This window comes from Castanea sativa, chromosome 11 (assembly GCF_040712315.1).
Source record: "Castanea sativa cultivar Marrone di Chiusa Pesio chromosome 11, ASM4071231v1".
In the NCBI taxonomy this organism is placed as follows: domain Eukaryota; kingdom Viridiplantae; phylum Streptophyta; class Magnoliopsida; order Fagales; family Fagaceae; genus Castanea; species Castanea sativa.
In genome coordinates this window covers 67,516,843-67,643,232 of record NC_134023.1, presented here as the reverse complement: position 1 = coordinate 67,643,232, position 126,390 = coordinate 67,516,843, and the positions used below count along the sequence as shown (strand labels likewise).

The 126,390-nt window shown below is 33.1% G+C and overlaps 3 protein-coding genes, 2 long non-coding RNA genes and 4 pseudogenes across 12 annotated transcripts; 6 read left to right on the top strand and 3 right to left on the bottom strand.

The window, feature by feature from the left end:
- Positions 1-3,272: 3,272 nt before the first annotated feature.
- On the bottom strand, positions 3,273-9,829 carry LOC142617798 (E3 ubiquitin-protein ligase makorin-like). 3 transcript variants are annotated; one of them, XR_012841044.1, is made up of 7 exons: positions 9,195-9,818; positions 8,890-9,057; positions 8,470-8,539; positions 5,118-5,206; positions 4,957-5,017; positions 4,409-4,495; positions 3,273-3,733 (listed from the first exon to the last, which is right to left on the bottom strand). XR_012841044.1 is itself a non-coding variant. In XM_075790764.1 (7 exons), the coding sequence occupies exons 1-5, from the start codon at positions 9,180-9,182 to the stop codon at positions 4,981-4,983; spliced, it is 390 nt and encodes a 129-aa protein (XP_075646879.1). In that variant the 5' UTR covers positions 9,183-9,828; the 3' UTR covers positions 3,273-3,733; positions 4,409-4,495; positions 4,957-4,980. The 3 variants fall into 3 exon arrangements, 2 of the variants coding, with proteins under 2 accessions (XP_075646879.1, XP_075646880.1); XM_075790764.1 differs by having other exon boundaries at positions 9,157-9,828; XM_075790765.1 differs by lacking the exons at positions 3,273-3,733; positions 4,409-4,495; positions 4,957-5,017; positions 5,118-5,206 and adding an exon at positions 5,880-6,301 and having other exon boundaries at positions 9,157-9,829.
- Positions 9,830-12,396: 2,567 nt separating this feature from the next.
- On the top strand, positions 12,397-18,342 carry LOC142617797 (stromal 70 kDa heat shock-related protein, chloroplastic-like; annotated as a pseudogene).
- A 7,171-nt stretch (positions 18,343-25,513) lies between these two features.
- On the top strand, positions 25,514-101,385 carry LOC142617791 (putative disease resistance protein RGA1). The gene is made up of 20 exons (XM_075790760.1): positions 25,514-29,170; positions 93,515-93,622; positions 93,871-93,957; positions 94,141-94,424; positions 94,843-94,926; positions 95,021-95,083; positions 95,179-95,323; positions 95,761-95,821; positions 95,985-96,407; positions 96,545-96,573; positions 96,732-96,857; positions 96,945-97,042; positions 97,151-97,328; positions 97,451-97,556; positions 98,306-98,639; positions 98,798-98,869; positions 99,215-99,332; positions 99,599-99,687; positions 99,839-100,155; positions 100,845-101,385. Exon 1 carries the CDS (start codon positions 25,594-25,596, stop codon positions 29,107-29,109), a length of 3,516 nt encoding a protein of 1,171 aa, XP_075646875.1. The 5' UTR covers positions 25,514-25,593; the 3' UTR covers positions 29,110-29,170; positions 93,515-93,622; positions 93,871-93,957; positions 94,141-94,424; positions 94,843-94,926; positions 95,021-95,083; positions 95,179-95,323; positions 95,761-95,821; positions 95,985-96,407; positions 96,545-96,573; positions 96,732-96,857; positions 96,945-97,042; positions 97,151-97,328; positions 97,451-97,556; positions 98,306-98,639; positions 98,798-98,869; positions 99,215-99,332; positions 99,599-99,687; positions 99,839-100,155; positions 100,845-101,385.
- LOC142617799 (uncharacterized) lies at positions 40,479-45,248 on the bottom strand. Of its 3 annotated transcripts, none has more exons than XR_012841047.1 (5): positions 45,028-45,248; positions 42,281-43,465; positions 42,122-42,182; positions 41,575-41,661; positions 40,479-40,898 (listed from the first exon to the last, which is right to left on the bottom strand). It is a non-coding gene; the product is annotated as an uncharacterized LOC142617799 (long non-coding RNA). The 3 variants fall into 3 exon arrangements; XR_012841046.1 differs by lacking the exon at positions 45,028-45,248 and having other exon boundaries at positions 42,281-42,369; positions 42,505-45,021; XR_012841045.1 differs by lacking the exon at positions 45,028-45,248 and having other exon boundaries at positions 42,281-45,021.
- Positions 45,449-54,969, top strand: LOC142617005 (stromal 70 kDa heat shock-related protein, chloroplastic-like; annotated as a pseudogene).
- Positions 68,572-75,927, top strand: LOC142617794 (putative disease resistance protein RGA1; annotated as a pseudogene).
- On the top strand, positions 89,521-91,055 carry LOC142617796 (putative disease resistance protein RGA4). Its single transcript, XM_075790763.1, has one exon. It carries the CDS (start codon positions 89,626-89,628, stop codon positions 90,970-90,972), a length of 1,347 nt encoding a protein of 448 aa, XP_075646878.1. The 5' UTR covers positions 89,521-89,625; the 3' UTR covers positions 90,973-91,055.
- Positions 101,386-107,710: 6,325 nt separating the features above from the next.
- On the bottom strand, positions 107,711-111,291 carry LOC142617800 (uncharacterized). Of its 4 annotated transcripts, none has more exons than XR_012841049.1 (6): positions 110,642-111,291; positions 110,471-110,530; positions 109,534-109,622; positions 109,375-109,435; positions 108,827-108,913; positions 107,711-108,168 (listed from the first exon to the last, which is right to left on the bottom strand). It is a non-coding gene; the product is annotated as an uncharacterized LOC142617800 (long non-coding RNA). The 4 variants fall into 4 exon arrangements; XR_012841048.1 differs by having other exon boundaries at positions 110,471-110,542; positions 110,642-111,290; XR_012841051.1 differs by having other exon boundaries at positions 110,499-110,542; positions 110,642-111,290.
- Positions 111,292-114,306: 3,015 nt separating this feature from the next.
- On the top strand, positions 114,307-119,200 carry LOC142617004 (stromal 70 kDa heat shock-related protein, chloroplastic-like; annotated as a pseudogene).
- Positions 119,201-126,390: the final 7,190 nt, after the last annotated feature.

The following is a 126,390-nucleotide window of genomic DNA, read 5'->3' as shown; positions in this document are numbered from 1 at the left end:
TATCAGGATGGTAGACTTTGGCATTACATGTTAGATTCGGCTTAGAAGCATGATCTTTCACAACCTATCCAATGCTCGCTACTACCATTTGAGAAGAAAGATTCATTAAAGCGAAATCTAAAACCATGAGAGAAAAGAAAACTATTTTTCTAAGATCTAATCTATTTTTTCATTAAGAAATAAAATTAAAAAAAGAAAAAAAAAACCATTGGTTAAAACTACACAATAACATATATGCCCTTTTGTAGAAAAAATTTGTAAACTAACGATATGGTGTTGGTCACTCTTGGAGTAAGGTGAAATCTAGAGTCCAATCCCAATCCAAATGAACCCAAACTTATTAAATATAAAGTGTAATTTATTTTTTTAATTTCTACTATCAAGTTTATTTTTATGAATTTGTACAATGCTTTTTTATCTTTTTTTTTTAATTTCAATTTGTACTACCATATACCTTAAAATGATCCTTGAATTTTGAGCCATTATCTTTGTCTCCGGTATTTTGAAAATCAATGCTCTGTTTATGAATGAGCTTAGACACTAAAACCGATGCTAGCACCATCACACCATGCCAAGTGATGAGGTATGTATTTGCAAAAACTTTTGTTTTGAAGAGAATTTGGTTTTTGTTCAATCCAGATATAGCAAGTTTTAGTTCTTAACAGATGACATGAATTAGAATCAGGTGGTTGAAGACGTTATGGCTAGAGATATTATTAGAATGAGTTTTAATAAGCCTGAAACCCAAACTATCTTAGCTAACTATAATTATTTAATCTATTTGAGAAATAACTAATATATATATATATATATATATATATATATATATATATATATGTCAAGAAAAATTTAGACCATTAGTGGAATTTGCTGCTTTCCCCCTTTGTTTTTGTTCTAATTTGTATATAAACTAAAAAATGCTTTTATATCTTCATTTTTGTAACTTCAATGATGCTATCATGTTCTACAAAGAACCTACATCTTTCTTTTCTTTCTGAAATCTCAGCATTTCAAGTATCTATGTTTTTTATCTTTATTTTTTAAAATGGAAACATTCACATTTTTTATTAGTACTAGTAAACCTAACCTAATTATGTTACTAAACCCCATGTTTGTATGTACAAAATAAAAATGTTGCAAGTGGATAGTATTGTTAAAGAAGCTTAAAATTTTGCAAAAGGAAGACAAGGAAAAGAAGGATGCCATAGACAAACAGAACAAGCGGACTCAGTTTTGTACCAAACTAGAAGCAATTAAAAGAGCTAGGAGACAATGTTCCTAGCTAGACAAGGAGAATGTAGAGGCTAAAGTGAATAATGATGTCAAGGATGCCATTCTGGTGGATCTACCCAAGCCATTAATGATGCAATGGCTGTCTTGAATCAAGTAATTATGTAACTGGGATAGTCAATGTTGATGTGAATCATGTGACTTTGAATTGGGTTGTCTGTTAGCTTTTTTCGGATTGACCTCTTTGCATGGACGACAACTATTGTTTAGCCTTGAATCATATTAAGAGTTGAGAGAGAACTCTGTGATATAGAGTTATTTGGGTGTAATGGGGTTTGGGTTTGTGAGAGTGGTTCTACACCACCTTTGTACTCTCCATATTTGTTAGTGAAACTTTTTCCTTGTCGTCGCCCGTGGATGCAAGCCAAAGGCCGAACCACGTAAATCTTTAATGTTCTCTCTTATTTGTGGTTGGCTATTTTTCTTTAGGGATTTTTTTTTTCCTTCATAATATTTGTGTGTGAGATCTTTCTAAAGGCATAATATTTTTATAAATAAATCTTATGCGGGAGTGCTATTCGGATAACCTTTCCCGCAATAGTCAATCTATAGCCAGTCCAGCCAACTCAGTGTTGGGTTGCTTCTGGCACTACACTTGGGTCATTTAGATTAAACGGAAAAACAACCAAATGGTGATAATCTAATCAATGCAGATTTTACTGATAGCGAGTAACTCATAGAATTTCTATTCTGACCATGCACACTTGTGTAATTTCTATGTTAGTTTGTACAGCCTATGTTGCTTGTGATTTTGCAAAGTATGGTTATGGTGTGTATATTTTCAATTTGATTTAGAGAATGGTTAATTGTTAATAGCATAAAAGTTGGCAGAAGGTTTAGTCTCTTCTATGGCTAGTATGTATGTATGTGTGTGTATATATATATTTTGCTGAATAATATGAACGGATCCAATAACATTTTGAATGGATTCAATAACATTTAGGGTGTTGCCTTCAACAAAAATGATGTAGTCCAAACTCCAAACCAGCATATAATGCACTAGAAACAACCAAGAGTGTCGCTTCGGCTTCAGCCCAAAAAGTATCACCTTTTACATCGATCCCAGGTTCTTAGTCCATGCATGAGTGATGTTGCCTAAATGGTTTCGGCAAATTGCAGCAAGTTATACATTGTTTCACAACAGCGTCGGATTTTAAGGTCAAGAGGATTCTAACTTTCAAATATTTCACGAGGTTTGTATTTGTAATATCTGGCCTATAGTATAGCTTTCAAAACAATGTTAATTAAAGTGTAATATCTTAAAGCAGCCCCCAATTAAAGTTTTTTTTTTTTATGTATAATAGATTGGGCTAATAAGATCGAATTGTGAAACTACAAATTGATAGCATTTTGAAGGCACAAACAAGCACATTTCAAGTCTTTTGCGACTATTACATATGCACTTGTCACCTTCACAATTCTAATCAACTCAAGATTCCTATGTAAGGAAGCAGCCTGTAAACCAATGGCACCTGGAGGTTTTAATTGATTATCTCACTTTCTACTTTGATTCTCATTCTTAAGATTTAAAAGCTTTTATTTCTGTCCACAGTTAAAATGTTCTACATCTGGTGTTTTCATGAAATCTTGTTAATTTCTTTTACATGTTTTAAAAAAAATCATATTACAAAGATGAAGTTTTCATTTCTAAAAAAATTGTCTGGTTTCTATTTTGATTCCCAAGCTATGCATTTCGTTCAACAGACAGATGGAAAACATAACCAAAACAGATTGTTGAGGGACATTATAAATTTTATGGGCAAATTTGAAATGTAAAATCCTAGCTAGATTATATTTCAAGCCGAAAAGAATATTTTTGCCTAAATTATACATTTATCAAGACTCTTAAGAGTTTAATCTCCATTCATATATTTTTCATGACTAGAATTATACAATTAAAAAGGCTAAAGTTTTTATTACATTTTGCACTGAAACGTTCATTTTAAAACTCTTGCCATTTTTGAGCTAGTAAGCAGGAAGAGGACGAGAGAGGAAGCTAATCTTTCATGTATAACAAGTGATATAAGTGTCTGTAAACGCTATTGATTTTAGGGAGCTCTTAACCCCATTTACATCCCGCAAGATGCAATGTCCTCAAACAGCAGGAAAATTCAGATTAGAATACAAAAGACCTCAGACAATGTTGCCCAGAACATGTCATCACAGCTCCATATTGACAAGAATGGAAGCCAGAAAAACAATTATATAAACAGTTCCAAATATATCACTGTTGGTGAGGGAACCATACAGCTAGGTAACAGCACGGCTATTTGCACGTCCATTACTAAAAATAATTATCCCATAAATAGACAGCTGATGAGAACTCTCTCAAACATACCCATCGAATGCATGACGATTTTTATTACTTTGATAGAAGATGCACCTTGATAAATAGTATATCATGCCCAACACTCCATGTTCTGGTCCCCTCCAGCAAGAAAATCTGGAGTTTATGATAGCATTGAGGGTTCAGAGAAAGTGACTAAAAAATGTTACATAAAAAAATATAAAAAATATAAAATATAACAATTTCTTCATCTTGACTTTTTCCTGTCGTTTTTTTTAATCATAAATTAATTAAAAAGAAGTGACATGGAGAAAGAATTCCTAGGATTCACAGATTTGTAGAAGAATCTTGAAACCTGATTTGTACGGGAAATGTAAATCCTAACAAAAGCTTATGACCTATAATAAGCTATTATTGCATATTTCATTTGGCATGAGTTGTAAGAATCGCCCAATAGTTTCATGCCAATCCAAGTTAACAATTTAAACTTAGAAATAAGAACCAAACATCAAGTCAAATACCAAGGTCAAACCCACAACTTGTTACTTTTTGTGTAAGGCACTTGACATTGCACCAAAACCCAACCTCTAAATCACTTTGTTGGACCAAAAAAATACTGAAACCTAAAATTCCCAACACCCATAACAGGTAGAATCAAACATCTCACCATTGAAAGGTGAATAAAATACAACTAGGAAGCAGAGGCAATGAAACCAAAATATATATTTGTAAAGCAAAGAGACAGTGAAGGTCACTTCTGGGGTCCAACTGAGCAACCATCAACTTACACAAATCTTAGAAAAGTATATAAATATCTCTATTGCATCATACCTCAAAAACAACTGGAGTGCCACACTGGCATTTGAAAAGAACTCAGCAATTGAAGTGGCGCATGATTTCTCCATATCATTAGATATCCTGCAATATGAATACAGGTTCAAGCAATTAAGAGATTTTTTGCAATTGATGAAACTGGTGCAACTGATAACTAGTTTTTTGGCAAAACCACAGTGCTAAGGTGGTATTATAATTTCATAACCATCAAGACAATCCTTTAGATTCAGTGAGTACGAGAGCATGCCATCATTGAAAACTTTCCTGATGGCCAACAAAGCCATTATTTGTCAAAGACTGATATTTTTTGCTCAATATACCTAGCATGTCAATGACTGCTAATGCATTCCAAGTAGAGGTCAGGTAAAACCCTTGCACCACGGGTACACAGTATACAAATTTACTTTAATTTATTAGTTTGAGCTCTTGTTGGAATAAAAAATTTCCTAAAATTAAGGAACATCAAAAAATTAATCCACATGTCAAGTCCTAATGTATAAATACTTGTACGGAAAGCAGAATCCAAGTCATAACTTCATACTTACTCTAGACTATAAAACAGCATCTGTTCACCTTATATGCATGTTACCAAGGAACTCTGACAGCCTGGCAATAACCAAAACTCAGTGAGCATGGGAATATGAAATTATTTAAGGGAAAAAAAAAATGGACTGAGTAGAATAACAACAAAAGGTACAGACAAAACCTAATATTGTTAGCTATCACAATTTCTCCATCTTCAGACCCAAGATGACATAGAACTACCTCCTCTAGACGGCCATCTCGATATGTATGCTGCAATAAGAGAACATCCACGCAGAAAAACCTAATGAGGCTCTGAACTTATTACATTGCATGCAACCCCCATAACCAAAATAGGGGAAATAAAAAGCAGATGCATATACTTTCAAGCTGAGAAGGCTCATAAACCTATATAGAGAAAAATGATGCAGCACAGAAAATGAGTACATTTGTAACATGACATACAAGTCACAAAGATGAGCCTTCTGTGACAACCCGTATTTGCAAACAAACCACTTCATAAAGCAAGTTCACAGAACCCTTTACTGAAGGTTTTTGAAAAGAAGCTCAACAAGCTTAGTAACCCCTCTTCCACTCATGGGAAAGAAATATAACAAATATAACATTATACACCACAGTGGTAATCACTTCACCGGCCATGTTTATCAAATTTCTTAAAATGTCAAACTGTAAGGAGCATAAACTCACTAAAAAGAGAAAATGTGTAAAAGGAAGACCTTCAAACAGGAAATTGAGGTGTACATGTCAAACTACAAGAAAGTTCTTTGCTTACAAAGTATCCAAGGAAACTGAGCACCATTAATGACAAACATAAAATTATTATGTGCTCCAGCAATCAAATATCTACCAGAGAACCTACACTTCCAGGCTTATTGACATCAACATAGGATAAGGCCAGTAATCATCCCAAGCAGAAACAATCTAACCCCAGCAGGGAAACCAAGATATCAATTATAAATAATAGTATCTTGTCATAATATAGAGTTCAAAAACTACAGCAAGTCTTTCTGCTGATGCAAAGAGTAGTAGGCTGACAAAATGCCAACATGGCAATGTTTAGAAAATCCCCACAGACAATCAACATGATTACAACTGGCTATATCTAGTAGCTCATGGGCTATAAAAATCTTCTTCATCACTTGATGAGTCAGATGTATCCAGAATCAGATCCCTTAATAAAAGAGCCATCTCCAAGGATGTTAATTCTTCCATGGGGTCAAGAGCTGTCTCGGAGGCTGTTAATTCTTCTATGGAGTTGAACATATCAAACAGGTCATCCACAAAACCAGATCTTCATGGAGGGGGCCTGTGATGTCTCCAAGTGTTTGAGCCTGGCTTGACCTTATGCTGGAACACAACAAACATTCTACCCATTAAAGGAGTCATAAAGCTAACCCTCTCCTAGATGGAAGTAAATTACAAACAAAAGGTGTATAATTCTTGGAACAGCATTGACTAGAAGCCATTCTGACAGCAACTCTAGGAACATCAATAATACAATTGCCACAAAAAAAGAAATAGACCATTTGTGCCCCACCTATGCTTATCGATAAAGCCAGAAAATAAACCACAGAGACTCAGAAAAATAAGCACAAAAGAGAGAGAATGCGAGAGAACAAAATTGTCACATTGTTTTAGAAAATGTTAATTTGCTATGCTCGCCTTCTGTGAGGTAAGCAATTTGTAATTTTGTGGATGATTATATCAGTTCCTGGCACAGAATACAGATATGGGACACTAGAAATGCACAATGTAGCAACCAACCACCTCTTATGCGGATTGGTACCTCCCAAGCAGATACGTGCTTGGGGTACAGGGAAGGGAGGGGTTCAGGTAGTAGCATTATGATTTCTAACCAATAATAATAATAATAATAATAATAAACCGAAGCAAGAAAGGAGCACGTTCAATAGGGAAACTTGGGAGGCCTTAGTGAAAAGCAAACAGGAAAGTACCACTAGTACCATAACATCCTTAGTGACATAGGGTTACACTGGTGCTTCAGGTATAATCTGGCAAGAAGGGGATATGAAATGCAGATGTCTGAATTACAGGCAAAAACGTCCTGAGGTGCTGGCAGTTGCAGGTTATTGGTTCCTCAGAGTGCTAAGAACAAGAGTAAGATGTAAGTTGTGAAGACGAGGGGTGGTATTCCAATCTGTGTGGTCAAGGTGTTGGTAGAGATGGTATCAACATAGTCAAGTGAAAGGGTATATTCTCTTTTCTAGGTCTTATTTTATTCATGTTGTTAAAAGTACGTGGTTAAATGATAAAATTTACCATATCCCAATAACTTAAGCTTAAGCTTTTGGGGCAATCAGTAATTTAACACATTCTTTTTTTCTTTCCACACTATTAATAAATTTACAAAACAAGGACATGAGCTTATAACTTATAAGCTTATTTGTGTACACTAATTAGTAATTTATGATTAGAATGCTACATTTAGATACATAATAATACCCTACTCCCTGTTTAGGTTGCATATATGTAGACACAGGTTTAAACAAAATAGACACAGCATGTAGCAAACCATTAAAATCCCAGGTGCTAAACAAAATAGCAATCAATGTAAAATATAATTTCAAAATTATAAATAATACATAACTAAATCTCCTATGGTCCATCCAAGGCAGGTTTCTTCTGTAACTTCAAAAAGAAAAAAAGTTAATAAATTATCCCCTGGTCTTCCAGTTACCACTAAGCAAGCCCAGTTAATCACAACAGGCTTCGTTTTGCTGTTGAGATGCAACCCAAAACAATAATAACACTAAAGACAACAACATCAACAACAATAATACATCAAATCATCATTAAAGATTATGATGTAGTACTGTTTTCCAAAGCCAGGTGATCCAATAAAAAATACTTATCTCAATAATCTAGGATGCATACTAATCTACCAAAAAGGAGGACCATTCTGATATGTGAAACAATAAGGTGAACGCCGTAGGCCATGTTCACTAGAATGTAGAATGATGGGAGAAGGATTGTATATAATTGTATAGATGATTTCCTTAAAAGTAAGAAAGTTGTATGATTTTGATATCAGTCATTATGTTTCTTTAGAATAGGGGAAGAGAAGGGAAGAAATGATAAGAAATTTTCAGATTTCCAAACTTGTATATCTGAACTAAAGCATAACTTATCTTATATTCTTGTGTAAAACACCATTGTGTTCAATTAACTCAAAAGATAATTAAAAGAAAACCAAAAAGAAAAAACAAATCATCAACCAACAAAATGCAAAATACAACAAATATAGAAAACCACCACATCTTCACTGCAAAATCCCTGAAGATCAAGAATCAATGAGACATAAATCTTTACTAACACAGAATAATAAATTTCCAGGTAGTAAAGGATGCTTACAATAACCATTACACTAAAGAGAGTCAAATTTGATTATATGTATAGCATACAAGTAAAACCGTTGCACTTAAGATTAGTTAAACCAGAAACCTTTGAAAAATGAAAATCGCAATAACTATTTATCTTATTATCATTCACGTTACCTTATAAAAGCAACTACTCCCAAATGGGCAGTTTCCATTCCCAAAATCAAAGTGCTTGCAATCAATGGACCTGCAAGAAAGACAATTACAAATTACAAAACTAAGAACAACAATATGCGTTCACAATACTTCAATCGTTAGTTATCTAAATTGTTAATCAGTTTCTTGAATTTACTACCAACACTTTCAGGAAAATTGACTAAACAATATCTGAAAGTCGCAAGTTCTCAAAAACTTTCTGATAGAATTTTTTCAACTAAACAAGAGAGTAGTAGTAGATGACTCCGTGTTACTAGAATGTTAGCGAATTACAACTCTAGTAGAAGTATTTAAAGGGGGACACAAATCAAATTTGAAAATCAAAAATCAGAAACAGGATCACAAGTAACATGAAGGTCTAAACAAGAGTTAAGAAATTACTTGAGCTTTGCCTTGTAGCTATCAACAATGTCCTGCTTCTCTTCCTTCGAAGAATACCAAATGACACTTGGAATAACAAAGTATGATAACTTACAACAAATTGGGCATGCCCTCAAGTGCTTTTGCTTTTTCTCACATGATTTCAAATGCTCCTCTCTTTCCTCAGGTCTGAAAGGATGCAAGCAATGTTTTCCACATGTGGGAACCTTACTAAATGAAAATTAATGGGTAGATATAATGAAATCAAGCTGAGATCAAAAGAGTTATGTTATGTGGAGGATCCTTCCAATCATGTGAAAACTCACAATGCTCCCCTTTCAGACACGCCCCATGAGCAAAGAACTTGCAGAGAACCCTGCAGGAGCAAGAAAAATCAAAGATCATAAAAATTCCAATCATCTTTAACCCCAAAAATTAAATAAATCAATTAATTTCCATAGAACCAATTTAGGTGTCCCATAGAAAAAAAAAATCCTGATTACAAAATCTTCATTTCAGCTCCCAAATTTTCTTTGCCACCAAACAAAAGTCAGAAACTTCAACCCAAAAAAAAAAAAAAAAAAAAATTTCTTAAGAAAAATTTTAAAATACATCAAAGTTACATGAATTGATCTTCCTCTTTAAGCCCGTTAATAATTCCTCACAAAAGGTAACCCCAAAAATAAATAAATCAATTAATTTCTATAGAACCCCTATCCCACCCAATTTAGTACGTTGATCCAATAAAAAATACTTATCTCAATAATCTAGGATGCATACTAGTCTACCAAAAAGGAGGACCATTCTAATATGTGAAACAAAAAGGTGAACGCCGTAGGCCATGTTCACTGGCATGTGGAAATGATAAGAAATTTTAAGATTTCCAAACTTGTATATCTGAACTAGCCCCTAGTCTATCATGTATAACAACAACACAGGAGAGTGTGTGTGTTTTTGGATTTTTTAAAAGCCTGAAAGGGCAACAACTAAACAAAAGAACAAACGACGCCATAATGCAAAGCGTGTTCAGCATGTGAGACCTGTAAACTATGTTGTGTACTTAAATGAAGCACGCGATTAGCACATGAGCTTCAGTGCTGATCCTCTTACTAATAATTAAATGACTTTATTAAACATTATCTATCATGATAAATAATGTTTAATAAAATCATTTAATTATTAGTATGTTGGAGATAATTTGAATTTGAATCATCTGATGTTTTATATCATAAGAAACTATTACTTGTTAAAAATGCTTATATTGTTAATCTTTATCTCATTCTCAAAAAAAAAAAAAATTATCTCTATATATTAAGAAAGTTCAGAAAGTTAATTATGCTTTCAGAAAATTTCAAAAATATCCTTAAGCTAATTAGATAATCTTTATTTTTAAAAAATAAAATATATGGTTAAAATTGTAATTCAGCAAAATCTATTAAAAAAAATACCAGAGAAACTTTTTTTTCCTAAAATTAACACTTTCTTTTTAAATATATCTCACCCAAGTGGGATATATTTTTTCTTAAAAACTAGCTCGCACTAAACTTAGGAATTTACTCTATTTCAAATCTTAAATTTTAATCTCTTAAAAATCCCTTTCTATGTAACCTTACTAATAATAGAAAAATTCAAAAGGAAAAATTACATTAAATTCAAAATAAAAAAGAGTCTTATTGCACGTGTGGAGCGCGTGTGATGAGACTAGTAATATTTTAACTATTAGTTGACTAATTAGAGATAGGAATTTTGGATCAATTATTTGATACTATGATATATAAACAATGCTTAAAAGCCAATATAGGTGTCCATTATTCCGATATTGGTGTCCTACAAGGTCGTGTAGGATGAAAATGGCAATGTGAAGCTTGAGTGTTCGGCCATAGGCAAGCAATTTGCAGCTGAGGAGATTTCTGCACAGGTATTAAGGAAGCTTGAGGAGGATGCATCCAAATTTCTAAATGATGAGGTAAGTAAAGTAGTGATCACAGTACACTGATATATTGGACACGTGTCCATAATAAAACTCATGTCTGAATTTCAACGTGTCTAGTACACTGATATATTGGACACAAGCATAAAATGTAAATCATTTTGAAAAGAGTGGCAATGAGAGACAATGTAGACTTTTACTGTTGGAGTGGAGAGGCTTGGGTTACAAGTTACAATCTCTAAACTTATTTCGTTACAGGCCGTGACACACTCCCAATAATGAAGCATTAAAATGTTAAACCAGTAATAATGGTCTTATTATGGTAATGGTCCATATCTTCATTTTGAAGTATCACGCTACAAATTTGAACGTGGAAAAAATTATATGGATGTATTATTGTGTAAATAATTTTTTGGGGAGAATGGAAAATGATTATATAATTAAAAACCCCAAAACAAGATGTGGGTTACCTACATCTACACAAAAGAACCCTATGAAGTTTCACTATTTCCTAAGATTGGCTTTGGGCTTTTCTCGCACAATTTAGATAAAGGATGAAAAGGCCACCCAAAATGCCCCTCACAAATTGCAAATACTAATTCGTGAAAAATTAATTTTATTAAATCTATATCGTCATCACTTTTTTGAGTCATGGGGCAAAGCTATGTTTTTATTTAAAACCACATACATTAATTGTTAAGGGTTAACATCGTGTTGGTAATTTTAATGCGCAAAGTTTGAATTAGAACGAATCATATTAATTTTTTTAATTTCCCTTTCACTTTTTGCATATCATCATGCATTCTCAATCTAATGTACCATTTATATTATACTATACTATTATTAGTATTAATATATCTCCATTAGTATTAATATATCTCCATTAGAAGGTATGTAATTGTATTATGTCAGTGGTTCATTCTTCATACTCTAATTTTTATTTTTATTATATTTTACTTCTTACTTCTTTCAATTTTTCTAGCATACGATATTTAAGTTGAATGTAACTATTAAAAGAAATTTCTTTTGCATATGGGCTTAAATTTTCAAGAATTGTTTTTAGTGGAAATTGGAAAATCTTAGCTCAAAGAACATTATTAACTCATATTTCTTGAATAAAAAGGCTTAATTTCTTTCAATTTGTAGGTCGGGTTGGATTAGATTTGTAGTATATATTTTCAACTCAATCGGACATTTGAGTTTTGAAATCTCCAAGGTCCAAGCTAATCCAATCCATGTTACCTTTAAAAGCAACCCAACCTGGGTGAATTGGGTTAGTCTCACCTGTGAGACCTAATAAAAATAATTAGGTTTTTATTCAACAATTTTTGTCTTTTAATTAATTAATACTTACAACAATTGAGCCCAATATATTCCTATTTCTTCAAAACTAAGTCTAAAAAAGTACCAAAATAAATTAAACTATTTCACTCTAAAGCTTAAACTAAATCCCAAAATCCAGAATAAATCAAACTAATAAATTAAAAAAATACATTTTTTAAAACTATTAATAATATTGATTGGGTTAGATTACTTGGGTTAAAAATCACTAATCCAAATCCAAGATATTGGGTTGGGCCCAATTAGGGAGTCCAAATTAGCCAAGTTGTTGGGTTGAACGAACCCTTCACATTCTCTAGTTCTCTTTTACTACTATGATCTAATGACCAAGAGATTTTCTATTTTCAATCTTAAAAAAAATAAATAAATAAATAAAATTAAAAAAAAGTTTTTTTTTTTTAATCTTTATTCATCCCATTCCTTGAACCATGTCACACATGCGAAACGAGAATACTAGAAATAGTTCAAAGTCCCAAGCTTTCGACTTTCTAGGCGCTTCCTTATTGTTCCTTCCAAAAAATCCACACCTTCTACACAGTCTCAGCGAGTGACAGAACTAAGCAAACTCAGAGCATTCCGGAAGTGCCCACATGGATATCTCGCTGTTATTACAAAACCCAAAACACTCTTTGCATTATCACACAAACACAAAAAGTTGAAGTCTTTGCAAATTGCAAACCCAAAATGGCAACTTTAACACCAACCCATATCCACTTCTATCCTTCATGTTCCCATAAGCCAAGAAAAACACTTGGTGTACCATAACCAGCTCAAGAAACTTGTTCTTGGGTCAGCAACCAAAAACGAAATGGAGTAGTTGTAGTTGTAGTAGTAGGAGGAGGAGAAATGGGAACAACAATGTGATGGTGTGTGAGAAAGTGGTTGGTATTGACTTGGGAACAACTAACAGTGCAGTGGCAGCCATGGAAGGTGGGAAGCCAACGATTGTGACTAATGCTGAGGGGCAGAGAACGACACCATCTGTGGTGGCGTACACTAAGAATGGTGACAAGCTTGTTGGGCAAATTGCTAAGAGACAAGCTGCGGTGAATCCTGAGCACACTTTCTTTTCTGTGAAAAAGGTTTATTGGGAGGAAAATGTCTGAAGTTGATGAGGTTGGTAAATTTATCACTTTTATTATAAGTTTATACTGTAAAGTTAGTATTTTAACTTGCCCATTTGTAAATTGGAGGCAGAATTTGTAGATTAGAGACAGAATTTGTATTTGGATTAGTGTTCACTAGAGCTTATAATGTGAATTTTAATGATCTTTCAACTATTAGTGTGCTATTTGGAGACAGGAGCTTAGGATTGCTTTGTTGGATACCATGACTTGTTCCGGTATTGTTTGATCAAAACCCAATTTTTAGATTAATCTTGAATGGTTTTTTTTTTTTTTTGAATCAAGCATATATTATTATTATAAATGACTGTAAGTTTAATAATTTAAATACTAGTAGATTATAGATAGGATTTGAATTTGGATTAGATGTTGCTTGTTATGCAATCATAATAAACTATCACTTAAATGGTAAATTTTGATAATGTTGTATTCTTATAACCATTAGTATGCTATCACATGTACAGATATCATGATAGACAATGTTTAATAAAATCATTTAATTATTAGTATGTTGGAGATAATTTGAATTTGGATCATCTGATGTCTCATATCATGAGAAACTATTACTTATTGAAAAAGCTTAAATTGTTAATCTTTATAATATTTTAACTAGTAGTTAACTAATTAGAGATAGTAATTTTGGATCAATTGTTTGATACTATGATAAATTAGTGTGAATTTAATCATTTAACCATTATTCCAATATAGGTGCCATACAAGGTCATGCGGGAGGAAAATGGCAATGTGAAGCTCGAGTGTCCGGTCATAGGCAAGCAATTTGCAGCTGAGGAGATTTCTGCACAGGTATTGAGGAAGTTTGTGGAGGATGCATCCAAGTTTCTGAATGATGGGGTGAGTAAAGCAGTGATCACAGTGCTAGCATACTTCAATGATTCGCAGAGGACAGCTACGAAAGATGCAGGTCGCATTGCAGGGTTAGACGTCCTGCGAATAATCAATGAACCTACTGCTGCTTCGCTTGCTTATGGGTTTGAGAAGAAAAACAATGAGACCATTCTGGTTTTTGACCTTGGAGGTGGTGCTTTTGACGTTTCAGGTATGCCAATTGCTTTGTTACTCCTCTTATTGGATTGTTGTTGTTGTTGTTGTTGTTATTGTTGTTATTGTTGTTATTGTTATTATGTTATTGGTAAGTTAAGTGCACACCCAGTTGAAAAATCTCACCCGTAGCTGTTATTATTATTATTATTATTATTATTATTATTATTGTTATTATTGTTGTTATTGTTGTTATTGTTGTTCTTATTGTTGTTATTATTGTTATTATTGTTATTATTATTATGTTATTGGTAAGTTAAGTGCACACCCAGTTGAAAAATCTCACCCGTAGCCCTTTTATGAGAGGAGTAAGACAGAGTTCATGACTTTTTTCTTCTCTCCTGCTAATTGACCTCATATGTTTGTTTTTACTTATTTTGTACAGAATTTTCCCTGTGGATTGTAGTCAGGCTGTTCCATTTGCACATGCAAAGTAGAATCTTTTGGGTTATCCCCTATGTATTAGTTCTGGTCACTGCCTCAAATGCCTGTTAAATTGGAGGTTTACAAGTTACAAGTCACTCATTCAATGTGTTATAATTCAGTGAGTTTGACAAATATTAATGTTTGAAATTCTTCCCAGCTTGACTATCTGATAGCTGGGGGTATGCAATAACACAAATGAGATGACTACATGTGTGAGTGATTCCTCAACATTTTGGTGTGCCTTCTATTCTTGTATCTATTCCTATCTGTGTTAGGTATTAGATAACATGGATGCATTGTTGATAACTTACATGCTTGACCATAGGTTAACAATAACAGATTTCCTCTCATTCACTGTCTTTATTCATTTGTTCTTTGGGGGATGATAAGATCTTTAGCCAAACCAGAGGAATTCTTCAGGGTAGATGACAGAGAACTAGCAGCTTTGCTGCAAACTATTCCTTAAAATTTAGGTACAACTCCTTTGGTGTTGTACATTGGGTTCCTCAATGCAGTTCAGCTTGATGACTGCATTGACCACTTGGGACTTCCAAAAATAGAATGAGCCCCTTTGGGACTTATGGCCTGTTTGGATGGAGGGGGAAAGAAGGAGAGTAGAGTAGTGTTGGCTAACTAATTTTGTGTTAAATCTACTCTGCTCTACTGTACTCTCCCTCCCTCTCCCTTAATCCAAACGGACCATTATTGTTGATAAAGAGCAACTAGCAGCTTGGCTGTTAGCAAAAGAACCAATTAAAGCTTCCGTCATCCTCTACAAATTACACACACACACACACATATTATATATATTTTTGACACAACCAAATTGCAAAAAACAAACCAGGACCAATCAAAAATAATCAGCATGCCTCAAATTTTCTCATGAATTGAGTCAGGACTTCTCTCAATAGCATTTTGGGATTTTTGGGCAATGATTTGAACGTTTTAATTGATTTTGCTATGCCCTTTAATGTAATTTGAAATCAAGCATTTTTTTTTTTTTTAGGAGAAATTTCTGAAATGGATTTCTTGTACAGGAACTTCTTGGTGTTAGTGTCTTTAGATAAATGTTGGCCAATCTTTACAAGGCATAGTCATTTTTTCTAGTTTGTGGGATTATACCGTTGCATGAAATATAGCTCGTGTTCAGATGTTGTTCTTTCGGTAGCTTTAGAAGCTCTATTTATAGTGTTGTAAAAGGTTTTACCTATCTTGTTGCATTGGCATCTGCTCCCCAACTGTAATTTTAAGTATTATATAAAGGTATTATGTTAGGGAAGATTGCCAAAAAGGAATCGAGGAAAGTCTTAGACTCTTAGGAATACATATGAAACAAATTAACAAGCACAAGGTGGTAATGTGACAATCCATACATGTGTCAATGAGCATCTGGGAAGCACGGGTGCGGCGTTTGGGCCGCCGCACCCGCGTCCGACGCGGGGACGCGCGCCGCTGCCTGCGCGTCCATGCCACGTCGGACATTAAAAAAATAATTTTTTCGGCGCGATACGCGCCGATTCGGGCCGACATGCACGAAATCAGGCCGATTCGGCCAGAATCGGTCCGTATCGGGCGCAACACCAATACCGGTTGATATTGGCGAAATCGGCCGATACGGCCAAAATTCTAAAAAAAAAAAAAAAAAAAGTGCAAACGGTGCGTTTGGAAAAAAACAAAAACCCTATAGCTCTCAGCCAAAACTCTCATTTCTCTTCAATTTTCAGTTTTTCACTCAGTCCGCTTCTGCTCTTAGCCGACCCAGCCCTCTGCCTCTTCAATCTTCATTTTTCTTGCGCCTCTCTCCCACTCTCTGCCTTCACTCTTCAACTAGGCTCTCTCCCATTCTCTACCTTCACTCTTCAGCTGTGCTAGTCTCATTTTTCAGCGCTCCACTTCGTCTCTCTTGCTCTCTGTCTCCTCTCACTGTCAGGTATCATAGCTCTCACACTCACACTCTTAGTTAATTGTTAATAGATGATTTTTTATTTAGTTAATAATTATTATTACTCATTGTGATTTGTGATTGTGTTGTGAATCTGTGATGAGCTGAATTTTTTATTTTTTTTATTTTATTTTTTGTGAGTCTTGTGACACTAGCTGATTTTTTGTGAGTCTTCGAACATCATGGAATGTTTATATAATGGAGTTGTATTATAGTTATTATTTACTATTGTTCTTAAATTTGGTATATGTTTATGTAATGTGAAAAAAAGTATGTTTAGCAATATATTAAAAATATAAATAAAAATATTTTTAATAATTTTTTAATCGTCGCACCCGCCGCACCTGCACCCTACTTTTTCAAAAATTGGCGAGTCCCGCACCTGCTCCTGCACCTACACCCAAATCTCGAAACGCACCCATGCTTCATAGATGAGCATTTAGTGAACATGTATTTTGTGATTCCTGAGATTCAATCTTCCAAAAGCAGTTTTATAGATTAAAAGAGTGACTTGGACCTTGTGATTTTGAAACATCTGATCTCTTAAAAGGTTTTTGATTTAACACAACAGTAGTTAGGTAGCATACAATCATTTGAACACTATGCCCTTTCACTACTTTTACCTTTTTTTTACCATTGCTATTGAATCCCGGTCCTTTAATTCAATTAAACAGCATGTATAAGAGATAGTTTTACCAGAATTATGAAAATATGGACTATAGTTTTCTAAAAATAGCACACTAATACTCATCAGATGTGATCTTTCACTTGTTTTCTTTTGGTGCACAAGGAAATTGGTAGTCAATGATTGTTGTGGTCTGTTATGTTTTAAATCTGCAGTTCTTGAGGTTGGAGATGGAGTATTTGAGGTACTTTCTATATCACGTGACACTCGTCTAGGAGGAGATGATTTTGACAAGGTTTGAACAAGACAAATGGATAGAGCTTTGTTATTCTTTGTTTTTTGGTCTGTTAGTCATTACTAATATTACACGTTTGTGTTCTATAATTTTAAACAGAGAATAGTTGATTGGCTTGCCCAAAACTTTAAGAGAGATGAAGGAATAGATCTTCTGAAAGGCAAGCAAGCTCTACAACGTCTCACAAAGACTGCGGAGAAAGCAAAGATGGATCTGTCATCTCTGACTCAAACCAGTATAAGGTATGTGACAATTTCTATGCCTTCTTTATATAAATGGATCTCCCTCTTTGGCATGATCACTGAGGAAAAGCTTTCTGTTTTTACAGTTTACCTTTTATTACCGCCACTGCGGATGGCCCAAAACACATTGACACCACCCTGACAAGGGTCAAATTTGAAGAACTATGTTCAGATTTGCTAGACAGGTATGTAAGTTGAAAACTGCTACTCTGTGGTTGCCCTCAACCATGCATACTTGGTTTATTTTCTATGTTAGTTTGTACAGGCTTTGTTGGCTGAGATTTTGTTAGCTATGATGTACATCATGACTCCTGCCAGCCCAGTTCTTCATTGTGATCAATGTGATTTAGACAATGCGTAGTTAGTCAAGGCATAAAACTTGGCAGGTGGTTTAGTCTCTTCCATGGCTAGTTAATATCAAGAGGATTCCTTTTTTCAATATCTCACAATGTTTGTATTTGAAAAAATTGTTTACAATGTAAGTATTTTTTTTTTTAGCCACTTAAAATACCAAATAATGTAGAATATGATATTTTTAAAAATGTTTTATGTTAAAAGGTTTCATATTTAGTATAGAGTTACAAGTTATAGATTAGCTTACCTTTTTTTTTTTTTTTTGAAAGCATTTGAACTAATCAAATTTTTAAGAAGATAAAATTTAAATTTTTTCACAAAAAAATTATTTTAAGAAGCAGCAGATGTGGGCGCCGTTGGGATTAGGGGGGGGTGGGGCTGGACCATTACACTCTAAGAAATATTTGATTTTAAGAAATTATAAAGGGAGGCGTGGGACCAATCCAGCCCAACGTGGGTTCGTCCCTGCTGCTAGAGAATAAAGTTTCATTAAAGCGAGATTTAAAGCATTAGAGAACATAAACCTTTTTTCTAAGATATTTTTCAACAAATTTTTTTTTTTTAAATCTCTTCTTTTAAAAAAAAAATTATTTTTAAGGTGAAAACCGGTTAGCTAAAATTATAGTACCGTGAGGTTATTACAATTTTTTGTTAAGCTACGTCAGAGACTGCATCAACTATCTATTTTAACCCGATGGTTTTTTCGATCTATCTTTCCTTTATCTTGCAAGCCCTATAAGATCGTCTAGTGCTCCGGATTGAATGAGTGACCCAACTGATGATTTTGGCATCATCAGTTTGGCACCGTCTGTGGGGGAAAAGATAATTTATTTTTCTCTTCTCGTGACAAAGGGTCACTTAGTTCATTCGAAAGATATGAACACCATGATACTGTAGTCAGTGTCGATCAACTAGATGGAATGTAGTGTAAAGATCCTCTGATAGAAGCAGATCTACCCGCGACAAAGTAGTCTTGCAGTGTCTTCCAACCCAAAGGGACGACCACACGGAATTTGGAGGCCAAATCAAATCACCTTGACGTGATTTCACAAAAAATGTCATCATGTTACTGTAGGTCGATGATCCTGGGCACTTCACGAGATGGTCCAACTAGGTCTTTTCAGTCCAATTTAGCCAATTCGGTCCAGTTACGTCAATTTGGTCCATACGGTCCACTTAGGTCTATTCGGCCTAGATCGGTCCATTCAGTCTGCTTTGGTCAATTCAGTCCTGTTCAGTCTTACCCGGTCCATACAATCCATTTATTTCACTTCGATCTATTCGATGTAATTTGGTCAATTCAGTCCAGTTAGGTCTATTTGATCCAATTTGGTACATACGGTCAATTCGGTCCAATTACACGCGCGCACACACATATTTGTTTATTTATTTTATTATTTTTTGCTTGAATATATAATCAACCGCATGCAATTCATTTAAAAGTAATGATGTTAAAATAAATGAGTAACTACCATAAATATTAGATTTGTAAACTTATAACCTTAATGTTTAGAAAGACTTTCACTTAGATTTAGCATGACTGAAGTGAACTGAAATGCTATGTTAATGTGGCTCAAAATAAGTGTAGCAATAACAAATGTTAAGCTTAAAATTTTAGATATTACAAATTATATATATATATATATATATATATATATATATATATATATTTGGATTTAGAATTAGTACTCTCAACCTAAACATGTCTTCTCCCTATGACTATATGCAAGTGTACAAAAATGGACTAAAATAGGTTAAAATGGACCGAAGTGAACACAAATGAATCGAAGTGGTCTAAATGGACCAAAGTGAACACAAATGGACCAAATGAAACATAGTGGACTGAATGGACAAAATAGGACTAAATGGGAACAAGAGGACTGAATAGGACCAAAGTGAACTAAATAGGTCAGAGTGGACCAATGTGAACCGAGTAGGAACAAATAGGACAGAATAGGACCAATGTCAACTAAATAGGACCAAGACCAAATAGAACAATGTGGACCAAATAGAACCAACGTGGGCAGAATGGACCAACATGGACCGAATAGGACCGATGTGGACCAAATAATACTTTTGAATATTTATCATTTTTATTGCATTTTTAGGGCTCATATTTCTAATTTCTAATGTTTATTTTTTTTGTATTTTTTAATTCAAAACTAAAGAGCTTAGCCTAGATATAATAAAATCGCTACTTTTCAACCCAAAATTAAGAAAAAAAAAAGATTTTTTGAGCTAAACTTGAAAAGGCAATCAACAAAAGAATTAATTTAAGTCTCAATTTGTCCAAAATGCACCGAAATTGATTGAGTGGACCGAATGGGACCAAAGTGGACTGAAGTAGACCTAATTGGACCGAATAACAATTGTTTAATTTTTAGGGAGAACAAATTATATATTATATTAAAATTACAAATTATTTATTTATTTTCACGCATCACGTGAATCTGTGACTAGTTTTCCATAAAAATAGTGTCAAAACAAAATTTTCTTAAAGTAAATTGCTAACCATTACCTTAAGAGCACCCGTTAACATGACCAATTATTATTATTATTATTATTAGGAAAAAATGAAAAACTGACCCTCTAACTTTCAATGTTTTTCATTTCAGTCCTCTAACTTTCAGTTTTGTCATTTCATTCATCTACCTTTCAATTTTTGTTAATCTAGGCTTCCGTTAAAAGCCAGTCAAGGGCTGCTGTTAGTGTCACTTAAACGACGCTGTTTTTGCCTTTTTTATTTTAGAATTAAAAGAAAAAAAATCTGTAAAAAGAAAATTCTGTAAGAAAAGAAAAAAAAAACATTTTTAGGGGAACGACAACATCCCCCTTCCCCTGAAATCTTTTTATTTGAAAACCCCCTTCCCCTGAAATCAAAACCCAAATCCCTAACGTAAATCCCTAACATTGAGAGAGGAAGAATCGCCGGTTTGAGAGAGAGAGAGAGAGGTCGAGTCCGTTTGAGAGAAGCTTAGTCGGATTGAGAGTCCGAGATAGACTCAGCTCCTGCAACATGGTTAGGTCAACGAGACGGTCACTGAGTCGGCCACCGAGTTCGAGGCAAGGCAATCGGAGCTCGGTGACTCAGTTGCTAGAGCACGCGACTCCACGCCAATCACAGGGAGCTAATGGCGATGACGAATCCCAGCCGTTCAACACTCCAAGTGGATCGTGGAGATTGAATTTGAAAGATGTTAAGGCTTCAATTTCTGCTATTGTCCTGACGCACGATAAGAAGGGTGCGCAGAGAACCACTGCATAGAAAAAAAGAGTAGTAACGATCGTGGTTGGTATTTTCGATCTATCTTGGACTTTCAATCTGACTAAGCCTCTCTCTCAAACGGACTCGGCCTCTCTCTCTCTCTCTCTCAAACCGGTGATTCTTCCTCTCTCAATGTTTGGGATTTACGTTAGGGATTTGGGTTTTGATTTTAGGGGAAGGGGGTTTTTTAAATCATTTAAAAAAAAGATTTAAAATGTTTTTTTTTTCTTTTTTACAGATTTTTCTTTTTTCCTTTTAATTCCGAAAAAAAAAAAAAAGAGAGGCAAAAATGGCATCGTTTAAGTGGCACTAACGGCAGCCCCTGATTGGCTTTTAATGGAAGCCTGGATTGACAAAAATTGAAAGTTAGAAGACTGAAATAACAAAACTGAAAGTTAGAAAACTGAAATGAAAAACGTTAAGGGGTGTTTGGTAGAGTAGTTTGAGATGAGATTTTTGTAGTTTTTGAAATTTGTGTGGGTGAAAAAGTGTAAAAATATGTATAAAATTGTTTAAAATGTAAAAATGTAAGTTTGAGTATGCTTACCAAACAGACCCAAAAGTTAGAAGGTTAATTTTATATTTTTACTTTATTATTTGGGCTCGGTTAATGTGTCCCTAAAGGTACATATTAAACTATCTATTTTTAAAAATATTTTTTTAAAAATTAAAAAAATTATCAATACCTTTTTAATTTAAAAAAAAATATTTTTAAAAATAATTAATTATTATGTGTCATAGCACACTCGTTAACAAAATTCTTATTATTTATATAAAACGAAGTGTCCTTTGTTAGAATGACGTATGGCTGGCACATTAAATTATCAGCTAGGGAACAAAATTAACAGCTAATCCTCGGTTGCACTAATTTTCTTTAGATTCTGAAGGGGCTCGAGGCCCAACACTTCCGTTGTGCTTCACGTGACCATTGGTTGCTTTTTCTTTGCTTGATTGTACCAAGAAACTGAAAAATAAAACTAATGATATCGATGCAATTCGTCAACATTGAAACTCGGTCCTCCTTTTCTTGTGTGTAGTTTTTTTTTTTTTTTTTTATGGGTCTTGTGTGTAGTTAATATCAAGAGGATCTTTTTTTCAAATAAATCATCATGATTGAGATCAGTTGCAGTACGTAATACATTTGATGCATAAATCTCAGCCATTCAGTATAAAAAATAAGTAAAAATAAAAAAGTGAAAGTAAAAAAAAGTTAAAAAAAAAATTGTGAAGAGATTAGATGAATTACACGGTTAAAGATCACTCCTGACAGTGTAATATCAAGAGGATTCCTTTTTTTAAAGAACACGTTGCATCTCGTGTTTCACTGTTTCCCAGCAGTGTACTGTCTGGACTCTGGCTGAGTTTGGATACAGATAAAATTATTGCGTCTGCGACTTCAGCGTTGTTTTTTTTTTTTTTTTTTTTTTTTTTTTTTTTTTTTTTTTTTTCCTTCTGCTGCACGCGTTTCACAGGGGACAAGGCTACTGTTTATGCACTGTACATAAACAGTAGCCAACTTTTGCTGACTTTTCAGCACATTTATGGGTCTCATGTACTGTTTACGGGACCTATAAACTTCACTTTACAAATTTTTTTTATTAAAAATGGGTCCTACGGTACTATTCACACATTCAAAAATTATTTTGCTACAGTGTTTTCAGTTTTCAATTTTCAATTTTCAGCAATAAGCGTGTGTTTGGATAACTTGGCGTTTGCGTTTTGATGAAAAATTTCTGCGTTTTTTTTTTTTTTTTTTTTTTTTCTGCTGCTGCACGGGTCAGAAGGGACAGAGGCTACTGTTCATGCACTGTGCATGAACAGTAGCTCGCTTTTGCTGACTTTTCAGCATATTTGTGGGTCTCGTGTACTGTTCACGGGACCCACAAACTTCACTTTTCAGAATTTTTTTTATTAAAAATGGGTCCCACGACACTATTCACATATTTAAAAATTATTTTGGTACAGTGTTTTCAGTTTTTAGTTTTCAGTTTTCAGCAATAAGCTCTATCCAAACAATATAATTCAACAGATTTTTTTCCATCTATTTGCTAGTTCTTCTTATGCACCTCCCTCATTTATTCATTCCAAGATTTGTTCAACAAAAATACGAGTATTCTCTCTCTTTGATTTTCTTTTTTCTCTTGGTGGTTATTTATGCTATTTCTAAAAACTTTACGGGAAATTTATTAATTATTCTATCTGGCAACTCTGCTTTTTGTTTAGTCATTTGAACAATTTTCTATAGTTCAAATGGTTGGTTTTATTCAATGCAGTCTTGTTGCTGAATATTATTTAATTAGTGTGGTCCTTGTTGCTCTACTAACTACTACGCAAGGGTTTATAAACTTTATATATCATTCAAAACATTTATGATGTCCTTAAGAAATTTTTTTTGCCCCTATAATCTTATCAAACAGGATAGAAGATGGCTTTTGATTATGCATTCATTCTTTTTGGCAACTTTTCCATATATGTAGTTTAATTAGCACTTTTTAATATTTTTAATGGTGACATTTAGAATTTAAATTCGCATTTTTAATTGTAACTATCCAAATTATCAACAAAATAATAATAATATAAGATGACTTCTAGTGTGATTATTGTGGATGTAAGTGCAATTTTCCAATTCAACTCAACACTATTTATATTTGTCGGTATAAATATATCTAATCCAACATAAAAATAATGAAATTTGTATTTATAGGTACATAATTCAACTCAATGTTGAAAATCTAACTTCTTTATTAAAGAGACTAAAATTGAGTTCAAACAACTATAAAAGAGTATCTAGCAAATGCAAATATACAAAGTATAGAATACAAAAAAATTATACTACGTCAAATGCATCATATAATCAGTTGAATTGAAATTTGTTTTGTCCATTGAGATAGAAACCTCAATGTATAATATCTAATATCTATACCATATTCTATACATATATAATAATGTTTGATTAGCAATTAATATTTTTAGTCTCTTATCCTGTCAGGTCAAGTTTTAGAGAAATTATATATTACCGCCCTAAATAATACCATATATTTTATTTTGTACTCTAAACTTTTCGAATACACATTTTGCACCTTAAACTATGACTCTTATTACATTTTGTACCCGATATTAAGTTTTTTATTAAAAGAAAAGACAAAAGTTTATTTTAGTCCTTAGGTTTATTTTTATTTTGACATTTTACTTTTCAAAGTTCTCATTTTTGGACTTTCATATTTTGTTCGGTTTTTATATTAGACTTAGTATTTATATATGATTGTACCAAGAAAATGACAAAACCGAGTGGAGCAATTCTATAAGTTTTGGGATTATGGTTCCTTTAATGTTTGTAATTGTATAATAAAAAATAAATAAAAAACTTGATGATTGCAAAATTTATATATTATTGATCGGGACAGTAGACTTCCGCATTACATGATATTGCACAAGTGCACAACCTATCTAATGTCCAACACAACTTGAGAAGATAGTTTCATTAAAGCAAAATTTAAAGCCATTAGAGAAAAGAATATTTTTTCTAAGATATAACCTCTTTTTTCAACCAAAAAAAAAAGACAAAAAAGAAGAAGACAAAAACTGGTTATCGGTCTAAAATTACAGTACCATGAGTTTAGTTCGGTTTTTGATCAGGGGCCCAACTTTTGGACATGGTCTCTCTCTTCCATTAGAATGTGAAAATGTCTCACACTTCACCTTTTCTTTTCTTTTTTGCAGAAGGGGCCCAATTCTATAAGGTGTTTTTTTGGACATGGTCTCGATTATTGTTATTATATTATTTTGATAAATGAGATTCTCCTCCATTAGAAGACGGTATGACTGGCACATTATATTTACAGCTTGGTGGTCCCGCTTATTTTCTTTCGATGGAAAAGGGGCCCGAGGCCCAACAGTCACATTGTGACACATGTGCTCTTGAGACTATTGGTTGCTTTTTCTTTGCATTATTGTACCAAGAAAATGAAAAATGAAAAATAATGAAATCGATGATGTTTGCCTACATTAAAACTCGGTCACCCTTCACTACAGTATTACTTTTACTCACAATTCACTTCTAACCCACCCTCTAGCTAGCATACCTCTCTCTCTTTAAGCGTTCCTTTCAGCTACAACCAAGAAATGGCCGAAGCAATCCTCTTTGGTCTTGCACAGAAAATGATTGAAAATCTGGGCTCTCAGACTTTCCAAGAGATTGGATCACTGTGGGGTGTCAAAGGTGAGCTTGAAAAAATCAAGAACACTGTGTCCACAATTCAAGCTGTACTTCTGGATGCAGCGGAGAAACAGAGTCATGACCATCAAGTCAAGGACTGGCTCCAAAAGCTCAACGATGCAGTTTATGATGCTGATGACTTGTTGAGTGAGTTTTCCACTGAAGCTATGCGGCGAAGAGCGGGGAGTGGGAATAAAGCCACAAAAGAGGTACGTACTTTCTTTTCAAAGTCAAACCAACTAGCTTTTCGTGGTAAGATGAGTAGTAAAATAAAGGCAATGAGGCAAAAACTAAATGCGATAGCAGAAGATAGGAAAAACTTCCGCTTGGAAGAATACCATGCAGAGACAAATGTTGTGAGTAGGAAGAGGGAACCAACTCACTCGTTTGTACGTGAAGAAGAAGTTATTGGGAGGGAAGAGGACAAAAAGGCGACCATAGACCAATTATTTGATTCTAATGTAGAAGAGAATGTTTCAGTCATTCCAATTGTGGGGATCGGGGGGTTAGGGAAAACTACACTCGCTCAATATGTGTACAATGATGAGAAAGTTCAAAAATGTTTTCAGTTAAAAATGTGGGCGTGCATCTCTGATGTCTTTGAGTTAAAATTAATTATTGAGAAGATAATAGCATCTACTTCTGGTAATTCATCTGGAAATCTTGTAATAGATCAGTTGCAAAGTCAACTTCGTGAAAAAATTGATGGAAGGAAATACTTACTTGTATTAGATGATATATGGAATGAAGATCGGGAAAAATGGCTTAAGTTGAAAAGTCTTTTAATGGGTGGTTCCAAAGGCAGTAAGATTATAATAACTACTCGTAATAGATTGGTTGCAGAGATTACACAGACAGTTTCACCATATTTTCTTAAAGGTCTGTCCAAAAAACAGTCTTGGGATTTATTTAGGCAAGTGGCATTTAGAAAAGGGCAAGAGACCAGCAATCCTAAACTAGTGACAATTGGAGGGGAGATTGTAAACATGTGTCGAGGGGTACCGCTTGCTATAAAGTCCATAGGAAATATGTTATACTTCAAGGAAAAAGAGTCTGAATGGTCATTCGTGAAGAGTAATATAGAAGCAAATGTAACTCAAGGGGGTGAAATTTTACCAATTTTAAAGTTGAGCTATGATCATCTCCCATCACATTTGAAGAGTTGTTTCACTTATTGCTCTTTGTTTCCCAAAGATTATGAGATGGATAAGGAAACAGTGATACAACTATGGATAGCACAAGGGTTTGTCCAATCATCAAACAAAAACCAACAATTAGAGGATGTTGGTGATGAGTATTTCAAGGATTTACTTTGGAGGTCCTTCTTTGAAGAAGTAGAGACTTACAAAGGCTTAAGATACAAGATGCATGATTTAATTCATGATCTTGCAGAATCTATCATAGGCGAGGAGTGCAAGCTTGTTAGTTTTGATGGCAAAGATATTAATGAAAAAAATCGTCATGTATCATGTCCATTTGAAATTAACCCATCTTTTACGGAAGCTTTAAGTTTGTTGGTTAAAGCGGTCAAACCACGTACATTTCTTCTAACATTTAATGAGGTGTTCTCTGGTGCCTTGGAGGAGTCAATGTTGAATACAATTATTTTGAGATTCAAGAGCTTGCATGCATTAGATTTACATGCATTGCAGATTACATCAATACCAAATTCTATAGGGAAGTTAATACATCTAAAGTATCTTGATGTTTCTTTTAATAAGGATATTGAAACTCTCCCTAACTCAATTACTACATTGTTGAATTTGCAAGTACTAAAACTTAATGATTGTGAAGGTCTTAAAGAATTACCCAAAAAGTTTAGAGAATTGGTTAGCCTCAAACATCTTTATAATGATGGTTGTGATAATTTAAGTCATATGCCTTGTGGATTAGGGCAAATGACTTCACTTCAAACATTACCATTATTCATTGTGAGCACCTCCTCCCACATTGGTGGATTAGGCGAATTGAAGGATCTAAACAACCTGCGAGGAACATTAGAGATCGCACATTTGGAACGGTTGGAAGAATCTAACTCAGAATCCATTGTTGTGAATTTAAGGGAGAAGCAACATCTTGAAAAATTGATATTAAATTGGAATCATCGAGATCAAGTAGATAATAATGAAGATGTGAAGTTATTAGAAGAACTCCACCCACATCAAAATCTCAAATATTTGGAAGTGTATCAGTACAAGGGTGTGAAATTTTCAAGTTGGGTCTCTTCTCTCACAAATCTTGTTGATTTAAAGATAGAGAATTGTGAGAGATGCCGATATCTGCCACCATTATCTCATCTCTCCTCTTTAAAATCTCTATACCTTTTTGGAATGGATGATTTGGAGTACATATCGGACAATGATATAAGTAAAGAGGTGTTTGCTTCATCCACAGCATTATCAACACAGTTCTTCCCATCTCTAAAGTCACTCGGAATAGGGGAATGTCCTAATTTGAAGGGATGGTGGGGGAGAACAGGGAGGGATTTAGTTGCAACAACATCTGCGTCAACACCAGATCATCCACAAGATCAGTCTCATAACTCACTGCCTTTATTTCCTCTTCTTTCTTATTTGCGGATTGGTAGTTGCCCTAAAATGACTTCCATGCCCCTGTTTCCCAATCTCGAAGAATCTCTAGATTTAGTGAATGTCAGTTTGAAGCCTTTGCAAGAGACAATGTCAATGAGTTTTTTAGTTCCCTCTTCCTCCTCTTCATTATCCTCTTCTTCTCCTCTCTCCAAATTAAATTATATGAGTTTGGGTTCTGTAGAAGATATAGAGTCTCTTCCGGCTGAGTGGGCACTATATTCTCTCAAGCGACTACAAATTTTGAATTGCCCTAGACTAACATCTATGTCTGGAGCGGTGCGTAATCTCACCTCCCTCTGTTGGCTATCAATTTTCGATTGTGAGGAGTTCGATCCATTAAGAGACATGCATGATGATGGCATGGAATGGCAACGCCTCATTTGCCTCCGTGATTTACGTTTCAGAGGCATTCCGAAACTGAAGTCTCTCCCTGTGGGTCTTCAATGTATTTCCACCCTAAAAGAGCTCCGCATTTCAAACTGTCCCAATTTAATGACTTTGCCGGAGCTCACCTCACTTGAATATCTTGGGATTGAAAGATGCGAGCCTAATCTGACATCACTTCTTGAGATTAGTTGTCTCACTTCTTTACGGTCGCTGCAGATTGAAGACTTTCCCAATTTGATTACTTTCCCCGAATCAATTAGGATTCCAATCTCACTTGAAACGCTTTCCATTCGGTTCTGTCCCAAACTCACAACACTACCTGATGATGCTTGTCTCAAGTCTTTACGAGAACTGGAAATTCAGTGGTGTCCTCAGTTATCAGAAAAATACAAAACTAAAATCAAAAAGGATTTCCCTAATTTGGAAATTGATTGGGGGTATTGAGACCACAGCAGCAAACGGCTTTACTTCGTCTTCTGCAACAACCACTCCCCTCTTTCACTTGGTACGCATTCTATGCTTTCAAAAGAAACTGAGCTTTTTACAATTATATTATTTGTATTTCGTTGATTTCCATATAATTAATTAAAATCAGTTACTTTTTCAAATTCTATTCTTTATTGAAACAATATTATATATATATATATATATATATATATATATATATATATATTCAGCTCTGGTATAATTGAATTGTTATTTTGTTTAGGTTTTTTGGTAATAAAACATCAGAGAATTTCGACAACCGAACTGTTGAATATTGCTTCAGAGTTCTAGTTTAAAGGGTTATTGTTAATATTTTTTTTAAAATACATGCTTTGTGTTTTGTTAACAGCTTAATGGAGATAATTATGTGAAGATTTTGAATAAGTTTTTGGGGCAATATGGTCATGGGATAAATCACTTGGATAGTTTCAAGATTTGGGAAGTTGATGCTGCGAAGGTATTCAGTTAGATTCATTTATAATCTAATGATTATTGAATTTTTTGGAATAGCATTGGGATTTCCAATTTGTGTTTATCAAAACAATGGTGCTTGAGTTAATCAATTTGCTTTCAAATCAATCAAAAAATGTCTTAACAATTGGAACAAATGAACAGGGGAGGATTGGCCTTTCACTGCTCAATTTTTTTGACTCTTCTCACTTTTGAAATTAGATGTAGAATGAATGAGAATGAAAGAAGGTGCATGTGTCTGGGCATATTCAAAACCATATGAAAAAGTGCAACAAGTCAACAGCTAAGGTGATTATCTTGTTTTGGGTTCATTCTTTTTTCCCTCACGTAAAATGTTCGTTCTAGATATGATTCTTATATTAAGAGGGGACCCAAGAGGGAAGATGCATAAATCCACATTTGTTTGTTCATTGTATTGATTTCTATCTTTATATAAATTATAAAATGACACTTTTCTGTTGCATTCTTTAGGCGAAGTACACTCGGGAAGGCAGTACTCAATTTCAAGCCCTTAACTTTTTCAAAAAAGCTACACTCTCTTGTTGTTTGATGGTCCAGGGAAGCATTGGGAACCTCAATTTCTTTCTTCGGAGCTGTTTCTTTTCCTGTCTCCTGCCTGAAATGGTGCTTTGCTTCCGGCTCTTTGGAAACATCAACTAAATAGATTGAAGTCTGGTACTCGTTGATATTTTGGTAACATCTGGTGAGAGATCATTATTTGACAACGACCATCTAGGAAGCGGTTTTATATTCAGGTATTTATTATTTTGTTTGCTTCAACTCTTTATTATTACTTCCTATTTATATCAACAAACAAAATATCTAGATATGGTTTTTTGGATTCTTACATAATTGCTGGTTTTTGTTCACTGTACAATGATAACTTAGTTTGGATTAAAGTATGGCTTCTGATTTTGAGTTTAGACATGCAGAAGTGCTGTGATAGATTTTACTTTATGCACAATATTTGGATAAAAAGTTAGGATCAATAAAATAAAAATATAGAGTTAGACATAACATAGTTTGTCATTTGAAAGAGGAGAAAAAAAATCAATTGAATTCTCACATCAAATGCGTAGTCCTTTTTTTTGTAAACCAAACTGACATGAAATATAATATTAGAAACTTTGTTTTATGTTTTTTTCCTCACTTTTTTGGAATGATTCCTGGCAGAAATTGGTGGGAAATGGTCCAAGACTGCTTGAATCCTTAATTGAATGTATTTTAGAAGGATGTTCTGGTCCAATATTACTACAGGTCCATTCATCTCCTTTAAATTAAGTTTTCTTTGTTTATAAATTATCCAAATTCCTCATGTTTTCCTTCAATTAGAAGTATAATTTTTGTGCAGTGTATGGAATATAAAAACAGACCAGAGTTTCTGATCTCCAAAGTGAGTCAATACTACAATTATGTAAGCCTTTAATGAAAAAATTGTTGGAAAATCTTTTTCTTTTTTTTTTCCTTTCATTTATATGCTTATTTTCTTATGTTCTAAAACTTATTTCAGGTAGTTTGGCATGGATAAAGATCACAACTAGGTGTAAACAGAAGAGTTGTTCCTTTTCAAGAATGGCTTCATTATTCTTGCAGCTGATTCCTTGGATATTTGACAACTTTTTTAATGAAGCTATTGAAAATTTTCAACCTAAACATGTAATTATTTCAACTCACTATATTTATTTCTTAAGTAAAACAAGTAGGCCACAATTCTCAGTTTGTAGCTTTAGTTTCTGTAACTCACTTCACTCTATAACCATATGAATCATAAAATGAGTAATAAAAATCATGTTCTCTACAATGCAACTATAAATTTTTATTTAGTTTTATCTCAGTAAATTGTTTTTTGGGAACTGGGAAGGGAAAAAAAAATTGTTTTTCACTTAGGTAGATGCTTCATAACACCAATATTATTGAGAAAAAAAAATCTTGAGATCTGGTCAGTTGACCAGAGGGATTTAACGCCACTACTTTCTTACATTTGTGCATCTCCTTTCTAAGTTTACTTTGAATTTACCAAATACTGGCTCTCTTCATTCTTCCTTTTCGTTTCAGGTTTAGTGAATTTATCAGTTATTGAATTCTGTATGCAGGAACTTTGAATTTGGAAACAGAAAGTTTTTAGTGAATTTACAGCAAATGCAAGATAAATAGGTGCATATCTTACTCCTATCTTTATATATCTTATTACATAGATTAGGTTACATGGTTCACTTGTTTTGAATTTTTCGAAATTTGATTGCAAGATAGTAGAAATAGTATTGTTTTCCTATCTTTTCCTTTTCCTTAAGTTAATTCTCAAACTTATTTTTGATAGGTTGAAGCAGATGAAGACTGTACCTTGGTGTTAGCAACAAGATTACTGCCTATCTTCAGTTAAAGTTCAATTTCAGGGTGATTGGTTCTTAGACTTTTCAGCCACCCTCTGTGAAACCTAAGCTGATTGCAAACATTTATCTTAGTGTAATTGTTTCAATAACAAAATAAGCTTGTTATGAATTTTTTTTTTTTTAATGCTTTTCAAATTGGAACCCTTTTACCTATATACATAACTGTACTTTAAAGCATCCATATGAACTTAATTATAAGAACTATCTTGAGAAATATTTTATAGGGATTAAACATCTAGAATATGCCAATTATCAAGCAGAATCAGATAATCTGAAGAAATTTCTGTGGAAATCTGATGATGGGATGTATTGCTTGGATAGTTTCTGGATTTGAGAAGCTGATGTAGCTAAGGTACCAATTAAACTTGCTTGTAATCAAATATTATGTTTGATCATAATCAAATTTGAAGAATCTCAAGTTGTGACATGTAAATATATAAAGAATAGGTAATGAACCTTATATACTTCTGTTATGTTTTTCCTATGCAGTTCTTGAGGCTGGAGATGAAGTATTTGAGGTACGTTCTACCTTGGCTGATACTCATCTAGGAGGTGATGATTTCAACAAGTTTGAAACAAGAGATATTAGTAGCTCATTACCTTATATTCTTTGTTTTCTGATTTATTGTTATATGTTACTAAATTACACCCTTACATTCTATAATTTTAAATAGAGAATAAACTTTAAGAAAGATGAAGGCATAGATCTTCTGAATGACAGGTAAGCTCTACAACATCTCATAGAGACTGCTGAGAAAGCAAAGATGGAGCTGTCATCTCTTACTTAGACCAATAATATTAGGTATGTGGCTGTTTCTATGCCTTCTTTCTTTAAGTTGATCTCTCTCTCTTTGCCATAATCACAGAGAAAAAACATTTGATTTTCCAGTCTACCTTTCATTATCGCCATTCAGATGGCCCAAAACACATTGACACCACACTGACTAGTGTCAAATTTGAAGAACTGTGTTCAGATTTGTTAGACAGGTATGCCTTTTTAGTAGTCATATGTAATATGACTATTTTTTTTTATCTCCATTACTTCAGTTTTCTTTCTTTTGATTTTGAACTCTCTTTTTCTCTCATTTGGTAGTCTAATTGCCTGCTTAAGTTCACTGGATTACAACTCATAAGCTTTCAGCACCAGTTGAAACTTCCATGAGAGATGCAAAGCTTTCCTTCAAAGATATTGATGTAATTCAACTTGTATCCCAGCTGTTTAGGAGATGAAAAATGTGGATGAAGTTTTTGTTCTTGGGGCTGTAGTTCAGGTTTGTCCTTTCTTGTTATTATGTAATTCAACTTACTATTTTTTTGTTACTTTTATTTCCCGGCTGGTGTTTTATTGCTGGAGAAGTTAATGACATTGTGCTCTTGGATGTCTCACCATAGAAGGACTTGAAACTTTGGGTGGTGTCAACTTCACCAACTTCCAAATCAGAGGTGTTCTCCACCACAGAAGATGGACAGACCAGTGAAGAGATTAATGTCTATCAAGGTGAGAGAGAGGTATTTATCTCTCTGAAAAAAGGGTGAGAGAGAGTTTGTCAGGGACAACCAATGCTAGCACCATGTCAAGTGATGGGGTATGTATTTGCAAAAATTTTTTAAGAGAATTTGGATTTTGCTCAAACTAGATATAGCAAGTCTTAGTTCTTAACAGAAGGCATAAATTAGAATCTGGTGGTTGAGTACATTTTGGCTAGAGATATTATTAGAATGATTTTGAATAAGCCTAAAACCCAATATCTTAGCTAACTGTAATCTATTTATCTATTTGAGAAATAACTAATCATATATCAAGAAAAATTTAGACCACTAGTGGAATATGATGCTTTCTTATATTATAGTTCTAGAACCATAACCATTGGCAGTGGCTGCGAATCCCCCCTGCCCCCCCCCCCCCTCCTGTTTATGTTCTAATTAGTGTGTAGACTGAAAAATGCTTTTATTTCTTTGTTTTTTTTAACTTCAATTTTTTTTTCCTTATAATTTATATTGTAGCACAAGGAGCTTCTTGTTTTTATATTTATTACCTCTTTCAATGACGTTACCATGTTCTACAAAGAACCTACATCTTTCTTTTCTTTTTGAAAACTCAGCATTTCAAGCATATATGTTTTTCAATTTTAAAAAGACAAAAAAAATGGAAACGTTCACTTTTTTTTTTATTAGTACCTGTAAACCTAACCTAATTATATTACTATACCTCATGTTTCTATGTACAAATTAAAAATGTTGTAGGTGGATAGGAAGGTTAAAGAAGCTGAAAATTTTGCAAAAGGAAGACCAAGGAAAAGAGGGATGCCATAGACACAAAGAATCAAGCTGACCCAGTTTTGTACCAAATTGGAAGCAACTAAAACAGCTGGGAGACAATGTTCCTAGCTAGACAAGGAGAATGTAGAGGCTAAAGTGAACGAGGTCATGGATGCCATCATTGGTGGTTCTACCCAAGTCATTAAAGATGCAATGGCTGTCATGAATCAAGAAATTATGTAACTGTGGTAGTCAATGTTGATGTGAATTTGAATTGGTTCAGAACCTTAGGAACAAGTACAACGAGTCCATGGCTTAGGTGATTATCTTTTTTTGTGTTTCATTCTTTTTTCCCTTTGCATACAAATTTCATTCTAGATGTGATTCACATTTGTTTGTTCATTCCAATGATTTCTGCCTTTATATAAACTACAAAATGACACTTCTTTGTTTATGTTCTTGATTTTGAATAAACAGAGTAATATCAATAACATTCTGGTGAATGATCATTATTAACAACTACCCTCTACGAAGCTGTTTTATGTTCAGGTATTTGTTATTTTGTTAGCTTTAACACTTTATTATTACTACCTCTTTTCATCAACGAACAACAATATCCAGTGTGGTTTTTGGGTTCTTATATTATGTCTGATTTTTGTTTATTGTACAAATAACTTAGTTTGGACATGCAAAAGTGCTGTGATGGATTTTACTTTAAGCACGCTATTTGGATACAAAGATAGGATCAATAATATGAAAATTTAGAGTTAACCAATTGAATTCTCACATCAAATGCATAGTTCTTTTTTTGTAATATCACTGTATTTGTTTTATCTCCATCACTTCAGTTTTCTTTCTTTTGATTTTGAACTCACTTTTTCTGTCGTCTGGTAGTCTACTTGCCTGCTTAAGTTCACTGGACTACAACTGCAATTAACTTTCTCATTGGCTTTGAGCACCAGTTGAAACTTCCTTAAGAGATACAAAGCTTTACTTCAAAGATATTGATGAGGTAATCCTACTCGCATTGGGATTTCTAATTTGTGCTTATCAATACTATGGTGCTTGAGTTAATCAATTTGCTTCCAAATCAAACAAAAAAGTCTAATAAATATTCCAAAGTCAACAACAAAAAGGGGAGGGTTGGCCTTACTCTACTCAAATCATAATGTTTTCATATATACATATACTACAAAAATGTTAATTAACAATCCTAATCCTTATAGTAACTCAAATTGTAATGTTTTTGACTCTAATCACTTTTGAATTGGATGTAGATTGAATTGGAAACGCAAAATGAAAGAATGTGTATATATCAAGGCATATTCAGAACCACATGAACAAGTGCAACAAGTCAACAGCTAAGGTGATTTTCTTGTTTTGGGATCATTCTATTTTTCTTCACATAAAAAAACAAGTAGAGCTCTCGATTTCTGATATTGTCTATTTTAATACTTATTGGAACTTGCACTAACTGTTGAGGCATCAATACTTATTTTTGTCTCTTTTATTTCTAGACTGGTGTTTTTTAGCTGGAGAAGTTATTGACATTGTGCTCTTGGATGTCTCACCGTAGAAAGACTTGAAACTTTGGGTTGTCTAATGACAAAAAATATCCCAAGGAAGACAACTTCACCAACTTCCAAATCAGAGTTGTTCTCCAACGCAGTAGATGGATAGACCAGTGAAGAGATTAATGTCTATAAGGGTGAGAGAGAGGTATTTATCTCTCTGAAAAAAGGGTGAGAGAGAGTTCATGAGGGACAACAAATCCCTTGGAAGCTTTTGCTTAGACAACAAAACTGGTGCTAGCACCATCACACAAAGTGATGAGGTATGTATTTGCAAAAACTGTTGTTTTGAAGAGAATTTGGTTTTTACTCAAACTAGATATAGCAAATTTTAGTTATTAACAGAAGGCATGAATTAGAATCTGGTGGTTGAAAATGTTGTGGCTAGAGATATTATTAGAATGAGTTTGAATAAGCCTGAAACCCAAACTATCTTAGCTAACTATAACTAATTTGTCTATTTGATAAATAACTATATATATATATATATAAAGAAAAATTTAGACCATTTGTGGAATGTGCTGCTTTCTTATATTGGTCTAGAACCATAGCCATTGGCAGTGGCTACAAATTTCCTTCCCCCCGCCCCCCCCCCCCCAAAACCCTACCCCCTGCCCGCCCTTGTTTATGTTCTAATTTGTTATAGACTGAAAAATGCTTTAATTTCCTCATTTTTGTAACTTCAATTTTTTTTCTTATAATTTATATTGTGGCACAAGGAGCTTCTTTTTTCTTTTTCTTTTTAATTACCCATTTCAATGATGCTACCATGTTCTACAAAGAACCTGTATCTTTCTTTTCTTTTTGAAATCTTAGCATTTCTAGCATCTATGTTTTTCGATTAATAAATAAATAAAAATAAATGGAAACGTTCACATTTTATATTAGTAACCTAATTATGTTACTAAACCCCATGTTTGTATGTACAAAATAAAAATTTTGCAGATGGATAGGATGGTTAACGAAGTTGAAAATTTTGCAAAAGGAAGACAAGGAAAAGAGGGATGCCATAGACACAAAGAACCAAGCTAACTCAGTTTTGTACCATACTAGAAGCAACTAAAAGAGCTAGGAGACAATGTTCCTAGCTAGACAAGGAGAATGTAGAGGCTAAAGTGAATAAGATCAAGGATACCATCTCTGGTGGATCTACCCAAGCCATTAAAGAAGGAATGGCTGTCCTGAATCAAGAAATTATGTAACTGTGGTAGTCAATGTTGATATGAATTTGAATTGGATTGTCTATTAGCTTTTTTCTGATTGACTTCTTTGCATGGACGGCAACTATTGTTTAGCCTTGAATTATGTTAGAGTTGAGAGAGAACTCTTTGATATAGAGTTATTTGGGTGTATTGGGGTTTGGGTTTGTGAGAGTGGATCTACACCACCTTTGTACTCTCTGTATTTGTTAGTGAAACTCTCTTCTTGTCACTGCCCGTGGATGTAGGCCGAAGGCCGAACCACGTAAATTCTTGGTGTTCTTTCGTGTGTGGTTGTCTATTTCTCTTTCATTCTTTTTTTTTTTTTTTTTGCTCATAATAATTATTTGTTAGATCTTTCTAAAACCATAATATTTTTATAAATAAAACTTATCCATGAGTGCCATCTGAATACTCTTTCTTGCAACAGTCAATCTATAGTCAACCTAGCCAACTCGGTGTTGGGTTGCTTCTGCTATTACACTCGGGATCAATTGGAAAAAAGTTAATGGCAATGATATGATCAATGCAAATTTCATAAATAGTGAGCAACTCTTAGAACTTCAATTCTGACCATGTATACTTGCATATTTTTTTAATTTTTATGTTAGTTTGTACCGGCTATGTTGATTTGTGATTTTGGGAAGTATGATGTGTATATTTTCAAATGTGATTTTGAGAATGGGTAGTTTTTAATGGCATAGGCAGGAGGTTTAGTCTCTTCTATGGCACAAGCAAGGCAAATTTCAAAGTCTTTTGCCAATATTGCCTATGCACTTGTCACCCTCTCAATTTTTATGAGCTTAAGATTTCTATGAAAGGAGAAGCCTGTGAAACCAATGGTACAGAGGGGTTGTCATCTGCAGGTCTCTATTGTTGTTTATGCTATATCTCAAGCATTAGAATAGAAAGAACATTGGAGATAATTCATTATGAGTTAAAGTTTTATCTTCATTCTCATTCTTCCATAAACAATTCAAATGTTCTTCAATTGGTATTTTCCTCCAATCTTTTTTTATTATTATTAAAGGACGAAAAAAAAAATTGAAAGCATATTTCAAAGATAAACTTTCATTCATTCCTAAAATAGTCTTGATTCTATTTTGATCCCTAAAATATGCATTGTGTTACACATAAACAAAAAATATAACAAAAATAGATAGATGGGCATTATAAATTTTCAAGAACTGGAATAAAACCTCTTATATTTTAAGCAAAAGGAATAAAATATAGATTATATTTCAAGACTTTAAAGAATTTTTTTTTTTTTTGCCAAAAATTATATATTAGTTAGAACTTTAAATTATCTACGTTCATATTATTTTCATGTCTAGAATTTTATACAAGTACGAAAGATTAATGTTTTTATTATCTTTTACATCTAATTGTTCAATTGAAACTCTTAACATTTTTCAGTAATTAAGCGAGGAGAGAGTAATGATGCAATGGTTGTCCTGAATCAAGTAATTATGTAACTGGGATAGTCAATGTTGATGTGAATCATGTGACTTTGAATTGGGTTGTCTGTTAGCTTTTTTCGGATTGACCTCTTTGCATGGACGACAACTATTGTTTAGCCTTGAATCATATTAAGAGTTGAGAGAGAACTCTGTGATATAGAGTTATTTGGGTGTAATGGGGTTTGGGTTTGTGAGAGTGGTTTTACACCACCTTTGTACTCTCCATATTTGTTAGTGAAACTTTTTCCTTGTCGTCGCCCGTGGATGCAAGCCAAAGGCCGAACCACGTAAATCTTTAATGTTCTCTCTTATTTGTGGTTGGCTATTTTTCTTTAGGGATTTTTTTTTCCTTCATAATATTTGTGTGTGAGATCTTTCTAAAGGCATAATATTTTTATAAATAAATCTTATGCGGGAGTGCTATTCGGATAACCTTTCCCGCAATAGTCAATCTATAGCCAGTCCAGCCAACTCAGTGTTGGGTTGCTTCTGGCACTACACTTGGGTCATTTAGATTAAACGGAAAAACAACCAAATGGTGATAATCTAATCAATGCAGATTTTACTGATAGCGAGTAACTCATAGAATTTCTATTCTGACCATGCACACTTGTGTAATTTCTATGTTAGTTTGTACAGCCTATGTTGCTTGTGATTTTGCAAAGTATGGTTATGGTGTGTATATTTTCAATTTGATTTAGAGAATGGTTAATTGTTAATGGCATAAAAGTTGGCAGACGGTTTAGTCTCTTCTATGGCTAGTATGTATGTATGTGTGTGCGTGTGTATATATATATATATATATATATATATTTTTTGCTGAATAATATGAATGGATCCAATAACCTTTTGAATGGATAATTTTGAGTGGATCCAATAACATTTAGGGTGTTGCCTTCAACAAAAATGATGTAGTCCAAACTCCAAACCAGCATATAATGCACTAGAAACAACCAAGAGTGTCGCTTCGGCTTCAGCCCAAAAAGGATCACCTTTTACATCGATCCCAGATTCTTAGTCCATGCATGAGTGATGTTGCCTAAATGGTTTCGGCAAATTGCAGCAAGTTATACATTGTTTCACAACAGCGTCGGATTTTAAGGTCAAGAGGATTCTAACTTTCAAATATTTCACAAGGTTTGTATTTGTAATATCTGGCCTATAGTATAGCTTTCAAAACAATGTTAATTAAAGTGTAATATCTTAAAGCAGCCCCCAATTAAAGTTTTTTTTTTTTTTTTTTTTTATGTATAATAGATTGGGCTAATAAGATCGAATTGTGAAACTACAAATTGATAGCATTTTGAAGGCACAAACAAGCACATTTCAAGTCTTTTGCGACTATTACATATGCACTTGTCACCTTCACAATTCTAATCAACTCAAGATTCCTATGTAAGGAAGCAGCCTGTAAACCAATGGCACCTGGAGGTTTTAATTGATTATCTCACTTTCTACTTTGATTCTCATTCTTAAGATTTAAAAGCTTTTATTTCTGTCCACAGAGTTAAAATGTTCTACATCTGGTGTTTTCATGAAATCTTGTTAATTTCTTTTACATGTTTTAAAAAAAAAATCATATTACAAAGATGAAGTTTTCATTTCTAAAAAAATTGTCTGGTTTCTATTTTGATTCCCAAGCTATGCGTTTCGTTCAACAGACAGATGGAAAACATAACCAAAACAGAGATGAGGGACATTATAAATTTTATGGGCAAATTTGAAATGTAAAATCCTAGCTAGATTATATTTCAAGCCGAAAAGAATATTTTTGCCTAAATTATACATTTATCAAGACTCAAGAGTTTAATCTCCATTCATATATTTTTCATGACTAGAATTATACAATTAAAAAGGCTAAAGTTTTTATTACATTTTGCACTGAAACGTTCATTTTAAAACTCTTGCCATTTTTGAGCTAGTAAGCAGGGAGAGGACGAGAGAGGAAGCTAATCTTTCATGTATAACAAGTGATATAAGTGTCTGTAAACGCTATTGATTTTAGGGAGCTCTTAACCCCATTTACATCCCGCAAGATGCAATGTCCTCAAACAGCAGGAAAAATCAGATTAGAATACAAAAGACCTCAGACAATGTTGCCCAGAACATGTCATCACAGCTCCATATTGACAAGAATGGAAGCCAGAAAAAACAATTATATAAACAGTTCCAAATATATCACTGTTGGTGAGGGAACCATACAGCTAGGTAACAGCACGGCTATTTGCACGTCCATTACTAAAAATCATTATCCCATAAATAGACAGCTGATGAGAACTCTCTCAAACATACCCATTGAATGCATGATGATTTTTATTACTTTGATAGAAGATGCACCTTGATAAATAGTATATCATGCCCAACACTCCATGTTCTGGTCCCCTCCAGCAATAAAACCTGGAGTTTATGATAGCATTGAGAGGTTCAGAGAAAGTGACTAAAAAATGTTACATAAAAAAATATAAAAAATATAAAATATAACAATTTCTTCATCTTGACTTTTTCCTGTCATTTTTTTTAATCATAAATTAATTAAAAAGAAGTGACATGGAGAAAGAATTCCTAGGATTCACAGATTTGTAGAAGAATCTTGAAACCTGATTTGTACGGGAAATGTAAATCCTAACAAAAGCTTATGACCTATAATAAGCTATCACTGCAAATTTCATTTGGCGCGAGTTGAAAGAATCGCCCAATAGTTCCATGCCAATCCAAGTTAACAATATAAACTTAGAAATAAGAACCAAACATCAAGTCAAATACCAAGGTCAAACCCACAACTTGTTACTTTTTGTGTAAGGCACTTGACATTGCACCAAAACCCAACCTCTAAATCACTTTGTTGGACCAAAAAAATAATGAAACCTAAAATTCCCAACACCCATAACAGGTAGAATCAAACATCTCACCATTGAAAGGTGAATAAAATACAACTAGGAAGCAGTGGCAATGGAACCAAAATATATATTTGTAAAGCAAAGAGACATTGAAGGTCACTTCTGGGGTCCAACTGAGCAACCATCAACTTACACAAATCTTAGAAAAGTATATAAATATCTCTATTGCATCATACCTCAAAAACAACTGGAGTGCCACACTGGCATTTGAAAAGAACTCAGCAATTGAAGTAGCGCATGATTTCTCCATATCATTAGATATCCTGCAATATGAATACAGGTTCAAGCAATTAGAGATTTTTTGCAATTGATGAAACTGGTGCAACTGATAACCAGTTTTTTGGCAAAACCACAGTGCTAAGGTGGTACTATTAGTTCATAACCATCAAGACAATCCTTTAGATTCAGTGAGTACGAGAGCATGCCATCATTGAAAACTTTCCTGATGGCCAACAAAGCCATTATTTGTCAAAGACTGATATTTTTTGCTCAATATACCTAGCATGTCAATGACTGCTAATGCATTCCAAGTAGAGTTCAGGTAAAACCCTTGCACAACAGGTACACAGTATACAGATTTACCTTTATTTACTAGTTTGAGCTCTTGTTGGAATAAAAAATTTCCTAAAATTAAGGAACATCCAAAAATTAATCCACATGTCAAGTCCCAATGTACAAATACTTGTACAGAAAGCAGAATCCAAGTCATAACTTCATACTTACTCTAGACTATAAAACAGCATCTGTTCACCTTATACGCATGTTACCAAGGAACTCTGACAGCCTGGCAATAACCAAAACTCAGTGAGCATGGGAGTATGAAATTCTTTAAGGGAAAAAAAATGGACCGAGTAGAATAACAACAAAAGGTACAGACAAAACCTAATATTTTTAGCTATCACAGTTTCTCCATCTTCAGACCCAAGATGACGTAGAACTACCTCCTCTAGACGGCCATCTCGATATGCATGCTGCAATAAGAGAACATCCACGCAGAAAAACCTAATGAGGCTCTAAACTTATTACATTGCATGCAACTGCCATAACCAAAATAGGGGAAATAAAAAGCAGATGCATATACTTTCAAGCTGAGAAGGCTCATAAACCTGTATAGAGAAAAATGATGCAGCACAGACAATGAGTACATTTGTAACATGACATACAAGTCACAAAGATGAGCCTTCTGTAACAACCCGTATTTGCAAACAAACCACTTCATAAAGCAAGTCCACAGAACCCTTTACTGAAGGTTTTTAAAAAGAAGCTCAACAAGCTTAGTAACCCCTCTTCCACTCATGGGAAAGAAATATAACAAATATAACATTATACACCACAGTGGTAATCACTTCACTGGCCATGTTTGTCAAATGTCTTAAAATATCAAACTGTAAGGAGTATAAACTCACTAAAAAGAGATAATGTGTAAAAGGAAAACCTTCAAACAGGAAATTGAAATGTACATCTCAAACTATAAGAAAGTTCTTTGCTTACAAAGTATCCAAGGAAACTGAGCACCATTGATGACAAACATAAAATTATTATGTGCTCCAGCAATCAAATATCTACCAAAGAACCTACACTTCCAGGCTTATTGACATCAACATTGGATAATGCCAATAATCATCCCAAGCAGAAACAATCTAACCCCAGCAGGGAAACCAAGATATCAATTATAAATAATAGTATCTTGTCATAATATAGAGTTCAAAAACTACAAGCAAGTCTTTCTGCTGATGCAAAGAGTAGTAGGCTGACAAAATGCCAACATGGCAATGTTTAGAAAATCCCCACGGACAATCAACATGATCACAACTGGCTATATCTAGTAGCTCATGGGCTATAAAAATCTTCTTCATCACTTGATGAGTCAGATGTGTCCAGAATCAGATCCCTTAATAAAAGAGCCATCTCCAAGGATGTTAATTCTTCCATGGGGTCAAGAGCTATCTTGGAGGCTGTTAATTCTTCAATGGAGTTGAACATATCAAACAGGTCATCCACAAAACCAGATCTTCGTGGAGGGGGCCTGTGATGTCTCCAAGTGTATGAGCCTGGCTTGACCTTATGCTGGAACACAACAAACATTCTACCCATTAAAGGAGTCATAAAGCTAACCCTCTCCTAGATGGAAGTAAATTACAAACAAAAGGTGTATAATTCTTGGAACAGCATTGACTAGAAGCCATTCTGACAGCAACTCTAGGAACATCAATAATACAACTGCCACAAAAAAAAAAGAAAAGAAATAGACCAGTTGTGCCCCACCTATACTTATCGATAAAGCCAGAAAATAAACCACAGAGACTCAGAAAAACAAGCACAAAAGAGTGTGAGAGAACAAAATTGTCACATTGTTTAAGAAAATGTTAATTTGCTATGCTCGCCTTCAGTGAGGTAAGCAATTTGTAATTTTGTGGATGATTATATCAGTTCCTGGCACAGAATACAGATATGGGACACTTGAAATGCACAATGTAGCAACCAACGGCCTCTTATGCGGATTGGTACCTCCCAAGCAGATACGTGCTTGGGGTACAGGGAAGGGAGGGGTTCAGGTAGTAGCATTATGATTTCTAACCAATAATAATAATAATAATAATAATAAACCGAAGCAAGAAAGGAGCATGTTCAATAGGGAAACTTGGGAGGCCTTAGTGAAAAGCAAACAGGAAAGTACCACTAGTACCATAACATCCTTAGTGACATAGGGTTACACTGGTGCTTCGGGTATAATCTGGCAAGAAGGGGATATGAAATGCAGATGTCTGAATTACAGGCAAAAACGTCTTGGAGGTGCTGGCAGTTGCAGATTATTGGTTCCTAAGAGTGCTAAGAACAAGAGTAAGATGTAAGTTGTGAAGACGAGGGGTGGTATTCCAATCTGTGTGGTCAAGGTGTTGGTAGAGATGGTATCAACATAGTCAAGTGAAAGGGTATATTCTCTTTTCTAGGTCTTATTTTATTCATGTTGTTAAAAGTATATGGTTAAATGATAAAATTTATCATATCTCAATAGCTTAAGCTTAAGCTTAAGCTTTTTGGAGCAATCAGTAATTTAACACGTTCTTTTTTTCTTTCCACACTTAAATTTAAAAAACAAGGACATGAGCTTATAACTTATAAGCTTATTTGTGTACACTAATTAGTAATTTATGATTAGAATGCTACATTTAGATACATAATAATACCCTACTCCCTGTTTAGGTTGCATAAATGTAGACACAGGTTTAAACAAAATAGATACAACATGTAGCAAACCATTAAAATCCCAGGTGCTAAACAAAATAGCAATCAATGTAAAATATAATTTCAAAATTATAAATAATACATAACTAAATCTCCTATGGTCCATCCAAGGCAGGTTTCTTCTGTAACTTCAAAAAGAAAAAAAGTTAATAAATTATCCTCTGGTCTTCCAGTTACCACTAAGCAAGCCCAGTTAATCACAACAGGCTTCGTTTTGCTGTTGAGATGCAACCCAAAACAATAATAACACTAAAGACAACAGCATCAACAACAATAATACATCAAATCATCATTAAAGATTATGATGTAGTACTGTTTTCCAAAGCCAGGTTGATCCAATAAAAAATACTTATCTCAATAATCTAGGATGCATAGTAATCTACCAAAAAGGAGGACCATCCTGATATGTGAAACAAAAAGGTGAACGCCGTAGGCCATGTTCACTGGAATGTGGAATGATGGGAGAAGGGGAAGAGAAGAGAAGAAATGATAAGAAATTTTCAGATTTCCAAACTTGTATATCTGAACCCCTATATGCTTGCGTTGGGTTTTTTAAAAGCCTAAAAGGGCAACTACTAAACAAATGAACAAACGACGCCGGAATGCAAAGCGTGTTCAGTATGTGGGACTTGTAAACGACGCCATGTGCTTAAAAAAGCTTATACTGTTAATCATTATCTCATTCTAAAAAAAAAAAAAAAAATCTTTATCTCTATATATTAAGTGTTTGTTTGGCAACGTCCACATTTTGGACATTTGCGTTTTAGGCATTTTTATTTATTTATTTATTTTAACCAGCACTTAATGTATTGTTCATGGTACGTGAACAGTGTACTTAGGTCAATGAACAATAGTGAACAATAATAAACAGTAACAAGAATTTTTTTTATTTTTTTATTTTTAGTTTTCAATAAAATAAGCGGTATCTAAACATATACTAAGAGGATTCAGAAAGTTAGTTATGTTTTCAGAAAATGTCAAAAATACCCCTAAGCTAATTAGATGATCTTTATTTAAAAAAATAAAATATATGGTTAAAATTGTAATTCAGCAAAATCTATTAAAAAAAAAACTACCAAAGAAACTTACTTTCCTAAAAATTACCACTTTCTTTTTAAATATATCTCACCCAAGTGGGATATATTTTTTCTTAAAAACTTGCTCGCACTAAACTTAGGAATTTACTCTATTTCAAATCCTAAATTTTAATCTCTTAAAAATCCCTTTCTATGTAACCTTACTAATAATAGAAAAATTCAAAAGGAAAAATTACATTAAATTCAAAATAAAAAAGAGTCTTATCGCACATGTGATGAGACTAGTAATAATTTAACTATTAGTTGACTAATTAGAGATAGGAATTTTGGATCAATTATTTGATACTATGATATATAAACAATGCTTAAAAGCCAATATAGGTGTCCATTATTCCGATATTGGTGTCTTACAAGGTCGTGTGGGATGAAAATGGCAATGTGAAGCTTGAGTGTCCGGCCATAGGCAAGCAATTTGCAGCTGAGGAGATTTCTGCACAGATATTAAGGAAGCTTGTGGAGGATGCATCCAAATTTCTAAATGATGAGGTAAGTAAAGTAGTGATCACAGTACACTGATATATTGGATGCGTGTCCATAATTAAACTCATGTCTGAATTTCAACATGTCTAGTACACTGATATATTGGACACAAGCATAAAATGTAAATCATTTTGAAAAGAGTGGCAATGAGAGACAATGTAGACTTTTACTGTTGGAGTGGAGAGGCTTGGGTTACAAGTTACAATCTCTAAACTTATTTCGTTACAGGCCGTGACATACTCCCAACAATGAAGCATTAAAATGTTAAACCAGTAAAAATGGTCTTATTATGGTAATGGTCCATATCTTCATTTTGAAGTATCACGCTACAAATTTGAACGTGGAAAAAATTATATGGATGTATTATTGTGTTAATAATTTTTTGGGGAGAATGGAAAATGATTATATAATTAAAAACCCCAAGACAAGATGCGGGTTACCTACATCTAGACAAAAGAACCCTATGAAGTTTCACTATTTCCTAAGATTGGCTTTGGGCTTTTCTCGCACAATTTAGATAAAGGACGAAAAGGCCACCCAAAATGCCCCTCACAAATTGCAAATACTAATTCGTGAAAAATTAATTTTATTAAATCTATATCGTCATCACTTTTTTGAGTCATGGGACTAAGCTATGTTTTTATTTAAAAACACATACATTAATTGTTAAGGGTTAATATCGTGTTGGCAATTTTAATGCGCAAAGTTTGAATTATAACGAATCATATTAATTTTTTTAATTTCCCTTTCACTTTTTGCATATCATCATGCATTCTCAATCTAATGTACCAATTATATTATACTATACTATTATTAGTATTAATATATCTCCATTAGAAGGTATGTAATTGTATTATGTCAGTGGTTCATTCTTCATACTCTAATTTTTATTTTTATTTTATTTTACTTCTTACTTCTTTCAATTTTTCTAGCGTACGATATTTAAGTTGAATGTGACTATTAAAAGAAATTTCTTTTGCATATGGGCTTAAATTTTCAAGAATTGTTTTTAGTGGAAATTGGAAAATCTTAGCTCAAAGAACATTATTAACTTATATTTCTTGAATAAAAAGGCTTAGTTTCTTTCAATTTGTAGGTCAGGTTGGATTAGATTTGTAGTATATATTTTCAACTCAATCGGCCCTTTGAGTTGAGAAATCTCCAAGCTAATCCAATCCATGTTACCTTTAAAAGCAACCCAACCTGGGTGAATTGGGTGAGACCTAATAAAAATAATTAGGTTTTTATTCAACAATTTTTGTCTTTTAATTAATTAATAATTACAACAATTGAGCCTAATATATTCCAATTTCTTCAAAACTAAGTCTAAAAAAGTACCAAAATAAATTAAACTATTTCACTCTAAAGCTTAAACTAAATCCCAAAATCCAGAATAAATCAAACTAATAAATTAAAAAAATACATTTTTTAAAACTATTAATAATATTGATTGGGTTAGATTACTTGGGTTAAAAATCTTACTAATCCAAATCCAAGATATTGGGTTGGGCCAAATTAGCCAAGTTGTTGGGTTGAACGAACCCTTCACATTCTCTAGTTCTCTTTTACTACTATGATCTAATGACCAAGAGATTTTCTATTTTCAATCATAAAAAAAAAAATAAAATAAAAAAAATTTAATCTTTATTCGTCCCATTCCTTGAACCATGTTACACATGCGAAACGAGAATACTAGAAATAGTTCAAAGTCCCAAGCTTTCGACTTTCTAGGCGCTTCCTTATTGTTCCTTCCAAAAAATCCACACCTTCTACACAGTCTCAAGTCTTTGCAAATTGCAAACCCAAAATGGCAACTTTAACACCAACCCTTATCCGCTTCTATCCTTCATGTTCCCATAAGCCAAGAAAAACACTTGGTGTACCATAACCAGCTCAAGAAACTTGTTCTTGGGTCAGCAACCAAAAACGAAATGGAGTAGTTGTAGTAGTAGGAGGAGGAGAAATGGGAGCAATGTGGTGGTGTGTGAGAAAGTGGTTGGTATTGACTTGGGAACAACTAACAGTGCAGTGGCAGCCATGGAAGGTGGGAAGCCAACGATTGTGACTAATGCTGAGGGGCAGAGAACGACACTATCTGTGGTGGCGTACACTAAGAATGGTGACAAGCTTGTTGGGCAAATTGCTAAGAGACAAGCTGTGGTGAATCCTGAGAACACTTTCTTTTCTGCGAAAAGGTTTATTGGGAGGAAAATGTCTGAAGTTGATGAGGTTGGTAAATTTATCACTTTTATTATAAGTTTATACTGTAAAGTTAGTATTTTAACTTGCCCATTTGTAAATTGGAGGCAGAATTTGTAGATTAGAGACAGAATTTGTATTTGGATTAGTGTTCACTAGAGCTTATAATGTGAATTTTAATGATCTTTCAACTATTAGTGTGCTATTTGGAGACAGGAGCTTAGGATTGCTTTGTTGGATACCATGACTTGTTCTGGTATTGTTTGATCAAAACCCAATTTTTAGATTAATCTTGAATGGTTTTTTTTTTTTTTGAATCAAACATATATTATTATTATAAATGACTGTAAGTTTAATAATTTAAATACTAGTAGATTATAGATAGGATTTATATTTGGATTAGATGTTGCTTGTTATGCAATCATAATAAACTATCACTTAAATGGTAAATTTTGATAATGTTGTATTCTTATAACCATTAGTATGCTATCACATGTTCAGATATCATGATAGACAATGTTTAATAAAATCATTTAATTATTAGTATGTTGGAGATAATTTGAATTTGGATCATCTGATGTCTTATATCATGAGAAACTATTACTTATTGAAAAAGCTTAAATTGTTAATCTTTATAATATTTTAACTAGTAGTTAACTAATTAGAGATAGGAATTTTGGATCAATTGTTTGATACTATGATAAATTAGTGTGAATTTAATCATTTAACCATTATTCCAATATAGGTGTCATACAAGGTTTGTGCGGTACGAAAATGGCAATGTGAAGCTTGAGTGTCCGGCCATAGGCAAGCAATTTGCAGCTGAAGAGATTTCTGCACAGGTATTGAGGAAGCTTGTAGAGGATGCATCCAAGTTTCTGAATGATGGGGTGAGTAAAGCAGTGATCATAGTGCCAGCATACTTCAATGATTCGCAGAGGACAGCTACGAAAGATGCAGATTGCATTGCAGGGTTAGACGTCCTGCGAATAATCAATGAACCTACTGCTGCTTCGCTTGCTTATGGATTTGAGAAGAAATACAATGAGAACATTCTAGTTTTTGACCTTGGAGGTGGTGCTTTTGACGTTTCAGGTATGCCAATTGCTTTGTTACTCCTCTTATTGGATTATTATTATTATTATTATTATTATTATTATTATTATTATTATTATTATTATTATTATGTTATTGGTAAGTTAAGTGCACACCCAGTTGAAAAATCTCACCCGTAGCCCTTTTTATGAGAGGAGTAAGACAGAGTTCATGACTTTTTTCTTCTCTCCTGCTAATTGACCTCATATGTTTGTTTTTACTTATTTTGTACAGAATTTTCCCTGTGGATTGTAGTCAGGCTGTTCCATTTGCACATGCAAAGTAGAATCTTTTGGGTTATCCCCTATGTATTAGTTCTTGTCATTGCCTCAAATGCCTGTTAAATTGGAGGTTTACAAGTTACAAGTCACTCATTCAATGTATTATAATTCAGTGAGTTTGACAAATATTAATGTTTGAAATTCTTCCCAGCTTGACCATCTGAGAGCTGGGGGTATGCAATAACACAAATGAGATGACTACATGTGTGAGTGATTCCTCAACATTTTGGTGTGCCTTCTATTCTTGTATCTACTCCTATCTGTGTTAGGTATTAGATAACATGGATGTATTGTTGATAACTTACATGCTTGACCATAGGTTAACAATAACAGATTTCCTCTCGTTCACTCTCTTTATTCATTTGTTCTTTGGGGGATGATAAGATCTTTATCCAAATCAGAGGAATTCTTCAGGGCAGATGACAGAGAACTAGCAGCTTTGCTGCAAACTATTCCTTAAAATTTAGGTACAGCTCCTTTGGTGTTGTACATTGGGTTCCTCAATGTAGTTCAGCTTGATGACTGCATTGACCACTTGGGACTTCCAAAAATAGAATGAGGCCCTTTGGGACTTATGGCCTGTTTGGATGGAGGGGGGAAGAAGGGGGAGTAAAGGGGAGTAGAGTAGTGTTGGCTAAAAAAGCTAATTTTGTGTTAAATCTACTCTGCTCTGCTCTGCTCTGCTCTACTCTACTCTCCCTCCCTCTCCCTCAGTCCAAACGGACCATTATTGTCGATAAAGAGCAACTAGCAGCTTGGCTGTTAGCAAAAGAACCAATTAAAGCTTCCGTCATCCTCTACAAATTACACACACACACACACACACACACACACACACACACACACACACACACATATATATATATATATATATATATATATATATATATATATTTCTGACACAACCAAATTGCAAAAAACAAACCAGGACCAATCAGAAATAATCAGCATGCCTCAAATTTTCTCATGAATTGAGTCAGGTCTTCTCTCAATAGCATTTTGGGATTTTTGGGCAATGATTTGAACGTTTTAATTGATTTTGCTATGCCCTTTAATGTAATTTGAAATCAAGCTTTTTTTTTTTTTTTTGAGGAGAAATTTCTGAAATGGATTTCTTGTTCAGGAACTTCTTGGTGTCATTGTCTTTAGATAAATGCTGGCCAATCTTTACAAGGCATAGTCATTTTTTCTAGTTTGTGGGATTATACCATTGCATGAAATATAGCTCAGGTTCAGATGTTGTTCTTTCAGCTGCAGTTTGGAAGCTCTATTTACAGTGTTGTAAAAGGTTTTACCTATCTTGCTGCATTGGCATCTGCTCCCCAACTGTAATTTTAAGTATTATATAAAGGTATTATGTTGGGGGAGATTGCCAAAAAGGAATTGAGGAAAGTCTTAGCCTCTTAGGAATACATATGAAACAAATTAACAAGCACAAGGTGGTAATGTGACAATCCATACATGTGTCAATGAGCATTCAGTGAACATGTATTTTGTGATTCCCGAGATTCAATCTTCCAAAAGCAGTTTTATAGATTAAAAGAGTGACCTGGACCTTGTGATTTTGAAACATCTGATCTCTTAAAAGGTTTTTGATTTAACACAACAGTAGTTAGGTAGCATACAATCATTTGAACACTATGCCCTTTCACTACTTTTACCTTTTTTTTACCATTGCTATTGAATCCCGGTCCTTTAATTCAATTAAACAGCATGTATAAGAGATAGTTTTACCAGAATTATGAAAATATGGACTATAGTTTTCTAAAAATAGCACACTAATACTCATCAGATGTGATCTTTCACTTGTTTTCTTTTGGTGCACAAGGAAATTGGTAGTCAATGATTGTTGTGGTCTGTTATGTTTTAAATCTGCAGTTCTTGAGGTTGGAGATGGAGCATTTGAGGTACTTTCTACATCAGGTGACAGTCGTCTAGGAGGAGATGATTTTGACAAGGTTTGGACAAGACAAATGGATAGAGCTTTGTTATTCTTTGTTTTTTGGTCTGTTAGTCGTTACTAATATTACACGTTTGTGTTCTATAATTTTAAAGAGAGAATAGTTGATTGGCTTGCCCAAAACTTTAAGAGAGATGAAGGAATAGATCTTCTGAAAGACAAGCAAGCTCTACAACGTCTCACAAAGACTGCGGAGAAAGCAAAGATGGATCTGTCATCTCTGACTCAAACCAGTATAAGGTATGTGACAATTTCTATGCCTTCTTTATATAAATGTATCTCCCTCTTTGGCATGATCACTGAGGAAAAGCTTTCTGTTTTTATAGTTTACCTTTTATTACCGCCACTGCGGATGGCCCAAAACACATTGACACCACCCTGACAAGGGTCAAATTTGAAGAACTATGTTCAGATTTGCTAGACAGGTATGTAAGTTGAAAACTGCTACTCTGTGGTTGCCCTCTATGCATGTTCCAAAATGGAATAATTCTCATATGAAATATCAGTGTGTGTTTGATTTCCATTACTGGAGTTTGCTGCCTTTTGATTTAAAATGGTATGTTTTTGCCAATATGAATACCTACCTGCATAAGTTCAGTGGATTACAACTGAAATCTATTTTTTCCTTAGGCTACAAGGACCAGTTGAGACTGCCTTGAAAGATGCAAATCTTTCCTTCAAAGATTTAGATGAAGTAATCCTTGTTGGTGGTTCTACTCACATCCCAGCTGTTCAGGAGCTTGTGAGGAAGATGACTGGAAAAGAGCCCAATGTGAATGTAAATCCTGATGAAGTTGTTGCTCTTGGGGCTGCAGTTAAGGTTTGTCCTTATCTTGTTGAGATAAATTACCACTTAAGTGGGTTGCAACATGTAGGATTTTTTTAAATTTTTTTAATAGGAGGTAGAGCAGTTGAATTCTCTGATATGTAGATAAATTACTACTTGTTTTAATAGCTTAAGCTACTAGAAATGGTGAATTTAATTATTTAACCATTATTCTAACGTGCTCTAAATTTTTTATCTTAGTCTATTTGAAAAATAAATGACTATAACTCTTTATTTCTAATATTATCTGCTGTAATATTTATTGATATTGCATAAATTGTTGAGGCATCAATATTTATTTTGGCCATTTTTTTTTTTTTTCAAGATGGCGTTTTAGCTGGAGAAGTTAGCTACCTTGTGCTCTTGGATGTCACTCCATTGTCTCTAGGACTCGAAACTTTGGGTGGTGTAATGACAAAGATTATCCCAAAGAACACAACTTTGCCAACTTCCAAATCAGAGGTGTTTTCCACTGCGGCAGATGGGCAGACTAGTGTAGAGATTAATGTCTGTCAGGGTGAGAGAGAGTTCGTGAGGGATAACAAATCCCTTGGAAGCTTTCGCTTGGATGGAATCCCACCTGCCCCACGTGGGGTTCCTCAAATTGAGGTGAAATTTGATATTGACACTAATGGCATCTTTTCTGTCAACGCTATTGACAAGGGAACCGGAAAGAAGCAAGATATAACCATAACTGGTGCTAGCACATTGCCAAGTGATAAGGTATGTTTCTAAAAACTATTGTTATGAAGAGGGTTCGTTACCTTTTCATCTTGAGATAGCTAGCTGTAGTTCAAATTAGATTTGTTATTTAAATGAGTTTGAAATCAATGTGTGGTTAATTTATGGGTTTGAATAGCCTTAGCATAACCTATCTTAGCTGACTATAATCAATTAACTACACAAGAAATAACTGAATATACGCAATAAATGCAACTGCAGAATTATGAGAGATTTTGTCACCAAACACCAAGTAAATCAAGAATAATTTGTGTATTATTGCTATATGCTACTAACATGTATTATAGTGCTAGAACCATAAAACACAATCTTGTTTGATTCCATCATCAATAACCAATTTGACTAGTGCACTGTGCACACATTGACTGCGTGTTTGGTGAATGGTGAATAGGAATAGACCCAAAAATGGAATACCTTTTCTATGGCTAATTAGTTTGATTGCATTTTCATTACAAAGATTCCCTTAAAGTGAGGAATAAATATTTCATACCAAAAGGACCCTTATAACTAGTCCTCAACCTTCATAATAGCTCAAAAGAATAAACATCACTAGATTCGCTACACACCAAGTAAATCAAGAAAAATTTGTGTTAGAGCTATCATCTGCTGGTTACATATATTATACTCCTAGAACCATAGCCATTGTTGGCAAAAAAATGATAGTATTTTTTTCTTCTTGTTTTTATGCTAATTTGTTGATAAATGATGCTAATTTGTTTTTCTTTTTTGATCTTTAACTTTGGCGTCTTTTTCTCTTATATTTAATTTTATTAGTTATCCCCTTCAATGATGCTACCATGTTCTCCAAATAACCTATATCTTTCTTTTCTTTCTAAATCTCAGCATTTCAAGTAGCTATACTTTTTCACATATCAACCATGATAAAAAGTAGTTCTACTACTTGTTATTGTTGAAGTTATTATTACCACATATAAACCTATTCTATTTAGGTTCCTAAATCCCATCTTTGGATGTACAAAATAAAAAAATAAAAAACTGCAGGTGGATAAGATTATTAAAGAAGCTGAGAAGTTTGCAAAGGAAGACAAGGAAAAGAGGGATGCCATAGACACAAAGAACCAAGCAGACTCAGTATTGTACCAAACTAAAAAGCAACTTAAAGAGCTGGGAGACAAAGTTCCTGGCCCAGTCAAGGAGAAAGGAGAGGCTAAAGTGAAAGAGCTCAAGGATGCAATCTCTGGTGGATCAACCCAAGCCATTAAAATGCAATGGCTGCACTAAATCAAAGTTATGCAACTAGGACAATCAATCTATAGCCAGCCTGGCCAACCGGATGCTGATCCTGCTTCTGCTACTGCACCAAGGTCATCAAGATTGACTGGGAAAACAGCTGATGGTGATGATGTGATTGAAGCAGATTTTACTGACAGCAAGTAAATCACATAACTTGGTGGTGGGAAAAATTTCAACCATGCATACTTGGTTTATTTTCTATGTTAGTTTGTACAGGCTTTGTTGGCTGTGATTTTGTTAGCTATGATGTACATCATGACTCCTGCCAGCCCAGTTCTTCATTGTGATCAATGTGATTTAGACAATGGGTAGTTAGTCAAGGCATAAAACTTGGCAGGTGGTTTAGTCTCTTCCATGGCTAGTTAATATCAAGAGGATTCCTTTTTTCAATATCTCACAATGTTTGTATTTGAAAAAATTGTTTACAATGAAAGTATTTTTTTTTTAGCCACTTAAAATACCAAATAATGTAGAATACGATTTTTTTTTTAAATGTTTTATGTTAAAAGGTTTCATATTTAGTATAGAGTTACAAGTTATAGATTAGCTTACTTTTTCTTTTTCTTTTTTTTTTTAAGAAAGCGTTTGAACTAATCAAATTTTTAAGTAGATAAAATTTAAATTTTTTCACAAAAAAATTATTTTAAGAAGGATGGGGAGCAGATGTGGTTGCTGTTGGGAGGGGGGGGGGGCGCAACTTTGGACCATTACACTATAAGAAATATTTGATTTTAAGAAATTATAAAGGGAGGCGTGGGACCATGGGGGGGGCCCAACGTGGGTTCGTCCCTGCTGCAAGATTTAAAGCATTAGAGAACATAAAATCTTTTTAAAGATATTTCTCAACAATTTTTTTTTTAATCTCTTCTTTTAAAATAAAAATAAAAAATTTTAAGGTGAAAACCGGTTAGCTAAAATTATAGTACCATGAGTTTATTACAGTTTTTTGTTAAGCTACGTTAGAGGTTACATCAATCATCTATTTTCAACACTTTCTTTCTCATTTTTTACTTTTTTTCTCCACCACCACACACCCATGATGCGATAGTCACTCTATAAGTATAAGTGTTTGTGGGGCGTGGGGGGTAAGGGCCGGAGTTCAAGTCTCCAAGATAGAGCTTCACACACATATACACTTAGATCAGGTTAGAGTAGAAATTCTATCTTGTATAAAATAAAATAAAAACTATTTTTCTCTTTATTAATTTCTCATCTTATAATTACACTTCCTCTAACATTTTCACTCACTTTTACCTTTTTATCTCCCCACTACTCTATACTTTAATGTGACATTTCCTCTGCCCTTTCATCTTCCTTTTATTTTGATTATTCCTTTCCTCATTTTATTTACTATAAAAATTTGTCATTCTCTTTTATTTTATCCATATTTTTCCTACACAAAAAATGGTGAATGCTTTCTCTCTCTCTATCTCTGTTGGTGGATTTTATTAATGTTCTTTATTGTATATTACTCTAAGTTGATAAATTTTTGTATTAAACTCTACTTTGGATTGATATGATTTGGTTGTCTTTTCATTTGTTATCTTTTTTCTTTTCTTTTCTTTGATTGACAGATGTTATCATGTGACATTATATAGTATATAATGATATAATGTTATTCTATTATGTAGCATGACTTGGTTTATTTGGTGTTTACAACCATACATTTTCTTTTGAGTAATCTTTTACTCGTCTTCTTTTATATAAATTTCTATTTATCTCACATTCTCACCCAAAAAATGTGAATACTCTCTCTCTCTCTCTCTCTCTCTCTCTCTCTCTTAATTATTCTTTCTTTCAACTCTATTTTAGATCGATGATATTTTGTTTTTCCTTTAATCTCTACTTTGGGTTGATACATTTTGATGATGTGTTTTTTGAGTTGCCCATCGTATAAACTCTACCCCCCTCTTATATTTTTTATTTGAGTTGGAAATGAGAATTTGAGTTTATATCAAAATACAATTTACATGTCTGTGTATTTGAATGTGCCTATAAATTATTTGAGTAACATCAATTGTTAATTTCTAATGAGGTTTGATACATCATAATAATTTCCTTAAAAGAATAAGAATTTTAAATCATTAATTTGAAACTTAAAAAAGTTTAGTTGTACCAAAAATAAAAATAAAAGGAAAACATAACACACTATAACAAAAATTTGAATAATGTAAAGTATAAAACACTTCAAAAAATGAATAATATATATTAATGAAATTATCTTCAATAAATTTTAGAAAATAAATTATACATTATATCACAATACAAAGTGGGTCTACCACTAGTTAAATTAACAAATTTGGGACAAAATTTTCTATGGTTCAAAACTTCAAATGATTGGTTTTATTCAATGTAGTCTTGTTGCTGAATATTATTTAGTTAGTGTGGACCTTGTTGCTCTACTAACAACTACGCAAGGGTTTATATATCATTCAAAACATATATGATGTCCTTAAGGGTCCGTTCGGTTGGAGGAGTGGAAAAGTGAGAGGATGAAAAATTGTGGGAGGATGGAAAAGTGAAAGGATGGAAAATATTTAGTTTTCCCTCTTGTGTGTTCAGTTGGAGAGGTGGAAAAGTGAGAGGGTGGAAAACTCTTTTGTTCGGTTGGAAAGAAAATGGGAAGGATAGAAAATGTAATTTATATAAATTGACTATTATACCCTTGTTACATAATAAGTAAGAAATAAATTTATTTGTACTTATTACATAATATAAAATTTATCACATCATATATATAAATTTATATTATTATAATCTAAAAATTAGATTAGGTCATGTTGAAAAAAATTTTAAAAAAAAGTTCAGGACCTTCAGGTAACATTGAAAAAAAAAAAAAAAAAAAAGAGAATGTTCAGTACCTTCAGTAATAAGTGGTCAGTGGGATGGGGTTTTTTGTAAAAGTGCAAAAGTCATCAGAGTAGCACTTTTCTCTCCCACGTTTTCCTCTCAATTTTGGAGGAAAATAAATGTGGGTCAGGGAGAGAAAATTTTCTCCCGGGTTTTCCATCCTCCCTGTTTTCCTTCCACAAAGAACAGTAAAAAATGCTATTTTTCATCATTTTTTCCTCCTTATATTTTCCATCCACCCTATTTTCACTCAAAACGGACAGACCCTAAGAAATTTTTTTGCCTCAACAATCTTATCAAGAAGGATAGAAGATGGCTTTTGATAATGCATTCATTCTTTCTAGCAACTCTACTATGTAGTTTAATTAGCGCTTCCCACTATTTCCAATAGTGACATTTAGGATTTAAATTCCCCTCTTTAATTGTAACTCAACATAAAATATCTGTTAGGTTCTAAATATTTAGGATTAAATGTTTAAATTCTAAATTTATGTATGTTGGCAAGCCGAGAACAAAAACATGTCTAGATTAGATGTTAGACATTGCTTAAAATTATTCAAGTCAAGATTCAAGAACTGTAAAGCTGCAAAAAAGAAGAAACCAGTTTCTGTGAAGCTTAACTAATTAAATGTTTAAATTCTAAATTTATGTATGTTGGCAAATTGAGAACAAAAACATTTCTAGATTAGGTGTTAGACATCATTCAAGATTGTTCAAGTCAAGATTCAAGAACTGTAAAGCTACAAAAAGAAGAAGTCAGTTTCTGTGAAGCTTGGCCGATCGAAAGAAAGGCTTCACCAATTGAAAATTGCAGTCTGTAGAATTTTAATCAGGCCCAAAGCTCACAAAAATGTTTAGGGTTTGAGTTAAACACTACTTGGTATAAAAAGAAAACCCTAACTAAGTTTTACAAGTTCTTGGAAGTTTTATGAGTTACTCTTGTGAGATTTGAAAAATCAACCTAAGTAACTGCTTGGTCAATTAATTAGGTTAAACAAAACTAGTTTACATGGGTCTAAACAAACAAACAATATCTACAGGTATAAATATATCTAATCCAACATAAAAATAATGGAATCTATATATATCTAAAAGCTGAAGCGTAGCATTTATTTTTGCTACACTCCAGTTGAGTCACATCAGCATCCATATTATTATTTCTTTTCTTTCCAATTTTCTTATAATTGTTTTTAACATTTACTTTTTTTTTTTTTTACTTTCACCAACCTTCTCCCTCCCTCACTTTTTCATCTCCCCACTATCCTTTACATTAATATCAATATTTCTCTTCCCCTTCATCTTTCTTTATTTTGTCTCTTCTAATTCACACCCTCCTACTATAAATTTGTCATTATTTCTTCCATTCTATGCATACTTTCCCTTACAAAAGTTTTTTTTTTTTGCTCCCTCTTTTTCTCTCTCTCTCTCTCTCACACACAATTTTTTGAGGTTTTTTTTTTATATTTATTTTTCTTGCATCTCTACTTTAGGTTGATAAATTTGTATTCCATAGAACCCTACTTTAGGTTAATGCGATTTATTTTTGTGTTGAATGTTATCCTCGATTCTTTAGGTTGTTTTTATTTTTATTTATTTTTGTTCTCTTTTATTGTTAAATATTATCCTACTGTGTTATAAAGAATTAAATATAGTATATAAATCTATATCTACATATATCTAAAAACTGAAGCGTAGCATTTATTTTTGCTACGCTCTAGTTGAGCCACATCAGCATCCATATTATTATTTTTTTTTCTTTCCAATTTTCTTATAATTGTTTTTAACATTTACTCTCTTTTTTTTTTTTTTTTTTACTTTCACCAACCTTTTCCCTCCCTCACTTTTTCATCTCCCCACTATCCTTTACATTAATATCACTCTTTCTCTTCCCCTTCATCTTCCTTTATTTTGTCTTTTCTTATTCACACCCTCCTACTATAAATTTGTTACTATCTCTTCTATTCTATGCATAGTTTCCCTTACAAAAGTTTTTTTTTAGCTCTCTCTCTCTCTCTCAATTTTTTGAAGGTTTTTTTTATATTTATTTTTCTTGCGTCTCTACTTTAGGTTGATAAATTTGTGTTCCATAGAACCCTACTTTAGGTTAATGCGATTTAGTTTTGTGGTGAATGTTATCCTCGATTCTCTAGGTTGTTTTTATTTATTTATTTATTTTTGTTCTCTTTTATTGTTAAATATTATCCTACTGTGTTATAAAGAATTAAATATAGAATATAATATTATTCTATTATATAGCATAATTTAGAGAATTTGGTATTTATTGTTATATCTTTTATTTTTACTTTTTCCCTTCTCATCTTATGTTATTCAGGATCAAAATCCTCTAAAATTCCTAGGGTATTCTAAGACATAGATTTTGCCACATCATCCATCCGCCAAAATAACAATTTCAAAAAAAAAAAAAAAAACTCAACCTTATTCACCGTTTGCCGTTTAACCAAAAACAAACTACGGAGCTGTAACTTAATTTCTCCCGCATCGGTCCCACGACCAATCTACATAGTCATATTCTACTTTGGGGTGAAGCTACAAATTTAAGTATTTGAAAGCAATTCCCACTAGGAAAAGAAAAGCCTAACTGTTAAATTTATGCATTAAATTAGTACCTACTTGAGAATCTAGAACATAAAAACCCAAAACGTTGCTCTTCTTTGAACCAAAACGTACCTTAAAATTTCCAGTAGATGAGCACTTGAGATTATTTGGATCAAAACTCAATCCGGCCTTTTGTGCTTTTTTGGTTTCTTCTGGCTTTGATCATTAAACAAACTCTTTTCTTTTGGTTTTGCTTCTTTCTTATAGATTTGATATGAAATTTGTTCAATAACAAAATAGTACGGGTTTAGTTGAAATTTTTTTATTACTTGGAGAATGGCTGTGTTTGCTTTCTTTTGCAAAACCATCAAGTCCACGGTGGTGATTTCCTTCCATTAATATTTCCTCATAATTTTGGTAAGGTGAATAAATTTGAATTTTTATTATTTTTATAGCATTCAATAATGGTTATGTTAGTGGATTGATAATATGGCAGAATCTTAGTCTTTTATTTTAAAAGAAATGTGAGGATGTAAAGAACTTTATATGGTAGACTACCTTAGAAACTATAGAAGATCTTGATCCTATTATTTAACATTTAAATTCAGTCAAATCTTCCTTATCATTAAATTATTTATATTTTTTCTCATTTTTTATTTTTAAAAATTTAACATAGAATATATTTAAAGTAAATAAAAATGTCCTAAAAAAATTTTACTCATTTTTTTTACATTTACACTTTGTCCAGCCTTTATTCTTCCCTTTATTTTTCATCTCCCCACTAGCCTCCACTTTAATATTACTCTTCTTATTTCCCTTTATCTTCCTTTATTTTGTTTCTTTCTATTCTCATCATCATAGTATAAATTTGTCATTCTCTCTTCCATGCTAAATATAATTTTCTCTCACAAAAAAAAAAAAAAATCATTTCACTCTCTTTAATTCTCACTCAATTTTTTGGTGGATTTTTAAATTTTTCTTGCATCTTTGTTTTAGGTTGATTAAGTTTGGTGTTCTTTAAAACTCTACTTTGAGTTGATGTGATTTAGTTTTGTGTTTAAATTTTTTTTTTGTTCTTTTTGATTGTTAAATGTTAACCTATAGCATTATAAAGAATTAAAGATAGTATATAAGAATATAATAATATTTTATTATATAACATGATTTATATTGGTGTTTATTGTTATATCTTCTATTTTTACTTTTTTTTTTCTTCTCATCTTATTTTATTCACCATTTAAATTTAGCCACATCTTCCATATCATTATATTATTTATATTTCCACTCCTTTTATTTAAAAAAAATTAAATATTAACTTAAATTCAATAAATAAAGAAAAAAAAAGAGTAGATAAAGAAAAAAATCAAATGTCAATTACTAATAAAGAAGAGAGAGAGAGAGAGAGAGAGAGAGAGAGAGGTTTATGATAAAGAAAAAAAAATACAAAGTAATAAAGAGTAGATAAAGAAAAAAAAAATCAAACATCAATTAGTAACCCTTAATTGGAAAACAAAGAGACTGTAAGGAGAAATAAAAAAATTAAATAGATATGACCATACGGATAGCATTAAAAATTTTACAGTGCAATAAAATCAATTGTTACATTCACTTAAAAAATTAAATCAGTAATCAATAATGAAATAGAATCATATTACTACATTTAAACTTAAATCTAATCAAACTCTAATCATGGAAACCATATTTCCATTCATAACTAAAAGGGAGATGTTCTCCAGTAACCATATAAATTACATAAGAAATAAAGTCAGGAAATTTTAAAATCCTTTTTTTGACATTTCATTTAACCCTTTATATATATATATATATATATATATATATATATATATATATATATATATATATATATATATATATATAATCTTCATACATCAATATTTTTAAAAATCTAATGAATGATGCTACATCTCATTTAATGCCTCTGTTATGTAAATCATCAACCAGTAAATATATGATAATACTAATAAACATTATGAATGAGATCATGAAAAAAATAATAAAAACTAATTAGCTACTATCATTATGGAGTAGTAGTCTATGATTTTACACATCTAAAAAATTAGAATAAATAGAGTTTACTTAAATTATATGTAAAGATTCAAATTAAAAAAAAAGTATATGTAAATGTTAAAAAAAAAATAAAACAAAACAAAACTTAGGTACAGTACTTAGATGCTGTTCTTTAGATACCACTTTAAAAATTTGGTCATGTGGCTATTTTTTTCATGAGATAGAAGCATATTTTATAGTTAAGTAGCCACATGACTAAATTTTAAAAAATGAACCTAAGAAACAATACATAAGGTACTGTACAAAAGTTTTGTTCTAAAAAAAAAAGGGTAAAAGTAAGGTTTTTATTAATTTAAAAGATAATGAAAAATCAATTGTTAATAATAATAATAATAATATATTTAATGAGATCACCCTAAAAAAATTATCTCGCGCAACGCGTGGGTCTGCGACTAGTTTGTACTTATAGGTACAGAATTCAACTCAATGTTGAAAATCTAACTTGTTTATTAAAGAGACTAGAAGTGAGTTCAAACAACGATAAAAGAGTATCAAACAAATGCAAATATACAAAGTATAAAATATAATGTTACTTACCATTCAACATAATTATACTACGTCAAATGCATCATATAATCAGTTGAATGGAAATTTGTTTTGTCCATTGTGATAGAAACCCAATGTGTGTTTTCAACTAATTGAATGACAGTAATAGGAAGGAATACAAAAATTTAAAGCACAATTTCAAATAACACATATTGATTTTTTAATCTACAAAATCAAATATATTTTTAAAAAATCATACAAAAAATTTCAAACTACTGTGCAAGTATGTGACTAGTTTGTATTATATATGATAATGGAGGATCAAAAATTAATTTTACCCAATGTCCTCTCGGATGCACAACCTATCCAATGTCCAACACAACTTAAGGTAGAAAGTTTCATTGAGGCAAAATTTAAAGCCATTAGAGAAAAAAAAAAAAAATTTTTCTAGGATAAAATCTTTTTCTTTTTCTTTTTTTTTTTTAAAAAAAAAAGAAACAAAAAAAATAAATAAAAGGAGACAAAAACTAGTTAGCTAAAATTACAGTACCATAAGTTTAGTTCAGTTCTCGATCGGGGGCCCAACTTTTGGACATGGTCTCTCCTCCATTAGAATGTGAATATGCACATTAAATTAACAAGTACGGGGCTAAACTTTCGGAAAAGGTCTTCTCGTTAACATGACTAACACATAAATTAACAGCTAGGGGGACAAAATTAACAGCTAATCCTCTGTTCCATTGAAATTGATAGAGATTACCGTCAATGAGGCAGTGCTCTGGGCCGAGAGTGGTGGGTTGGAGTTGGAGAGAGAATATACGGAAGCCATAGTTGGACCTACCGACTGTGCTGAAGATGATGGTGCCTTTGGGAATGGGATGATCCATTTGAGAGTGAGGGTGTCGAGAGTGAGAGGGTGAGTGGAGATTATTAAGATTATTAGTATTTATGAGGAGAAGCGGTGAACCAGTGGTAATACGCATGAGGTGATGTAGCATGCATTGGTCGTCTTTTCTTGACTAATCAGTAAATCCACTGTTCAAATCTTGAAATGTATGAATTTTCAAATGGATTGGAATGAATCTTCAAGAGATCGAAACTTGTTTCTCAAGTCAAAATTTTATGTGTGCTAAAGTGTTTTATAGTTATGTTTAAGAGAGGTTATCAACATGGGGATGTAGCTCACATAGTAAAGCGCTTGCTTTGCATGCGAGAGGTACCGGGTTCGGATAAGGGTGTGACACATCTGCTCATGCGCATCCATTCGAAAAGTGCAGGCAGATTACTAGATTACGATTTTACTAAGCTTATGAAAATTCAAGAATGGAATAGGCGAATGACTTCAAATTATAGCCAAGAGTAAAAGGGTTTTGACTTGCTCCACTTTATAATGGCAGAGATAGCCAGTGACATTTTTCAAGCAAGAACTAGTTATGGATGTAAAGTAATAGTAAGAGGAAAGTAGCAGGAAAGTAAAAGCTAAGTGTGTCAATTGTTGGCTATTCAAAGAGATTAGAGAGTCACTTACATGTGCAGTATAAAGTTGAACATATTTCACTAGGATTGTGTAACCAGTGAGTGAAACATATTGTGTGAGAGTTTTATGATCAGAATGATACTGCTTTGTGCTTTTCCTCTTTAGTTTTTCTGAAGGCTAAAATGCTGCTTGAGAGTATGCAATCTACCGAAGCAGATTGTACCTTGTCCTGGTTAGCTAAATTTTTGCAATACTCATGTCAATTACCAAATTTCATCCCAATAAAAATTGTCAATTATCTGCAAAGTGCACCAAATTGAGCACTGAAACTAACTTACTTTAGCTCTTATGGAAAGAAACTCACATGAATTTCACATTATTACATTAAGAAGACTCGCCAATGGATTCACGCCACTAATTACATTAGTGTCATGTGATTTTTCCATCCATTAAAGCTAAAAAGAAGTTAGTCCCATAAATCAATTTGACAGATATGGAAATCTCAGAGATACAAAGAAGAATTGAAACTAGTGGTATTTTTGCTTTTAAACCACATTTTAAGAATTGAAACCCAGAAGCCTGACGGTGATGTTGATTGATTCGGAATCATTGATACAGTGCGTTTTAAGCTCTTCTTGATAGTCTTTTAGGGTTTTAGAGAAAGGAAACCGAAACGATTCATTTTGGAGAGAGACAGAGACAGAGACAGAGACAGAGACAGAGACAGAGACAGAGAGAGAAAAGATGTTGAAATTTTTTGGAGTTTAAAAATGGTACAAGTCTCCTGCAGTTTTATTTTCTTATTGGTTCAAGATATATGTTCACTGCTGCTTAAGCAATGCAAAATTGGTTTGCATTTCCAATTGAAACCTTTTTCAACCCTTACTTACTAATTGAAACCTTATTCACTTTGATTACTACATTATGTCCATCTAATTTCTTGGTTTGAATTGGAACCTGGTATAGCTGCTGCTACTACTGGCTGTAGTAATTGTGGATCATTCACTTCTGTTGTGGTAATCATGCTAAATAGTAAATAATGATCCTACAGTGTTTCTAGGTGTTGTATAATTTGACATTTCAGTCTTGGTCATCAGCTTTTGCTTATTTAACTTTAGGCAAGTCTTCGCTTCACTGTGATCATTGACTACTTTAAAACATTTCTTTACAAATTGTCCTCCCAGAGGTGTGCAAATTTAAGATTCTTGATACGCTTGCAAGCCTTCGCTTAATGCCTCTTCTTGTTAGATGGGTTTGATATTTAATCCATATCTTGAAGCTGAAACCTAATGATACCTTCACAACAACATCACCACTTTGCCTTCATAAAAGTGGCTTGGCTGTCTATCTGGTAAAGCAGCCACTACTTTGGTAGATTAGGAGGATTTTCAAGGATGCAGAGGGATTGGATCATTGGAAAGGTGAAATAGCCAATGCCAAGAAGCACCAAGCACAGCAATTAACATGTTTGAATTATCTTATACATACAAGATTTACACATGGTGAGAGGGACTTGCATACATTGGATACATTAAATATATTATCGTGTTAAGAAGTAACTTCAAATCGTACATTCTTTGTTCTTTTCCAAGTAAAAATAGGGTTGATTCATTCCTAGGAATTAAACCTCTGAAGAAGTCATTGGACCATAAGATCACAATTATCAAATCTTAAATAGGGTCAATTCGTTCCCTTCAAGACATGTTTGGATTGCAACTTAGTTTGCATTGCAGCAACAGTCACTAACCATATACTGATGCATAGAAAACAAATGGAGAAAAACTGGTGCTTACATCGAAACTTTGGTCCAATACCATCTCAATCTCAAAGATTAAAAAAAAAAATCCTCCAATTAAAACTAGTCCAAAGAAAGAAAGAAAAATATGGGATTTAGTTTTATTAATTTTTGGGTATGCTTTAGATTTAGATTTATTTTGTATCACAGAACAAAGAGCTAAAATGACCTCAGAAATGCAAGAGGGAACAGTTTTGGTTTGATTTTAGTTCATAGTTGGTTCATACACAATCTTGGCTATGCTAATAACATATTGGCATTCGATTCACTTCATCAATTTGGTCTGATTCGGTATACTTCAGTCCACTTTGGTCAATTTTGGTCCAATTCGGTCTACTTTAGTCCACTTCAATTCCATTAGGTCCATTCGGCCTACTTAAGTCAATTCAGTCCAATTCGGTGTATTCGGTCATGTTCAGTCCATTCAAACCCATTCGGTCTACTTTGGTCAAATCAGTCCAGTTCAGTCTATTTGGTCCACTTTGATCTATTCGGTCCAATTAGGTCCATACGGTCAACCTAGATCTATTCGGTCCAGTTAGGTCTTTTAGGTTCAATTTGGTCCATAAGGTCCACTTAGGTCTGTTCGGTCCATTTTGGTCCATTCTGTCTATTTAGGTCTATTCGGTCCAATATAGTCCATTCTGTCCACCTAGGTCTATTTCGTCCAATTTAGCCAATTCGGTGCAGTTAGGTCTATTCCGTCCAATTTGGTCCATTTGGTCTACTTGGCCAATTCAGTCCAGCTAGGTCTATTCCGTCCAGTTCGGTCTACTTTGCTCAATGCGGTCATGTTCGGTCCAATCCGATCCATTCAGTCCAATCTGGTCCACTTTGTCCACTTCGATCTATTCAATCCAATTCGGTCTATACGGTCGAAATAGGTTTATTCGGTCTAATTAGGTCTATTCGGTCCAATTCGGTCCAATTAGGTCCATACAGTCCACTTAGGTTCGGTCCATACTGTCCACTTAGGCCTACTCGGTCCATTCGGTCCACCTAGGTCTATTTAGTCCAATTTAGCCAATTCGATCCAGTTAGGTCTATCCGGTCAATTCGGTCCATACGGTCCACTTGGCCAATTCGGTCTAGTAGGTCTATTCAGTCCATTTAGTCCATTAGGTCTACTTTGGTCAATTCAGTCATGTTCGGTCTAATCCAATCCATACAATCCATTCATTTCACTTCGATCTATTCGGTGCAATTTGGTCAATTCGATCCAGTTAGGTCTATTCAATCCAATTTGGTACATACGGTCAATTCGGTCCAACTACACACACACACACATTTGTTTATTTATTTTATTATTTTTTGCTTGAATATATAATCAATTTCATGCAATTCATTTAAAAGTAATGATGTTAAAATAAATAAGTAACTACCATAAATATTAGATTTGTACATTTATAACCTTTAATGTTTAGAAAGACTTCCACTTAAATTTAGTTGAACCGAAGTAAACTGAAATGTTATGTCAATGTGGCTCAACAAAAGTGTAATAATAATAAATATTATGCTTAAGATTTTAGATATTACGAGTTTGATATATATAAATTTGCATTTAGAATCAGTACTCTGAACCTAAACATGTCTTCTCCCTATATGCAAGTGTACAAAAATGGACCGCAATAGATCAAAATGGACCAAAGTGAACACAAATGGACCAAAGTGAACAAAAATGGACCGAAGTGAACACAAATGGACCAAATGGAACAAAGTGGACTGAATGAACAACATAGGACCGAATGAGAACAAGAAGAACCGAATAGGACCAAAGTGAACTAAATGGGATAGAGTGGACCAATGTGAACCGAGTATTAAAAAATAGGACCGGATAGGACCGTAGTGGACAGAATAGGACCAATGTCAACTAAATAGGACCAAGAGCAAATAGGACAATGTGGATCAAATAGAAACAAAGTGGGCAGAATTGACCAACGTGGACAGAATAGGACCAATGTGGACCAAATAATACTTTTGAATATTTATCATTTTTTTGCACTTTTAGGGCTCATATTTCTAATTTCTAATGTTTATTTTGTTTGTATTTTTTAATTCAAAACTAAAGAGTTTAGCCTAGATATAATAAAATCTCATACTTTTCAACCCAAAATTAAGGAAAAAAATATATGAATTTTTGAGCTAAACTTGAAAAGGCAACCTACAAAAGAATCAATTTAAGTCCCAGTTTGTCCAAAATGGACCAAAATTGATCGAGTGGACCGATTGGGACCAAAATAGACTAAAGTAGACCTAATTAGACCGAATAGAAATTGTTTAATTTTTAGAGAGAACAAATTATATATGAGTTTAGCTCAGTTCTCGATCGGGGGCCCAACTTTTGGACATGGTCTCTCCTCCGTTAGAATGTGAACATGCACATTAAATTAACAAGTACTTCCTAAACCTTCGAAAAAGGTCTCCTCGTTAACATGACTAACGTATAAATTAACAGCTAGGGGACAAAATTAACATTTAACAGCTAATCGTCCTCTGTTCCATTCATTTTCTCCTCGTTAACATGACTTACATTGTGCTTCATGTGCTCTTGAGACCATTGGTTGCTTTTTCTTTGCATTATTGTACCAAGGAAATAAAAAATAAAACTAATGATATCGATAACATTTGTCCACATTAAAACTCAATCTTCCTTCACTGCAGCATTACTTTTACACACACTTCATCACTTCTAGCCAGCGTTCATCTTACTCTTTAAGCGTTCCTTTCAGCTACTACCAAGAAATGGCCGACGCAATCCTCTTTGGTCTTGTACGGAAAATGATTGAAAATCTGGCCTCTCAAACTTTCCAAGAGATTGGATCACTCTGGGGTGTCGAAGATGAGCTTGAAAAACTCAAGGACACTGTTTCCACAATCCAAGCTGTACTTCAGGATGCAGCGGAGCAGCAAAGTCATAACCATCAAGTCAAGCACTGGCTCGAAAAGCTCAACGATGTAGTTTATGATGCAGATGACCTGTTGAGTGAGTTCTCAACTGAAGCTACAAGGCGAAGCATGGTGAGTGGGAATAAACTCACAAAAGAGGTACGCACCTGCTTTTCATGTTCAAACCCACTTGCTTTTTGTTATAAGATGAGTCGTAAAATAAAGGTGATGAGGCAAAAACTAAATGCAATAGCAGAAGACAGGAAAAACTTTCACCTGAAAGAATACCATGTAGAGACAAATGTTGTGAGATGGAAGAGGGAACCCACTCACTCATTTGTACGTGAAGAAGAAGTAATTGGGAGAGGAGGAAAAAAAGACTATAATAGAACTATTATTGGACACTATTGTAGAAGAAAATGTTTCGGTTATTCCCATTGTGGGGATAGGGAGACTAGGGAAGACTACACTTGCTCAATATGTATACAATGATGAGAAAGTAAAAAATCATTTTGAGTTAAAAATGTGGGTATGTGTGTTTGATGTCTTTGAGTTGAAAAGTATTATTGAAAAGATAATAACATCTGCTATAGGTAATGTACCTGGAAATCTTGAACTGGATCAATTGCAAATTCAACTTCGTGAAAAAATTGGTAGAAATAAATATTTACTTGTATTGGATGATATATGGAATGAAGATCGTGAAAAATGGCTTAACTTGAAAAATATTTTAATGGGTGGTTTGAAAGGAAGTAAGATTGTAATAATCACTCGTAGTAGATTGGTTGCAAAGATTACACACACAGATTCATCATATATTAATCTCAAAGGTCTCTCCAAAGAGCAGTCTTGGTTTTTATTTGAGAAAGTGGCAGTTAGAGAAGGGCCAGTGACCAGTAATCCTACACTAAGGGAAATTGGATCGGAGATTGTAAAAATATGTCAAGGTGTACCCCTTTCCATAAAGTCCACAGGACATGTGTTATACTGTAAGGAAACAGAAATTGAGTGGTTATTCATGAAGAATAATTTACTAGAAAATGTAACTCAAGGGAATGATATTTTACCTATTTTAAAGTTGAGTTATGATCATCTCCCATCACATTTAAAGAGTTGTTTCACTTATTGCTCTTTGTTTCCCAAAGATTATGAGATGGATAAGGAAACAATTATACAACTATGGATATCACAAGAGTTTATCCAATCATCAAACAAAAACCAACAATTAGAGGATGTTGGTGACGAGTATTTTAAAGATTTACTTTGGAGGTCGTTCTTTGAGGAAGTAGAGACTTACAATGGCTTAAGATATAAGATGCACGATTTAATTCATGATCTTGCAAAATCTGTTGGAGGATATGAGTGCAAACTCGTTGGTTTTGATGGCATAAATATTAATGAAAAGAATCGCCATATATCATGTCCATTGTCTATTGGGTCATCTACTGAAACTTTAAGGTTGTTGGTTAAAGCAGTCAAGCTACGTACATTTCTTCTAACATATGATAAGAATGGATCTGGTGGCTTGGAGGAGTCATTGTTTAATACAATTATTTTGAGTTTTAGAAGCTTGCGTGCATTAGATTTACATGGATTGAGGATTACAAAAGTGCCAAATTCTATAGGTAATTTAATACATATAAAGTACCTAGATCTTTCTTTTAATGTGAAAATTGAAACTCTCCCTAATTCAATTACTACACAATTGAATTTGCAAACATTAAAACTCTATAATTGTGAAGGTCTTAAAGAATTACCCAAAGAGTTTTAAAAAATGCTTAGCCTCAAACATCTTTATAATGATGGTTGTGATAATTTGAGTCATATGCTGCGTGGATTAGGGCAAATGACTTCACTTCAAACATTACCATTATTCATTGTGAGCACCTCCTCCCACACTGGTGGATTAGGCGAATTGAAGGGGCTAAACAATTTACGAGGAACATTAGAGATCACACATTTGGAACGGTTGGAAAAAGCTAACTTAGAATTCCTTGTTGTGAATTTGAGAGAGAAGCAACATCTTGAAAATTTGATATTAAAATGGTATCATCAAGATCAAGAAAATAATAATGAAGATGAGAAGTTATTAGAAGACCTCCACCCACATCAAAATCTCAAATATTTGGAAGTGCATCAATACAAGGGTGTGAAATTTTCAAGTTGGGTCTCTTCTCTCATAAATCTTGTTGATTTAAAGATAGAAGAATGTAAGAGATGCCGATATCTGCCACCATTGTCTCATCTCCCCTTTTTAAAATCTCTAAGCCTTGATACGATGAATGATTTGGAGTATATATCCGATACTGATATGAGTAAAGAGGTGCCTGCTTCGTTGACAACATTATCAACATCGTTCTTCCCATCTCTAAAGTCACTCACAATAGGGGCATATCCTAATTTGAAGGGATGGTGGGGGAGAACAAGGAGGGAATTAGTTGCAACAAAATCTGCGTCAACACCAGATCGTCAAGGAGATCAGCCTCACCATTCACTGCCTTTATTTCCTCTTCTTTCTTTTTTAGGGATTTTTAATTGCCCTAATCTGACTTCCATGCCCCTGTTTCCCAATCTCGAAGAATCTCTATCTTTAGAGAATGTCAGTTTGATGTCTTTGCAAGAGACAATAACAATGACTCTTTTACTTCCCTCTTCGTCCTATTCATCTTCATCTTCTTCTCCTTTCTCCAAATTAAAGGATATGGATTTGGGTTCTATAGAAGATATAGAATCGATAAGGATTTCCCTAATTTGGAAATCGATTGGGGGTTGGTGTACTGAAACCACACCAGCAAACGACTCTACTTCATCTTTTGCAACGGCCACTCCCCTCTTTCACTTGGTACGCATACTATGCTTTTAAAAGAAACTGAGTTTTTTACAATTATGTTCTCTATATTACGTTGATTTCCATATAATTAATTAAACTCAGTTACTTTTTCTAATTCTATTCTTTGTAGAAACAATATTATATATATTCAGCCCTGGTATAATTGATTTGGTATTTTGTTTAGGTTTTCTGGTAATAAAAAATCAGAGACTTTTTATTTTTGTATGTTCTCAAACTTATATCTGGCAGTTTGGTATGGATAAAGATTACAACAAGGTGTTAACAGGAGAGTTGTTCCTTTTCAAGTATGGCTTCATTATGCGTACAGCTGATTTCTTAGTGAAGCTATTGAAAATTTTCAAACCTAAACAGGTAATTATTTCAACTCACTATATTTATTTCTTAATTAAAACAGGTTGGCCATGATTCTCAGTTTGTGGCTCTAGTTTCTGTAACTCATTTTACTTTGTATCCATATGAATCATAAAATGAGTAATAAAAATCAAGTTGTTCTCTACAATCTAACTATAAATTTTTAAAGTTTATAAAAAAAAATTAAATTTTTTTTTTTATCTTAGTGTAGTTGTTTCAATAACAAAATAAACTCATTGTCATTTTCTATTCTGTTTTTTGCTTATCAAATTGTAACTCTTTCACCTATATACATAACAGTACTATAAAGCATCCATTTGAACTTAGTTAGAAGAACTATCATGAGAAATATTTTATAGGGATTAAGCATCTAGCAAATGACAATTATCTGAAGAATTTGAATTTTCTGTGGAAATATGATGATGTAAGTCTGTTATACTTGTCTATAATTAAATGTTACATTGTGCTCTTGGATGTCACTTATTACTTTCATTTTTGAGCTTTCTATTTTTGATATTGTCCACTGTAGTACTTATTAGAACTTGCATTAATTGTTGAGATAGTTGAGGCATCAATATTTTATTCTGTGACTTTCATTTCAGGACTTGAAATTTTAGGTGGTGTGATGACAGATTATCTAAAGGAACCCAACCTTACCAATTCCCAAATTAGGGTTGTTTTCTTTTCCACTGCAGCAGAAGAATATAAACCAGTATCAATGTGAGAGAGTTTGTGAGGGACAACAAATCCCTTGGAATATTTTGCTTAGATGGCATCCCATATGTGCCACATGGAGTTTCTCAAATTGTGGTGAAATTTGGTATTGATGTCGATGGTATCCTTTCGGTCACTACAGTTGATAAGGGAATTGGAAAGAAGCAAGATATTGCCATAATTGGTGCTAGCACCTTGTAAAGTGATGAGGTATGTTTTGAAAAAACTGTTGTTATGAAGAGTGTTTGGTATTTGTTCAAATTAAAAATTTTGGTTAATTTAGGGCTTGATTGATCTTGAAATCCAACCTATAGCCTAGCTGAATATAATTATCTAACCATCCTAGAAATAACTAAATATATATAACAAATGCAACTATAGAACTAGCAGAGATTGCATCACCAAACTCCAAGTAAATCAAGGCTCAATTCTTTATTTGTGCATTATACTTCTTAGATATTTTATAGTCCTATTACCATAGCCATTGTTGGTAGAAAATGTTTTTCCTTGTTTATATGCTAATTTGTATTTTCTAAATAAAATAAAAAAAACTTATTACTTAATCTTTAATTTTAATTTTTTAACTTAAGGGCTTATTTTGTTTCTATTTGTTACCCCTTTCAATGATGCTACCATGGTCTTCAAGAATAGGTAATGAACCTTATATTCTTCTGTTACGTTTGTACTATGCAGTTCTTGAGGTTGGAGACTCATCCAAGAAGCAATGGCTTTGACAAGGTTGGAACAAGAGAAACTGGTAGACATTTAGTTTATATTCTTTGTTTTCTGATTTTTTGTTAGTTGTTACTAAATTACCCCCTTACATTCTATAATTTTTTAATAGGAATAGTTGATTAGCTCGCTGAGAACTATAAGAAAGATGAAGGCACAGATCTTCTGAAAAACAAGCAAGCATTTACCATGATGAAGCTGTCATCTTTGACTTAGGCTAATATTATGTATGTCGCTATTTCTATGCCTTCTTTAAGTTGATCTCTCTATTTTCCATATCATATAGAAAACCATTTGCTTTTCCAGTTTACCTTTCATTACTGTTGCTGCTGCAGATGGCCCAAAACACATTGACACCACACTGACAAGGGTCAAATTTGCAGAACTGTGTTCAGATTTGCTAGATAGGTATGCCTACTGACAATTGTTACTCACATATGAAATATCAATAAATGTTTGATTTCCATCACTTCAGTGGATTAATACTGCAATCTACTTTTTCATGACTTTTTTTACCTTTCGAAAGTGCCTTGAGAGAGACAAAGCTTTTCTTTGAAGATATAGTTGAAGTAATCTCGTTGATGGTTCAACTTGCATCCCAGCTGTTTAGGAGCATGAGGAAATGACTGGAAAAGAGCCCAATGTGACTGTAAATCTTTATGAAGTTGTTGGTCTTGGGGCTATAGTTCAGGTTTTTCTTCTTGTTCTTTTTTTCCTCTTTATTTATGGAAGAAAACGTAAAGCTGTCTATTTCTGATATTATCTACTGTAGTACTTATTAGAATTTGCACTAATTGTTGAGACAGTTGAGGCATCAATATTTATTGTAGTGACTTTCATTTCAGGGCTAATGTTTTAGCTGGAGAAGTTAGTGACACTATGTTCTTGGATGTCACTTATTAGTTATTACTTTCATTTCAGAGATCTCTATTTTTGATATTGTCTACTATAGTATTTAACAACTTGCATTAATTGTTGCGATAGTTGAGGCATCAATATTGATTTTTTTTACTTTCGTTTCAAGACAAAAAACTTTAGGTGGCGTACTGTCAAAGATTATCTGAAGGATCACAACTTTACTGATTTCCAAATCATGGTTGTTTTCTTTTCCACTGCTGCAGATGGATGGACCAGTGTAGAGATTAACCTCTTTCAAGGTGAGAGAGTTTGTGAGAGACAACAAATCTCTTGGAAGCTTTAACTTAGATGTCATCCCATGTGTGCCACGTGGAGTTCCTCAAATTGAGGTGAAATGTGATATTGATGCCGATGGTATCCTTTCGGTCACTTTAGTTAACAAGGGAATTGGAAAGAAGCTGGATATTGCCATAACTGGTGCTAGCACCTTGCCAAGTGATACGGTATGTTTCGAAAAACTGTTGTTATGAAGAGAGTTTGGTATTTGTTCAAACTAAAGATAGCAAGTTTTAGTTCTCAACAGAAGGCAAGAATTAGTATCTGGTGGTTGAAGCTTGTTGTGGCTTGAGATATTATTAGATTGAGTTTGAAATTAAAATGTTTGGTTAATATGTGGGCTTCAATGATCCTGAATCCAACCAATCTTAGCCGACTATAATTATCTAACCATCTGAGAAATAACTGAATATATGTAACATATGCAACTATAGAACTATAAGAGATTGCATCACCAAACTCCAAGTAAATCAAGGCTCATTTCTTTATTTGTGCATTATACTTCTTAGATATTTTATAGTCCTATTACTATAGCCATTGTTGGCAGATAATTATTTTTCTTGTTCGAATGCTAATTTGTATTTTATAAATAAAATTAAAAATTTTAAAAAATCTTTTATTCCTTAATCTTTAATTTTAATTTTATAGCTTAAGGGCTTCTTTTTTTCTATTTGTTACCCCTTTCAATGATGCTACCATGGTCTTCAAGAACCTGTGTTTTTTTTTCTTTTTCTTTTTTTCTGAAATCTTAGCAATTCAAGTATCTATTCTGTATCAAAATGTGAACCAAGATAAAAAGAAACATTCACATTTTATATTCTACTGCTTGTTATGGTTGAAGAATTGAAGCTTCTATAAGTACCTGTAAACCTAACCTAATTATGTTACTAAAATTGCATGTGGATAGGATGGTTAGAGAAGCTGAAAATTTGTAAAGGAAGACATGGAAAAGAGGGATGCCATAGACACAAAGAACCAAGCTAACTCAATTTTGTACCAAATTGAGAAGGAACTTAAAGATTAGAGAGACAAACGTTCCTGACCCAATCAAGGAGAAAGTAGAAGCTAAAGTGGAAGACCTCAAGGATGCCATCTCTGGTGGATCAACCCAAGCCATTAAAGATGCAATGGCTGACCTGAATCAAGAAATTATGTAACTGGAGCTGTCAACATGACGTGACTTTGAATTGGATTCCTATTAAAAGTCTATTAACATTTCCTGATTGACTTCTTCAGTTCTTTGCATGCACTGCAACAATTTCCATCCTAAATTTTAGGACTACAGCTTTGTTGCTGTTCTAGTTGTAGTATGACAATATATCTTTTATATTGAGTAATTTGGGTGTATTGGGGTTTGGGTTTTGTGAGAATTCTGTCACACCACCTTTTTATTTTTCATATTGTTAGTGGCACTTTCTCCTTGTCTTTGCCCGTGGATATAGGCCAAAGGCCGAACCACGTAAATTCTTGGCATTCTGTCTTATGTGTGATTGTCTATTTATCTATGGTTTTTTTTTTCCCGATTTTTTTTTTTTTGAGGTCTTTTTAAAACCCATAATATTTTAACATTCAAACTTATGTGAACGTGCTTTCTAGAAACCCTTTCCCACAATTGTCGATCTATAGCCAATCCAGTCAACCCGATGCTGGGTTACTTTTGGCACTACACTTGTGTCATTTGGATCAACTGGGAAAACAATTGGTGGGAATGATGTGATTGATGCAAATTTTCTATGCTAGTTTGTACAGGCTATGTTGGCTGTGATTTTGCAGAGTATGATTTGTATATTTTCAATATGATTTAGAAAATGGGTAGTCTATGGGGCATCCTCTTGAAAGAATTAATTAAAATTTTTTGAGTTTGTACGTTTTTTTAAATTTCTACATTTGGTCAAGTAGGTGGTTGATTTATTAATCAGTGCCACCAAGGTTTATTTATCTTTAGTTTTTCATGATGATTTTGCATCAACAATGTATATGAAATAAGTTTTTAGCGCCATACGAGTGCATCAAACGTCTTGCTTTCAAGTTTTACTGGGCAGTAGAACTACTTAAATTAGTGGACTGGAAACTAACTAATTATTACCAGTTCAATATTTTTTTGCGATCTTATTTGCCTCAATTCAACCTTTTCGTTTGCTTTGAGGTTTATGGTAAGGAAAAGACAATGTGGCCATGTGGGCTTGGACAAAAGGGAATGGTCGTATCTACACTTTGAAGGACTGGATGGGCCTCCTTCAGCACATTGGTTCGTGGAGTTCATACTCCCTAAGTACGGGATTCCTCCAAACCTAGAATTATCCCAAAAAAAAAAAAAAAAGGTTTATCATAGTTTACCTACGAACGGCTTTGAAGGAATTTTCTCCGACCTATTATATTATTATTCATAAAATTATTCACATGTATTAAGTCATATAACTCATGAACTTATTTAAAGTTTATACAAGTCTCATGACTCATTTTTTTTAGTCTTTTCTATGGCTAGTTAATGACAAGAGAATTGATTTTTAAAAAAATATATCACAATGTTTATATTTGTAAAATTTGGTTTTACAAGCCCTCACCAAATCCAGTGTTATTATTATTGTAAGGTCACAATTCGAACCTGGATCCAAAGATATGAAGGGGACAAGTCCAAAAGGCCTAATACAATGAAACTTATAGAGTATGAGCTTGAAACCTAGGTTCTATGGACGTTGGAGAACAAAAACAATGGGCTAAATCCATGATCCACAAGCAAAGAAATGTTAATGCAATAGAAACTCTCATCGAACGTAAGCCGAGGATGATCTGTATTAGATTTTCTTATTCTAAAGATAAGTTATAATTGATAATGGAGTGTACAGTGTTTCTCCTTTCTTTTTCCATTCCTTTTCTCTAAAGGTCTTCCCTCTCCTTTTATATCGTCTCCCTTCTTCCCACCATCTCCCATGTATGAATCAAAGCACCAGAAAATAGATATTTGCCCCATCCATTGCTTCCTTGAAGTCTTCAAATAATAGCTGTAAGGCTGATCATCACTGTTCATATGTCATTTCCTCATTAATGCGGTCAGAGAGGTAGGTGCAGAGTCTTTAATGCGGTGGTAGCAGTTTTTTATGAGATATTTCTCACTCGTTCTTCCTCTCTATGTTCTTCTGGAGTACATCTTCCTTCTCCAAGCCTCCTAGAATTTCCTCCCACGTATCTTGACGTATCATATGATCTTCACCTCATTTAGCCAAGGACATGCCCCTCCTCGGACCACTTTCATTGGCCCCCTACCACAACATTTGCTTGTGGGCTTCTAAGTTCAGTATGCTCACCACCACTAAACCCTCCTCGGACGAGCTAATATCCTCGGATCAGATCCAAGGCCCAAAGAAAAACATATTCTTACACTTCTACCCTCACAATTATTTTTATTATTATTTATATTGCTTACTTTATGATTTGGTGTATGTAATTCTAATAAAATACAATTATCTTGTTGATCATATAATTGAGATAAATTGATAATTAATTGATAATTTTGTTACATATTTAATAAAAGGGTCTGAAACATATTTTTCAATTGACATGAGAACAATTTGAATACATAGGGTTCAAAACCAGATTTTTAGCTTTAGCATTTTTCTTTTTGGATATATCAAGGTTTAAAATTTAAAGAGATAAACCACTTGGCTTGCACTTTAATTAATGTAATATATAAACACACACAAAAAATTATAAAATCTTGATGTTTACATGTTGGAAAATTTATATTTAGAGAATCTAATAAAAAATTAAATATATAATTATTTAATAGGATGGTAGACTTTGTCATTACCTTTACATGTTAGTTTCGGCTTAGAAGCATGATCTTTCATGTACAACCTATCCAATGCCCAGTACTATTTCATAAGCAAGTTTCATTAAAGCAAAATCTAAAGCCACGAGAGAAAAGAAAAATATTTTTCTAAGATCTAATCTAATTCTTTTATTAAAAAAAAGGGGGCAAAACGTACAATAACATATATACTCTTTTGTAAGAGAAAATTGTAAAATAATGATATGATGACTGTCACGTTGGCCAATCCTGGATTAAAGCAAAATTCAGAGGCCAATCCTAATAGATATTAACAACATTCTCAAAAAAAAAAAAAAAGATATTAACAAAAAAAATTTATACATTTTCATTAACACAATAACTTAAAAAGAGAAATTCAAATAAAAGAAATTTAAACAAGTAATTAGACTACTTAAGAGTAAATTGAGAAAATAAATCATTGTACAAACATTTAAATGTTGATTATCAACCTGAAATTTTTCGAAAAAATCTACATTTGTTTGTTTTATTTTATGAATTTGTACAATGACTTTTTTTTTAATTTCAATTTGTACTACCGTATATATTAAAATGATGTTTGAATTTTGAGTTATTGTCTCCAGAATTTTAAAAATCAGTGCTCCATTTGTGAATGAGATTGGGTGGACTTTGTTATGGGCTTCTATTGAGGAATTCGTATCTGGCCCAACAAAGCCTAGCCATGTATCTAGTACATTATATTTTCATCATATATATTAGCCTTGCCATTTATTTCTGTTAGAAAATTTACTATCAAATAAGTGGTGTCTATTGTGTCACATCACTGGTATTATACTAATTGTCACTAGATTACTAGTGTCTAGTGGAAGTAGATGACAAAACCAATATAATAGTGAGATGGAGCAACCACATCTGCAATTGCAAACTTTCCGTCGATTTTACAAAAAAAAAAAAAATTTATTTTACTCACACATATTTTTACAAAACACCTATATCAGTCTATTTAATTTATACATTTATTCAATAAAATATTTATTTTTTTACAATTTTTTATTATTTCCTTACTCACTATCCCTCTCTCTCATAGACTCAACACTACCAAAAAAATACTAAAATATTAAATGCATGAGCTACAGTAATTGTGCATATATGCACAGTTACTGTAGCACTTGTGTATTTATTTACATTTTTACATTAATTGATATTATTATTATTTTTTTTTGATCAAAAGGTGTAGAATGGACTACTTTTTATATTTTGTAAAATTTTACATGAGCTAACGCTTAAGAGGCTTAAATTAAAAACTACCCCAAACTTGAAGGAGCCAAAAATGTTCTTTAGTTAAAAGAAAATTTGTTAGAATAGTAAAATTAATTCAGCATAAAGTACTGTTTGAAGAAGAGAAGGACAATGAGATGATAATATATAAACGCAAAAAAAAATGTTAAAATTAAAAGATTGCATGTGCGAAAATTTATATATTGAAAATTAAAAAAGAAAAAATAAAGTTAAATATAAAATTATTAGAATCTTGGACAACCCATCCCAAATTTAAATCCATTAAAGCGAAGAAAACTTTTCCCTAAAAAATAATTTTTTTTAAGACGAAAATTGGTTAGCTAAAATTGATGTACCATAAGTTTAGAATTCATGACGATATGAATGGCACAATAAATTTTCCAACTAAACCTCTGTCGCACTCATTTTATGTGGTGCAGAAGGGGCCAAGGCCGGACACTCCCATTATGATTGTACCAAGAAAATGACAAAAGAAAACTAATGACATTGATAACGTTCGTACTGTTTTGGTAAAGATAATTAACATCTGTTTAGTAACGTTCTTCTAGTAAAGGTAATTTGTATTTTTTAAATATTTTTTAAAAATACGTGTTAGTGGTAAATTATGTAAAAATACATATATTATTATTTAAAAATTAAAAAATATTACTCTAACATCCATGTCAAATGACCCCTTAATGATGTGTTGAGAGAGTAACATTCAACCCAATACTTTATTATATATGTTTTATTCAAAATAAAAAAAAGACCGGTAATAGTTACGCACTGTTAAAATCATATTTGTGCTCCCTCAAAATAAAAATCGTATTTGTGTTTTTAAGACATAATTTTTGTTAAAATGTAACGTGTCTAGCATTGTTTTAGTTTTATAGCCTTTTTCTCTCACCCCTACTTCTTCTTCTTCTCCTCTGTTTTACATGTTTTTCTTGTGGGTGTACTGAAGATCTGGCTGGAGGGCATGCCAAGTATATTTCCTTCTTGTTTTGTATGCTGACCAGTGCTTTTCTCAATGCAAAAGGTAAAAAATATGAGCAATTCTAATGCCACAACAAAAGGCATAACTTGTGTCACAACTCACCATGTGGTGAGCTGTGGTTGGTGGAGGGGTGTCCCCACATGGACCCACCACTATCTCTCCACCAACCATAACTCGCCACATGGGTGAGTTGTGGCATAAGTTATATCTTTTGTTGTAGCACCAAAATTTTTCAAAAAATATATATTAAAAGTGAGTTTCTAGGACAAGTGGTTGATGGGAGAGTATTAAGAGTTTGAAAAAAGTTTTGGGTTTTGCCCTTTTGAATGTGAATGACAGCCACAGTCTTTTTTTTAATTTAAAATTTAAGCTTTTGTTCTTCTTTTTTTTAGTGGATTGAATTGTACTCATATGATATGACATTTTCGCTTGTTGTTCAGTAATTAAGCCTTCATTTTATTTTATTTTTTTAATTTTTATATATTTTTCATTATAAAACTACATTTTTTTAGGAATTAATCCAAGGGAAAAAAAAAAGATCTATATATATACCTGAATATCTATATTATTATTATAATTTTACAATTACAATGTTGGGTTGGGTTAGAATGTAATATTATATATATATATATATATATATATATATATATATATATATATATATATATATAATTAGCGATAATTCCGAAATAGTACACCGGTATCAATCGGTACCGAAATATTTCGTACCTATGATCAAACCGAAACAACTTCCGATATGATATTGATTCCCTTGATTATGGTTCCACTATTGGTTGTATCTACTTCTACTTCTACTAATTATATAAAAAGAGCCAATAGCTTTAACTATAGTGTTTTTGGTTTGGTCAAGTGTTGCTTTTTGTTGACCCAAAACTATTCGATTGGCTGAATTGTGAAAACAAAATAGGATTATGGAGAAAAAGAAGGAAGAGAAATGCAGTGAGATGATAATATATAAACTAGATGTGGCAAAACGAGTGTGTCGGGTCGGGTCAATCGGGTTTGCGAGTCAATCGGGTACCGAGTCAAAATGGGTCAATCGGGTTGCGAATCGAGTCAGGTTGACCCGTATTTTTCAAACAGGGTTTTTTTTCTTTTTCTTTTTCTTGAAATAGATGCTATCTGTCATTTGTTTATGAGTACTTCAACTATAATTAGATTCTCATTGGTGATACTGTTACCACTTACCAATTATCACTAAATACTTGATACCTAAATTTGGTGCAAATCTTGTTCCAGCTTTCTAGAAGCTAATCTTGGTATAATCTTCGATCTGTTTAAAGTAGGAAGAGAAAATGAACGTGGTAAGTAAAGAATGACAAACTATAATGGAGTACAATTAGCTGATGTATACATCAAATTTAGTAATTTACCAACACGTATAACATCCACATGCATTGTACACTAATATTAAATAATTGGGATTTCCCTTGCTTTGGTGACACTACGGTGCTAATATGAACTAATCAAAAGCACAATTCGTGTGCTTAGTCTCTAGATCCTCCATTCATTCATTTTGATTTACGTCTGTACAATTCATTGTCCTGCACTAGTATATAAAAAAACCATCCAGTAGTAGCTAGCCAGACCAACTTAATCAGTTTTAAAGACAACCAAAACAGAATAGGTGTTAGAAGTGGAATCCTGCTAGTAAGCAAAGTTTACTTCTACATTCACACACATGATAGCAAACTTGTAAACTTGTAAAAAGTATGTTTTAAGTTTACATTACTAATAATATCATTCCCACAAAAAAAAAAAAAAAAACTACATGTCATGGACCATGTCAAGTTATCGGCCTTCTTTTTTTTTTCGAGAAAGAAGTTATCAGCCTTCTTAAGTGTACAGATTCCTGTTGCATTTAAAATAATAGTAAAATTAGATTACTTAGAAAGATAAACTAAATAAAAAAATATTTAAAAATAAACATAACATATTATAAAAGGATTTTGCTAATGTGTGCCTTTAGGGCACACAATAATTAATCATTTTTAGAAATATTTTTCTCGAAAATTGAAAAAGTATTGACAGCTATTTCAATTTTCGAGAAAATATTTCTAAAAATGAATAACTTAATATGTGTTCTTAGGACATACATTAACCGGACTCATTATAAAATAAACATTGTGGTTGTGGTTGTCACATTTCACTCTATTTTTCACGTTTGTGAATTGTGCCTTTGGGCTTTGGCTTTGGACTACGGCTATGCTAGTCGATGAATGAGATTTTTTTTTTAATAGTTGTGTCATGTTGTCTTGTCTCGTTCTTTCATATCATGGTTGATGATTTTGAAGCTCAAATATTTAAATTGCATGTGAAGCTATTGTCTTGTCATGTAATTTATTGACTATTGGTTTGGTTCTGGTGTTTTGTGCTTTATGTACCCAGTATGTAGTTTAAATAATTTTTTTAGCGAATTTTTTTTAACAAGTCGAGTCACAGGTTATTCAGGTCGGGTCAAGTTGACTCGCAAAAAAATTGAGTTGAATCACAGGTCAATCAATTTTTACTTCGGATGAAAAAAATCAAGTTTGGGTCAAATATTTTTTGGTTTGACTAGGAAAAAATGTTTTCTTTGCTTTTGGATGGGTTGTACAAGATCATGCCTCTATGCCGAGGCCATCATGTAATGCCAAAGTCTGCTGTCCTGATCAATAATTTTATATTTAACTTTTTTTTTTCCTTTTTAATTTTCAATATATAAATTTTTGCACATGCTATCTTTTAATTTTAACTTTTTTTTTTGTGTTTATATTAGACGTTGTAAAATCGGTCAAAATTTTCTAAGATATAATTTTTTTTAAAGACGAAAATTGGTTAGCTTAAATTGATGTACCATAAGTTTAGTGCAATTCTCAGGAGTCTTTTGGTTAAATATTGTAAAAAATGAAGTTTTTTGTTGTTATAGCCACTGTTCAAAGTTATTTAGCAAAATGAGGAAAGAGAATGAATTTCGGCAACAAATTGGCCAAATCGCATAAAAAGTATGAGAGAGAAATAAATTTGCAAGGTGATGGCGGATTTGAATTTCGGTAATCCCATTACCGAAATTCCTGCTGCCCAAACCATTACCTGTTTGAGTGCCAAAATAAAAACAATTGTGGCAATGCCATTTACGAAAATGGGAAAAAAAAAAAAAAAAAAAAACCAATTGAGGTGCCATTGCCGAAAATGAGAGAAAAGAAAAAAAAAAGAAAAAGAAAAAAAAAACCAATTGAAGTGCCATTGCCGAAAATGGGAGAAAAGTAAAAAAAAAAAAAGTCAATTGTGGCAATGGCACGCCGAAAATGGGGAAAATATTAAAAAAAATCAATTGTGGCAATGGCATTGCCAAAAATGGGGAAAAAAAGTTTAAAAAAAAAATCTATTGTGGCAATGGCATTGCCGAAAATGGGTGAGAAAAAAATTGTACAACCAAGTCGCCGAAAATGGAGGGAAAAAAATGCTTGCCCACAACATTTTTCACAACAAATTACAAGTGGTTAGTTGTTATTGGTTTAAATTTAAACTTAATACTAAGATAACTTTTATGCCCCAATAATAACAATCAAGAACAACCTCGCTAGTTAGATTTGTTGTAAAAATATCATAAAATATTATAGACATATCATTTCTCAAAAAAATTGTGGTGCCGAAATAGAAGAAAAAAAAAGTGGCAAATTGTTTTTTTCCCCCTATTTCGGCAATGCAATTGCCACAAAACAATTGGCCACTTTTTTTTTTTTTTTTCTATTTTGACACTACGATTTTTTTTAAAATGATACATCCACAACATTTTTTACAACAAATCCTAACCGTACAGTTACCGATTGTTATTATTAAAGACAAAAGTTATCTTAAGTATTAAGTTTAAATTTAAACCAATAACAACTAACCACTTGTAATTTGTCATAAAAATGCTATTAAGATTTTTTTCCTCCATTTTCGGCGACTTGGTTGCCACAATTTTTTTTTCTCACCCATTTTCGGCAATGCCATTGCCACAATAGATTTTTTTTTTTTTTTTACTTTTTCCCCCATTTTCGGCAATGCCATTGCCACAATTGATTTTTTTTTTTTTAATATTTTCCCCCATTTTCGGCAATGCCATTGCCACAATTGACTTCTTTTTTCTTTTTTCTTTCTCTCATTTTCGGCAATGGCACCTCAATTGGGTTTTTTTTTTTTTTTTTTTTTTCCCATTTTGGTCAATTGCATTGCAACAAATGTTTTTATTTGGGCACTCACTCGGGTAATGGTTTGGGCAGTAGGAATTTCGGTAATGGGATTACCGAAATTCAAATCCTGCCATCACCTGCAAATTTATTTCTCTCTCATACTTTTTTATGCAATTTCGGCAACGCTGTTGCCGAAATTCATTCTCTTTCCTCATTTTGCTAAATAACTTTGAACAGTGGCTATAATAACAAAAAACTTCATTTTTTGCAATATTTAGCCAAAAGACTCCAATTCTCAGGGGGCCCAACTTTTGGACTGGTCTATCATTAAAATTCATGACGATGTGAATGGCACAATAAATTGTCCAACTAAGCCTCTGTCTAACTCCCATTATGATTGTACTAAGAAAATGACAAAAGAGTATAAAAAAAAATGACAAGAAAACTAATGACATACGTTCGTACTGTTTTGGTAAAGATAATTATAGTGGTCTGTTGAGAGAGTTTATTCATTTTTTTTTTCTTTTTAGATTCAACCCAATACTTTAGTATATATGTCTTATTTTAAAAATAGATTGGCGATAGTTCCGCACTATTAAAATCTTATTCGTGTTTTAAGACTTGATTTCAGTTAAAATTTAAAGTGTCTTTTATATTTTGATAAGTTTGATGCTATAGGTATATAAAAAATGACCCAATATTTCTCTTCATGTTACTTTTGTATTGTAGTGGAAGTAAAGGGAGGTGAATGCTTGTGAGAGGGATATGAGGAGTGTGTTTGGAAGTGATGAAACCACATTTTATTAGAATTTTTAACTTATTTTTGTTATTATTTATGAGTTTTATTGTATTTTTTAGTTTTACTCATGAGTCTTATTATACTATTTAGTTAACTTTTAAACTTTTTTTTTAGTACTTTTAGCAAAAAATTTATTGCCTTATCTAAATAAATTATTTCCCAACAGATCTGAAATATTTGGTGCTATTGTTTAGGTTCCTATAGCAATACTCTTTTATGTATACATAGTGCATGTGGTTAGACAGACATAGCTCAGTGTATTTGACTACACTTGAAGAGGAAGAATAGAACGTGATGATGATGTCGTTGAGCCACCACTCAAGCAAGGCTTGTGAGCAGGAGAAGCAGGTGCCGGGCAACGGATCGAGCCGCCCTGCATGCACTTGTACGTAACACCATCAAAGGGGTTCAAGACTTCAAGGACACCACCATCACTTCCGTTTGCAAAGCTTTTAGCCACTGCTCAATAAATTTTATTCTTGCCAAACATGATAAAGTTCTTTGACTCTTCTATTATTATTAATTTTTTTCTTTCTAAACTGTGAAATTTTATGTGTAGTTGTGTTTGGTTACTGAGAAATTATAAAAAAGGGAGTACTAAGCAAATTTATAATTTTGTCTTTAACACACATTATCATTTGCAAAATAGGAGACTCAAAACCCATTTTTTTTGCGTATATTTCTTCAGAGTTATAATCCATGCAAGAACTATTTCATCATACTAAAAGCCAGGACTACTTAATTGGATTTTGAGCATATGGTATTTATTCTCTCTTATGGGCTAATTTATGACTTTGTCCATTTGTTTATCTCCCTACCTAATTAGTAGTGGAAAAGAAATTTATTCATTCATTTAATAATATCTCAGGGCTTATATAACAGTTACCTCAAGCAAACAAAGATAACCACTTCGCCTATGCTGCTTTTTCTCAAATTTAAATAATAATAAAAAAAAATCCACTTGGTCTAAAATTTGATTTTTTTTTTTCCTTCTTATAATCCTATTTGGTTGGGAGGATAAAAAGATATTGGGATAGTAGAAAATATTTGCCTTCTATCATGTATATTTGGTAGAGGCATAGAAATTAAAATGATGGAGAGTAAATTACTGTTATCCTTATTATTAAATAAAATGACTGTAAAATGGAGAGATGTTTTGTAATTTTCTTCTCAAACTCATTTCCCTTCCCATTTTATTCTCAAACTTATTTTACTTCCCTTTTTTCATTCTCTTCTTTTACGCGTATTAAAATATAGTTAGTTAAGCCCAAATATTCCCTTTGAAAAATGAGATTTATTCCTTCTAAGCCCGGTGGTCATGTATGAGATTTTCAAAATGTAATTAAGCAGTTGGACGAAACCTAGTGGAGTGCTTTTATTATGTTCTATAAGTTTTTGTATTGGTTGTATCTACTTCTACTTCTACTATATAAAAAGAGGCAATAGCTTTTACTATAAATATAGTGCTCTTGATTTGGTTAAGTGTTACTTTTTGTTAAGCCAAAAAGGTTAGTTCGGCTGAAGTATGAAAACAAAATAGGATTAGGAAGAAAAAGAAGGAAAGGGGAGACAAAGTCAAAGACAAAACTGAGACTTTCATAAATATCGTCTGGGAGTGGGTGGGATGTGATGTGAAGACGGATAGGACAAAAAAAAAATAAAAATAAGGGGAGTGTTTAAGTTGATTGGTATATGTGTTTAAAAATTGAAAATTGTTGTTTGAAAATATTTGTAGAAATATGTGTGAGTGAAAGTGTCTGAAAATATGTAAAATGTTGTTTAAAAATTGAAAACTGTTGTTTGAAAAGGGTTGCCAAACACCCCTAATGTTTCCTTTTTTTGTGTTTCACTAAAAAAAAAAATCTCTAAAAACAGAAAAGAAGTTGTAAAAAAATTGCCAAAAAGTGATAAAAAAATTACCAAAAATTGAAAAATTGTCAAAATATTGAAAAAATTATCTAAAATTGTGTTGTTAACGGGCACCTTATGGTGCCTGTTAACACAATCCAAAAAATAATATTAAAATTAAAAGATTTCATGTGCAAAAATTAATATGAGTTCGGTTAATATGTGCCCTTAAGGCACACATTAAACTATCTATTTTTTAAAATATTTTTTTAAAAATTGAAAAGACTGCCAATATTTTTTCAGTTCTTAATAATTTTTTTTAAAAATAATTAATAATTATGTGCTCTTAGAATACACATTAGCAAAATCTAATTAATATATTAAAAATTAAAAAAAAAAGTTAAATATAAAATTATTGATCAGGACGGCAGACTTTGGCATTGCATGTTGGCTTCGGCATGGAATCTTGGACAACCTATCCAAAATTTAAAGCCATTAAAGAAAGGAAAACTTTTTTCTAAGATATAATTTTTTTTTAAGACGAAAATTGGTTAGCTAAAATTGATGGACCATAAGTTTAGTGTACTTTGCAGTTCTCAGGGGGCCTGACTTTTGGACATAGTCTACCACTAGAATTCATGATGATATGACTGGTATAATAAATTTTCCAACTAAAGCTTCAGGCATAATAAATTTTCCATTATGCTGCATGTGCTCTAGGACGTGTAGTATTGACAAAAGAAAACTAGTGACAGCGATAGTACACTTTAAAACTCATTACTTTTTTTTTTAATTAATGAAAGGAAAAAATAAAATAACAAAAATAGATAAATGGTAATTATAAATTTTCAAGAAAGGGAATTGAACCTTTTAAAATTTAAGGGAGAGAATTGAAAATAAATTATGTGAAGGTTTAGAATTTTCTTGGGCAATATAGGATTTGGAGAGCAGATGTGACTAAGTTACACTCCAATTTGTGCTAATCAACACTACAGTGGTTATGTTAATTGATTTTTAGATGTGTATTAAAATTCTTGCCTAAGTTTAATACAACTTATAATAATTTTTATTCTTATTTCTAATAAGATAGAAAGTGTGATGATTTTTGTTGAGTAGATATATAATTTTTTTTAATAATAATGTTTCATTAATATTGGACTCTTAGTATATATTTTGCATTCATTAACTCACTTGACACAAAGATTAAAAAAATGTAGTGGACACTTGATACAAAATTAGCTCACAAGTGAAAACTAATTTAGTATCTAATTAAATTTTTTTCAACTATGGCTTTAAATATAAGTGTGTATGTGTGTGTATATATATAGATTTTGGATATACACACGACTTTACTCTTCTTTTTGTTTATTGAGTTTTTGAGGATTTATTTATTTTAGACTCTTTATCTTTTGTAAAATATTAACTTACTTAGAATAAAAATTAAAAAAACTTAAATAGGACATAAAATGTAAAATTAGACAATAATTGAAATTTAATTAAACTCTAATTGAATTTTCTTTTTATTTTGGTTTTAATTATATATATGTGTGTTTTTGGATTATGGTTCCTCTATTGTTTGTATAATATATAAACACACACAAAATTATTAAAATTTAATAGTTTTTTTTTTTTTTTTGGTTGAAAAAAGTTTGTAGTTGCATTTGCGAAAATTTACAAGTGTATTAAAAATTTTACGTATATAATTAATTGATATACTTCGGCTGGAAGGCATGATCTTGCCCAACCAATTCAATGTCTAAAACTACTTTTTCCTAAGAAATATATATATATATATATATATATATATATATATATTTTTTTTTTTTTTTTTTTGAAGACAGAAAATTGGTTAGCAAAAAATTCACATTCCTTGCGTTGATACTTTATAGTGCAGTTCTCACTGGGGCCCAACTTTTGGACACTGTCTTCCATTAGAATGATGGTATGACTGTGACAATAATTTTCCAGCTAAGCCTCTGTCCCACTTGTTTTCTTTTGGTTGTTTTTTCTCTGCATTATTGTACCAAGGAAATGACCATAGAAAACGAATGATATCGATGACATTCGTCCACTTTAAAACTCGGTCTTCCTTCACTGCAGCTTTACTTTTTCTCACACTTCATCACTTCTAGCCAGCATTCATCTCTCTCTTTAAGCTTTCCTTTCATCTACTACCAAGAAATGGCTGATGCAATCCTCTTTGGTCTTGCACAGAAAATGATTGAAAATCTGGGCTCTCAGACTTTTCAAGAGATTGGATCATTCTGGGGTGTCGAAGGTGAGCTTGAAAAACTCAAGGACACTGTTTCCACAATCCAAGCTGTACTTCAGGATGCAGCGGAGCAGCAAAGTCATAACCATCAAGTCAAGCACTGGCTCGAAAAGCTCAACGATGCAATTTATGAGGCAGATGACTTGTTCAGCGAGTTTTACACTGAAGCTACAAGGCGAAGCCTGGTGAGTGGGAATAAAGTCGTAAAAGAGGTACGCACTTGCTTTTCATGTTCAAACCCACTTGCTTTTCGTTATAAGATGAGTCGTAAAATAAAGGCGATGAGGCAAAAGCTAAATGCAATAGCAGAAGATAAGAACAAGTTTAACTTGAAAGTAGACAACGTAGAGACAAATGATATGAGTAGGAAGAGGGAGACTCACTCTTATGTTCAGGGAGAAGATGTTATTGGGAGGGATGAGGACAAACAGAAGGTCATAAACCTGTTGTTTGACTCTAATGTAGAAGAGAATGTTTCGGTCATTCCCATTGTGGGGATTGGGGGCCTAGGGAAGACTACACTTGCTAAATATGTGTATAATGATGAGGAAGTTCAAAAATACTTTGAGTTAAAAATGTGGGCATGCATCTCTGATGTTTTTGATTTAAAAATAATTATCGAAAAGATAATAGCATCTAGTTCTGATAATGCACTAGATCAGTTGCAAAGCCAACTTCGTAAAAAAATTGATGGAAAAAAATACTTACTTGTCTTAGATGATATATGGAATGATGAAAACTGGTGTGAATTGAAAAGTCTTTTAATGGGTGGTTCCAAAGGCAGTAAGATTCTAATAACTAGTCGTCTTAGATTGGTTGCAGAGATTACAGGCACAGTTCAACCATTTTCTCTCGAAGGTCTGTCCCAAGAAAAATCTTGGGATTTATTTGGGCGAGTGGCATTTAAAAAAGGGCAAGAGGCCAACAATCCTAAACTAGTGAAAATTGGAAGGGAGATTGTAAACATGTGTCAAGGGGTTCCACTTGCTATAAAGTCCATAGGAAATTTGTTACACTTAAAAAAAAAAGAGTCTGAATGGTCATTCGTGAAGAATAAAATAGAAGCAAATGTAACTCAATGGGGTGAAATTTTACCAATTTTAAAGTTGAGTTATAATCATCTCCCATCACATTTGAAGAGTTGTTTCACTTATTGCTCTTTGTTTCCCAAAGATTATGAGATGGATAAGGAAACAGTGATACAACTATGGATAGCACAGGGTTTATCCAATCATCAAACGAAAACCAACAATTAGAGGATGTTGGTGATGATTACTTCGAATATTTACTTTGGAGGTCCTTCTTTGAAGAAGTAACAAATGTCTATGGAATCCTAAAATACAAGATGCATGATTTAATTCATGATCTTGCAAAATCTATCGCAGGTGAGGAGTGTAGGATCATTGATTTTCGTGGGAAAAAAATTGATGAAAAAAAAAATCGTCATGTATCATGTCCATTTTTTATTGACATGTCTTTTATTGAAACTTTAAAGTCATCGGTTAAATCAAACAAGATACGGACATTTCTTCAAACAGGTGAAATGTATGGATCTGTTTTGGATGAGTCAATGTTGAATACTCTTATTTCGAGTTTCAAACACTTGCGTGCATTAGATTTACATCGATTGCAGATCACAAGAGTGCCAAATTCTATAGGGAAGTTAATACATCTAAAGTATCTTGATGTTTCTTTTAACAAGGATATTGTAACTCTCCCTGACTCAATTACTACATTGTTGAATTTGCAAGTACTAAAACTTAATGGTTGTAGAGGTCTTAAAGAATTACCCAAAAAGTTCAGAGAATTGGTTAGCCTCAGACATCTTTATAATGATGGTTGTGATAATTTAAGTCATATGCCTTGTGGATTAGGGCAAATGACTTCACTTCAAACATTACCATTATTCATTGTGAGCACCTCCTCCCACATTGGTGGATTAGGCGAATTGAAGGATCTAAACAACCTGCGAGGAACATTAGAGATCACACATTTGGAACGGTTGGAAGAATCTAACTCAGAATCCATTGTTGTGAATTTAAGGGAGAAGCAACATCTTGAAAAATTGATATTAAAATGGAATCATCAAGATCAAGTAGATAATAATGAAGATGTGAAGTTATTAGAAGACCCTCAACCACACGAAAATCTCAAATATTTGGAAGTGTACGGGTACAAGGGTGTGAAATTTTCAAGTTGGGTCTCTTCTCTCACAAATCTTGTTGATTTAAGGATAGAGAATTGTGAGAGATGCCGATATCTGCCACCATTGTCTCGTCTCCTCTTTTTAAAATCTCTAAGTCTCTATACGATGAATGATTTGGAGTACATATCCGATAATGATATGAGTAAAGAGGTGTCTGCTTCATCCACAGCATTATCAACACCGTTCTTCCCATCTTTAAAGTCACTCACAATAATGGAATGTCCTAATTTGAAGGGATGGTGGGGGAGAACAGGGAGGGATTTAGTTGCAACATCATCTGCGTCAACACCAGATCATCCACAAGATCAGTCTCACGACTCACTGCCTTTATTTCCTCTTTTTTCCTATTTGTGGATTGAAAATTGCCCTAAATTGACTTCCATGCCCCTGTTTCCCAATCTCAAAGAATCTCTATGGTTACAGAATGTCAGTTCGAAGCCTTTGCAAGAGACAATGTCAATGAGTTTTTTAGTTCCCTCTTCCTCCTCTTCATTATCCTCTTCTTCTCCTCTCTCCAAATTAAATCAAATGACTTTGGGTTCTGTAGAAGATATAGAGTCTCTTCCGGCTGAGTGGGCACTATATTCTCTCAAGAAACTACGAATTTGGAATTGCCCTAGACTAACATCTATGTCTGGAGCGGTGCGTAATCTCACCTCCCTCTGTTGGCTATCAATTCACAATTGTGAGGAGTTCGATCCATTAAGAGACATGCATGATGATGGCACGGAATGGCGATGCCTCATTTGCCTCCGTAGTTTAAGTTTCAAAGGCATTCCGAAACTGAAGTCTCTCCCTGTGGGTCTTCAATGTATTTCCACCCTAAAAGAGCTCCTCATTTCAAACTGTCCCAATTTAATGACTCTGCCAGAGCTCACCTCACTTGAATATCTTGGGATTTTCAGATGCGAGCCTAATCTGACATCACTTCTTGAGATTAGTTGTCTCACTTCTTTACGGTCGCTGCGGATTGAAGGCTTTCCCAATTTGATTACTTTCCCCGAATCAATTAGGAATCCAATCTCACTTGAAAAGCTTTACATTTGGAATTGTCCCAATCTCACAACACTGCCTAATGATGGTTGTCTCAAGTCTTTACGAGAACTGGAAATTGGGGAGTGTCCTCAGTTATCTGAAAAATACAAAAATAAAATCGAAAAGGATTTCCCTAATTTGGAAATCAAATGGTATTGAGACCACAGCAGCAAACGGCTCTACTTCGTCTTCTGCAACAGCCCCTCCCCTCTTTCACTTGGTACGCATTCTATGCTTTCAAAAGAAACTGAGCTTTTTACAATTATATTATTTGTATTTCGTTGATTTCCATATAATTAATTAAAATCAGTTTCTTTTTCGAATTCTATTCTTTATAGAAACAATATTATATATATATATATATATATATATATATATATATATATATATATATATTCAGCCCTGGTATAATTGAATTGTTATTTTGTTTAGGTTTTTTGGTAATAAAACATCAGAGAATTTCGACAACCGAACTGTTGAATGTTGCTTCAGAGTTCTACTTTAAAGGGTTATTGTTAATATTTTTTTAAAATACATGCTTTGTGTTCTGTTAACAGCTTAATGGAGATAATTATCTGAAGATTTTGAATAAGTTTCTGGGGCAATATGGTCATGGGATAAATCACTTGGATAGTTTCAAGATTTGGGAAGTTGATGCTGCGAAGGTATTCGGTTAGATTCATTTATAATCTAATGATTATTGAATTTTTTGGAATAGCATTGGGATTTCCAATTTGTGTTTATCAAAACAATGGTGCTTGAGTTAATCAATTTGCTTTCAAATCAATCAAAAAATGTCTTAACAATTGGAACAAATGAACAGGGGAGGGTTGGCCTTACACTGCTCAATTTTTTTTTTTTTAACTTATAAAAAATTTGTAATGTTTTTGACTCTTCTCACTTTTGAAATTAGATGTAGAATGAATCAAAATGAAAGGAGGTGCATGTATCTGGGCATATTCAAAACCATATGAAAAAGTGCAACAAGTCAACAGCTAAGGTGATTATCTTGTTTTGGGTTCATTCTTTTTTCCCTCACGTAAAATGTTCATTCTAGATATGATTCTTATATTAAGTGGGGACCCAAGAGGGAAGACGCATAAATCCACATTTGTTTGTTCATTTTATTGATTTCTATCTTTATATAAATTATAAAATGACACTTTTCTGTTGCATTCTTTAGGCGAAGTACACTCGGGAAGGCAGTACTCAATTTCAAGCCCTTAACTTCTTCAAAAAAGCTACACTCTCTTGTTGTTTGATGGTCCGGGGAAGCATTGGGAAGCCCAATTTCTTTCTTCGGAGCCGTTTCTTTTCCTGTCTCCTGCCTGAAATGGTGCTTTGCTTCCGGATCTTCGGAAAAATCAACTAAATAGATTGAAGTCTGGTACTTGTTGATATTTTGATAACATTTGGTGAGAGGTCATTATTTGACAACCACCATCTAGGAAGTGGTTTTATATTCAGGTATTTATTATTTTTTTTGCTTCAACTCTTTATTATTACTTCCTATTTATATCAACAAACAAAATATCCAGATATGGTTTTTTGGATTCTTACATAATTGCTGGTTTTTGTTCACTGTACAATGATAACTTAGTTTGGATTAAAGTATGGCTTCTGATTTTGAGTTTAGACATGCAGAAGTGCTGTGATAGATTTTACTTTATGCACAATATTTGGATAAAAAGTTAGGATCAATAAAATAAACATATAGAGTTATACATAACATAGTTTGTCATTTGAAAGGGGAGAAAAAAAATCAATTGAATTCTCACATCAAATGCGTAGTCCTTTTTTTTGTAAACCAAACTGACATGAAACATAATATTAGAAACTTTGTTTTATGTTTTTTTCCTCACTTTTTTGGAATGATTCCTGGCAGAAATTGGTGGGAAATGGTCCAAGACTGCTTGAATCCTTAATTGAATGTATTTTAGAAGGATGTTCTGGTCCAATATTACTACAGGTCCATTCATCTCCTTTAAATTAAGTTTTCTTTGTTTATAAATTATCCAAATTCCTCATGTTTTCCTTCAATTAGAAGTATAATTTTTGTGCAGTGTATGGAATATAAAAACAGACCAGAGTTTCTGATCTCCAAAGTGAGTCAATACTACAATTATGTAAGCCTCTAATGAAAAAATTGTTGGAAAATCTTCTTCTTCTTTTTTCCTTTCATTTATATGCTTATTTTCTTATGTTCTAAAACTTATTTCAGGACGTTTGGCATGGATAAAGATCACAACTAGGTGTAAACAGAAGAGTTGTTCCTTTTCAAGAACGGCTTCATTATTCTTGCAGCTGATTCCTTGGATATTTGACAACTCTTTAATGATGCTACTGAAAATTTTCAACCTAAACATGTAATTATTTCAACTCACTATATTTATTTCTTAATTAAAACAAGTAGGCCACGATTCTCAGTTTGTAGCTTTAGTTTCTGGAACTCACTTCACTCTATAACCATATGAATCATAAATTGAGTAATAAAAATCATGTTCTCTACAATGCAACTATAAATTTTTATTTATTTTTATCTCAGTAAATTGTTATTTGGGAACTGGGAAGGGAAAAAAAATTGTTTTTCACTTAGGTAGATGCTTCATAACACCAATATTATTGAGAAAAAAAAAATCTTGAGATCTAGTCAGTTGACCAGAGGGATTTAACGCCACTACTTTCTTACATTTGTGCATCTCCTTTCTAAGTTTACTTTGAATTTACCAAATACTGGCTCTCTTCATTCTTCCTTTTTGTTTCAGGTTTAGTGAATTTATCAGTTATTGAATTCTGTATGCAGGAACTTTGAGTTTGGAAACAGAAAGTTTTTAGTGAATTTACAGCAAATGCAAGATAAATAGGTGCATATCTTAGTCCTATCTTTATATATCTTATTACATAGATTAGGTTACATGGTTCACTTGTTTTGAATTTTTGGAAATTTGATTGCAAGATAGTAGAAATAGTATTATTTTCCTATCTTTTCCTTTTCCTTAAGTTAATTCTCAAACTTATTTTTGATAGGTTGAAGCAGATGAAGACTGTACCTTGGTGTTAGCAACAAGATTACTGCCTATCTTCAGTTAAAGTTCAATTTCAGGGTGACTGGTTCTTAGAATTTTCAGCCACCCTCTGTGAAACCTAAGCTGATTGCAAACATTTATGTTAGTGTAATTGTTTCAATAACAAAACAAGCTTGTTATGAATTTTTTTTTTTAATGCTTTTCAAATTGGAACCCTTTTACCTATATACATAACTGTACTTTAAAGCATCCATATGAACTTAATTATAAGAACTATCTTGAGAAATATTTTGTAGGGATTAAACATCTAGAATATGCCAATTATCAAGAAGAATCAGATAATCTGAAGAAATTTCTGTGGAAATCTGATGATGGGATGTATTGCTTGGATAGTTTCTGGATTTGAGAAGCTGATGTAGCTAAGGTACCAATTAAACTTGTTTATAATCAAATATTATGTTTGATCATAATCAAATTTGAAGAATCTCAAGTTGTGACATGTAAATATATAAAGAATAGGTAATGAACCTTATATACTTCTGTTATGTCTTTCCTATGCAGTTCTTGAGGCTGGAGATGAAGTATTTGAGGTACGTTCTACCTTGGCTGATACTCATCTAGGAGGTGATGATTTCAACAAGTTTGAAACAAGAGATATTAGTAGATCATTACCTTATATTCCTTGTTTTCTGATTTATTGTTATATGTTACTAAATTACACCCTTACATTCTATAATTTTAAATACAGAATAAACTTTAAGAAAGATGAAGGCATAGATCTTCTGAATGACAGGCAAGCTCTACAACGTCTCATAGAGACTGCTGAGAAAGCAAAGATGGAGCTGTCATCTCTTACTTAGACCAATAATATTAGGTATGTGGCTGTTTCTATGCCTTCTTTCTTTAAGTTGATCTCTCTCTCTTTGCCATAATCACAGAGAAAAAACATTTGCTTTTCCAGTTTACCTTTCATTATCGCCATTCAGATGGCCCAAAACACATTGACACCACACTGACTAGTGTCAAATTTGAAGAACTGTGTTCAGATTTGTTAGACAGGTATGCCTTTTTAGTAGTCATATGTAATATGATTGTATTTTTTTTTATCTCCATTACTTCAGTTTTCTTTCTTTTGATTTTGAACTCTCTTTTTCTCTCATTTGGTAGTCTAATTGCCTGCTTAAGTTCTCTGGATTACAACTCATAAGCTTTCGGCACCAGTTGAAATTTCCAAGAGAGATGCAAAGCTTTCCTTCAAAGATATGGATGTAATTCAACTTGTATCCCAGCTGTTTAGGAGCTGAAAAATATGGATGAAGTTTTTGTTCTTGGGGCTGTAGTTCAGGTTTGTCCCTTTCTTGTTATTATGTAATTCAACTTACTATTTTTTTGTTACTTTTATTTCCAGGCTGGTGTTTTATTGCTGGAGAAGTTAATGACATTGTTCTCTTGGATGTCTCACCATAGAAGGACTTGAAACTTTGGGTGGTGTCAACTTCACCAACTTCCAAATCAGAGGTGTTCTCCACCGCAGCAGATGGACAGACCAGTGAAGAGATTAATGTCTATCAAGGTGAGAGAGAGGTATTTATCTCTCTGAAAAAAAGGGTGAGAGAGAGTTTGTGAGGGACAACCAGTGCTAGCACCATGTCAAGTGATGGGGTATGCATTTGCAAAAACTTTTGAAGAGAGTTTGGATTTTGCTCAAACTAGATATAGCAAGTTTTAGTTCTTAACAGAAGGCATAAATTAGAATCTAGTGGTTGAGTACGTTTTGGCTAGAGATATTATTAGAATGATTTTGAATAAGCCTAAAACCCAAGTATCTTAGCTAACTATAATCTATTTATCTATTTGAGAAATAACTAATCATATATCAAGAAAAATTTAGACCGCTAGTGGAATATGATGCTTTCTTATATTATAGTTCTAGAACCATAACCATTGGCAGTGGCTGCGAATCCCCCCGGCCCCCCCCCCCCCCCGGTCCTGTTTATGTTCTAATTAGTGTGTAGACTGAAAAATGCTTTTATTTCTTTGTTTTTTTAACTTCAATTTTTTTTTTCCTTATAATTTATATTGTAGCACAAGGAGCTTCTTGTTTTTATATTTATTACCTCTTTCAATGATGTTACCATGTTCTACAAAGAACCTACATCTTTCTTTTCTTTCTGAAAACTCAGCATTTCAAGCATATATGTTTTTCGATTTTAAAAAAACAAAAAAAATGGAAACATTCACTTTTTTTATTAGTACCTGTAAACCTAACCTAATTATATTACTATACCTCATGTTTCTATGTACAAATTAAAAATGTTGTAGGTGGATAGGAAGGTTAAAGAAGCTGAAATTTTTGCAAAAGGAAGACCAAGGAAAAGAGGGATGCCATAGACACAAAGAATCAAGCTGACTCAGTTTTGTACCAAATTGGAAGCAACTAAAAGAGCTGGGAGACAATGTTCCTAGCTAGACAAGGAGAATGTAGAGGCTAAAGTGAATGAGGTCATGGATGCCATCATTGGTGGTCCTACCCAAGCCATTAAAGATGCGATGGCTGTCATGAATCAAGAAATTATGTAACTGTGGTAGTCAATGTTGATGTGAATTTGAATTGGTTCAGAACCTTAGGAACAAGTACAACGAGTCCATGGCTTAGGTGATTATCTTGTTTTGTGTTTCATTCTTTTTTCCCTTTGCATACAAATTTCATTCTAGATATGATTCACATTTGTTTGTTCATTCCAATGATTTCTGCCTTTATATAAACTACAAAATGACACTTCTTTGTTTATGTTCTTGATTTTGAATAAACAGAGTAATATCAATAACATTCTGGTGAATGATCATTATTAACAACTACCCTCTAGGAAGCTGTTTTATGTTCAGGTATTTGTTATTTTGTGAGCTTTAACACTTTATTATTACTACCTATTTTCATCAACGAACAACAATATCCAGTGTGGTTTTTGGGTTCTTATATTATGTCTGATTTTTGTTCATTGTACAAATAACTTAGTTTGGACATGCAGAAGTGCTGTGATGGATTTTACTTTAAGCACGCTATTTGGATACAAAGATAGGATCAATAAAATGAAAATTTAGAGTTAACCAATTGAATTCTCACATCAAATGCATAGTTCTTTTTTTGTAATATCACTATATTTGTTTTATCTCCATCACTTCAGTTTTCTTTCTTTTGATTTTGAACTCACTTTTTCTGTCATCTGGTAGTCTACTTGCCTGCTTAAGTTCACTGGACTACAGCTGCAATTAACTTTCTCATTGGCTTTGAGCTCCAATTGAAACTTCCTTAAGAGATACAAAGCTTTACTTCAAAGATATTGATGAGGTAATCCTACTCGCATTGGGATTTCTAATTCGTGCTTATCAATACTATGGTGCTTGAGTTAAATCAATTTGCTTCCAAATCAAACAAAAAAGTCTAATAAATATTCCAAAGTCAACAACAAAAAGGGGAGGGTTGGCCTTACTCTGCTCAAATCATAATGTTTTCATATATACATATACTACAAAAATGTTAATTAACAATCCTAATCCTTTTAGTAACTCAAATTGTAATGTTTTTTACTCTAATCACTTTTGAATTGGATGTAGATTGAATTGGAAACGCAGAATGAAAGAATGTGTTTATATCAAGGCATATTCAGAACCACATGAACAAGTGCAACAAGTCAACAGCTAAGGTGATTTCCTTGTTTTGGGATCATTCTATTTTTCTTCACATAAAAAAACAAGTAGAGCTCTCGATTTCTGATATTGTCTATTTTAATATTGATTGGAACTTGCACTAACTGTTGAGGCATCAATACTTATTTTTGTCTCTTTTATTTCTAGACTGGTGTTTTTTAGCTAGAGAAGTTATTGACATTGTGCTCTTGGATGTCTCACCGTAGAAAGACTTGAAACTTTGGGTTGTGTAATGACAAAAAATATCCCAAGGAAGACAACTTCACCAACTTCCAAATCAGAGTTGTTCTCCAACGCGGCAGATGGATAGACCAGTGAAGAGATTTTTGTCTATAAGGGTGAGAGAGAGGTATTTATCTCTCTGAAAAAAGGGTGAGAGAGAGTTCATGAGGGACAACAAATCCCTTGGAAGCTTTTGCTTAGACAACAAAACTGGTGCTAGCACCATCGCACAAAGTGATGAGGTATGTATTTGCAAAAACTGTTGTTTTGAAGAGAATTTGGTTTTTACTCAAACTAGATATAGCAAGTTTTAGTTATTAATAGAAGGCATGAATTAGAATCTGGTGGTTGAAAATGTTGTGGCTAGAGATATTATTAGAATGAGTTTGAATAAGCCTGAAACCCAAACTATCTTAGCTAACTATAACTAATTTATCTATTTGATAAATAACTATATATATATATATATATATATATATATATATATATATATATAAAGAAAAATTTAGACCATTTGTGGAATATGCTGCTTTCTTATATTGGTCTAGAACCATAGCCATTGGCAGTGGCTACAAATTCCCTCACCCCCCCCCCCCCCCCCCGCCTGCCCTTGTTTATGTTCTAATTTGTTATAGACTGAAAAATGCTTGAATTTCCTCATTTTTGTAACTTCAATTTTTTTTTTCTTATAATTTATATTGTGGCACAAGGAACTTTTTTTTTTTTTTTTAATTACCCATTTCAATGATGCTACCATGTTCTACAAAGAACCTGTATCTTTCTTTTCTTTCTGAAATCTCAGCATTTCTAGCATCTATGTTTTTCGATTAATAAATAAATAAAAATGAATGGAAACGTTCACATTTTATATTAGTAACCTAATTATGTTACTAAACCCCATGTTTGTATGTACAAAATAAAAATTTTGTAGGTGGATAGGATGGTTAACGAAGTTGAAAATTTTGCAAAAGGAAGACAAGGAAAAGAGGGATGCCATAGACACAAAGAACCAAGCTAACTCAGTTTTGTACCATACTAGAAGCAACTAAAAGAGCTAGGAGACAATGTTCCTAGCTAGACAAGGAGAATGTAGAGGCTAAAGTGAAAAAGATCAAGGATGCCATCTCTGGTGGATCTACCCAAGCCATTAAAGAAGCAATGGCTGTCCTGAATCAAGAAATTATGTAACTGTGGTAGTCAATGTTGATATGAATTTGAATTGGATTGTCTATTAGCTTTTTTCTGATCGACTTCTGTGCATGGACGGCAACTATTGTTTAGCCTTGAATTATGTTAGTGTTGAGAGAGAACTCTTTGATATAGAGTTATTTGGGTGTATTGGGGTTTGGGTTTGTGAGAGTGGATCTACACCACCTTTGTACTCTCCGTATTTGTTAGTGAAACTCTCTCCTTGTCACCGCCCGTGGATGTAGGCCAAAGGCCGAACCACGTAAATTCTTGGTGTTCTCTCGTGTGTGGTTGTCTATTTCTCTTTCATTCTTTTTTTTTTTTGCTCATAATAATTATTTGTTAGATCTTTCTAAAGCCATAATATTTTTATAAATAAAACTTATCCAGGAGTGCCATCTGAATACTCTTTCTTGCAACAGTCAATCTATAGTCAACCCAGCCAACTCGGTGTTGGGTTGCTTCTGCTATTCCACTCGGGATCAATTGGAAAAAAGCTAATGGCAATGATATGATCAATGCAAATTTCATAAATAGTGAGCAACTCTTAGAACTTCAATTCTGACCATGTATACTTGCATATTTTTTTAATTTTCATGTTAGTTTGTACCGGCTATGTTGATTTGTGATTTTGGAAAGTATGATGTGTATATTTTCAAATGTGATTTTGAGAATGGGTAGTTTTTAATGGCATAGGCAGGAGGTTTAGTCTCTTCTATGGCACAAGCAAGGCAAATTTCAAAGTCTTTTGCCAATATTGCCTATGCACTTGTCACCTTCTCAATTTTTATGAGCTCAAGATTTCTATGCAAGGAGAAGCCTGTGAAACCAATGGAACAGGGAGGTTGTCATCTGCAGGTCTCTATTGTTGTTTATGCTATATCTCAAGCATTAGAATAGAAAGAACGTTGGAGATAATTCATTATGGGTTAAAGTTTTATCTTCATTCTCATTCTTCCATAAACAATTCAAATGTTCTTCAATTGGTATTTTCCTCCAATCTTTTTTTTTTATTATTAAAGGACGAAAAAAAAATTGAAAGCATATTTCAAAGATAAACTTTCATTCATTCCTAAAATAGTCTTGATTCTATTTCGATCCCTAAAATATGCATTGTGTTACACATAAACAAAAAATATAACAAAAATAGATAGATGGGCATTATAAATTTTCAAGAACTAGAATAAAACCTCTTATATTTTAAGCGAAAGGAATAAAATATAGATTATATTTCAAGACCTTAAAGATTTTTTTTTTTTTTTGCCAAAAATTATATATTAGTTAATACTTTAAATTATCTACGTTCATATTATTTTCATGTCTAGAATTTTATACAAGTACGAAAGATTAATGTTTTTATTATCCTTTACATCTAATTGTTCAATTGAAACTCTTAACATTTTTCAGCAATTAAGCGAGGAGAGAGTCATGGAGGAAGCAGCTACCTAAGCATAGCTAGCCCCTAGTCTTTCATGTATAACAACACCACAAAAACAAGTGAGACAGAGAATGAGAGTGAGATCATGGGAGATGAGAGAGTTTTTGGTTTTTTTTTTTATTTATAAATATAAAATATTAAAATTTAAATATAGTTAGTTATTGTTCGGTCTAGTCCAGTCCTTAATGGGACTTGGACCAAAAACATATATGTATATATGGTATAAAAGGACAACAACTAAAGAATATACAACGCCGTGACATTTAGTAATGCACGTGTTCAGCACATGGAACCTATAAACAACGTCATGTTCATGGTCAAGAGATGTATTCATGTTCTCTTTTCTAGGTATTAAAGTATTCATGTTCTTTTTTTTTTTTTTTCCTTTTCTTTCTACACACTATAAAACATTTATGAAATATGTTCTTTTGGATATACACCACATTTATAAAATATGTTCTTTTGAATACACACCAGTATCAATTTTTTTAAAACTTTCTCCCCTCTCCCCATGTGTGTGTGTTAAAATATTTAGTATTCTCAAAAATAAAATAAAACATGGACATTTTTTTTTTTTGAGAATCATAAAAAAAATGTCCATGTTTTATATATAGCTTATAGCTTATAAGCATATTTTTGTACACTAATTAGTAATTGATGATTACAATGCAACATTTTGATACAGAATAATATCTAGTCCTTGTTAGGTTGCATATATGCGGACACATTTTTAAACGAAATAGATACACAATGTAGCAAACTATTAAAATCCCAGGTGCTAAACAAAATAGCAATCAATGTAAAAAAAAATTTCAAAATTATAATTGTTAAATATTAGCATTGATACACCATGTTGAATATGCTATTATGGATGCGAAAGCGAAAGCATAGAGTATAGAACACAATAACACAAGAGGATTACGTGGTTCAGCCTAACGGCCTATATCCACGGAGGAAACCCTAAAAGGCTACATCAATAATATATTAGAGTGTAGAACAAATCCTGTGTTACAATAAACCATAACATATGTATATATAGTAGACTAAACCCTAAACTAATAGACTTCTAGTACAAGTAGGAAACTTGGCTTGCACACAAAGTAGAATTAGGCTTGGGCTTATGCTAATGGGCTAATATATCTCTAACACCCCCTCTCAAATTCAAGGTGGAAGTTTAATGAAACCTTGAGATTTGATAAGGTTGAGAAGATCCCTTGAATGAAGTTTGGCTCTATAACGGTGGCTTGAGAAAGGCAATGGTCTTGCAGTGTTGATGCGACTTCTATCGATGGCATGACTATACCGGAGATATTTGACGGCAGCAGTAGAAAACCAAAGAAGATGAACGCAGCCAAGAAACACCAAGGAAAACAAAGATTGCTCTTAATACACCATAATGACAAAAAACCATGGCCATAGGAAGGCAGCTCTGATACCATGTTAAATATTAGTATTGATACACCATGTTGAATATGCTATTATGGATGCGAAAGCGAAAACATAAAGTATAGAACACAATAACACAAGAGGATTACGTGGTTCAGCCTAACGGCCTACATCCACGGAGGAAACCTTAAAAGGCTACATCAATAATATATTAGAGTGTAGAACAAATCCTGTGTTACAATAAACCATAACATATGTATATATAGTAGACTGAACCCTAAACTAATAGACTTCTAGTACAAGTAGGAAACTTGGCTTGCACACAAAGTAGAATTAGGCTTGGGCTTATGCTAATGGGCTAATATATCTCTAACAATAATGAAGATATAACTAAATCTCCTATGGTTCATCCAAGGCAGGTTTCTTCTGTCACTTCAAAAAAAATGTTCATAAATTGTCGCTTTGGTCTTCCATGCATTCAACAACTCAAAAGACCTATCAAGATGGTAGACTTTGGCATTACATGTTAGATTCGGCTTAGAAGCATGATCTTTCACAACCTATCCAATGCTCGCTACTACCATTTGAGAAGAAAGATTCATTAAAGCAAAATCTAAAACCATGAGAGAAAAAGAAAACTATTTTTCTAAGATCTAATCTATTTTTTCATTAAGAAATAAAATTTTTTAAAAAAAAACCATTGGTTAAAACTACACAATAACATATATGCCCTTTTGTAGAAAAAATTTGTAAACTAACGATACGGTGTTGGTCACTCTTAGAGTAAGGTGAAATCTAGAGTCCAATCCCAATCCAAATGAACCCAAACTTATTAAATATAAAGTGTAATTTATTTTTTTAATTTCTACTATCAAGATTAGTTTTTTGAATTTGTACAATGCTTTTTTATCTTTTTTTTTTTAATTTCAATTTGTACTACCATATACCTTAAAATGATCCTTGAATTTTGAGCCATTATCTTTGTCTCCGGTATTTTGAAAATCAATGCTCTGTTTATGAATGAGCTTAGACACTAAAACCGATGCTAGCACCATCACACCATGCCAAGTGATGAGGTATGTATTTGCAAAAACTTTTGTTTTGAAGAGAATTTGGTTTTTGTTCAATCCAGATATAGCAAGTTTTAGTTCTTAACAGATGACATGAATTAGAATCAGGTGGTTGAAGACGTTATGGCTAGAGATATTATTAGAATGAGTTTTAATAAGCCTGAAACCCAAACTATCTTAGCTAACTATAATTATTTAATCTATTTGAGAAATAACTAATATATATATATATATGTCAAGAAAAATTTAGACCATTAGTAGAATTTGTTGCTTTCCCCCTTTGTTTTTGTTCTAATTTGTATATAAACTAAAAAATGCTTTTATATCTTCATTTTCGTAACTTCAATGATGCTACCATGTTCTACAAAGAATCTACATCTTTCTTTTCTTTCTGAAATCTCAGCATTTCAAGTATCTATGTTTTTTATCTTTATTTTTTAAAATGGAAACATTCACATTTTTTATTTGTACTAGTAAACCTAACCTAATTATGTTACTAAACCCCATGTCTGTATGTACAAAATAAAAATGTTGCAAGTGGATAGTATTGTTAAAGAAGCTTAAAATTTTGCAAAAGGAAGACAAGGAAAAGAAGGATGCCATAGACAAACAGAACAAGCTGACTCAGTTTTGTACCAAACTAGAAGCAATTAAAAGAGGTAGGAGACAATGTTCCTAGCTAGACAAGGAGAATGTAGAGGCTAAAGTGAATAATGATGTCAAGGATGCCATTCTGGTGGATCTACCCAAGCCATTAATGATGCAATGGCTGTCCTGAATCAAGTAATTATGTAACTGGGATAGTCGATGTTGATGTGAATCATGTGACTTTGAATTGGGTTGTCTGCTAGCTTTTTTCGGATTGGCCTCTTTGCATGGACGACAACTATTGTTTAGCCTTGAATCATATTAAGAGTTGAGAGAGAACTCTGTGATATAGAGTTATTTGGGTGTAATGGGGTTTGGGTTTGTGAGAGTGGTTCTACACCACCTTTGTACTCTCCATATTTGTTAGTGAAACTTTTTCCTTGTCGTCGCCCATGGATGCAGGCGAAAGGCCGAACCACGTAAATCTTTAGTGTTCTCTCTTATTTATGGTTGGCTAATTTTTTTTTAGGGATTTTTTTTTTCCTTCATAATATTTGTGTGAGATCTTTCTAAAGGCATAATATTTTTATAAATAAATCTTATACAGGAGTGCTATCCGGATAACCTTTCCCGCAATAGTCAATCTATAGCCAGTCCAGCCAACTCAGTGCTGGGTTGCTTCTGGCACTACACTTGGGTCATTTAGATTAAACGAAAAAACAACCAAATGGTGATAATCTAATCAATGCAGATTTTACTGATAGCAAGTAACTCATAGAATTTCTATTCTAACCATGCACACTTGTGTAATTTCTATGTTAGTTTGTACAGCCTATGTTGCTTGTGATTTTGCAAAGTATGGCTATGGTGTGTATATTTTCAATTTGATTTAGAGAATGGTTAATTGTTAATGGCATAAAAGTTGGCAGACGATTTAGTCTCTTCTATGGCTAGTATGTATGCATGTATGTATGAATGTATATATATATATATTTTTTTTTTTTTTTTTTGCTGAATAATATGAATGGATCCAATAACATTTTGAATGGATAATTTTGAACGGATCCAATAACATTTAGGGTGTTGCCTTCAACAAAAATGATGTAGTCCAAACTCCAAACCAGCATATAATGCACTAGAAACAACCAAGAGTGTCGCTTCGGCTTCAGCCCCAAAAGGATCACCTTTTACATCGATCCTAGGTTCTTAGTCCATGCATGAGTGATGTTGCCTAAATGGTTTCGGCAAATTGCAGCAAGTTATACATTGTTTCACAACAGCGTCTGATTTTAAGGTCAAGAGGATTCTAACTTTCAAATATGTCACAAGGTTTGTATTTGTAATATCTGGCCTATAGTATAGCTTTCAAAACAATGTTAATTAAAGTGTAATATCTTAAAGCAGCCCCCATTTAAAGTTTTTATTTTTTTATTTTATGTATAATAGATTGGGCTAATAAGATCGAATTGTGAAACTACAAATTGATAGCATTTTGAAGGCACAAACAAGCACATTTCAAGTCTTTTGCGACCATTGCATATGCACTTGTCACCTTCTCAGTTCTAATCAACTCAAGATTTCTATGTAAGGAAGCAGCCTGTAAACCAACGGCACCTGGAGGTTTTAATTGATTATCTCACTTTCTACTTTGATTCTCATTCTTAAGATTTAAAAGGTTTTATTTCTGTCCACAGAGTGAAAATGTTCTACATCTGGTGTTTTCGTGAAATCTTGTTAATTTCTTTTACATGTTTTTAAAAATATCATATTACAAAGATGAAGTTTTCATTTCTAAAAAAATTGTCTGGTTTCTATTTTGATTCCCAAGCTATGCATTTCGTTCAACAGACAGATGGAAAACATAACCAAAACAGATTGATGAGGGACATTATAAATTTTATGGGCAAATTTGAAATGTAGAATCCTAGCTAGATTATATTTCAAGCCAAAAAGAATATTTTTGCCTAAATTATACATTTATCAAGACTCGAGTTTAATCTCCATTCATATATTTTTCATGACTAGAATTATACAATTAAAAACGGCTAAAGTTTTTATTACATTTTGCACTGAAACGTTCATTTTAAAACTCTTGCCATTTTTGAGCTAGTAAGCAAGGAGAGGACGAGAGAGGAAGCTAATCTTTCATGTATAACAAGTAATATAAGTGTCTGTAAACGCTATTGATTTTAGGGAGCTCTTAACCCCATTTACATCCCGCAAGATGCAATGTCCTCAAACAGCAGGAAAATTCAGATTAGAATACAAAAGACCTCAGACAATGTTGCCCAGAACATGTCATCACAGGTCCATATTGACAAGAATGGAAGCCAGAAAAAACAATTATATAAACAGTTCCAAATATATCACTGTTGGTGAGGGAACCATACAGCTAGGTAACAGCACGGCTATTTGCACGTCCATTACTAAAAATAATTATCCCATAAATAGACAGCTGATGAGAACTCTCTCAAACATACCCATCGAATGCATGACGATTTTTATTACTTTGATAGAAGATGCACCTTGATAAATAGTATATCATGCCCAACACTCCATGTTCTGGTCCCCTCCAGCAATAAAATCTGGAGTTTATGATAGCATTGAGAGGTTCAGAGAAAGTGACTAAAAAATGTTACATAAAAAAAATAAAACAATTTCTTCATCTTGACTTTTTCCTGTTGTTTTTTTAATCATAAATTAATTAAAAAGAAGTGACATGGAGAAAGAATTCCTAGGATTCACAGATTTGTAGAAGAATCTTGAAACCTGATTTGTACAGGAAATGTAAATCCTAACAAAAGCTTATGACCTATAATAAGCTATTACTGCATTCATTTGGCATGAGTTGTAAGAATCACCCAATAGTTTCATGCCAATCCAAGTTAACAATATAAACTTAGAAATAAGAACCAAACATCAAGTCCAATACCAAGGTCAAACCCACAACTTTGTTACTTTTTGTGTAAGGCACTTGACATTGCACCAAAACCCAACCTCTAAATCACTTTGTTGGACCAAAAAAATACTGAAACCTAAAATTCCCAACACCCATAACAGGTAGAATCAAACATCTCACCATTGAAAGGTGAATAAAATACAACTAGGAAGCAGAGGCAATGGAACCAAAATATATATTTGTAAAGCAAAGAGACATTGAAGGTCACCTCTGGGGTCCAACTGAGCAACCATCAACTTACACAAATCTTAGAAAAGTATATAAATATCTCTATTGCATCATACCTCAAAAACAACTGGAGTGCCACACTGGCATTTGAAAAGAACTCAGCAATTGAAGTGGCGCATGATTTCTCCATATCAATAGATATCCTGCAATATGAATACAGGTTCAAGCAATTAAGAGATTTTTTGCAATTGATGAAACTGGTGCAACTGATAACCAGTTTTTTGGCAAAACCACAGTGCTAAGGTGGTATTATTAGTTCATAACCATCAAGACAATCCTTTAGATTCAGTGAGTACGAGAGCATGCCATCATTGAAAACTTTCCTGATGGCCAACAAAGCCATTATTTGTCAAAGACTGATATTTTTTGCTCAATATACCTAGCATATCAATGACTGCTAATGCATTCCAAGTAGAGTTAAGGTAAAACCCTTGCACCACAGGTACACAGTATACAGATTTACTTTTATTTACTAGTTTGAGCTATTGTTGGAATAAAAAATTTCCTAAAATTAAGGAACATCAAAAAATTAATCCACATGTCAAGTCCCAATGTACAAATACTTGTACAGAAAGCAGAATCCAAGTCATAACTTCATACTTACTCTAGACTATAAAACAGCATCTGTTCACCTTATACGCATGTTACCAAGGAACTCTGACAGCCTGGCAATAACCAAAACTCAGTGAGCATGGGAGTATGAAATTCTTTAAGGGAAAAAAAATGGACCGAGTAGAATAACAACAAAAGGTACAGACAAAACCTAATATTTTTAGCTATCACAGTTTCTCCATCTTCAGACCCAAGATGACGTAGAACTACCTCCTCTAGACGGCCATCTCGATATGCATGCTGCAATAAGAGAACATACACGCAGAAAAACCTAATGAGGCTCTGAACTTATTACATTGCATGCAACCCCCATAACCAAAATAGGGGAAATAAAAGGCAGATGCATATACTTTCAAGCTGAGAAGGCTCATAAACCTGTATAGAGAAAAATGATGCAGCACAGACAATGAGTACATTTGTAACATGACATACAAGTCACAAAGATGAGCCTTCTGTAACAACCCGTATTTGCAAACAAACCACTTCATAAAGCAAGTCCACAGAACCCTTTACTGAAGGTTTTTAAAAAGAAGCTCAACAAGCTTAGTAACCCCTCTTCCACTCATGGGAAAGAAATATAACAAATATAACATTATACACCGCAGTGGTAATCACTTCACCGGCCATGTTTGTCAAATGTCTTAAAATATCAAACTGTAAGGAGTATAAACTCACTAAAAAGAGAAAATGTGTAAAAGGAAAACCTTCAAAGAGGAAATTGAAGTGTACATGTCAAACTACAAGGAAGTTCTTTGCTTGCAAAGTATCTAAGCAAACTGAGCACCATTAATGACAAACATAAAATTATTATGTGCTCCAGCAATCAAATATCTACCAAAGAACCTACACTTCCAGGCTTATTGACATCAACATTGGATAATGCCAGTAATCATCCCAAGCAGAAACAATCTAACCCCAGCAGGGAAACCAAGATATCAATTATAAATAATAGTATCTTGTCATAATATAGAGTTCAAAAACTACAAGCAAGTCTTTCTGCTGATGCAAAGAGTAGTAGGCTGACAAAATGCCAACATGGCAATGTTTAGAAAATCCCCACAGACAATCAACAAAGTATGATAACTTACGACAAATAGTGCTTTTGCTTTTTCTCACATGATTTGAAATGCTCCTCTCTTTCCTCAGGTCTGAAATCAGGTCTGAAAGGATGCAAGCAATGTTTTCCACATGTGGGAACCTTACTAAATGAAAATTAATGGGCAGATATAATGAAATCAAGCTGAGATCAAAAGATTTACGTTATGTGGAGGATCCTTCCAATCATGTAAAAACTCACAATGCTCCCCTTTCAGACACGCCCCATGAGCAAAGAACTTGCAGAGAACCTTGCTGGAGCAAGAAAAATCAAAGATCATAAAAATTCCAATCATCTTTAACCCCAAAAATTAAATAAATCAATTAATTTCCATAGAACCCCTACCCCACCCAATTTAGGTGTCCCATAGAAAAAAAAAAAAAATCCTGATTACAAAATCTTCATTTCAGCTCCCAAATTTTCTTTGCCACCAAACAAAAGTCAGAAACTTCAACCCAAAAAAAAAAAAAAAAAATTTTCTTAAGAAAATTTTTAAAATACATCAAAGTTACATGAATTGATCTTCCTCTTTAAGCCCGTTAATAATTCCTCACAAAAGGTAACCCCAAAAATAAATAAATCAATTAATTTCTATAGAACCCCTATCCCACCCAATTTAGTACGTTGATCCAATAAAAAATACTTATCTCAATAATCTAGGATGCATACTAATCTACCAAAAAGGAGGACCATTCTAATATGTGAAACAAAAAGGTGAACGCCGTAGGCCATGTTCACTAGCATGTGGAAATGATAAGAAATTTTAAGATTTCCAAACTTGTATATCTAAACTAGCCCCTTGTCTTTCATGTATAACAACAACACAGGAGAGTGTGTGTGTGTTTTTGGGTTTTTTTTTTTTTAATATAAAATATTAAAAATTATATATAGTAACTTTTCGTTCTGGTCCAGTCTGGGACTTGGACCGAAAACCTATATGGTTGCGTTGGATTTTTTAAAAGCCTAAAAGGGCAACAACTAAACAAAAGAACAAACGACGCCATAATGCAAAGCGTGTTCAGCATGTGAGACCTGTAAACTATGTTGTGTACTTAAATGAAGCACGCGATTAGCACATGAGCTTCAGTGCTGATCCTCTTACTAATAATTAAATGACTTTATTAAACATTATCTATCATGATAAATAATGTTTAATAAAATCATTTAATTATTAGTATGTTGGAGATAATTTGAATTTGAATCATCTGATGTTTTATATCATAAGAAACTATTACTTGTTAAAAATGCTTATATTGTTAATCTTTATCTCATTCTCAAAAAAAAAAAAAATTATCTCTATATATTAAGAAAGTTCAGAAAGTTAATTATGCTTTCAGAAAATTTCAAAAATATCCTTAAGCTAATTAGATAATCTTTATTTTTAAAAAATAAAATATATGGTTAAAATTGTAATTCAGCAAAATCTATTAAAAAAAATACCAGAGAAACTTTTTTTTCCTAAAAATTAACACTTTCTTTTTAAATATATCTCACCCAAGTGGGATATATTTTTTCTTAAAAACTAGCTCGCACTAAACTTAGGAATTTACTCTATTTCAAATCTTAAATTTTAATCTCTTAAAAATCCCTTTCTATGTAACCTTACTAATAATAGAAAAATTCAAAAGGAAAAATTACATTAAATTCAAAATAAAAAAGAGTCTTATTGCACGTGTGGAGCGCGTGTGATGAGACTAGTAATATTTTAACTATTAGTTGACTAATTAGAGATAGGAATTTTGGATCAATTATTTGATACTATGATATATAAACAATGCTTAAAAGCCAATATAGGTGTCCATTATTCCGATATTGGTGTCCTACAAGGTCGTGTAGGATGAAAATGGCAATGTGAAGCTTGAGTGTTCGGCCATAGGCAAGCAATTTGCAGCTGAGGAGATTTCTGCACAGGTATTAAGGAAGCTTGAGGAGGATGCATCCAAATTTCTAAATGATGAGGTAAGTAAAGTAGTGATCACAGTACACTGATATATTGGACACGTGTCCATAATAAAACTCATGTCTGAATTTCAACGTGTCTAGTACACTGATATATTGGACACAAGCATAAAATGTAAATCATTTTGAAAAGAGTGGCAATGAGAGACAATGTAGACTTTTACTGTTGGAGTGGAGAGGCTTGGGTTACAAGTTACAATCTCTAAACTTATTTCGTTACAGGCCGTGACACACTCCCAATAATGAAGCATTAAAATGTTAAACCAGTAATAATGGTCTTATTATGGTAATGGTCCATATCTTCATTTTGAAGTATCACGCTACAAATTTGAACGTGGAAAAAATTATATGGATGTATTATTGTGTAAATAATTTTTTGGGGAGAATGGAAAATGATTATATAATTAAAAACCCCAAAACAAGATGTGGGTTACCTACATCTACACAAAAGAACCCTATGAAGTTTCACTATTTCCTAAGATTGGCTTTGGGCTTTTCTCGCACAATTTAGATAAAGGATGAAAAGGCCACCCAAAATGCCCCTCACAAATTGCAAATACTAATTCGTGAAAAATTAATTTTATTAAATCTATATCGTCATCACTTTTTTGAGTCATGGGGCAAAGCTATGTTTTTATTTAAAACCACATACATTAATTGTTAAGGGTTAACATCGTGTTGGTAATTTTAATGCGCAAAGTTTGAATTAGAACGAATCATATTAATTTTTTTAATTTCCCTTTCACTTTTTGCATATCATCATGCATTCTCAATCTAATGTACCATTTATATTATACTATACTATTATTAGTATTAATATATCTCCATTAGTATTAATATATCTCCATTAGAAGGTATGTAATTGTATTATGTCAGTGGTTCATTCTTCATACTCTAATTTTTATTTTTATTATATTTTACTTCTTACTTCTTTCAATTTTTCTAGCATACGATATTTAAGTTGAATGTAACTATTAAAAGAAATTTCTTTTGCATATGGGCTTAAATTTTCAAGAATTGTTTTTAGTGGAAATTGGAAAATCTTAGCTCAAAGAACATTATTAACTCATATTTCTTGAATAAAAAGGCTTAATTTCTTTCAATTTGTAGGTCAGGTTGGATTAGATTTGTAGTATATATTTTCAACTCAATCGGACATTTGAGTTTTGAAATCTCCAAGGTCCAAGCTAATCCAATCCATGTTACCTTTAAAAGCAACCCAACCTGGGTGAATTGGGTTAGTCTCACCTGTGAGACCTAATAAAAATAATTAGGTTTTTATTCAACAATTTTTGTCTTTTAATTAATTAATACTTACAACAATTGAGCCCAATATATTCCTATTTCTTCAAAACTAAGTCTAAAAAAGTACCAAAATAAATTAAACTATTTCACTCTAAAGCTTAAACTAAATCCCAAAATCCAGAATAAATCAAACTAATGAATTAAAAAAATACATTTTTTAAAACTATTAATAATATTGATTGGGTTAGATTACTTGGGTTAAAAATCACTAATCCAAATCCAAGATATTGGGTTGGGCCCAATTAGGGAGTCCAAATTAGCCAAGTTGTTGGGTTGAACGAACCGTTCACATTCTCTAGTTCTCTTTTACTACTATGATCTAATGACCAAGAGATTTTCTATTTTCAATCTAAAAAAAAAAACAAAAAGATTTTTTTTTTTTTTAATCTTTATTCATCCCATTCCTTGAACCATGTCACAAATGCGAAACGAGAATGCTAGAAATAGTTCAAAGTCCCAAGCTTTCGACTCTCTAGGCGCTTCCTTATTGTTCCTTCCAAAAAATCCACCCCTTCTACACATTCTTAGCGAGTGACAGAACTAAGCAAACCCAGAGCATTCCGGAAGTGCCCACATGGATATCTCGCTGTTATTACAAAACCCAAAACACTCTTTGCATTATCACACAAACACAAAAAGTTGAAGTCTTTGCAAATTGCAAACCCAAAATGGCAACTTTAACACCAACCCATATCCACTTCTATCCTTCATGTTCCCATAAGCCAAGAAAAACACTTGGTGTACCATAACCAGCTCAAGAAACTTGTTCTTGGGTCAGCAACCAAAAACGAAATGGAGTAGTTGTAGTTGTAGTAGTAGGAGGAGGAGAAATGGGAACAACAATGTGATGGTGTGTGAGAAAGTGGTTGGTATTGACTTGGGAACAACTAACAGTGCAGTGGCAGCCATGGAAGGTGGGAAGCCAACGATTGTGACTAATGCTGAGGGGCAGAGAACGACACCATCTGTGGTGGCGTACACTAAGAATGGTGACAAGCTTGTTGGGCAAATTGCTAAGAGACAAGCTGCGGTGAATCCTGAGCACACTTTCTTTTCTGTGAAAAAGGTTTATTGGGAGGAAAATGTCTGAAGTTGATGAGGTTGGTAAATTTATCACTTTTATTATAAGTTTATACTGTAAAGTTAGTATTTTAACTTGCCCATTTGTAAATTGGAGGCAGAATTTGTAGATTAGAGACAGAATTTGTATTTGGATTAGTGTTCACTAGAGCTTATAATGTGAATTTTAATGATCTTTCAACTATTAGTGTGCTATTTGGAGACAGGAGCTTAGGATTGCTTTGTTGGATACCATGACTTGTTCCGGTATTGTTTGATCAAAACCCAATTTTTAGATTAATCTTGAATGGTTTTTTTTTTTTTTGAATCAAGCATATATTATTATTATAAATGACTGTAAGTTTAATAATTTAAATACTAGTAGATTATAGATAGGATTTGAATTTGGATTAGATGTTGCTTGTTATGCAATCATAATAAACTATCACTTAAATGGTAAATTTTGATAATGTTGTATTCTTATAACCATTAGTATGCTATCACATGTACAGATATCATGATAGACAATGTTTAATAAAATCATTTAATTATTAGTATGTTGGAGATAATTTGAATTTGGATCATCTGATGTCTCATATCATGAGAAACTATTACTTATTGAAAAAGCTTAAATTGTTAATCTTTATAATATTTTAACTAGTAGTTAACTAATTAGAGATAGTAATTTTGGATCAATTGTTTGATACTATGATAAATTAGTGTGAATTTAATCATTTAACCATTATTCCAATATAGGTGCCATACAAGGTCATGCGGGAGGAAAATGGCAATGTGAAGCTCGAGTGTCCGGTCATAGGCAAGCAATTTGCAGCTGAGGAGATTTCTGCACAGGTATTGAGGAAGTTTGTGGAGGATGCATCCAAGTTTCTGAATGATGGGGTGAGTAAAGCAGTGATCACAGTGCTAGCATACTTCAATGATTCGCAGAGGACAGCTACGAAAGATGCAGGTCGCATTGCAGGGTTAGACGTCCTGCGAATAATCAATGAACCTACTGCTGCTTCGCTTGCTTATGGGTTTGAGAAGAAAAACAATGAGACCATTCTGGTTTTTGACCTTGGAGGTGGTGCTTTTGACGTTTCAGGTATGCCAATTGCTTTGTTACTCCTCTTATTGGATTGTTGTTGTTGTTGTTGTTGTTATTGTTGTTATTGTTGTTATTGTTATTATTTTTTTGGTAAGTTAAGTGCACACCCTGTTGAAAAATCTCACCCGTAGCTGTTATTATTATTATTATTATTATTCTTTTTATTATTGTTATTATTGTGGGTATTGTTGTTTTTGTTGTTCTTATTGTTGTTATTTTTGTTATTATTGTTATTATTATTATGTTATTGGTAAGTTAAGTGCACACCCAGTTGAAAAATCTCACCCGTAGCCCTTTTATGAGAGGAGTAAGACAGAGTTCATGACTTTTTTCTTCTCTCCTGCTAATTGACCTCATATGTTTGTTTTTACTTATTTTGTACAGAATTTTCCCTGTGGATTGTAGTCAGGCTGTTCCATTTGCACATGCAAAGTAGAATCTTTTGGGTTATCCCCTATGTATTAGTTAAGTCACCGCCTCAAATGCTGTTAAATTGGAGGTTTACAAGTTACAAGTCACTCATTCAATGTGTTATAATTCAATGAGTTTGACAAATATTAATGTTTGAAATTCTTCCCGGCTTGACTATCGAGAGAAAGGGGTATGCAATAACACAAATGAGATGACTACATGTGTGAGTGATTCCTCAACATTTTGGTGTGCCTTCTATTCTTGTATCTATTCCTATCTGTGTTAGGTATTAGATAACATGGATGCATTGTTGATAACTTACATGCTTGACCATAGGTTAACAATAACAGATTTCCTCTCATTCACTGTCTTTATTCATTTGTTCTTTGGGGGATGATAAGATCTTTAGCCAAACCAGAGGAATTCTTCGGGGTAGATGACGGAGAACTAGCAGCTTTGCTGCAAACTATTCCTTAAAATTTAGGTACAACTCCTTTGGTGTTGTACATTGGGTTCCTCAATGCAGTTCAGCTTGATGACTGCATTGACCACTTGGGACTTCCAAAAATAGAATGAGCCCCTTTGGGACTTATGGCCTGTTTGGATGGAGGGGGAAAGAAGGAGAGTAGAGTAGTGTTGGCTAACTAATTTTGTGTTAAATCTACTCTGCTCTACTGTACTCTCCCTCCCTCTCCCTTAATCCAAACGGACCATTATTGTTGATAAAGAGCAACTAGCAGCTTGGCTGTTAGCAAAAGAACCAATTAAAGCTTCCGTCATCCTCTACAAATTACACACACACACACACATATTATATATATTTTTGACACAACCAAATTGCAAAAAACAAACCAGGACCAATCAAAAATAATCAGCATGCCTCAAATTTTCTCATGAATTGAGTCAGGACTTCTCTCAATAGCATTTTGGGATTTTTGGGCAATGATTTGAACGTTTTAATTGATTTTGCTATGCCCTTTAATGTAATTTGAAATCAAGCATTTTTTTTTTTTTAGGAGAAATTTCTGAAATGGATTTCTTGTACAGGAACTTCTTGGTGTTAGTGTCTTTAGATAAATGTTGGCCAATCTTTACAAGGCATAGTCATTTTTTCTAGTTTGTGGGATTATACCGTTGCATGAAATATAGCTCAGGTTCAGATGTTGTTCTTTCAGCTGCAGTTTAGAAGCTCTATTTATAGTGTTGTAAAAGGTTTTACCTATCTTGTTGCATTGGCATCTGCTCCCCAACTGTAATTTTAAGTATTATATAAAGGTATTATGTTAGGGAAGATTGCCAAAAAGGAATCGAGGAAAGTCTTAGACTCTTAGGAATACATATGAAACAAATTAACAAGCACAAGGTGGTAATGTGACAATCCATACATGTGTCAATGAGCATCTGGGAAGCACGGGTGCGGCGTTTGGGCCGCCGCACCCGCGTCCGACGCGGGGACGCGCGCCGCTGCCTGCGCGTCCATGCCACGTCGGACATTAAAAAAATAATTTTTTCGGCGCGATACGCGCCGATTCGGGCCGACATGCACGAAATCAGGCCGATTCGGCCAGAATCGGTCCGTATCGGGCGCAACACCAATACCGGTTGATATTGGCGAAATCGGCCGATACGGCCAAAATTCTAAAAAAAAAAAAAAAAAAAGTGCAAACGGTGCGTTTGGAAAAAAACAAAAACCCTATAGCTCTCAGCCAAAACTCTCATTTCTCTTCAATTTTCAGTTTTTCACTCAGTCCGCTTCTGCTCTTAGCCGACCCAGCCCTCTGCCTCTTCAATCTTCATTTTTCTTGCGCCTCTCTCCCACTCTCTGCCTTCACTCTTCAACTAGGCTCTCTCCCATTCTCTACCTTCACTCTTCAGCTGTGCTAGTCTCATTTTTCAGCGCTCCACTTCGTCTCTCTTGCTCTCTGTCTCCTCTCACTGTCAGGTATCATAGCTCTCACACTCACACTCTTAGTTAATTGTTAATAGATGATTTTTTATTTAGTTAATAATTATTATTACTCATTGTGATTTGTGATTGTGTTGTGAATCTGTGATGAGCTGAATTTTTTATTTTTTTTATTTTATTTTTTGTGAGTCTTGTGACACTAGCTGATTTTTTGTGAGTCTTCGAACATCATGGAATGTTTATATAATGGAGTTGTATTCTAGTTATTATTTACTATTGTTCTTAAATTTGGTATATGTTTATGTAATGTGAAAAAAAGTATGTTTAGCAATATATTAAAAATATAAATAAAAATATTTTTAATAATTTTTTAATCGTCGCACCCGCCGCACCTGCACCCTACTTTTTCAAAAATTGGCGAGTCCCGCACCTGCTCCTGCACCTACACCCAAATCTCGAAACGCACCCATGCTTCATAGATGAGCATTTAGTGAACATGTATTTTGTGATTCCTGAGATTCAATCTTCCAAAAGCAGTTTTATAGATTAAAAGAGTGACTTGGACCTTGTGATTTTGAAACATCTGATCTCTTAAAAGGTTTTTGATTTAACACAACAGTAGTTAGGTAGCATACAATCATTTGAACACTATGCCCTTTCACTACTTTTACCTTTTTTTTACCATTGCTATTGAATCCCGGTCCTTTAATTCAATTAAACAGCATGTATAAGAGATAGTTTTACCAGAATTATGAAAATATGGACTATAGTTTTCTAAAAATAGCACACTAATACTCATCAGATGTGATCTTTCACTTGTTTTCTTTTGGTGCACAAGGAAATTGGTAGTCAATGATTGTTGTGGTCTGTTATGTTTTAAATCTGCAGTTCTTGAGGTTGGAGATGGAGTATTTGAGGTACTTTCTATATCACGTGACACTCGTCTAGGAGGAGATGATTTTGACAAGGTTTGAACAAGACAAATGGATAGAGCTTTGTTATTCTTTGTTTTTTGGTCTGTTAGTCATTACTAATATTACACGTTTGTGTTCTATAATTTTAAACAGAGAATAGTTGATTGGCTTGCCCAAAACTTTAAGAGAGATGAAGGAATAGATCTTCTGAAAGGCAAGCAAGCTCTACAACGTCTCACAAAGACTGCGGAGAAAGCAAAGATGGATCTGTCATCTCTGACTCAAACCAGTATAAGGTATGTGACAATTTCTATGCCTTCTTTATATAAATGGATCTCCCTCTTTGGCATGATCACTGAGGAAAAGCTTTCTGTTTTTACAGTTTACCTTTTATTACCGCCACTGCGGATGGCCCAAAACACATTGACACCACCCTGGCAAGGGTCAAATTTGAAGAACTATGTTCAGATTTGCTAGACAGGTATGTAAGTTGAAAACTGCTACTCTGTGGTTGCCCTCAACCATGCATACTTGGTTTATTTTCTATGTTAGTTTGTACAGGCTTTGTTGGCTGTGATTTTGTTAGCTATGATGTACATCATGACTCCTGCCAGCCCAGTTTTCCATAGTGATCAATGTGATTTAGACAATGGGTAGTTAGTCAAGGCATAAAACTTGGCAGGTGGTTTAGTCTCTTCCATGGCTAGTTAATATCAAGAGGATTCCTTTTTTCAATATCTCACAATGTTTGTATTTGAAAAAATTGTTTACAATGTAAGTATTTTTTTTTAGCCACTTAAAATACCAAATAATGTAGAATAGGATTTTTTTTAAAAATGTTTTATGTTAAAAGGTTTCATATTTAGTATAGAGTTACAAGTTATAGATTAGCTTACTTTTTTTTCTTTTTTTTGAAAGCATTTGAACTAATCAAATTTTTAAGAAGATAAAATTTAAATTTTTTCACAAAAAAATTATTTTAAGAAGCAGCAGATGTGGGCGCCGTTGGGATTAGGGGGGGGGGGGGGGGTGGGGCTGGACCATTACACTATAAGTAACATTTGATTTTAAGAAATTATAAAGGGAGGCGTGGGACCAAACCAGCCCAATGTGGGTTCGTCCCTGCTGCTAGAGAATAAAGTTTCATTAAAGCAAGATTTAAAGCATTAGAGAACATAAAATCTTTTTTCTAAGATATTTCTCAACAATTTTTTTTTTTAAATCTCTTCTTTAAAAAAAAATTATTATTTTTAAGGTGAAAAACGGTTAGCTAAAATTATAGTACCACGAGTTTATTACATTTTTTGTTAAGCTACGTCAGAGACTATATCAACTATCCATTTTAACCCGATGGTTTTTTCGATCTATCTTTCCTTTATCTTGCAAGCCCTATAAGATCGTCTAGTGCTCCGGATTGAATGAGTGACCCAACTGATGATTTTGGCATCATCAGTTTGGCACCGTCTGTGGGGGAAAAGATAATTTATTTTTCTCTTCTCGTGACAAAGGGTCACTTAGTTCATTCGAAAGATATGAACACCATGATACTGTAGTCAGTGTCGATCAACTAGATGGAATGTAGTGTAAAGATCCTCTGATAGAAGCAGATCTACCCGCGACAAAGTAGTCTTGCAGTGTCTTCCAACCCAAAGGGACGACCACACGGAATTTGGAGGCCAAATCAAATCACCTTGACGTGATTTCACAAAAAATGTCATCATGTTACTGTAGGTCGATGATCCTGGGCACTTCACGAGATGGTCCAACTAGGTCTTTTCAGTCCAATTTAGCCAATTCGGTCCAGTTACGTCAATTTGGTCCATACGGTCCACTTAGGTCTATTCGGCCTAGATCGGTCCATTCAGTCAGCTTTGGTCAATTCAGTCCTGTTCAGTCTTATCCGGTCCATACAATCCATTTATTTCACTTCGATCTATTCGATGTAATTTGGTCAATTCAGTCCAGTTAGGTCTATTTGATCCAATTTGGTACATACGGTCAATTCGGTCCAGTTACACGCGCGCACACACATATTTGTTTATTTATTTTATTATTTTTTGCTTGAATATATAATCAACCGCATGCAATTCATTTAAAAGTAATGATGTTAAAATAAATGAGTAACTACCATAAATATTAGATTTGTAAACTTATAACCTTAATGTTTAGAAAGACTTTCACTTAGATTTAGCAGTTGAAGTGAACTGAAATGCTATGTTAATGTGGCTCAAAATAAGTGTAGCAATAACAAATGTTAAGCTTAAAATTTTAGATATTACAAAATATATATATATATATATATATATATATATATATATATATATATATATATTTGGATTTAGAATTAGTACTCTCAACCTAAACATGTCTTCTCCCTATGACTATATGCAAGTGTACAAAAATGGACTGAAATAGGTTAAAATGGACCAAAGTGAACACAAATGAATCGAAGTGGTCTAAATGGACCAAAGTGAACACAAATGGACCAAATGAAACATAGTGGACTGAATGGACAAAATAGGACTAAATGGGAACAAGAGGACTGAATAGGACCAAAGTGAACTAAATAGGTCAGAGTGGACCAATGTGAACCGAGTAGGAACAAATAGGACAGAATAGGACCAATGTCAACTAAATAGGACCAAGACCAAATAGAACAATGTGGACCAAATAGAACCAACGTGGGCAGAATGGACCAACATGGACCGAATAGGACCGATGTGGACCAAATAATACTTTTGAATATTTATCATTTTTATTGCATTTTTAGGGCTCATATTTCTAATTTCTAATGTTTATTTTTTTTGTATTTTTTAATTCAAAACTAAAGAGCTTAGCCTAGATATAATAAAATCGCTACTTTTCAACCCAAAATTAAGAAAAAAAAAAGATTTTTTGAGCTAAACTTGAAAAGGCAATCAACAAAAGAATTAATTTAAGTCTCAATTTGTCCAAAATGCACCGAAATTGATTGAGTGGACCGAATGGGACCAAAGTGGACTGAAGTAGACCTAATTGGACCGAATAACAATTGTTTAATTTTTAGGGAGAACAAATTATATATTATATTAAAATTACAAATTATTTATTTATTTTCACGCATCACGTGAATCTGTGACTAGTTTTCCATAAAAATAGTGTCAAAACAAAATTTTCTTAAAGTAAATTGCTAACCATTACCTTAAGAGCACCCGTTAACATGACCAATTATTATTATTATTATTATTAGGAAAAAATGAAAAACTGACCCTCTAACTTTCAATGTTTTTCATTTCAGTCCTCTAACTTTCAGTTTTGTCATTTCATTCATCTACCTTTCAATTTTTGTTAATCTAGGCTTCCGTTAAAAGCCAGTCAAGGGCTGCTGTTAGTGTCACTTAAACGACGCTGTTTTTGCCTTTTTTATTTTAGAATTAAAAGAAAAAAAATCTGTAAAAAGAAAATTCTGTAAGAAAAGAAAAAAAAAACATTTTTAGGGGAACGACAACATCCCCCTTCCCCTGAAATCTTTTTATTTGAAAACCCCCTTCCCCTGAAATCAAAACCCAAATCCCTAACGTAAATCCCTAACATTGAGAGAGGAAGAATCGCCGGTTTGAGAGAGAGAGAGAGAGGTCGAGTCCGTTTGAGAGAAGCTTAGTCGGATTGAGAGTCCGAGATAGACTCAGCTCCTGCAACATGGTTAGGTCAACGAGACGGTCACTGAGTCGGCCACCGAGTTCGAGGCAAGGCAATCGGAGCTCGGTGACTCAGTTGCTAGAGCACGCGACTCCACGCCAATCACAGGGAGCTAATGGCGATGACGAATCCCAGCCGTTCAACACTCCAAGTGGATCGTGGAGATTGAATTTGAAAGATGTTAAGGCTTCAATTTCTGCTATTGTCCTGACGCACGATAAGAAGGGTGCGCAGAGAACCACTGCATAGAAAAAAAGAGTAGTAACGATCGTGGTTGGTATTTTCGATCTATCTTGGACTTTCAATCTGACTAAGCCTCTCTCTCAAACGGACTCGGCCTCTCTCTCTCTCTCTCTCAAACCGGTGATTCTTCCTCTCTCAATGTTTGGGATTTACGTTAGGGATTTGGGTTTTTATTTTAGGTGATGGGGGTTTTTTAAATATTTTAAAAAAATTTTTTAATTTTTTTTTTTTTTCTTTTTTACAGATTTTTCTTTTTTCCTTTTAATTCCGAAAAAAAAAAAAAAAGAGAGGCAAAAATGGCATCGTTTAAGTGGCACTAACGGCAGCCCCTGATTGGCTTTTAATGGAAGCCTGGATTGACAAAAATTGAAAGTTAGAAGACTGAAATAACAAAACTGAAAGTTAGAAAACTGAAATGAAAAACGTTAAGGGGTGTTTGGTAGAGTAGTTTGAGATGAGATTTTTGTAGTTTTTGAAATTTGTGTGGGTGAAAAAGTGTAAAAATATGTATAAAATTGTTTAAAATGTAAAAATGTAAGTTTGAGTATGCTTACCAAACAGACCCAAAAGTTAGAAGGTTAATTTTATATTTTTACTTTATTATTTGGGCTCGGTTAATGTGTCCCTAAAGGTACATATTAAACTATCTATTTTTAAAAATATTTTTTTAAAAATTAAAAAAATTATCAATACCTTTTTAATTTAAAAAAAAATATTTTTAAAAATAATTAATTATTATGTGTCATAGCACACTCGTTAACAAAATTCTTATTATTTATATAAAACGAAGTGTCCTTTGTTAGAATGACGTATGGCTGGCACATTAAATTATCAGCTAGGGAACAAAATTAACAGCTAATCCTCGGTTGCACTAATTTTCTTTAGATTCTGAAGGGGCTCGAGGCCCAACACTTCCGTTGTGCTTCACGTGACCATTGGTTGCTTTTTCTTTGCTTGATTGTACCAAGAAACTGAAAAATAAAACTAATGATATCGATGCAATTCGTCAACATTGAAACTCGGTCCTCCTTTTCTTGTGTGTAGTTTTTTTTTTTTTTTTTTATGGGTCTTGTGTGTAGTTAATATCAAGAGGATCTTTTTTTCAAATAAATCATCATGATTGAGATCAGTTGCAGTACGTAATACATTTGATGCATAAATCTCAGCCATTCAGTATAAAAAATAAGTAAAAATAAAAAAGTGAAAGTAAAAAAAAGTTAAAAAAAAATTGTGAAGAGATTAGATGAATTACACGGTTAAAGATCACTCCTGACAGTGTAATATCAAGAGGATTCCTTTTTTTAAAGAACACGTTGCATCTCGTGTTTCACTGTTTCCCAGCAGTGTACTGTCTGGACTCTGGCTGAGTTTGGATACAGATAAAATTATTGCGTCTGCGACTTCAGCGTTGTGTTTTTTTTTTTTTTTTTTTTTTTTTTTTTCCTTCTGCTGCACGCGTTTCACAGGGGACAAGGCTACTGTTTATGCACTGTACATAAACAGTAGCCAACTTTTGCTGACTTTTCAGCACATTTATGGGTCTCATGTACTGTTTACGGGACCTATAAACTTCACTTTACAAATTTTTTTTATTAAAAATGGGTCACCAGTACTATTCACACATTCAAAAATTATTTTGCTACAGTGTTTTCGGTTTTCAATTTTCAATTTTCAGCAATAAGCGTGTGTTTGGATAACTTGGCGTTTGCGTTTTGATGAAAAATTTCTGCGTTTTTTTTTTTTTTTTTCTGCTGCTGCACGGGTCAGAAGGGACAGAGGCTACTGTTAATGCACTGTGCATGAACAGTAGCCCGCTTTTGCTGACTTTTCAGTTTATTTGTGGGTCTCGTGTACTGTTCGCAGGGCCAAACTTCACTTTTCAGAATTTTTTTTATTAAAAATGGGTCCACGACACTATTCACATATTTAAAAATTATTTTGGTACAGTGTTTTCGGTTTTTAGTTTTCGGTTTATTGATAAGCTCTATCCAAACAATATAATTCAACAGATTTTTTTCCATCTATTTGCTAGTTCTTCTTATGCACCTCCCTCATTTATTCATTCCAAGATTTGTTCAACAAAAATACGAGTATTCTCTCTCTTTGATTTTCTTTTTTCTCTTGGTGGTTATTTATGCTATTTCTAAAAACTTTACGGGAAATTTATTAATTATTCTATCTGGCAACTCTGCTTTTTGTTTAGTCATTTGAACAATTTTCTATAGTTCAAATGGTTGGTTTTATTCAATGCAGTCTTGTTGCTGAATATTATTTAATTAGTGTGGTCCTTGTTGCTCTACTAACTACTACGCAAGGGTTTATAAACTTTATATATCATTCAAAACATTTATGATGTCCTTAAGAAATTTTTTTTGCCCCTATAATCTTATCAAACAGGATAGAAGATGGCTTTTGATTATGCATTCATTCTTTTTGGCAACTTTTCCATATATGTAGTTTAATTAGCACTTTTTAATATTTTTAATGGTGACATTTAGAATTTAAATTCGCATTTTTAATTGTAACTATCCAAATTATCAACAAAATAATAATAATATAAGATGACTTCTAGTGTGATTATTGTGGATGTAAGTGCAATTTTCCAATTCAACTCAACACTATTTATATTTGTCGGTATAAATATATCTAATCCAACATAAAAATAATGAAATTTGTATTTATAGGTACATAATTCAACTCAATGTTGAAAATCTAACTTCTTTATTAAAGAGACTAAAATTGAGTTCAAACAACTATAAAAGAGTATCTAGCAAATGCAAATATACAAAGTATAGAATACAAAAAAATTATACTACGTCAAATGCATCATATAATCAGTTGAATTGAAATTTGTTTTGTCCATTGAGATAGAAACCTCAATGTATAATATCTAATATCTATACCATATTCTATACATATATAATAATGTTTGATTAGCAATTAATATTTTTAGTCTCTTATCCTGTCAGGTCAAGTTTTAGAGAAATTATATATTACTGCCCTAAATAATACCATATATTTTATTTTGTACTCTAAACTTTTCGAATACACATTTTGCACCTTAAACTATGACTCTTATTACATTTTGTACCCGATATTAAGTTTTTTATTAAAAGAAAAGACAAAAGTTTATTTTAGTCCTTAGGTTTATTTTTATTTTGACATTTTACTTTTCAAAGTTCTCATTTTTGGACTTTCATATTTTGTTCGGTTTTTATATTAGACTTAGTATTTATATATGATTGTACCAAGAAAATGACAAAACCGAGTGGAGCAATTCTATAAGTTTTGGGATTATGGTTCCTTTAATGTTTGTAATTGTATAATAA

Coding starts and splice junctions, on each gene's coding strand:
- LOC142617798 (XM_075790764.1), bottom strand. CDS start 9,182: ATGATTGGAAGGATCCTCCACATAAC. Junction 9,058..9,156: donor GGAAGGATCCTCCACATAAC/ATAACTCTTTTG, acceptor GCATCCTTTCAG/ACCTGAGGAAAGAGAGGAGC. Junction 5,207..8,469: donor GGAGTAGTTGCTTTTATAAG/GTAACGTGAATG, acceptor CTCTTATTGCAG/CATACATATCGAGATGGCCG.
- LOC142617791 (XM_075790760.1), top strand. CDS start 25,594: ATGGCCGAAGCAATCCTCTTTGGTCTTGCACAGAAAATGATTGAAAAT.
- LOC142617796 (XM_075790763.1), top strand. CDS start 89,626: ATGGCTGATGCAATCCTCTTTGGTCTTGCACAGAAAATGATTGAAAAT.